The sequence below is a fragment of the Lagenorhynchus albirostris genome, chromosome 3 (assembly GCF_949774975.1).
Source record: "Lagenorhynchus albirostris chromosome 3, mLagAlb1.1, whole genome shotgun sequence".
NCBI lineage: Eukaryota > Metazoa > Chordata > Mammalia > Artiodactyla > Delphinidae > Lagenorhynchus > Lagenorhynchus albirostris.
Genome location: NC_083097.1, coordinates 166,696,171 through 166,835,416, shown reverse-complemented (window position 1 = coordinate 166,835,416; position 139,246 = coordinate 166,696,171). Strand labels below are relative to the sequence as shown.

General features: G+C 54.6%; 5 protein-coding genes and 1 long non-coding RNA gene across 31 annotated transcripts in view; 3 read left to right on the top strand and 3 right to left on the bottom strand.

Moving 5' to 3' along the window:
- Positions 1-23,576: 23,576 nt before the first annotated feature.
- On the bottom strand, positions 23,577-29,959 carry NDUFA11 (NADH:ubiquinone oxidoreductase subunit A11). Its single transcript, XM_060146723.1, has 4 exons — positions 29,558-29,959; positions 25,436-25,528; positions 25,201-25,323; positions 23,577-23,759 (listed from the first exon to the last, which is right to left on the bottom strand). Exons 1-4 carry the CDS (start codon positions 29,652-29,654, stop codon positions 23,647-23,649), a joined length of 426 nt encoding a protein of 141 aa, XP_060002706.1. The 5' UTR covers positions 29,655-29,959; the 3' UTR covers positions 23,577-23,646.
- Positions 29,960-30,728: 769 nt separating this feature from the next.
- On the top strand, positions 30,729-33,980 carry VMAC (vimentin type intermediate filament associated coiled-coil protein). 3 transcript variants are annotated; one of them, XM_060146722.1, is made up of 2 exons: positions 30,729-30,949; positions 32,119-33,980. In XM_060146722.1, the coding sequence occupies exons 1-2, from the start codon at positions 30,759-30,761 to the stop codon at positions 32,435-32,437; spliced, it is 510 nt and encodes a 169-aa protein (XP_060002705.1). In that variant the 5' UTR covers positions 30,729-30,758; the 3' UTR covers positions 32,438-33,980. The 3 variants fall into 3 exon arrangements, 1 of the variants encoding a protein (XP_060002705.1); XR_009539936.1 differs by having other exon boundaries at positions 30,806-31,067; positions 32,119-32,255; XR_009539937.1 differs by having other exon boundaries at positions 30,806-31,129; positions 32,119-32,208.
- Positions 33,981-34,216: 236 nt separating this feature from the next.
- Positions 34,217-91,221, bottom strand: RANBP3 (RAN binding protein 3). Of its 12 annotated transcripts, none has more exons than XM_060145444.1 (18): positions 91,006-91,220; positions 72,543-72,598; positions 66,988-67,176; positions 58,714-58,750; positions 58,541-58,627; positions 56,453-56,524; positions 51,069-51,134; positions 50,103-50,195; positions 49,147-49,265; positions 47,537-47,650; positions 45,540-45,643; positions 44,273-44,351; positions 43,063-43,165; positions 42,487-42,611; positions 40,974-41,094; positions 39,081-39,223; positions 38,500-38,683; positions 34,217-34,894 (listed from the first exon to the last, which is right to left on the bottom strand). In XM_060145444.1, exons 1-18 carry the CDS (start codon positions 91,025-91,027, stop codon positions 34,809-34,811), a joined length of 1,800 nt encoding a protein of 599 aa, XP_060001427.1. In that variant the 5' UTR covers positions 91,028-91,220; the 3' UTR covers positions 34,217-34,808. The 12 variants fall into 12 exon arrangements, with proteins under 12 accessions (XP_060001427.1, XP_060001428.1, XP_060001431.1 ...); XM_060145445.1 differs by having other exon boundaries at positions 42,487-42,596; positions 91,006-91,219; XM_060145446.1 differs by lacking the exon at positions 34,217-34,894 and adding an exon at positions 37,044-38,414 and having other exon boundaries at positions 91,006-91,217.
- Positions 35,483-37,115, top strand: CAPS (calcyphosine). Of its 4 annotated transcripts, none has more exons than XR_009539803.1 (5): positions 35,483-35,555; positions 35,613-35,736; positions 35,804-35,981; positions 36,123-36,533; positions 36,843-37,115. XR_009539803.1 is itself a non-coding variant. In XM_060145457.1 (5 exons), the coding sequence occupies exons 1-4, from the start codon at positions 35,654-35,656 to the stop codon at positions 36,497-36,499; spliced, it is 570 nt and encodes a 189-aa protein (XP_060001440.1). In that variant the 5' UTR covers positions 35,489-35,653; the 3' UTR covers positions 36,500-36,533; positions 36,843-37,115. The 4 variants fall into 4 exon arrangements, 1 of the variants encoding a protein (XP_060001440.1); XM_060145457.1 differs by having other exon boundaries at positions 35,489-35,736; positions 36,123-36,329; positions 36,398-36,533; XR_009539804.1 differs by having other exon boundaries at positions 35,511-35,555; positions 35,630-35,736.
- On the top strand, positions 91,134-92,888 carry LOC132517715 (uncharacterized). Its single transcript, XR_009539805.1, has 2 exons — positions 91,134-91,454; positions 91,731-92,888. It is a non-coding gene; the product is annotated as an uncharacterized LOC132517715 (long non-coding RNA).
- An 8,209-nt stretch (positions 92,889-101,097) lies between these two features.
- The window catches only part of RFX2 (regulatory factor X2), a 94,203-nt gene continuing 56,054 nt past the window's right edge, over positions 101,098-139,246 (bottom strand). Inside the window, exons 6-18 of one of the 10 annotated variants that reach the window (XM_060145430.1) lie at positions 125,835-125,909; positions 119,116-119,297; positions 116,827-116,946; positions 114,438-114,553; positions 113,449-113,567; positions 113,022-113,134; positions 112,545-112,699; positions 111,265-111,362; positions 110,195-110,344; positions 109,311-109,519; positions 104,672-104,969; positions 103,630-103,672; positions 101,098-103,135 (exon numbers count right to left, since the gene is read on the bottom strand). In XM_060145430.1, coding sequence (XP_060001413.1) covers positions 103,020-103,135; positions 103,630-103,672; positions 104,672-104,969; positions 109,311-109,519; positions 110,195-110,344; positions 111,265-111,362; positions 112,545-112,699; positions 113,022-113,134; positions 113,449-113,567; positions 114,438-114,553; positions 116,827-116,946; positions 119,116-119,297; positions 125,835-125,909 — 1,794 coding nt within the window. In that variant the 3' untranslated portion in view covers positions 101,098-103,019. Of the gene's footprint in view, positions 103,136-103,174; positions 103,673-104,671; positions 104,970-106,778; positions 108,588-109,310; positions 109,520-110,194; positions 110,345-111,264; positions 111,363-112,544; positions 112,700-113,021; positions 113,135-113,448; positions 113,568-114,437; positions 114,554-116,826; positions 116,947-119,115; positions 119,298-125,834; positions 125,910-139,246 lie in introns of those variants that run through there. The other 9 variants (XM_060145432.1, XM_060145435.1, XM_060145434.1 and 6 more) reach the window with 9 other exon arrangements.

Genomic DNA, 139,246 nt, shown 5'->3' with positions numbered 1-139,246 from the left:
AGATCAAGGATCTACGACGAAAACTGAGTGTCCGAATTAGGTGTGCTGGGGGTGTGAAATACACCCTGGTTTCTAAGACTTAGGACGAGAACGAGACAGTAAAATTATCTCAATACTTCCTCTGTTCATTACACATTTAAACAATACTACTTTGGATCTGTTAGGTTAAAGAAAGCATATTATTAAAATTAATTTCACCTGCGTCTTTTACATTTTTAAAGTCGTGGCTACTAGAAAAATATTAATTACACGTGTGGCTTGTGTTCTGTTTCTACTGGACAGCATGTGCTGCTCTAGAATTTCTAAAAAAGGGAAATGAGGGATAATGACTCATTATTTGAAATGCACTCACCCTCTGGCCAGAGGGATTGATGCAAATGCCCACAGACATGCCAACAAAACAAGGGCGTTTTGGATAAGCTACCTGTCCATTGATGTGGGACTGGTCGAATTACGATCCCTTCTGACAACGGAATACTATGCAGTTGTGAAAAATGAATAAAAGCCTGGTTTTGGTATTAGGGTATCTTTGTCTGAAAAAACTTAAAATAGAACTACCATATGATCCAGCAATCCCACTCCTGGGCATATATCAGGAGAAAACCATAATCTAAAAAGATACAAGCACCCCAGTGTTCATTGCAGTACTATTGACAATAGCCAAGACATGGAAGCAACCTAAATATCCATTCACAGAGGAATGGATGAAGAAGATGTGGTACATATATACAATGGAATATTACTCAGCCATGAAAAAGAATGAAATAATGCCATTTGCAGCAACATGGATGGACCTAGAAACTATCATACTAAGTGAAGTAAGTCAGAAAGAGAAAGACAAATATCATGTGATATCACTCATATGTGGAATCTAATTAAAAATGATACAGATGAACATATTTACAAACTAGAAATAGACTTACAGATACTGAAAACAAACTTCTGGTTACCAAAGGGGAAACGTGGTGGGGAGGGATAAATCAGGAGCTTGGGATGAACACACACACACACACACACACACACACACTACTATATATGAGATAGATAACCAACAAGGACCTACTGTATAGCACTGGGAACTCTACTCAATATTCTGTGATAACCTATATGAGAGAACAATCTGAAAAAGAATGAATATATGTATATGTATAACGGAATCACTTTGCCGTACACCTGAAACTAACACAACTTTGCAAATCAACTATACTCCAATAAAATTAACATAAAATTTAAAAAAAATGAATAAAGCCACTGTATTGGCACAGCTCTGCAGGGTGGATCCAGGTTTTCTGGAAGCTGAACTTCCATATTTTGGGAGCCTCTCTAAGAAACGGCAAAGAAAATTGAGTCCAGACTTAGATACAGAAAGTAATCTTTATTTAGGGGTCCCTGAAGCTTAAGCTTCATCCACTTCATGGTAAATCTATGTCTGCCTGATAAAAAACAGGTTCCAGAATTAAGTAGCTGGGTCTAAATCTGCACCATCCAATATGGGGGCCACTAGCCCCATGTGGCTAACGCAACAGAGGAACAGAAATTGTGAATGTCAGTAAATTTCAAATGTAAATTTAAAAACTGAACAACGTAAAACAAGTTTGTTTTTTTTTAATTAAACACTACCCCTTTCACTCCAGCCGTTGAAAATTTAGCATCCAAATAGAAACGTCCTTAAAGAGTAAAATACACGCCAGATTGCCAAGATTTCATATGAAAGAAAGAATGTAAAATATCCTATGTAAAGTATCTCATTAGTAATTTTCTATGTCGATTACATATTGAGATAATGCTTTGGATGTATGGGGTGAAATAAGATATAGCATTAAAATTAATTTTACTGGTACCTTTCTATTCTTTTTAATGTGTCTGGTAAAAAGTTGAAAATTACATATGTGGCAGAAATCAGTTTGGCGGTTCCTCAGAAGGCTGAACACATAATTCCATATCACCCAGCAATTCCACTCCTAGATATCTACCCAAAAGGAACTGAAAAGCAGGGACTCTAAGAGATATTTGTATGTCCATGCTCATAGAAACGTGATTCACAATAGCCAAAAGTTGGAAACAACCCAGATGTCCATCGAAGGATGAGCGTATAAACAAATGTGGTCCATCCATACAATGGAACATTATTCAGCCTTAAGAAGGAGAGAGATTCTGACACACGCTATACCGTGGATGGACCTCGAGGACATGAGGCTCAGTGAAATAAGCCAGATGCAAAAGGACACATATTATATGATCCTGCTTCTATGAAATACCTAGAATAGGTAAATTCATAGAGACAGACAGTAGATTAGCGGTTACCACGGGCTGGGAGGGTTGGAAGGAGAATGAGTTTTTGCTTACTGGGGTATAAAGTTTCTATTTGGGGTGACGAAAAATTTTTGGAAACATTGGCAGTGGTTGCACACCATTGGGAATATACTTAATGCTACTGAACTGCACCCTTAAAAATGGTTAAAATGTCAAATTTTGTGTCTCATATATTCTGCCACAGTTTAAAAAATAATGTGGGACTTCCCTGGCAGTCCAGTGGTTAAGACTCCGCGCCCCTGGCACAGGTTCAATCCCTGGTTGGGGAACTAAGCTCCTGCATGCTGCACGGCGTGGCCAAAAAATAAAATTAAAAAATAAAAAATAGGGCTTCCCTGGTGGCACAGTGGTTAAGCATCCACCTGCCAATGCAGGGGACATGGGTTCGAGCCCTGGTCTGGGAAGATCCCACATGCCGCAGAGCAACTAAGCCCGTGCACCACAACTACTGAGCCTGCGCTCTAGAGCCCGCAAGCCACAACTACTGAACCCGTGCGCCACAACTACTGAAGCCCCCGCGCCTAGAGCCCATGCTCCGAAACAAAAGAAGCCACCGCAACGAGAAGCCCGCGCACCTCAACGAGGAGTAGCCCCCGCTCGCCGCAACTAGAGAAAGCCTGTGTGCAGCAACGAAGACCCAACAGAGCCAAAAATAAATAAATAAAATAAATAAATTTTTAAATAAAGAAATAAAAATAAAAAGACCCTGATGGCTGGCGGGCTCCTTCTACTGGGCAGAGCTGGCGTAACCCTCCGAATGCAGAAGGGAGAAGCTGGCAGGTGGCCTTGTGTGATGAAAAGGGAGCGCGATTTGGAATTACACGTTCATGCCAAAGTTTCTGGAAAGAGACCCAAAAGACAGGCCTTTGGGGAGACAGCGCCAAGCAGGAGTGGGATGGAGGCTGAACTCTGACCACAAGCTACTTTGCGCCACCAGGGATTTTGGCCGTGCACAAAAGGTTAATATGCGGAAATGTACTTAAGATGGATATAGTTTGTTTGTCCTGGGTTTATGGTGGCTCCTCCTAGGAGGCATGGAGGCCCTTGGCAGGGACCTTGAGAAGCGAGGATCCAGGAACGGGGCTGCGGGAGGCCGGGGGCTGAGATCCCACCCAAGTGGAACCGGAGACATTTTTTTCCTAGAAAGGAACTGAAAAATGCCATGATGCTGGGACACCGCAAAGATCAGAAAAACAAAACAAAACAAAATCCCCCCCCTGTTCCCCTGCATCTCAGGTCCTCCTCCCACGGGACAGGGTGGGAAGGAGGAAGGGCTCTGTGTTGCTGATGGGGGCCAGGAAGCAGTGGGGGTTCTAATCCAGAGTTTTGCCAGGGAGAGAGAGACAGACAGAAACAGACCGGGAGAGAAATGCTGCTCCTCCTGGTTTGGCGAATCAATCAGAACTTCCCACACCTGCTAGACCTCTGGCGCACCTGGTACCCAGAAAGACCCCAGGGAGAGCAGGCTGCAGGCCCTTCCCAGGGGGCAACGATGCCTCCTGGGAGAGGGGACATTTTCCCCAGGAGGCCTTACCTGGATGGACACTGTGCAGGATGGCAAGCAGCTGACTAGGAAGTTTAGGGCCGAGTCACAGCTTGTCACCCAGGGTGTGGATGAGGCAACACTAGGGAGGAGAAGGAAATGGACTTATTTATAGACGCAGCACAGCACAGCCCAACACCACCACAACTGCCATCAGATGACACAGGGTGTCCTGTCCCATGAGCTGGGTCATCATCTAAAAGCAAAGGTGCGACTCTGCTAATCTCCACCATAAGACCTGATGAGGGAGGGGGTGGAGGAAGTTGGGGACTAGAGTCACCGCCCTGGCCTCCCCTGTGGCCTCGAAGCACGCATGGCTTTGGGCGTAGAGTTGACCCATCCATAAAGGGAAAAGGGCTGACCCAAACCACTGGTTCTCAACGTGGTTTCCGTGGGGGCACCAGGGGTTCCATGGAGGATGGGGAGGGGCAGAATTTCAAGCTTCTCACTTTCCCTTCCAGCAGATACCACCCCCTCTTCCGTCTCAGTCAGCAAACATTTCTTGTGTACCTGCTACATGTTGGGCCCCAGGGATATTGCACAAAGCAGGTGGGTGAGACAGATAACCCATGAGGAAACTTGTAAACAAACATCAATTATAAATTGCAAAAAAGGAGGCTGTGGCCTGGTCTGGACTTCCCGGATGTGTGAGCTGAGAGCTAAAGCCCCGTAAGAATTCTCTAAGTAAAAAGGAGGACGCAAGAGCTTTCCAGGCAGGGGCTTCCCTGGTGGCGCAGTGGTTGAGAGTCTGCCTGCCAACACAGGGGACACGGGTTCAAGCCCTGGTCCAGGAAGATCCCACATGCCACAGAGCAACTAAGCCCGTGCACCACAACTGCTGAGCCCGTGCTCTAGAGCCCGCGACCCACAACTACTGAAGCCTGCGTGCCTAGAGCCAGAGCTCTGCAACGGGAGGAGCCACCGCTATGAGAAGCCCCGCACCGCAACGAGGAGTGGCCCCCTCTCGCCGCAACTAGAAAAAGCTCGCGTGCAGCAATGGAGACCCAACGCAGCCAAAAATAAAATAAATAAAATAAATAAATTAAAAAACAAAAAAGACAAAGATGTCTGCTTTTTTTTTTTTTTAAAAAAAAAGCTTTCCAGGCAGAAGGGACAGCCTGTGCAAAGCCCCTGAGGCAGCAAGGAATGGCAGCATTGGAGGAAATCCAGGAAGGCTGAGTATTCAGGAGTAGGAGATGAGGTCACCACGCCACGTTGAGCTGCGTCCGGCTGTGGTCAATGATGGATATTTAACACAACGGCGACAGGGAGCCATGGGAAGCTTCCAGCAGAGCAGTCACCACCACATAGACTCCTGTTTTGAGATGCTCTTTCAGCCTGCCACGGGGGGACAGGGAAGACAGTAGGGCAGAGGCAGGGAGGCTGGGGAGGAGGAGGCTGTTTCGGGCTGGCCAAAGCCCGAGCTCCAGCTCCCAGGTACCATGATTCCCCTGTTCCCAGATGAGAAATCACTTCTGTGAGGCTGCTTCACGCTGCCTGGACATCTACCATCTGAGTGTCCAGTTAGTTCCAGGCTGGCAGAGGTTCCAGGAGGCTGGGGTCCCCCAGGGCAGGGCATTTGTTTGTTTGTTTGTTTGTTTGTTTTGCGGTACGCAGGACTCTCACTGTTGCGGCCTCTCCCGTTGTGGAGCACAGGCTCCGGACGTGCAGCCTCAGCGGCCATGGCTCATGGGCCCAGCCGCTCCGCGGCATGTGGCATCCTCCCGGACCGGGGCACGAACCCATGTCCCCTGCATCGGCAGGCGGACTCTCAACCACTGTGCCACCAGGGAAGCCCTGTTTGTTTGTTTTTAAATGCACTGATTCTTTTTTAAACATAAATTTATTTATTTTTGGCTGCATTGGGTCTTCATTGCTGCACGTGGGTTTTCTCTAGTTGCGGCGAGCGGGGGCTACTCTTCATTGCAGTGTGTGGGCTTCTCACTGAGGTGGCTTCTCTTGTGGAGCGCAGGCTCTAGGCACGTGGGCTCAGTAGTTGTGGTTCACGGGCTCTAGAGCGCAGGCTCAGTAGTTGTGGCATGTGGGCTTAGTTGCTCTGTGGCATGTGGGATCTTCCCGGACCAGGGCTCGAACCCATGTCCCCTGCATTGGCAGGAGGATTCCCAACCACTGTGCCACCAGGGAAGCCCAGGCCATTTGTAATAGGGAAGAACAAGTCTTTTTTTTTTTTGGCCGCACCACCAGCATGTGGGATCTTGGTTCCCTGACAGGGATCAAACCCATGCCCCTGCAATGGAAGCACCTAGTCCTAACCACTGGACCACCAGGAAGTCCCGGGAAGAACAAATCTGACTCTATATTAAGGCATAACCCTCCCAGACTTCAGACAATACTACAAAGCTACAGTAATCAGAACAGCATGGTACTGGCACACAGACAGACATATGGATCAATGGAACAGAATAGAGAGCCCAGAAATAAAACCACTCACCTACAGTCAATTAATCTTTGACAAAGGAGGCAAGAATATACAATGGGGAAAATTCTCTTCAGCAAGCGGTGTTGGGAAAGCTGGACAGCCACATGTAAATTAATGAAGTTGGAACACACCCTTACACCATACACAAAAATAAACTCAAAATGGCTTAAAGACTTAAACATAAGACATGACACCATAAAATTCCTAGAAGAGAGCATAGGCAAAAAATTCCCTGACAAATTGTTCCACTGTTTCCTTAGGTCAGTCTACCAAGGCAAAAGAAATAAAAACAAAAATAAACAAATGGGACCTAATCACACTTACAACCTTTTGCACAGCAAAGGAAACCATAAACAAAAAGAAAAGACAACCTACAGACTGGGAGAAAATATCTGCAAATGATGCGACCAACAAGGGCTTAATCTCCAAAATACACAAACAGCTCATACAACTCAACAACAACAACAAAATAGCCGAATCAGAAAATGGGCAGAAGACCTAAATAAACATTACTCCAGAGAAGAAATACAGATGGCCAATAGGCACATGAAAAGATGCTCAACATCACTGATTACTAGAGAAATGCAAATCAAAACTACAATGAGGTACCACCTCACACCGGTCAGAATGGCCACCATTAAAATGTCTACAAATGGGGCTTCCCTGGTGGCGCAGTGGTTGGGAGTCCGCCTGCCGATGCAGGGGACACGGGTTTGTGCCCCGGTCTGGGAAGATCCCGCATGCCGCGGAGCGGCTGGGCCCGTGAGCCATGGCCGCTGAGCCTGCGCGACACGAGCCTGTGCTCCGCAACGGGAGAGGCCACAACAGTGAGAGGCCCACGTACCTCAGGAAAAAAAAAAAAAAGTGTCTACAAATAACAAATCCTGGAGAGGGTGTGGAGAAAAGGGAAACCTCCTACACTGTTCGTGGGAATGTAAGTTGGTGCAGCCACTGTGGAAAAACAGTGTGGAGGTTCCTCAAAAAACTAAAAATAGAATTACCATATGACCCAGCAATCCCACTCCTGGGCATATATCTGGACAACTCCATTTTGAAAAGATACATGCACCTCTATGTTCATAGCAGCACTATTCACAATAGCCAAGACATGGAAACCACCTAAATGTCCATCAGCAGATGAATGGATAAAGAAGAAGTGGTAGCTGCATAGCACAGGGAGATCAGCTCGGTGCTTTGTGACCACCTAGAGGTGTGGGATAGGGCGGGTGGAAGGGAGATGCAAGAGGGAAGGGATATGGGGATATATGTATACATATAGCTGATTCACTTTGTTGTACAGCAGAAACTAACACAACAAAAGCAATTATACTCCCATAAAGCAATTATACTCCCATAAAGATGTTAAAAAAATAACTAATTAAAAAAGGTGGTACCTATATACAATGGAATACTACTCAGCCATAAAAAAGAATGAAACAGCCATTTGCAGCAACATGGATGCAACTAAAGATTATCATACTAAGTGAAGTAAGTCTGAAAGAGAAATACAAATACCATATGATTTCACTTGCATATGGAGTCTAAAATATGACACAAATGAACCTATCTATGAAACAGAAACAGGCTCATGGGCATAGAGAACAAACCTGTGGTTGCCAAGGGGAGTGGGTTGGGAGAGGGATGGACTGGGGGGTTAGGGTTAGCAGATGGAAGCTTTTATATATAGACTGGGTAAACACCAAAGTCCTACCGTCTAGCATAGGGAACTATATTCAATACCCTATGATAAGCCATAATGGAAAAGAATATTAAAAAAAAAGAATGTACATATATATTTGTATCGTTGATTCACTTTGCTGTACAGCACAAATTAACACAACTCTGTAAGTCAACTATACTTCAATTAAAAAAAGTATTGATTAAAAAAAAATCTGACTCGGGATTTCCCTGGCGGTCCAGTGGTTAAGACTCTGCACTTCCAACGCAGGGGGTGCGGGTTCGATCCCTGGTTGGGGAACTAAGATCCCACATGCCACAGGGCGCAGCCAAAACAACAACAACAACAACCACCTTTGATTTGTACAACAAGATATGTGCCTTTTATAATATCTAAGTTATAGCAATAAAGCATTAAAAAGAAAAATCTGACTCCATTTTAGTTTTGACCTTTTTTTTTTTTTGCGGTACGCGGGCCTCTCACTGTTGTGGCCTCTCCCGCTGCGGAGCACAAGCACCGGACGTGCAGGCTCAGCGGCCACAGCTCATGGGCCCAGCCGCTCCACGGTATGTGGGATCTTCCCAGACCAGGGCACGAACCCGTGTCCCCTGCATCGGCAGGCGGACTCTCAACCACTGCGCCACCAGGGAAGCCCTTTGGTTCTGACCTTTTACTTTAACTCTGTGCTCCTGTTGTCTGTGCTTAGACATGCTGACTGCACCTTTTGTAAAAGCATGTTGCCTATAGCTTGAAATATACAGAATAGCCTGACCATGACCTGACCTGACAGAGAATAACATTTGTTTTCTTGGAGCTTTACAGGAACACCGTGACCCAACCTTGACCTGACCTACATGGCCAGATGCAGAACAAAGGATCTGACACCACGTCCCTCCCTCACCTGGCCTTTAGAAGTGCTTTGCTGAAACCCTTCGAGGAGTTTGGACTTTTTAAGGCACGAGCCACCCATCTCCTTGCATGGCCCTGCGATAAACATTTCTCTGCTCCAAACTCCAACGATGTTTCGGTACTGTTTGACCTCACTGTGCGTTGGGCACGTGGACTTACATTGGGTGGGTAACACATTTACAGAGGAGCCTTACCCAAAGTTGCTCATGGCTCGCTCCTGACAGGCAGAATTATCTGGTGACTTATTAAAATATAACTCATGAAGGTCACTGTGTCCTCAGCCCAAGGCCAAACCTTGATAGGCAAACCTTCAGCCTTCACACAGTCGCCCTGCCTATATGGAAACTGAGGTCCAGAGATGGTCACTCAGAATCTCAAGGGCACAGTGGGGTCTCCAGCTACACAAGCTGCTCTGCCAGGAACACTCTTTGCTCGCCCCCACCCCCCCTTGGCCACCTGGTTAATCCCTAGTCATCCTGCAGAGCTCCTCCAGGGAGCCTCCCCAGATTCCTCCCGTCCCCTGAGCTGAATCAGATCACTCCTCTGGCCCCCCACAGCTGCCTGGTGTCCCCCATCATAGCTTTGGCCACCCTGTGTCATTTCCTCTGCTGGGCTGACAGCCCCATGAGGACAGAAAAGCCGGGAGAGCACGAGAGTGGGGAAGAGAGAGTAAGAACTTGGGCTGGGGCTTCCCTGGTGGCACAGTGGTTCAGAATCCGCCTGTCAATGCAGGGGATACGGGTTCGAGCCCTGGTCCGGGAAGATCCCACATGCCGCGGAGCAACTAAGCCCATGCACCACAACTACTGAGCCTGTGCCCTAGAGCCCGCGAGCCACAACTGCTGAGCCCACGTGCCGCAACTACTGAAGCCCGCGTACCTGGAGCCCCTGCTCCACAACAAGAGAAGCCACCGCAATGAGAAGCCCGTGCACCGCAAAGAAGAGTAGCCCCCGTTCGCCACAACTAGAGAGAGCCCGCGCGCAGCAGCGAAGACTCAACGCAGCCAAAAATATAATTAATTAATTAATTAATTAATTTTAATATGTTAATTATACTAATAATTAATATATTAATTATTATTAATTATAATATTAATTTTATTATTATTAGTTAATACAATTAATCATTATATTAATTATAATAATATAATTAATATATTAATTATATAATTATATATATATAATGGTGGTGGACTCTCCACCACTGCGCCACCAGGGAAGCCCCCTGCCTACAATGGTAATTTCAGACTTTGTTGACATTGTTGCCTGCCTCACAGAGCTGGGAAGTGGAGCACAGGGTGGGAATGGAGGGGGTTGGGATTTGAACCAAGGCCTCCTGGCCTCGGGATGTGTAGCTGGACCAAACACCAGGCCCTGGGGTCCAGCCTTTGGGGGCCAGAGGAACCCCCTGCCTAAAGCCAGAGAGAGCCGAGAGACTTCCTGACTCTCTCTGGGGGAGGCTCGCCTGGCCAATGCCAGGTGGAGCCTCCCTGGAAAGGGGCTGGTGCCAGGGCCAAGAGTGGGGGACCCTAGGGACCCCCCCACCTCAGGCTTGACCTGAGGACCAGCATGGGGGTTGAGGTGGGGCCGTCTGCGCCCCCAGCCCTGGTCTCTGCCCGCGTCGGACCCCTAGCGCGTTGCTCAGCCTGGGCTGGTGGGTGAGGGAGCTGCCAGCCCGCTGGAAAATGTACTCCCTGGGGCCTCAGGCTGTGAGCCAAGGGGCAACTGGCGGCTCGAGAGGAGGCCCCCAACACCGCCCCAGCCTGGGATGGGTGAGAAACGAACCACACGTGCGATGTGGGACCGGGATGGCGCTTGGGTACGAGGAGGGGCGCCCTGGTGTCTCCTGATGTCATCCCCGGTGGCCGGGGCCCAAGGAGGCTTCCCATTCCCCTCTGAGCCCCATAAAAACTTCCAGAAAGAGGGAGACAGAGAGGTAGTCAGCTGGCAGGCATCATCTCAGTTGGAGGTGGCGACCACACTGTACCCACTGGCCCTGCCCCAGCCTGCAAGGAAACCCTGGCCTGGCCCCCTGAGGGCCCCGTCTGCCTCCCAAGATCCTGGCTTGTAGCCAGCCCGCTGGGAGGACCCCAGGTGCGAGGTGTGTGTGGCAGGGGAGCCGTGGGCCTGGCGAGGCTGGCTCAGGCCCAGGCTCACTGGTGGGCTTGGCACTGCAGCCGCCCACCTCAACCACCAGTGCCCCCAGCCCCCATCCTGGCGCTGGGGCCTGGCTCCAGTCAAAGGCATCACAGGGGTCCCCGGGTGACCGCTGAGGCTCAGAGAGTGCCTGGACTTCACCTCTGTGCCCAACTCAGCCTCCCTTGGCAGAGCAGCAATCTCCCCCAGCCCCAGAAGGTTCTGGGGTGTCCAGGAAGGCCTCATTTAACATCAGAATCCACCTGCAGCCCCTAAGTGGCGGAGCTGGGCTGCCATCTGGCCTCAGACCTCTTGACTCCAGGAGCTTTGGAGTCTCTCTGGCCGGCAGCTGTGTGACCTTGGGTGAGTGGCGTAGCCTCTCTGGGCCTCAGTCGTGTCATCTGCAAAACGGAGCCCATGCCGGTATCCTCTTCAGGTGATTATCCTCCCACACCTTCTCTGCAAGGCGGGATTGTGGGCAGGGGCTGGAAACCCACAGTCCCGGGCCTCAGCTTCCCCTCTGATGGTATTTTAAAGGATATGGCTTCTCCCTGCCCGGCGTCATGGTGCATGGGGCTGCTGTGTGCAGAGGGGAGCGTGGGAACTCAAGGTGACAGAAACCTGGCATCCCTGTGCTGCCCGCCCCCAGCCTCTCTTCACCTGGGCCCCCTGGCACGTTGGGGTCTGCCTTCCCCAGCACCCCAGCCCGGCCGGGTTCGTGGGGCTTCAATTTCAGCCTGTGGTGGGTTGAGGAGGTGCGGGCCGGACACGCTTCATTTTCCAATTTCTGGAAATGAAAGCTGTAGGGCCACCTATTGTCGAGCGAGCGGAAAAAAAAAGCCTGTTGCAAAACCGTGTGAGAAAAAAACAATAGCGCCTAGGTGCACTGCTGCTGCCGAGACAGAGAATTCCAGGGGCTACGCGGGCCGGGGAACAAAGGGCCTTTTCTCTCTCCCTGGAAAGTCTGGTGGAGTGTGTGTGGCAGTTTTGGGGTCAGAAAAGCCAATGAAGGTATTTTGCAAGACAGAAAACGGTTCGGAGAAGATCTGTCGGGACAAGGAGACAGAAGAGCATACATTTTGTTGGTTTGTTGTCAGAGGATGTTTTCCAATTTTCTAAGACACCTGTCCCTCCACTGGCAAAACACTGAGCCAGGAATGCTGGCAACCTGGGCACCGGGCCCGGCCCTGCAGGAAGCATATGGAGATGCCATGTGGGGAAGGTGTACCCAGAGTTCCGTCACCCCCCTGCCCCCATCACTACTGGTGGTCTCCAGAGAGCAGCAATTTCCCCCAGTGCAGGCTCTCCAAATGTCCCGGAAGTCCTCATTTACAGTTGGAATCCCACCTGCAGCCACTTGGGTCTCAAAAGACCAGCTGCAGCCCCTGGCCCAGCCCCTCGGCCTGCAGGGTGACAGTTCCGGGGATTGACCTCAGAACGAGGGGAGAGCCAGACAGGAGAATGTCAGGCCACATCGGGCTCATCCTCTGCTCCGGACCTTCTCACGGCCCCCACCGATTCCCGAGGCAGAGCCCACAGGTTCTGCTGCATCTCCCCCAACTCGTGTCCTCACTGTTCATGCCCCAGGACCTTTGCACGTGCTCTTCCCGCTGCCTGGAACTCCCTCCACCCTGACAGCCACCTGGTTCCCTCAAATAACTCCCTCTCAAATCACTTTATTGCTAACTGCCCTCTGCCAGCACTCCCCGTCCCCTTTCCCGCTTTATTTTTCTCCACAACAATGACTTATTAAGTCAAATACTTATAAGTATTTGACTTATTTCTGTGATTTACTGTCTCTTGCCTCTCTCCCCAACCAGGATGTCAGCTCCATGAGGGATCCTGGTCTGCTTTGTTCCCTGCTGAGCCCCAAGCACCCTGAACAGTGCCTGACATACAGGACAGCCTTAATAAACACGCCTCGAATGAACAAATGAATGAACAGTATTAAGCACGGTGGAAAAACTCTCCTGTTTCCTGGCTTGTCATTGTCGTACCCAAGACTGGGAGTCCTGTGGAGGCAAGGCCTGGGTCTCCAGCAGGACTTGGCACTCGGTAAATAGGTGCTGAACGAATGACGGCGCTGGGAGTCCCCACAGCCAGAAGCTTGGACTCTTACTCGGAGAACTGTAAACAAAGACTCCGGGGGACGCCGGACTGTAGAGCAGGAGTGACTCTTGTCCACCCTTCTCCCTGCGCCCACCCACAACTGCCCCTGGCCACGGGCTGTCTCCAAGGGGCCTACAGGTGAGGTGGTCCTGACCCTGGGCAACACGCGGCGGGCGACATGGGGCTCGGAGGGAGCCGTAGGGCAGGCACGGGCAGGCAGCGGGCGGGAGAGGAATGCTCTGGCCGACAGGAATGAATAAATAGGCTCCTTGGATGTCAGAGGTTGGGGGGTGGGGGAGGCCTTGAACCTCATGCTTGGCTGAGGATGTTTGGACAAGGCAGGCGGCCAGGTGGTGTCATCAAGGCTAAAATTAGCCTCCGATTCCCGCTTAACCCCTCCCTCCTGGGCCGGGAGGCCGGGACAGGCCATCACTTCAGTGAGCACTAGCTTTGTGCCAGGCCAAGCTCCTCCGTTCCATGAATGCATTGAATCCTCTCAATGACCCCGACAGTTGGTACTATTATTAGCAGTATTGTTATTAATCCCCATTTTACAGGTGAGGAAACTGAGGCACCGAGAGAACGCTTGGCGTTCTCACAACTCGCATGGGGCAGGGCTGGGATTCGAACCTGGGCTCCGGGGACGGGGCTCTCACCATCGGAGCCTTGCTGAAGGCTGGGGGACACAACAGAGACCCCACGCAGTGGGCACTTGGGGGTGGTGGGCACACGCCCCCCCCCTTTTCCTCTCCCCCAGGGACCTCTTCAGAGCCACAATTTCAGCATCCAAATTCAAATATGTCCACTGCAGTTGGCAGCTAGATGCGGCCTCAACTTCCCCCATCCACACCTGGGCCCTGATCCCAGGCCCCCCGGAGCCCCAGGTCCAGCACCTCAGAGGGGACACACCTGACAGGGAGGCCCCCAGGGTCCCGTGGGGCCGGGGTCCCTCTGATCGGTCAGTGTGGATCAGCATCCGGGTGTTTGCCCATAACACAGGAAGGCCAGCCGAGGCCTGCTGTTCACCCAGGCAGGATCAGGAAAGGGCTGCCACAGAGAATCCAGCTGAATCTGAACTTCAGGTAGAAAATTAATCATGTTTTAGTGTAAATATATCCCACGTATTGCGTGGTTCATTGCTTATTGCGAGTTCAAACTTCACCGGCCGTCTGTATTTTTATTTGCTTAATCTGACAACTTTAGCTCGCCAATACGTGCAGGCAGGCTAAGAGGAGGTTAGATAAGCCACAGGAGGCGCTGGGTGGTGAAGGGGACTCCTGCCCAGCTCCTCAGGGCTGGAGTAGAGGGAGGACTGCTTGGGGGAGGAGGTGTGGGAGGAGCTTCGGGGCCTGTCTTCCCCACCCCCACCCCTCCAGGTCCTGCCTGCTCCGCCCATTATTCATTTTTAGTGATGGTCACTGGGGCAGAGTGTGGGCAGGGAACACCTGGGCCTGAGGCTCCTGCAGCTGGCGGCCTCACTAATGGGGACTAGAGGGTGAGTGAGGGTGGGGGGGGGCGGTCCCTGCCCACCAGGGGTCCAGCCTGGGGCAGGAAGTGTCCAATTAGGGGCAGGGGCAGGAAGCAGAGCCCCACTGCACCCTGCCATTTCCTTTTGCATTGAGATGGGAGACCAGGGACTGCATCTCTGGATGCTTTTACCTGATTCCACCACCACCCGGGCCAGGTCCTCCTGGGACCCCCGAGTTCCAGATGCTCAGGGGTGGGGCGGAGGGGGTGCTGCTCTGGCCCTCCTGGCTTCCTCCCACCCTCTGGTTCTCCACGTGCCTGCCTGGCCCAGTGAGGTACCCATGGGGATTACTGAATCCTCACAGCCAAGCTACGCTGCGGAGTGGCAACCGAGGCCGGGAGAAGGGGCTGATTGGCCACCAGTGGCAGAGCTGGGACTGGAACCTAGGACCTTCTCCCACCAGAGTCGGTGCTCTTGGCCACGTCCCTTTCTCTCTTACTTCTGAGCCATCTTCCATGCTGTTCCTCTGGCCTGGGTCACTCTTTTGCCCTTCTCCTGGAAAGCTCCTATACATGCTTCAGCACCCCTTTCTCCCTGGACACCCAGGCCAGGTCAGGTGCCTCCTCTGGGTGCCCCCTGCCCTGTGCCTGTGCAACCACATTACAGCCCTGGTCAGCACAAGCTATAACTGCCTGCTCACGAGTCCATATCCACCACTGGACTGTGAGCCTTGGGAGGGTAGACTGGGTCTGTCTTGGTCATCGCTACGTCCCTAGTGCCCAGCACAGGGCCTGGGACACTGCAGGTAGAAGTGCTCTGGAGTTAGTCACAGGGCCTTGGCTCTACCCCCATTTGCTGTGTGACCCTGGGCAAACAGCTATCCTTCTCTGAGCCTTGGTTTCCCCATCTGCAAAATGAGGCACTAGCACCTCCTTCCTAGCCTGAATCGTACAAGAGATGTTGGAACCATGCTTGGCTCCCAACAGGAGGCTCAACAAAGGTTTATCTAAACATTTAGGCAAATTAAAACCACAACGAGGGGGCTTCCCTCATGGCGCAGTGCTGAAGAATCCGCCTGCCCATGCAGGGGACACGGGTTCAAGCCCTGGTCCGGGAAGATCCCATGTGCTGCAGAGCAACTAAGCCTGTGCGCCACAACTACTGAGCCTGCACTCTAGAACCCGCAAGCCACAACTACTGAGCCCACACGCCACAACTACTGAAGCTCATCTGCCTAGAGCCCGTGCTCCGCAACAAGAGAAGCCACTGCAATGAAAAGCCCGTGCACCACAATGAAGAGGAGCCCCCACTCTCCGCAACTAGAGAAACCCCGCGTGCAGCAACGAAGGCCCAACGCAGCCAAAAATAAATAAATGAAATAAATAAATTTAAAAAAAACAAACCACAATGAGGTACAACTACACACCCACTGAAATGCCCCAAATCTGGAACACTGACAACATCAAATGCTGGCAAGGATGTGGAGCAACAAAACTCAGGTTCATTGCTGCTGGGGTGCAAAATGGTCCTGCCACTCTGGAAGGCAGTTTGGCGGCTTCTTGCAAAATGAAACGTACTCTGACCATAGGACCCAGCACTCACCCTCCTTGGAATTCACCCAAAGGAGTGGAAAACTGACGTCCACACAGAAACCCGCACGTGAATATGTATGGCGGGTTTATTCATAATTGCCAAAACTTGGAAGCAACTCAGATGTCCTTCAGCAGGTACACGGATAAACAAAGTGTGGCACATCCAGACAACGGGAATGTTATTCAGTGCTAAAAAGAAATGAGCTATCAGGCCATGACAAGTCGTGGAGGAAGCTTAAATGCGTGTTATTAAGTGAAAGAAGCTGATCTGAAAAGGCTACAGACTTTGATTCCAACTACAGGACATTCTGGAAAAGGCGAAACTACAGAGACAGGAAAGGGATCAGTGGCGGCCAGGGGTGGCCGAAGGAGGGCTGAGGAGCCGGAGCACAGAGGATTTTTCGGGCAGTGAAACTACCGTGCATGATGATACAATGGTGGATACCTGTCATCACACATCTGTCCAAACCCATAGAATGTACACCACCAAGTGTGAACCCATATCCCAATGTTTATAGCAGCACTGTTTACAGTAGCCAAGACACGGGAGCAACCTAAGTGTCCATCGACAGATAAACGGATAAAGCAGATACGGTATATACATATATACAGTGGAATACTGCTCAGCCATAAAAAAGAGAACGAAATGATGCCATCTGCAGCAACATGGATGCACCTAGAGATGATCATACTCAGTGAAGCATGTCAGACAAAGACCAATACTATATGATATCATTTATATGTGGAATCTAAAAAAATGATGCAAATGAACTTATTGACAAAAGAGAAATGGATTCACAGACATGGAAAACAAACTTATGGTTACCAAAGGGAAAAGGGGAAGAGAGAGAAATTAGGAGTTTGGGATTAACAGATACACACTACTAAATATAAAACAGATAAACAACAAGGTCCTCCTGTATAGCACAGGGAACGATACTCAGTATCTTGTAATAACCTATAAGGAAAAAGAATATGAAAACGAATATATACGTATACCTCAATCACTTTGCTGTACACTGAGACTAACGCAACGTTGTAAATCAACTATACTTCAACAGAAAAAAATCGTATCTTTAGATAACCAAAGAAAAAGAGTGAACCCTGCTGCCAACTATGGACTTCAGCTTATAACAACGTACCAGTATTAGTTCATCAAATGTGACAAATGGAGCACGCTACTATGAGACGGTAATAATAGGGGAGACGGTGCGTGCCCGCTGGGGGAGCAAGGTGCTATATGAGAACTCTGCGCTTTCTGCTCAATTTTCCTATAAGCCTAAAACTGCTCTAAAAATATCAAGTTTATTACTGAAAAAAACTTTCAGGGACTTCCCTGGTGGTCCTGGTTAAGACCCCGTGCTTCCACTGACGAGGTCATGGGTTCGATCCCTGGTTGGGGAAGTTCTGCATGCCACAGGGTACGGCCAAAAAAAAAAAAAATTTTTTTCAGGAAGGGTGTGAGTATATTGACCCACACGCACAGCGACATTCATTACAGGTTCTGCATCACATCGCTGTTTATACCAGGGAATGTGCTTTAATGCAGATAACAAACAATTCAGCCACAGGAGGGAATATTACACAGCCGTGAAAAGGCCAGAGACACTTCTTAATGGAAAGAAATCTGGGACCTGTTGTTGGGAGGAAATCGGATGGGCTGCAAAACAGCAGGGACTGACAGTGTGATGGTTTCTGTGAGGGGAAAGGAAAAATACACAGATGCACTTGTTTGGGTGAGAAACGCTGTGGGAAGGAGAAACAAGAAACTGGCCGGCAGGCTCTGGGGAGGCTGGGTGGCTGGTGTCTTTCCTGAACACCCTTTGGTATATTTTATACTGTGTGGCCTGAGTCTGTTTTACCGATTGAAAAAAAAAAAAAAAAACTTGCAAAATACATTTTAAAAAGACTTCTATGGGGACTTCCCTGGTGGTCCAGTGGTTAAGACTCCACACTTCCATTGCAGGGGGCATGGGTTTGATCCCCGGTCAGGGAACTAAGATCCCACATGCTGAGAGGCATGGCCAAAAAGTTAAAAAAAAAAAAAGGCTGCTGTGAAAAAAAAAAAAAGGCAAAATAAAAGCATTTGGATGGACTTTAAAAGAAGGTGGGTTCGTGGGGGGAATTTTAGGCCAGGCCATGGGTTTGCCTGCAGCCACTCCGTTTGAGCTGAAAGCCTCCCTCGGCTCCCGGAGCCTGGCCACCCCCGGCTCACACCTTTGTTGCTCTGCATCCGGAGTGTTCGGAGCCCGCGGGGCCCCCAGAGGTGAGATGTTGGCTGGTCTGGGGTCAGGCCTGACTGAGCCCCTCACACCTGGGCCGACCACCCAGCATTCCGGGAAGGCCCTGGGAGGCGTGGCTGGCTCCAAGGAGGGACCTGTGAGTGCCAATGCGGGGCTGGGGGCCCAGCCAGACCTCTCTGGATGCCAAATCCAAGGAGGGCCAGAGTGGAGGGATGGAGGGTGGGTGACTGGAGGGGAGCTACTGGAGGCCCCCGGGCAGCCCGGTGGCTGCTGTGTGCCTCAGTTTCCCCACAGGCAGTCACTCTTTGGCCCAGGATGCTGGAGGTGGCCTGTATCCCGGGCACTGGGGGTTCCCCTGGGTTCTGAGCCCTGGATGTCGAGCCAGACAGGATGAGAGGGGGCAAAGCTCTGCCGCCCACTTCCAGAGCCCTGACGTGAGGACTAACCCGGCTTCGGGCTTCGAGGGTGGGGTGGTGAGGGTGGGCCGGGGCCTCACACCCCCACCAGAACCCACCCAGGAAGCCTCGGCTCTCCCTTTCCCGAGACTCCACCCTCCAGTCTCCTTCCTGCTCGTTCTACCCTCCCCTCGGTGTGGGCGCGGCAGTGGGTGCCCCGAGGCACCCAGGGCCCCTGCTCCCTCCTGGAGCAGCCCCTTCCGGGTGCTCAGATGGGCCAGGACCCGAAGCGCCTGCTATGGTGGACGCAGGATGGATTCCAAAGTGTCTGCCCTGCCTTGCTGTGTCCACCTGGGAACATGCCAGGCTTTGGCCCTTCCTCCCTCTGGCTGGGTTTCGCGTCACCTTGGTTTTCTCTCTGAAGCACGGTTTTGTCTAAATCACTCTTTTTCATTTACATGTTTGCTCATTTTACTGTTTTACTTTTTTTTTTTTTTTTACTGTTTTACTATTTCTTCCTTCAGACCAAAGGCTGAGTTCCAGGAAGGCGGGGGCCTCATTGGTCTTGCTGGCTGATGGGATCCCAGGCCCAAGTCTCTGCCTGACACAAGTAGGTGCTCGGTAAACACTTGTAAGTCTTGGCTTCGAGACCCTCACAACACAGACGGTTCCTACCTGTCCCCGCCTCCCCCCACCCCCCAGCAGCCATCATCTATGGGGGTAAAGTGAGTGGGACCCCGCCCAGAGCAGGGCTGGGCCATGTATTTACAGAGCTCTGCTGTGTTCCCAGGCTGGGTGCTGACCCAAGGGTATAACAACCAGGATATGTCCCATGCTCCACTAAACAGTACACAGGAGGATGATGGGGGATTTGGAAGCTGGTAAGTGTGATGGACAAAAAGAGAAGAGGGTAAACGGCGTGTGGGGTGCTGCGGGCTGGCTGGGGCACCATTTCAGTGGTGTGTCAGGGAGGTTTCAATGAGGAGGTGACATTTGAACTGAGAACTGAAGGAGGTGAGTTGGCGAGTTGTAGGGGACATCTGCAGGGAGAGATGTCCAGGCAGAGGTCACAGCCTGTGCAAAGGCCCCGGGGCAAGACCATGCCTGGCGTGTTGGAGGAACAGCCAGGAGGCCCGTGTGTCTGGAGCAGAGTGAGCGAGGGGAAGAGAGGGAGGAGGGGAAGGCAGGGAGGGGACGGGGCAGGTCGTGCAGGGCCTTGTGGGCCGCGGGGAGGACCTGGGCTTTTATCCCCAGGGAGGTGGGAGCCCTGGAGGGCTGTGGGCAGAGGGGGGACGTGACCTGACTCTGGTGTTGCCACTGGTTGTTGTGGGGAGGACAGACTGGGGGTGAGGGTGGAGCCGGAGACCAGGATGGGGGTGAGTACCCAGGTCCAGGCAGGGCCGGACCTGGGTGCGAGCTGCGGAGGGAGTGAGATGTGGGCAGACCCAGGATGGATTCTGAAGGCAGAAGGGTGTGAAAAGGGGTGAGAGGGCAGAGGACCAGCCTCCAGGTCCAGCAGGGGCAAACGGCAGGCCTGTGGGGCCTCCTCGAAAGCGTCGTGTGTCCTGCAGTCCACGTCCAACATAACTTTTTACAGGAATTTGTGAGGGTGTAACTTTGCTTTTAAGATCACTTGGCCGCAAAAACACCTCCCTTGTCCCACGGCGACCACATGGGAAGTCTTTCAGAGACAGTCTACAATGCTCTTTGCCAACAATAGCTATAATAATAAAAGAACTAACACTGGGGACTTCCCTGGCGGTCCAGTGGTTAAGACTCTGCACTTCCAGTGCAGGGAGCGCAGGTTTGATCCCTAGTCAGGGAACTAAGATCCCGCATGCCATGCCGTGCGGCCAAAAGAGTAAATAAAATAAAATAAAGAACTAACACCGAGTGCCTGCTGTGAGCCAGGCCCTGTGACATCACCTCTTGGGGCCTCAGTTTCCTCATCTGTAAAACAGGACTAATGTCAAGAGCTCACTCCCGGGGCTGTTGTCAGGATGCAACAAGCCCACAAAATGACAGCAACATCACCATCGACAAATGGGCCCTGCTGGCAGGTGGGAAGGGCTCGAAGGGTTTTCTCCTTTTCTCTTACTTGGATGGCTCACATTTTCTCGGCTTGCTAAGAGCTCAGAGACCCGGCCCGGCCTGGAGGGCTGGGTCAGTCCTTGCAGCTTTGTCCCCACTGGCAAGTGTCCCCAGGGCTAGGGTCCTCGGGGAGGGAGTGCCCCACCACTGACCCCAGGCCTGTATGGCTCACCTGCTGTGCCCTCTCCCAGGCCTTTGATCTTGCTCTGTCCTCTGCCTGGGACACCCTTCCCCTCTGTGCACATCTGCAAAGACCTCTTCATGCCCAGGTCCTCCCTTCTCTGCCTCATCCAGAAAGCCCTCCTGTCGCCCCCTCCCCTCGCTAGTCCAGACTGTCTGGGGCTGGGGGTGGCCTCGTCGAGGCGGGGGATGAGTGTCTCTGGAAAGGTCCTCCACTGCCCTACGTTGGGGCTGCTGTGGCAGGATGTGGGGTTCCAGGTCGAGGAGCAGGGGAACTGGATCCACTGGACAGGGGCCGTTCCCCCAGGGCCTGTGTGTGGGGATGATGCGGGCCCCTCACAGCTTAGTACTGTGAACGGCTGAGGGGTCTGGGGCTGCCTGGAGCCCGGTGAGCAGCTGCTCCCTCCTGCCCCATTCTGGGGGGGCCCGCGTCGTTGCTGGGGGCACCGTTCCAACGCTGGCTGCCAGCCCCCAAAGGGCTGGGTGGGCGGCAGCACAGCCCTGGCCTGAGCTAGAGGGGAAACCGAGGCCCAGAAGTGGGCTGGGGCTGGCTGGCCGTGAATGAGCTCTTCCTCCGCTCCGTGGGCCCTTGGACCCGGCACAGGGTTTGGGCTTCAAGAGAGCGGGGGCTGAGGAAGGGTGTAGGCGGGAGGGGGGCCCTGGGCAGATCTGGTTCTGGAAGCTACTGCTGTGCAGGGGCTGGGAAGTGACCAGCTGCGGGGCCTTGTACAGGTCCTCCTGGCTCCAGCCCTTGGCGGCCCCGATGACGATCACAGGCCCTATTTACGGTGACGACGGGGCCACGCTACCAACCCGCCACCAACTCGAACCTGTCGCCCCTGCTGCCCAGGCTGCTGCGGGGCGGGACAGGCGGGAAGCCGTGGAAGGAGGGAGAGGCAGGCAGCAGGGATGGAACCTGACTTCTCCGCGGTCGGGGCAGGGTGCCGGGGACCTGGGGGGGGACCCGAGCACGGTGGGCTCTGCCCCCTGCCAGCCACCGCAGGGACAGACCAGGCTGGTGCAGGAGCAGGGGACCCTGGCCGCCGCCTAGAGGGCAGGGAAAGGGCGCTTCCATGGGGTGTAGCTATTTTCCCTCTTCAGGGAACATCTCTGAGGGAGGGACCCGGTCATCCCCACTTCCCAGGCGGGGAAACTGAAGACAGAGCCAGGAAAGAACCAAGTGTTGGGTTTCGATCGCAGGTCTCGGAGCCCAGAGCCCTCTTGGGCCCTCCCCTCCCAGTCCATGGGCCGGTGGGGCATCTCCACCCTCTCTCAAAGCCCCCCAAGTCCAGGCTCGGGTAGCTAGGCCCGGACGTGACCCCGAGCCGGTGGCCGGTCCCAGGCCGCACGTGGACGCTGGCGCCCACTCCCTGGAGGGCGTGCTGGACGAGGGGCCGTGTCAGCGTGGAGAGGCTCAGTGTGGCAGGTGGGGAGGCTGAGGGGCCTGGGCTGGGAGGGACCTGCATGGCTGTTCGGCGGCTGGGGGCATAAGGAAATGGTGGTGAGGCCAGCCCAGCCAATGGCCGTGGGGCTGGGGCCCTGTGCTCTGCTTAACACCCGGTTGAGTTATTAGCTGGGGTGGACAGAGGAGGAAAGCAAGGCTCCAAGCTTGGCTTTCAACCGTGTCCAGGCCCCCAAGAGAGGAGGAAGGGGAAGGAGGGACGGGCCACACACCAGGGAGGGGGTGCGTGAGGGCTGCGACCAGCCTGGCCCGCTCCTGCCGCCCCCGGGCCACCTGCAGCGCCCAGACCCCTGCCAGGACCTGATCCCACCCTCATCCGACCCTGCTCCCTAGGGTGGGGCCCCGAGAGCCCTAATTTATGGCCCGTCGAGGTATGCTGGAACATGCCGGGCCTTCCTTTCTGGCTTCCAGGAAGGACTGAGCCGGCTGTGCAGAGAGCCCAGGGCCAGGCCGTGCCAGCATCTGGAGCCGCCTAAATCGCCAGGCCCGACAGGCAGCAGCGGCCGAGGACCTCGGGTCCCTCTTCTCGTTGCCGTGGGTACCTGCCCTGAGGGCTCCCGGTGGCCTGTCACCCACCTGTCGGACGGGGACGAGGCTCCGGGGCCAGGCTGTCCAGGGCTCTCCGCTCCAACACCCAGGAATTTGGAAACGGGCCGTGCATGGGGCCTGGGCGTGTTTTCCACATGCTGTTGGCTTTGGGGGGAGGCCCAGAGAGGGGCCTGCAGGGGGGGCCGCAGGAAGGGCTGTGGGCAGCAGGGCCCAGTCCCGCCCCGCACGGGCTCCAGCCCGCCAAGAGAACAGGCCGAGGCCCGCAGACCCCTGCCCGACGCCTGCTCCCTCCTCCGGGGCCCAGCTGGCGCCGTCGGGCCGTCAGGCACAGACCCAGATGCCTTATCTCCTGCCGCTTCCTCACTCCTCCAGCATCCGCCCTGAGGCCCTCACCAGCGCTGGCCTGTCACCCAGCACTCCTCGGACAGGGCTGCACCCCAGAGAACAACGGAGCAGGGGAAACTCACACAGACATACACAGAATTTATTATTTTTAGACGAATTTCAACCTGCCTGAAGTTCCAGGAGGCGGCAGGGCTCACACCTTGGGCTCTGCAAACACCTTCCAGCCCTCCAGCTGGCCCATCTTGACCAGGGCGGCCGTCATGCCCATGTACGCACAGGCGGCAGCTCCAATCCCGTAGCTGTGGGCTGTGAGAGCGGGGAGGCTGGCGTCAGGCACGCACGCGGGCAGCTCACTCATGCCCACCCGGGGCGCCGGCAGTGACCGCGAGAGGACAGCCCCCACTCCAAGCTCGGGTGGCCGGGATGAGCCCCCAGGCCCCGTGCCTTTGAAGACACGTGGCGTGGAAACTGAGGCAGGGAGGAGGGAGGAGGGAGGCAGCAGTCCAGGCTGCTGGGTCCGGGGGCGGGAGGGGACGGATGGCGTGTTGGTCGGTCTCAGCTAGTGTCCTGGCTGAGCCTGCCCTGCGGTCCGGGAAGCGGAGAACACAAGACGCCTGTGGCCTGAGAACGGCCGCAGGAAGGGGGTCTGCCTGCTGGGTGCGGGGCTCACACCCCCATCGCAGGCTCAGGGGCGCTGGTCAAACCCAGACCCCAGCCAAGGTCTCGAAGCGAAGGCCAGGAGGGCGCGGGCCTTCTTCCTCAGCATCCTCCCTCTCTGCCCTGCTGGAACCGTCCACGGAGCACTCCCGGCCGGCTGGGCCCTAGGCCCAGCGGTTTATCTGAGTGTGGCTCTGCCCGCCGCGCACCCCTGCCCCGCCCAGGCGAGAAGAGCCGTCTGCTTCCTAGTCCAGGCGGCTCCACTGTGCAAGCCTGGCCTGGGGCCCGGCCCGCCTCCCACTAGGGAGGCATCCACTCCTGCTTCCCGGGTGCCCTCGGGCCACCTCATCCCCACTCGGAGACTCAGTTCCTGCATCTGTAAAGTGGGGATGGTGAGAGCGGCTCCCCTGCAGGGCCCTGGGTGCTGGGAGAGGGGCTGCAGCTCCAAGGCCAGCCCCACATGCTCCGTGCGTGCTCAGGGGCCGGCGGGGGAGACAGGCGGCGACCTCGTGTTCTCTGACAAGACGCAGCAGACAGAGGAGAGAGACGCGGCAGACAGGAGAGAGATACGAAGCGAGGGCGGGCGGGGGCCAGGATCACACACCCTGGATCGTATGTGGGGGGCTGGAACAGCGAGAGGGACCGCCGTGCTGACATCTGGGGGAAGGGTGTTCAGGCAGAGGGCACAGCCCATGCCGAGGCCCTGGGGCAGGACCGTGCCTGGTGTGCAGGGGGCACAGCAAGGAGGCCACGGGGCTGGAGCAGAGCGAGCGAGGCGGCGAGGGCAGGGAGGGGACGGGAACAGTCCACGCGCGGGGCCTCGGGGGGCCATGCCAAGTGTCACAGGCAGCCACAGGAGGGCGAGAGGGTGTGGCGAGGTGGGCGCGGGTAGCTGCCTGAGCAGCAACAGCTGAAACCACTGCTACGCTAGCTGGTGGCCAAGGTTCAAAAGTGCTGGGAGCTCTCAGGGCAACGGCCGGCTCTGCAGGTGGACGCGCGTTCTTCCTGCCCGCCGCCCCCACCAGGCCCAGGCCCAGGAGACAAGAGAGGGAGGAGGGGTGGCAGAGGTCAGGGGCACGGGCTCACTCACTGCGTGCTCCCAGGGCCAAGCCTCCGGCGCAGCCTCCGAGGAAGTAGTTGAGAGGGTCGTCAGGCTTCTCGCGGACCTGGGCGCTGATGCAGGAGGTGAGGCCGAATATGGCACCGATGGCAGCTGTAGGCGCGGAGGGGAGGGACGGGCCCTGAGTCTCAGTCAGGGGCCCAGACCAGCGCCGGGAGGGCCCGCGAAGGAGAAGCCCACGCGCCGGGCGGTCTCGCTCGCTCACCTGCGGTAAACGTGTACCGTCCTGTCCTCGCCACTCCCTCCAGGAAGGAGGCCGGGGTCTGGAGCGCCACGCTGTAGGCGGAGGCGATGAGGCCTGTGGGAAGAAAGGGCGGGGAGGTGAGTCAGACCCGGGCCCTGGCTGGGGGCTGGCCCCTCCCCATCCCACAGTGACCGCTCCCTTCATCCTCACAGCAGCCACCAAGGTGGCTCCTGGCGCCACTGCTTGGCCCGGGAGGGGCTGTTTCAGTCCCACAGTCGATGAGCTGGGGCCCAAACCCGGCTCCAAGGCCTGGGCTCTCGCCCGCCCCCTCCAGCCCCCAGGCCTCCCCCTACCAAGGCCTACAGAGTGCCACCTGCGTCCCCCTGCCCTTGCTGGCCCCCCGCAGGGCACCAGCCCAGCACACGGCCCCCGCAAGGATGGGCTTGGGCCTTGGCGGCTGCGCTGGCGCTCTGGCCCCGCTCCCCACTCCCACGACAGGCTGCATCCCCCCGCAGGGCCCAGGGTTCCTTAGCAGAGGCTCGGAGGCTCGCTCCGGGGCCACCAAGGCCTCTTCCTCGCCACCGCGGGCCCGTCCCTCGGCCCTGGCTGGCTCAGCCTCGCCACTCTCATCAGCTCTTACATCTCTGCCGCCGCCCCGGCTGCCCTGCCCCTGACGTTGGCTTTTACGTGTGAGGGGCCCTGGTGGGGGCCAGGCCTGGAGCCAAGTGCCAGGTGGGCGGCCAGGCCTGAGGTCCTAGCCTGGGGCATCCTGAGGGAACGCTGACCTGGGCCGTGTGTGGGTCTGGGGTAAGACTGGGGCAGCCTCGGGCAGCCTCCCCAGCCAGACCCTCTTCAGTGGACATTAGACCAAAGGCAAGCTGGCTGGCTCCAACACGGGGCTCCCCACCCTCCAGCTGACCCTGCTCGGGGCAGACAATGCACCCCTCCTCTCCCGACAGACCACCAGGGTGAGCAGGCTGCCAGCACAGAACTCCTGGGGCCAGCCCACCCCAGACAAAACACAACTGCCACCTGCCAGGCGGCAAGGGCACCCACCACCCCATTCACCCTCCTCGGGGCCCAATGGGCTCAGTCCCCTCTGATCCGTCGCTTCGTGGGCAGGGCGGGGGGTGTCCTCAGACAGGCAGAGCGACTTGCCTGATGCCACCCAGCAGAGCTGCCTGGAAGCCAGAAGGGTCTAAGCCAAAGGCCAAGCGCCACCTTCACCGATGCCCCAGGGATGTGGGCCCCGCCAGGTCCCCAAGCCTGCAGCTTCTGGAGACCTCACAGCTTGCGTGCAGCCCTCACGTGACCTTCCTGGCTGAGCAGTGTTCCCCCCCAGCCCTGGCTGGGGTTCAGCTCACAAGAGCTGTGGGGAACTTTTCACACTGCACAGCAGGGGTAACCTTGAGAGCAACCCCGAGGCCAAGAGGGCCACCCCACTTCCCAGACAGGGAAACTGAGCCCCAGGGACGACAGGAAAAGAGCACACACACAGAAGGCTCCCTCACGCAAGGCGCCCACCTGAGGACTCCCCAGATCAAATCCCTCCTAATCTCATGATGAACCCTAGGGTCCCTGCTCCCCTCAGAGCGGCTGAAGGCTGGGAAGGGGGGAGGGGACCAGAGTCTGGGGTTCCCCCAAGCCTGCACGGCCCGCCCTGGCCCAACAAACCCCCTTCTTCAGTCATTCTCTCACACGTCCCCACCCCCAAACCCCACCTTGTAAAGAGGCTGAATCAGAGGGGGCTCCCCATCCTGCCTGGGACCTGGGGAGGCACGATCTCCAGAGCTGGGCCAGGAAGCAGGAGTTATGACCCTCTGCAGAAGAACCACTGACAAGATTCAGTGACGGTCCCCAAACCCAGTCAGGCAGTGAGTCCTGGCGGGGGAACCTGATTGACCCCACCCCCATTTGCCTGCGGTCCTGCCTGAGGGACACCCAGTTCACAGGCCACGTGGGACACAGAGTGCCCCACAATCCCAAGACCCCTCAGAAGTCCTTTACCTGGGAGCGGATGACCTGGAAGGTGCCGGACTATCCCAGGGTCAAGGACTGGCCCCCTCCCCCCAGCAATCCTTCAGTAGGTGATGAGCCAGCCCGCGTCCCCGGGAGCCCACCTAACTCCTCAGACGCTGCAGCCGCCCTCCCCAGCACTCGAGAGTCTCGACTGACTCGGCCCTTCCACAGGCTCCCGTCACCCCCTCAAAAGGCCCCTCCCCAGGCCCTCCGCCTGCTCCTAGCCTCCTGAAGTGACCGTCTTGACACGGTGCACATTCATTCATTCACAATCTGTAACTGTGGGCCCACATACATTCATTCACTCGTTTATTGTGTACCTTCCCTCACTCATTAATTCATTCACAAGTCACTCATTCATTCATCCTAGTTACTGTGGGCCTTCCTTCTCTCATTCATTCACAGTCATTCATTCACTCACGAAGTCACTCATTCGTTCACTCCTAGTTACTGCCCTGTCTTCCTTCCTTCCTTCCCTCACTCATTTGTTCCTCCAGTTATTGCGTTCCCACGGGGTGCTGGGCTGGGCTAGAGCCCGGCTCCCTGCCCTACAGGGGCTCGCCATCCCAGGGAAGCCAAGTGTGAAACGAGTTCCCTGGGTGGAGGGCTGAGGGGCGGCAGGGATGGAAGGAGCGGGGAGGTGAGGGAGGATCCAGGAGCACGTTTAATCAGGTCCTGAGTGTTGAGTGGAGTTGGTCAGTGAGAAAATGCGGGCGGGCAAAGTGAGTGACACACGCACACAGCAACGCCCTCGAAGACCCCCGGGTCCCCTGTAGGGCTCCTGGAAGCCAGCGACCACCCCCAAAACTGAGTCTCTCCACGACCACCCGACATAGCGCCTCTGTCAAAGGTTTCCACCCGCACCCCCTCAAACACCCTCCAACAAGCCCCCTCCAGGCTCTGTTCAAGCAGATGCCACAAAACCCATCCCCTGGGGCTCCCCCTTCAGCCTTCCTGAAGACCCTTCAGGAGGACCCTGGAGCCGCATTCCTTGCCCCAGTCACCCCCAGGAGCAGACCGGGATTTGCAGCCCGGCTCCCAAAGACACCGGGGCAGTTCATCCACCTCTCTAACCTTCAGTTTCCGCCTCTGAGAAATGAAAATGATAACGGTGCTTCTTATTAAATATGCAGAAAATGGTAGCGTTGACTAGGTCCTAATGCAGAGCCTCCCAGTGCAGACTTAAATTCTGCCAGGCCCTGTTGCAGGAGCTGGAGATACAGAGGTGGCCCCCAAACCCATCATACCTATGTCTCAGACTGAGATTGGGAAAGAGACTAGAAGAAGCTAGACTCCAGGGTCTCCCCTGCAGAGGATTGCCAGGGCTGTGCATCCCCTCAGATTCCCCCAAGGCTACCCTTATGGTAGCTGCTGACTCACTTCATTTATCATCTCCGCAGCGCCCCTAAGACCCCTCTGATGGCCCCCAATAAAAGTTTCAGATGTCTCTGACCACCCAGTTCTCCTGGATCCTACAAAGACCTCATCCCACTCCAGAACCTTCTCAAACTTCTGCCTTCACACACCTCAATAATAACCCACGATCCTCCCAAACTATCCCAAAGACACCAGTTGGAAAGTCTCAGAACCCTCCAGCTTCTCTGACACCGATAATGGCCCCGTCCCACTCCACCACTTCCCACTCCATCACTTTCCCAGAGCCTGGTGAGCGTTTCAATAATAACCTCAAAATGCCAGCACCCAGGGATTTTGACGACCCCAGTGACCAGCTTGTCACATGTACCACGACCTTCCAGGGCCCTCCAACCCTGCCACACCCATCCCCCCACAACGTCTATCTCACACCAGCGGTCCCCATGGCCGGCTCAGACACCCCGACGATGGTCACGTACCACTCCGCGAGATTCCCAGTCCCCATAGGACCCCCTCGGACTGCTCCCAGTGACCCTATGACCTCTCTGCGCCCTGTGAGTTAGTCCGACACCCCCACAAAGTCTACCTTGTACGAGAGCCCCCGAGCGTCCCAAGGCCGCCCCAGACACCCCGACGATGACCACTGCCACCCCGCGAGATCCGCTGCCCCTCCAGGACGCCCTCGGACAGCCCCCAGTGACCCCACGGCCTCCCTGCGCCCTCCGCCCTGGGGACCCGACCAGCGCTCACCAGTGGCACCACCGATACTGGTGGTGGCGTAGGCCTTGTGGTGGCACTCGGTACCTTCGGGGATGTCCCAGTACTGATGAAGAAGCGTCTTAGCCATGACGGAACACCCCGGGCCCCGCACCGCAAGACCCCACGGCTCCCAGCGCCCAAGGGCGGACGCCGCTGACTCTCGCGAGACTTGCTGGGCGGCGCGCTCAGCCTCTCTTGCGGGCGAGACGGCAACAAGCGAGCAACTTTATTGAGCGCCGCGGAGGTGGACACGGGTCGAGCTCAAGCGCTTGGAATCGGGACTGGCGTAGAGGAAGAGCGCGTGCAGCCCTGGCCGACTTCTGGAGGGGGAAACTGAGGCCGACCAGGATCAGTGAAGGCAGATGTCGCTAGTTCAGCTCAGAAGGTCGTGGGTCAGGAGTGGTTTGACTCCCGGAGGTGGGGCCTAACTAGGGGCGGGACTATCAAAGGTACTAGGCCTATCCACAGGCACAGACGAGACCGCGGGGCCGTACTCCACTTGATAGGAGAGAGACGTCATTATGGGGCGGGACGTGGCGGGATGTGGCCACTCCCAGCGCCCGAATCTGTGGGGAGGCTTGGTTACGCCCAGTGGCCAGTCTTAACCCAGAGTCTGAACAGCGTGCGACTATTTGGGGGCGTGGTCAGGCTCAGGGGCTTAACGAGAAAGTGTCCAATCCCAGTGCTCGGATTCTTAGCACGATGTGGTCTGTGCCTAGTTTGTGGCTAGTCCAACCCCTGGGCGGGATGAAGAATGCTCTAGGCTTGGGGCGTGGCCAGAGCCCAAACATAACCTGAAGGCTTGTGGGCCTGACCAACCCGGCGTTAGCTTCTAAGTGGGGGGGGGGGGGGGGGTTGGTCCTGTCTCGAGGGAATGACCAATCCTGCTGCCAGAGCCCGAACTGGGATGCCACCAGAGGACAAGGCCAACCTGGGGGCGTGGTTTGTTAAGACCTTGGCCAATCTTGGAGTTAGGCCCGGCTCAGGGGTGGAGTTTCGAGTTGCCGGAACCAGCAAGGGTGTTCGAGTTTGAGGAGGGCGAGACCCAGCCCTGGAGGCGGAGCCTAGCAGTGATCGCGGCCAATCACGCCGAATCCCTGAACGGACCGCTGGGGGCGTGGCCCCGTGGGCGCGGCCAGGACCGGTTCCGGGCCGCCCGTGGGCGTGGCCGGGCCTGGATCGCGGCGGGGCCATGTCAGCGCCGCCGCCCTTGCAGATCCGCGAGGCGAACGCACACCTGGCTGCGGTACACCGGCGCGCGGCGGAGCTGGAGGCGCGGCTGGACGCGGCCGAGCGCACGGTGCGCACCCAGGCCGAGCGCCTGGCCCGCCACGACCAGCAGCTGCGCGCCGCCCTAGACGAGCTGGGCCGCGCCAAGGACCGGTGAGGCTCGGGGCCGGCCACATGGACTTCTCGGAGGAGGTGGGCGGAGGCAGAGCCGAGACTGGAAAGGAGGACCGGCAGGGGAAATCGTGTGCATTCACGTGGAGCCGGACTACTGGTGGGATTGGAAAAACAAACACCAAAATACTTGACTTAGTTTTCACTATGTAAAGTTGAGAGGTGTCATACAAGTGTGGGTATCTAACTTAAACAGGGTCCATTTTACCACTAGGCAAAATCGGCTGGTCCTGAGTGGTGCAGGGACCACCAGCCGCCTGATGTAGGTACTGGAGCCATGGCAGGTTCTTGAGGAGGGGAGGATGGGATGATATCAGCAGTTTTGAAGAGTCCCTCTAGCTGAGGGTTGAAAGGGATGAGACAAGTGCCCAGGGAGGAAGGTGGTGCTGAGGACCGGGTGGGAAAAAATTCAGAGCTGGTTGGATTCATTACTTCATCTTTACTGAGCATCTACTATGGGCCAGGCACTGTGCTGGGTATTAGGGCACATCAGTAAGACCTATGCAGCCCTGCCCTCAAGCAGACACATTGTTAGGCAGTTCCAATATGGGGTGATTGGGTGTGTGTGATGGAGGGCCACACGGCTCTGAGGGGGCCCAGAGGGAAGGCTTCCTGGAGGGGGAGCCATCTAAGCTGAACAACAAATAGGAAAAGAGGTAGGGGACAAGGGAACTGCAGGAAGAGCTACAGGGATGGATGAGAGAGTGTGTTAGTCTGCTGAGGTTGCCGTTAAAGAATACCACAGACTGGGTGGCTTAAACAACAGCAAATCATTTCTCACAGTTCTGCAGGCTGGGAAATCCAAGATCAAGGTACTGACAGATGCAGTTCCTTGTGAGGGTCCTCTTCCTGGCTTGCAGATGGTCATCTTCTCACTGTGTCCTCACGTGGCACAGAGAGAGGGCAAGCTCTCTGGTGTGTCTCTTACAAGGAAACCCTCATGACCTCATCTAAACTTACCTCTCAAGGCCCCATCTCCAAGTACTATCACATTGTGGCATAGGGATTCAATATATGAATTCGGGGGAGGGACACAGACATTCAGTCCATAATAGGGGGACTTTATCCTGACAGGGATGGAGGTCGGGAGCAGGGGAAGAGAACCTCTGGCTCCCCCGTGCCATAACTGCCCCGTGTTGCCTTCCTGCCAGTGAGATTGCCGCTCTCCAGGAGCAGCTGTTGACCTCCGAGGCTACTGTCCAGAGTCTGCAGGCTGCCGTGTGCCGGAGGGACAAGCTCATCAGGCAGCTGCAGCCCCGGGCTGAACTGCTGCAGGACATCTGCCGCCGCCGGCCACCCCTGGCTGGGCTGATGGCCACCCTGGCTGAGGCTGAGCGCCTGGGGCCCTTGCCGGCCAGTGTCCCCAGTCACCCACTCCCTGGTGGGCCCAGCTCACACCTTGCCAACAGTACTGGGGAGGAAGAGGACAGGGACCACCTCCAGCCTGCTGTGTTTGGGACCACTGTGTGAGTGCCAGAGTAGATTCCAGAATGGAGAAAGAGGACCCCTACGGGGACTTTTTCCACTGCTGTGGGTGTGCTTGGGGGTCACCAGTGCCCCAGAGAGGACCCCGTGGCAGAGCCATAATCCTGTCCAAACGTCAGAACCTGCTAAAGAGTCATAGGTTTCAAATGGGCGGCCTACAGGAACAAATGCAGATGTTGAACCCGGAGAGAAGTGTTTGTTTTTTTAAAAACAAAACTTTGAATCCATCAATCACCCTTGTTGGAGAACTGGCAGTGCTGACACAAAAATCTGGATTTCTAGCTTCGGACTGGGCCGTGCCTGCCTGGATCTGAGTCCAGGGCACCCTCTTCAGTGAGTGTGCGTTTCAGGCCCCACATGTCTCTTAGGGCCAGATGTCTGGCCCCTGAAGCATCTGAGTCTGAGACCTCTCTTTTTCCGGTGGAGGCGGATGATTTGAGTTTCTCTCCCTTTTCCCCTTGCCCTGATTTTTGTTCGTCCCGAAGCATTCCCCATCCTAAAGCTTTTTCTTATTCTCATCTCAGTCCAGAATTGTGAGCCTCAACCCTCAGGCCATTTTGCATTGGTTATATGAAGACAAAGTTTTAATCCTAGATTTTTTCCCCCCAAACTCTATCCTTCCCTCAACGCAGGGAAGAGTGTGTGCGTGTGTGATGTGCTGAGATGTCTGCAGCCAGGCTTTGCTGCCCAGGCAAACTCGGGCACCCCATAAGCTTTTCTTGATAGCGTCCTGCCTCAGGGTCTTGACACTGGCTGTTCCCTCCGTCTAGAATGCACTTCCCCCAGCTGTCACATGACTAGCTCCTTGTCACTCAGGTCTTTGCTCAAACGTCACCTCCTCCCAGAGGCCTTCCCTGACCACCTTATTGGAAGTCATTCTTCTCCACTCCACCCCCACTGCCTCATTTGATTTTCTTTATGTAACTTCTTACCATCAGAGTGGAAGCTCCATGGGGGCAGGGTTTTTGTTCTCTGTCACCAGTGGCAGGCACACTCTGGGACCCCGGTAGGAACAGGATGGGTCTATGGGCCCTGAAGAGAGCCAGGGACCCCAGCACATCCCATGAGGCGCCCCGGCCAGTGTAGCTTTTGTAGCAGCAGCTGGCTCCTTTTTATATTCCTTAGAGAATCTATTTTTTCACTCCTTATTTCTATGCTGCCCTTCTTGGCCCAAGATATTCGGGGTGCTTTTTTTTTTAAAAATCAAAACAGGGAACCCTGTGCCCTTCTCTGCCCAGCCCAAGTGCCTGGCCTGGTACTATGGTAGCTTTTTACCGCCTCCTGACTCAGGGAATGGTCATACCAGGAACCATGGCGGGGCACAGCCCCTTTCAGCCCGGAAGGCTCAGCGTCCACCCTCAGCCCTCAGGATGGGGCCGCCTGGCGTCTCACAGTGACCCCTCCGTGTGGCAACAATGGCCCGGTTTTCTCCTTTGGACGAACAGGGGTTGGAGGGTGCTGTTTGTACGAGGCGAAGGCAGGCTGGCGCCTGTCAGAGCTCAAGAATAAACCAAATGATTTCATGGCATTGGTCCTTCCTCCTTTCTTCCTGGTGGGGGAGCTGGAGGGGGGCTGCTGTGCTGCTCCTGGTCCAGGGTGGGGCCCCGCTGGGTGCGGAGACACAAGTTACAGCCCCGGGAGCTTGTGCCAGGCACTCCACACACACGGTTGTGTCTCATCTCCTCAGACAACTATGCACACAGGCATCACCCCATTCTACAGCTGTGCAAAGCAAGGCTCAAGAGAGGTAAAGTGAAAAGGGCCTCTGGGTCGGAAGGGCCCTGGCCACTTCCAATTTTTTATTGTTGAAATTCTGATTCTCTTAAAAATGTGGAGATGCCCAAACAGCGCTACAATAGTTGTGGTTACATTCTACATTTTTCTATATATATAAAAAAAAAATCCAACATTTGTAACCCTCATAAAAATACACAATGGAGTATTTCTTTGCCTATGTAAAGAATTTTGGACTGCAGCAAGCCACAAGAATTTCTGCAGCAGAGTGCCACTGCAGTTTCTCATAAAACTGATGGTGTTGCAATCAGCTGTAGCTTGAATCGCAGCGCCGGGTGGCTTGTGATCCACGGCTTGGCTTCTGACTGTGGCAGCAACTTTCGACAATACCACTGTGCTGTGTGCAACTGCAAGCTTTGAAAAGCTTCTGATGATCTCTGGGTCTCTGCGGGTGGTGGCGTCCCCAAACGGGGGCCCACGTTTTTAGTCCTGGGAAATCCATTATCATTTTCAATCCTGACTGTTGGTGTAACGCTCTCGGTTGGCAAGATGTCCAAAGTCTCGACAGAAGGCATTCAGTGAATGGCAGCCTTGGTTCCTCTTGGATTACGGATGTCAGGGGTCAGGGTCGCTTCTCCGGCCGGTACTGGAGCCCCTGGCTCAGCGGCTTGTCATGAATGAGCCAGCCCACCAAGTGATGTTTGAGACCTGGAAACCAACCACCAGGTGACCCATATTGACTGGCCCTAAGTAACTACCAGGAATTGCTTTGTTCAAGTCAACGTTGATGTCTGTAGGACCCAGCTGTGAGCACCACCTGCTGGACAGGGGCCTGGGTCACCTCGAGTCCTTTAAAATTGGATCCCTCAGCAGCTTTGGCTGCGGCCGTGTGAAAAGGGGCTGGTGGCTGGTGAAGCCCAGAGAAGGGAGGGGACCTGCTCCAGCTCACACAGGAATTGGGCCTTGCCTCCCTCCATCCAGGACACTGGTCCCCACAGGGCTGTGGCCCACCCTTCCTCCTTGTGGTTAGGAAGTGACCCCCTCCCCCCCACCACCACCTGGGCCTGGCTTTATCCCAGGACCTGGGCACTGCAGGGAGTAAGCGAGCAGGACAGCAGGTGGACAGCGGCGGCAGCAACAGCACTGCCCTGTGCCTCTCGGCCCACCATATGCCCCCACAGGGCCATGCTGAGGGCCATGAGGCTCTGGTGCCTAGAGAGTTACAGCTGGGGCCCCTCCCAGTCTCCAGGGTACCGTCCCTTAGCAACAGCCCGGCCCGGCAGGACACACTGCCAACGCTGGGCAGAGCAGGCAGAAGGCAGAAGGCAGGCGGAGCAGCTACCCGGACTCCAGGACAGACGAAGGCCAGGTGAGTGAGCGGGGGCACCCGGCCTGCAGCCTGGTTGCCGAGCGGGAGCCCCTCCAGATCTCTCTCCCATCCAGCAGCCCAGGGAGCCCTGACCCATCATGGATGCTGTGGACACCACCATGGAGAAGCTCCGGGCCCAGTGCCTGTCCCGAGGGGCCTCGGGCATCCAGGGTCTGGCCAGGTGAGCTGTCCCCTCACACCTCCCCAACCCCCCGGATCACTTTCCAACCACGCTCCCTGCCCCCCAGGTTTTTCCGCCGCATGGACCGGGACAGGAGCCGGTCCCTGGACGCAGGGGAGCTCCAGCGGGGCCTGGCCGAGCTGGGGCTGGTGCTGGACACAGCCGAGGCGCAGGGCGTGTGCAGGCGCTGGGACCGTGATGGCAGTGGGACGCTGGACCTGGAGGAGTTCCTGCGGGCACTGCGGGTGAGGCCGGGCGCTCGACCGCGCGTGAGTCCCTCCACCCTGTCGTCCGGGGGTGCCAAGTCCTTGTGGGCTTATCCACATCGGTGTGGGGACTCGGGGGACCTCCCGAGCTCCACCCCCCCAGTCACCACCTCCCCCCAGCCCCCCATGTCCCAGGTCCGGGAGGCAGTCATCACAGCCGCGTTCGCCAAGCTGGACCGCAGCGGGGACGGCGTGGTGACTGTGGATGACCTCCGGGGGGTGTACAGCGGCCGCGCCCACCCCAGGGTGCGGAGCGGGGAGTGGACGGAGGAGGAGGTGCTCCGCCGCTTCCTGGACAACTTTGACTCCTCCGAGAAGGACGGGCAGGTGGGTGCGCGGATACCACCCCCTCTGCCCACGCCTGCGGTCCCCCCTGACAGCCCATCTGCCCCCAGGTCACGCTGGCCGAGTTCCAGGACTACTACAGTGGCGTGAGCGCCTCTGTGGACACGGATGAGGAGTTTGTGGCCATGATGACCAGCGCCTGGCGGCTGTGAGCGGTGCACACCCACTCGGCTGGCACCATGCAGTGTAGGGCCCCACCCGGCACCCCTGGGTCAGGGCCCCTCTCACCTGGGCTTTGAGCTGAGCAGCCCCGGGGTGGGGGATGGAGGGGATTGTGGGAAGATTGAGGCCGCAGAACCGGCTGGACCAGGTCTCCAGGGACACGGCTTGGCCACCAGGTGTCAGTGGGACAAAGGTTCCAACGATGGGTCACTGGTTCAGGAGCCCAGGGAGTGAGACCCTCCATGCCCACGCCATGCCGACCCCAGGTCTCCTCCTGGGTCTGCTCAAGTGAACCCTGTCAGCACCCTCACCCCTCCCTCGTGACTCCCCCAGGAAGCCAGGCAGCGCCCGGGTGGGGAAGCAAACTGCTCTTCTGTGACGCAAGGCTCTGCACGGAGCGGCCAGTCTTGGAAGGCAGCCGAGCTTGGTCACCTGCCCAGGTGTGGAGTGCGGGGCAAGCCAGGCTGCTGAGGAACCGTTCCTGGCCAGGTTGCCTGGCTTCCTGAGGCCCCTGGGGCATGCGGGAGGCCAGAGTTTTAGTTAAAAGTTTTAATGTAGTTCCCAAATACATTTCATATGACAATCTTACATAAATGTTCCAAAACACATGGGCGTTATCTGGTTTTACTTGTCACTAGTTGGCTAAGGCTTAAAGCAGAGAAGTGTGACCGGATCTGCTGGGAGGGCCTTTGGTGTCGTCCCGTGGCTCAGGCGCGGACGCGGATGCGGGCTGCACGGGCCACCCTGAGGTGTGGGCGGCACAGCTCAGACGGGCCTCCCCCTCACCCTGTGAGGGCCCTGTGCACAGAGGCCTCCTCTGCGGGCCCCGCCAGGCGGGCGGCACCCAGCTGGCTCTTGGCCACGCTATGGGGTGGGGCGGGCAGAGGGCGCCGCTCCTGTGTGTGCTGCGAGCATGCGTTCTGCCCGTTGTCTGGAACCGGTCCGCTCGCTGCCCCCTCCTTGAAGGCCCTGCCAGGGTCCCCCTCTGCCTCTCACAGAGGCCCCCAGCCCTCGACGGTCTTGGGGGCAGAGATGTCCAGGGCTGGGCAAGGAAGGAATGGCCAACAGCAGGAAGCAGGTTTTGCACCTGGGTGCCTGATGACGGGTGACCCATGTTATGGGGACAGACAGGAGGATGGGGGGGAGCCCTCCCACGCCCTCCCACGCCAAGTGACCCTTTTCTAGATAGGCTCTCCAGGCCCAGGGCCCAACCCCTCCGCACCCCACGACTTCGCCTGGAGGAACCCCAGGTGGGGAGCACCCCCAGCATGGGGGCCGGGGCCACAGGGGGAACGAGGACGCAGCCCACGACGGAGCCGTGCCTGCTCAACACACAGAAGAGAAGCGCCTCGATCTAGGAAACCAAATACAAAGCCTTGGGGGGGGAAAGAAAAGGTCTAAAAATAAACCCCCCAAATCAGAACGTGGGAGCTGGGAGGTAAAGACAGTAGTAACAGAAGGTCCAGCAGGCCCAGCGTGACACTGTGTGGACAGACCCGGTGCCCGGGCAGGTGGAGGCGGGGAGAGCCGGCGACACGACGAGGGTGGGGTGAAGAAACGAGGGGTCCCAGTCCCAGTGAGAAGCCGTGACAAGTCTTAATGTGCCATTTCAATTCAAGGTGGGGAGGGAAGAAATGTTCTTTTTCGTTTTGCTCATCAATATGATGAGGTTCGTGTCCCAAACCACATTCAGGCAGTTCCCGAGTCTGCTTCTGAACGGGACGTGCGGATCCAGACTGTGGCCACCCAGCGGGGAGTGTGGTTCCCGAGCCCCGCGCCTCGACGCTGCCGGAGGGAGGGGCGGGCGGGCGGGCAGACAGACGGACAAAGCAGCAGGCTCGTGGGCAGCCGGCTCCCGGCGCTATGTGCTCCCGGCCGTCTGCCCGTCCCCTTCGTCGCCAGCGCCTGTGGGGAGCGGTGGCCTGGCCGTCAGGTGTCTGCCCTGGACACAGCCCCACCCCTTGGGTCAGCCCCGGGACCCCTGGCTCACCGCCTCCGGTGGCCCCCGACGGGGCCAGGACGTCGTCGTCGTCGCTGTCGTCCTCGTTGGACGGGGCCGCCCCAGGCTCGGGGGCCGGCGTCCTGGCCTCCTGCTCCTGCTCCACGTGGCTGCGCAGGGCCAGGATGCGGTGGTGCAGGGCCGCATACAGCTGGCCCGTGTCCTTGGAGCTGGCCTGGCGGAGGCAGAGGGGAGGGCCAGGTTACAAGGCCTCACGGGGAGACCCCTCCTCAGGTGACGTGGCCGCAGCCCCTGCCGTAATGGGATGTCCCAGCTCCCGGGCTGGACTGGGGAGGAGCCTGACCTCTCTCCTCGACAAACCCGGGGACAGCAGACCGAAGCTCCCCCAGGTCCAGGGCCTGTCCTCCCGAGGGGTCCACAGAGCCTGGGCCGGGCCAGCCTTCGGTGAGCCATCCCGACCCTGGAGGCCTCCTACTCTCCCCAGCCAGGCCCTCAGTGCAGGGCTCTGAGTGCTAGGCATGGGGCTGCCCTGCCCTCGTCCGGGGGCTGTTTGGACAGCTTTGTTCCCCGAGAGGCCGGGGGCAGCCCAGCCCGTCCCTGGGGCTGCTCACCGAGATCAGGAAGACCTTCACGCCCTGGTCCTCCGTGTCCATGGCTGTGATGCGGATGCTCTTCTCACTGGCCTTGTCCATCTGCATCTGGGCCCACAGCTTGGTGTTGAGGATCAGCCGCAGGCTGCCCTGGGTCCGCATCACTGCAACCAACGAGGCCATCAGCTCTGCCCCCCACCCCTTGACGAAGCCGCTACGAGAACAGACACAATCTGCAGGAAAGCCAACACCCCCAGGGTGAAATCCCACAATCCCCCCAAGGTCCACGAAAGCCTCCTGTCTGCTGAGCGGCAGCCCTGGCAACCCCCCACCCCTGGCGGCACATCCAGTGGGTGGAGCTGGTGCCAGGACGGCGGCTCCCCTGGGGAAGGGGCTGGTCAGGCGGCAGCAGGAGGCGGAGGTGGGTCTGCACACTGGGGACACGCCACACGAAGTCTACGCCCCCTGACTCTCGCCACCCACAGGCCAAGGCGCAGCTCCTGCCCCATGAAAAGGAGCTAACTGCTTAGAGGAAGCGTCAGGGCTGACCGCTGCTCAGAGCTTTCATCAGGAGGGAGACAAAGGTAGACTGAGGGCAGCACACAGTGGAGAAGAACAGGGGACAGGCCTCTCCTCTCTGGAAATGTGTGTGAGACCACGAGTTCCACCCACAGCGGGCCCAAGGCCAATGTCGTCCTGCTCAATTTGTCCGAGCCTACCCACCCTGCCCGAGCCCCAACCCCATGGACACAGGTGAGCCCTGGCCTTCCTGCCAGCCCGGCCCTCCCCACTGGAAAACCCGGAGCAGATTACAAGCGGTCACCCCAATCTGGGTGACCCTCACCCCCTCCAGCCCTCTGGGCCCGGCCTCACAGCCCAACCCACCCCCCGAGGTGGACTTGGAGGGAAGGAAGGTCAATGCCAAGGATCAAAGGCTGCGTGGGGTGAAAGGAGACGATGGCCGGGAAGGATCTCAACAAGGGAGGGGACAGTGCAATTACAACGAGGCTGGTCACAGGCTGATGACCCAGGGGCAGAGCCACGAGCCGCGGGGGCTCAAAATCCTGCGCCCTCTCTGTCCAGATACACTTGCACGTTTCCATTAGGGAAAATGAAAAAGAACAGTGCCTGAACAGAAGCCCAAGTGCATAAAAACAGTGCCGAAAAGACGCAGCATGAGCTACGCCTGGGCCAGGAATGGACGTTTCTGTAAAGACCGCAGGACAATTTTAACCGGGGAGGATTAAAACAACAAAACAAAACAAACAAAAAAATGAACACACACGTTTCACATATATACAAACATGCCCGCACACACATCCGTTCTGTAACAAGCGTACTTCCGGGAATAAGATTCACGTGTAGATGGCCCCAGTAGCATTACTTACAAGTCAAAAACAATTAGAAACAACCTACATGTCCGTCAGCAGGGAAATGGCTGAATACACTCACGGCCGATGGAATGTTAATTCATACAGAAGCTTTTCAAAAACAGTCATATTTTAGGGAAAATTTAACAACACAGGAACACGCCCACAAAACGGCAAGTGAAAAGAGCAAGAGACAAAGTCACCCCACTTCCTTAACAAAGATCCACAGAACAGGAATGGACCGCCAAGACAGTCTTGGCAGACAGAGATCTCCCTCTTTTTGTAAAGAGATTTTCGTTGATGTTTGATTTCTTTGTTTACTCACCACGAAACAACCGACACTTTATAAGAAAATACGTTTGAAAATGGCTAAATCCTTTCATCCACTTTCACGATCAGGAAGAGGAACATCACAGAAGGGCTGGCGGCTGGAGCCTCTGGGCCAGGCCGGGTCCCGCAGGCTGAGGGCCGGCTGTGGGTGCAGACAGGGAGCCCCGCCCCGCCGCGCCCCAGGCTCCTCCACAGAAACCTGGCCGAAGCTCACCTAGTCGGGACTGCAACGTCCCATCGTCAGTCGATGCCATGTCGTTGAGTCTGAGCAGTCCCCGGCCTCTCTCCACCCACGACTGCGAGGTCTTGTCAAAGACAAACAGCTTACACTGGATCTGGAACACAAGGTGGCCCTCTGGGTGAGCAGGGACCCTGGCCGGCAGACAGACCCCGGGAGCCTGCAGGGAACCCGCGATGAACCAGCAGGGTCAACGAACTATGGTCTGGGGGACACGTCTGGCCCTTGGCCACTTTTCTGTCCTGCCCTCGAACTAGAATGGACTTTACATCTTTAGAGGAGTATTAAAAAAAAATAATCATTAAGGAAATGCACATCAAAACCACAATGAGATACCACTTCACACCCACTAGGATGGTAATAACCAAAAGGACAGATGACAACAGGTATTGGAGGATGTGGAGAAATCAGAACCCTCACACCTTGCTAATGGGGATGGAAAATGGGGCAGCCACAGTGGAAAACTGTTCTCCAACACATTAAACGTGGAGTTATCATATGGCCCAGAAATTCCACTCCTAGGTATCTACCCACGAGAAGTGAAGCACGTGTTCACATAGAAACTATTACGTGAATGTTCACAGAGCATCATTCTTAATACCTCAGAAGTGGAAACAAACCAAGCGCCCACCAGCAAGTGACTGGATAAACAAATGTGGGCTACCAATACAGTGGACTGTTATTCAGCCTTGAAGAGGAGTGAAGCGCCAACACACGGTCCACCAGGGATGAACCTCGAAAATGTGGACACCAAAGGCCACATGTTGTACGATCCCATTCACGTGAAATGTCCACAACGGGCAAATCCACGGAAACAGAAAGTGGGGTTGCCTGGGGCTGCAGGAAGGGGGATGGGCAGTGACTGCTCATGGGCACAAGGCTTCTTTTTGGGGGGGCAAAAATGTTCTAAATTAGTGAATACAGTAAAAACCACTGAACTGTACGCTTTAAAAGGGTGAATTTCATAGTATGTGCACTGTACCTCAATAAAGTTGTTATACAAAAGAAAATGCAAGAGAGACCACACGTGGCCCTTTACAGAAAAAGTCTGCAGATCTTTTAAGTCAGTATCTCTCAAGATAGATAGATAAGAAAAACTGTGAGTGGGGGAAAAAAGTACCACTAAAAACCCCACATTAAAAACTCCCCAAAGCCACATATACGTGGTTTATAGACACACACGCAGGTATGTGTGAAAGGACGAAGGGTAGATGGAGCCCCACCACACTGGACGTGCTGCCCCAGGAGGGGAGGGAGATGGGACGGGGCACGGGTGCCATGAAGTCTGGTCTAAGAAAAGAACACAGCACCACCGGGACAAAATAATCACAGCTGTTGACTCTGGGTGGCAAGAGGTGTTTGTTACACGTCTTTGTAGTTCCCTGAATTATCGAGACTGTCTCAGAACAGACCGTTTTGCTCTAAAACAGAGCAGTACAAGAAGTCCGCTAGCCGCACCGACGGGTCCCAGAGGCCGGGCGCGCCTCACCTGCAGCACGTTGCTTTCGGCCTCCTCCCCGGTGATCACCTCCACCTTTTCCAGCAAGCACTTCCGCGCTGTCGCCTTGGTGTAGGCGGCCGCCGACTCGGCCAGCGACTCTGCAATGTTATTAGCTAAACGACATTGACTATTGATTTGGTCAGGGGGAGGGTGTACCTCACAGGACACCCAAAAGGGTGGCTCTGGCCTCAAGGGGGCCAGCGCCTCGGGCCCACGGCGGACCCTGGCAACGCACCACGTAACTCTGCCTCGGAGTCTGCTGGGCGGCCACCGGGAGCGGCCAGTGCAGCTGCGGCCTCCCACTCTCCCACGCAGGCGCGGAGGGCAGACAGCGAGAGACCTCCGAGGGCGCTGAGGAGCGTCTGCCGCCTCCGGGCGAGGAGGAGGGCGACAACCACCTCAACCCCATCCTGGTCACCAGGCAGGGCCCCGGGCCTCGCCCCCCTCCTGCTCACTGGACAGCCAGCACGCACGGCTGTGGGCTGTGCCTGAGGGTGGTTCACAGTGTCCCCGCCCCTCCCTGCCTCCCGGACGCCCCCGGGAGAGGGCAGGACCGAGGCCTACCTTTCTCGGGGGTGGCCTCCTGGGACGAGGACTCGGACCCGGACTCGGCCACTGTGTTTTCTCTGTTGGCATCCGGGCTGACCTCGTTTAACTTGGGCGGGCTCTGCGGGGAGCGAAGGCGCACAGGAGGAGGGGGCGTGGGGGGTGGTCCCGGGGGCCGACCGCTGCAGGACAGGGAACCCCTCTGCCGGGAGGCAGCTCCTGGCGCCCCCCGCCCAGCAGAGGACCCCCTCTGCAGACGCTGGCCTCCCTCCCGCACTCTGGGGACCCGCCCAGCCCCAGCCCATGCGCACTCAGCGCCTGCTGAGCAGCATCAGAGACAGGCGGTCCTCAGTCCTCACAGGCCCGCCCGGACGCGCACGCGAGCCGCCTTTGGAGCCTCTGTGGCGTCACCTGGAGGTGTGTGCCACCAGCCGACCTTGGGCCACCTGGTCCCCCTGGCCCGTGAAAGAGTTCTTTGCCTACTTCATCGTAATCGAAAAAGGACAGTACTGACGCTCAAGAAAAGAAGCAGGCGGCTCCTTAGTGAAACAAACACTGAGACCAAGACGGCAGGAATCAGGTGGGCCCCAAACAGCGCCTGAGCTGCCCTCACAGTGGACACAGCGGGGCTGTGTGTAATGATTGGGAAAGAAAAGGAAGAAAGAGAAGGAAGCGGGTAACGACCCTAGAAGCCCATCCCGGGCTGGCTGGGCTCTCTGGGACCAGGATGTGGCCCGCGGTCAGCCACGTGCCTCAGCCGTGGTGTGTCAGGAGTGCAGGGGACACTGGAGACCCTGCAGGGTTGCCCCCTCGCCCCCCACTCTGTGCTGCAGCCTCACGGTGGCGATGGGGCTGCCCTCCCTTGGCTTCAGAGGTGGCACAGGGTGGTCCCGGCCCACATGGCTAAGGAGTCTGGCCTGACGGCTGTCACCGCACCTGCCCTTAGCTGGGAGGAAGCGCGGCCCGTGACTCAAGGGAAGCCCCTCTCAGGACGAGGAAGGACAGGATGCGCGACACTGGCTCCTACAGAGCCTCCCTAGGCCACCAGCGCCGCCCCCCGTTTAAGCTGAGTCTGAGCTGGGTCTTCTTTCTCTTACTTGGAAAGGAAAACATTCTAATTTCACAGGACTCAAGGCAGCAGCCACACCCGACGTGTCCCGGTGACCTGCGGGAGGCTCCGAGAGCCTTCCAGGCCCTGGGCAGGACAGTCCCCAGGGGGGTCACTCACCAACACGCGCTCACTCATGTTCTGGCCAAATATGAATTTGCTGCTGGCGGCGTCGGCACTGTTGGCTGAGCTCTCTAAACTGAAGAGGAGACACGCTGTGAGCGCAGGGTGGCACAGGGCCAGGCGGTGTGCACGCCCACATGCGCGGCACACACACACACACACACGGTCGGAGCGGAAAGCACGGTCGAGGCCCCGCTCCGCCTCGGGCTGGGCTGGCGTGCCAGGGACAGGTACCCGCAGGCCTCCATGCCAGCCCTCTCCAGGCGGCAAACACAGACCCTTGGCTCGCACCGCCTGGCACCAACTGCACACGGGCGCCGTGTGACACACCAGATGCCCGTCTTCCCCAACCCCCAGGAGGTGGGCAGCACCACACAGAGGCTGAGCGCAGGGGCGTTCCGTCCACTCCCAGCAGACAAACCCGGCTGTCTCTTGCCAGTGGGCTGCCCCCGGGAGGCACTGCAGCTCTCTGGGTCCCTCCCCAGGCCTGCACCAAGGAGGTGATGCCTCCTATGGGGTGGCCGGCAGGTGACACAGGATGACCTTTGGGGAGCGCTCAGCAAACGGCAGCTGCCCTGGCGGTCACGCTTCATCCGTTTTAAGACATCACAGGCTGCACGTGCCTCCCAATTTGGGAAACACTCAGGTGCAAAAAATGCGTCTTAAAATATCTGATGCACTCTGCTAACCGGGGGCCAGGCAGCCAAGCAGCGAGGTCACTGTTCCCATCGGGCCTCTCCGAGGTGGGAGCCCGCACGGCGCCTGCTCTCCTGGCCCATCTCCCAGGCAGGGACGAGCCTTCCTTCTCAAACACCCCGGCAGCCAGGCTGTTGGCAAGTGCCACCACCAGTAGCGCCAACGGCGAGTCCAGATCCAGGGCAGGGAGCACCTGGTGACAGGAGACAGCCGAGCTGTCACTGGCCCACCGGGTTCTGTTCTGGGCACGAGGCCCGGGTGACAGAGGTCACTCCCGGGGCTGGGGTGAACAAGCCCACGGGACTGGGGTCCTGCCTCAGATGTCTGCTGAAGCCCGCCATCCCAGCCCCTCCACATCTGTGTCCAGAGCGGAAAAGAGGGAGGGGCTGCACGGTGACTGGGATTCTGGCTGCACGTGCCCTTGCCCTCCCGAGGAAGGACTGGGCTGGCTCCTGGTGCAGGAGGGTCCAGGCTTCTCTGGGCCCTGAGGCAGGTACCACGGGTGACCACGGGCCCGAGGCGGAGGCTCTCCCCGGACAAGGCTGGGCACCAGGCCCGAGGCGCAGACCTGGAGCTGATGTACTGAAGGAAGTAGTTGGTGGCGGCTGGCGCTTCTGAACTGGGGTGTCCGGCGTTCTCCATGTCCACTACTTCAGCGTTCTCATTTATTAACTGGGAAACAGAGAGGAAACACTGCTCAGAGAACGGCACGTCCTGGACCTCTGCAGCTCAGCCTGCCTCCACAGGCCCTACGCTGACATGCGGCATGGCTCCGTCTACATGTGTGTACCCTGGGGTGTGGTAAGAGTTAAGATACAAAAACAGTCCATAAGGCACTAGGGAGCCTTTTCTACCTTGTTTTAAAAAAGCACACTCAGGCTGGCATCTTGTTGGCATTTTTATCAATACTTCTGCACCGAGGAATCACAGGTCGCTTACAAATCTTACATTTTAAGGGGTTCATTATAAACAAAACAGAAGCATCATTTCTCAAGGCTGCTTCTACGCCAACTGCCATGCTAGCCTGGTTAAATACATTCTCCGATGAAACTCTCCCGGGAACGCTGAGAGGTGGGTGTTAGCGACCTTGCTCTGAGTGAGGAAGCAGAGGCTCAGAGCGGTTAAGAAACCACGGCTTTGAGTCGCCCCCCCCATTGAGAAGCTGGGATGCAACCATGAGACGCCCGGATCCCCACGAGACATCGTCCCCACCCCAATCTCAAGGCAGCGAGGAACAGACTCGACCTGATGGCTCAGGCCAGGCCCCCGGTCCCCAGCATGGGTGGATTTCCAGGTCCTCCCTGCTGTTGCTTTCTGCTCCCGGGAGGGGGCAGCTGCCAAGGGACTCAATATTTTGCCTAAAGCTGTGCAACATCAACACCTATTTTGTGTCTCTTGGGGTATGTGTGCTTCTACTGGACCGTGGGCACCAGAGGAGGAAGATGACGGCGTGGCCTGACATCTCCTCCACCCCCGAGAGACTCTTGTTTTCTCGTTTCAGGGCTTCTCACCTTTTGCGTTACTGACCCCGGGCGCGGGTGGTTCCCTGAGCGGGGACGGGGGCTTCCTGGGCACTGTGGGGTGTTGGTCAGCATCTCTGGCCTCCACCTACTTAGTATCAGTGGCACCTACCCCCCAGCTGTGGCAATGACAAATGTCCCCAGACACAGCCACTGACACTGCCCCTCAAGCCTCCAGGAGCTTCTTGCCAGATGAGCTGCTGGAAATGGCACAGAGGGACCTTCAGTCCCTGGGGCTGGGACAGGTCTTCCGAGAGGGCCAGCGCGTGGGGTCCAGAACCCAGATCCCCTGCCACTGCCACATGCTCCCCACCCCCGACTCAAAGTCCCCGGACTAGACCAACACACCTGGGGGGCAGCCAGGAGGTGACAGATCCTGTTGCCTCCTGTGGGAGAGAAAACAGTATCTTTCCACCTGCCCTCCTTGAAAAAAACAAGGCGATGGCTCTCAATTGGGGGTGACATGGTCCCACGGGGAACATTCAGAACCGCTGGGGATGCTTTTGGTGGTCATCACTGGGGGCGGGGAGGGGGTGCTGCTGGCATCTAGAGGGCGGGGGCCGGGGATGCTGCTCAACACCCTACAGTGCGCAGGACGGCCTTCCACAACTAAGAAGGATCCGGGCTGAACGACGCTAGTGCTGAAAGAAACCCTGAAGTAAGCACAGAAAAATCTCTTTGGTGACCTGGAAAGCACCGGATCCTAATGTCTGCTTGTTCCTTGGCTATAAACACGTCAGCTGTCAGGGCTAAGGTGCCTCTCTCAGCCTGGCTCCTGGAAGAACGAGGGGGCCTGCCGCCAGGAGCCACCGCTCAGCCCCACACTGGCAGGGGTGGGGCAGGGTTGGGGGGCAGCCGGCCGGGGTGCTGCCAGGAGTCAGCAGCACAGCACGGAAGGGACGCAACAAGCAGCTGCTGGGCGCTGAGGCCCAGGACCACCCCAGACACGGCCCCCACTCCCCATCCCCGGGCAAATGAACCTGGGGGAGGCGTAAAAAGATCCCTTCACTGGGTCAACAGCTCATCCGGCCTTCTGACCACATACCTTAACTCTGTCCCTCAGGTTCTGCCCGAACACAAACGCCTGCTGTGCAAGCTCCTTCTTCTCGCAGCTCTCCTCAGAAGCACTGCTGGACTCATTTTTCTGCGAGTCTTTCTCCTGGTTAAAACAAGCAAACAGAACAACTGAAAAGAAGCCACACATCAGCCCTGAGAAGCGAGATGAGCCATCTCACACCATTGCATTTGCCTGGCGTGAATCCTGTGGAGCGGGCCCTGGGGTGGGGGACCAGGGAGATGCCCTAGGGCTGGGGGGGACCAGACCTCTCCAGGGAGGGGGAGGGGCGAGGTCTTGGCAGTGCCCTCGTCACCGGGAACACTGGGTGGAGACGGTGGGGTGGGGGGTCACGTCCAGGTCTCCCTCCAGCTCAGAGCCCTAGCCACCAGTTTCTGAGAAGCAGTATGCTGTGGGAATGATTCCTTTTTCCAATTCCACTAACTGTGGTTTCAGGGTGGGGGGCTCAGGGACATCTGAAGATTGAATTGGAGATGTTCATTTTCACCATTTGAGCCTGAACATCCGGCGGCGGTATGGCAGCGGGTGGGGGAGGCAGAGGGTGGAGAACCTCAGGCAGCGACCTGTCTGCTGAAACAGGCAGAGTGGAGATAAACACACGGGTGCAAGCTGTCTCCGTACGTGGAGCCCTGGATGTGTTGCTGCAACTCGGATTTCAAGTCCGTCTCTGCCAACCGCAAATGCAGGCTCTCTTCATTAAATGCCCCTTATTTTCAGCTGCTATGCAACGCTACTGGAAAACATATGCATCTGGCCTATATAATCCCAGAACCCTGGAGGACTTTTTTTTTAAAAAACAAACAATTTCTGGGCTTCCCTGGTGGCGCAGTGGTTGAGAATCCGCCTGCCAATGCAGGGGACATGGGTTCGAGCCCTGATCCGGGAAGATTCCCACATGCCGCGGAGCAACTAAGCCCATGTGCCACAACTACTGAGCCTGCGCTCTAGAGCCCACGAGCCACAACTACTGAGCCCACGTGCCACAGCTATTGAAGTCTGCACGCCTAGAGCCCATGCTCTGTAACGAGAAGCCACCGCAATGAGAGGCCCACGCAACGAAGAGTAGCCCCCGCTTGCTGCAACTAAAAAGAAAGCCTGCACACAGCAACAAAGACCCAATGCAACCAAAAATACATAAATATATAAAAATAAAAATAAATAAATAAAGGATTTCTGAGCGAACTCCCAAGCACACTTCTGCCACTAGAAGCAGCACATGTGTATGAACCCCTGAGGAACTGCTCGGCTGTGGAAGAGGGACGGGAGACATCTCTCCAAGTACAGCGGTACAAGGCCCCAACAGACTACGTGCGTGGAAACGAAACAGGCCTTGGGCTATCCGGCCCTAAGTGCCAGAGCCCTGCTCGTGGCCCCTTTCACTCAAAACCAACTGTGGAGTTCTTGGTGGTCTGGTGACCTGGCCAGTCAGTTGTGGTTACACATGGAGACCTCTGAGCAAATCAGGATGCTTTAGCATGGGCCAGCTTGGATACAGCCCAGAGTGGTCAACAGCCCATGCGCCCGGTGAGGCCCTGAGAAGCTTCACGTGCAGTGCACTCCCTGCCCCATTGCCGACGGACCTCAAGTGCTGGTGCCTCGTCAGAGGGACTCCTCCGGGCGGGGTTGTCAGGCGAAGCCGATGTCGCTGCCCCCGGGCAGTCTGCCGGGACACTGACCCCGTTGGTGCCGCTGCTCGGGACTGTGGGGAGAAAAGGACAGCAGACATCTCAGAGGTCAGCCCGGACCACCTTCAGCACCGCTGCCTTCTACCATTTGGGCTGAGAGTGTAATGTCTCCTTCTCAAAGGAAAGGATCTGGAATCAATACAAATTCTTAGGTTAGAAAAACCCAAACCCAAAACTAACACCTCACAAAAGAAAGAATCCTTTATTACTTATTCCACAAAGAACCATGTGAATTTTCAGTTTATTTAGAAATACTACTACTTAGGCGAAAAAAAAAAAGAAAATATATTTGGGGAATAATTATGAGTTTTATAAAACTAGTTTTACTAATAGAGTCTTTTTTCTATGCACTTTCTCCTTTAAACAGTTGAGATTATGTGACATGTACAACTTTAAATCTGGCTTTGTTTAGTATTAGACCAAAACAATTTTCCATGCAATTAAAACCCTTCAGAAATATTAACTATTTTTACTCCCGATGAAAAGCTCTTGAATTGTAGGGAAAGATTAAGAGGAAGAGAAGAAAAGTCTATCAGTATTAAGAAAATTAAGGATGAACTGAAAACCCCATCCTTGGTGGATATAATAGAAATATGGTTCAGGTCTCTTAGACATACAGGGCTGAGTTTTGCCTGCAAACACACGCATCTGGGCCGCTCAGGGCTGGGGGGCCAGCCTTCAGGAGGCCAGTGGAACTGCCTGTCTTCCAGGCTCATTGGGGATTTGAGGGCTTGTTTCTCCAGCACTCTATTTCCCAGTGCGTTCAGCAGACGGGGCCAAAGCCACCTGTGTCGTGACGCGGCTGTGCCCTGACGTGTGAGCCTGGGAGGGGCCACGGCCGAGTCACTCACCGGTCTGTGAGAGCACCTTTGGCTGCGGGGCTTGTAGCACTGCTGGGCGAAGCACGCTCCGCTGCTGCTCCTTGGGCTTCTGGCTCGGCAGACCTGGGGACAGAGGTCGGCTTGCCCGGGCCCTCCGACCGCAAGGGCAGAAATGCAACCCACCCCCACGCCAGCTCTCAGGCACTTTACAGAAAAATTCACCCCAACAACGCATCTGATGTCCCTCTTGGGCTAGACTTTACAGGGAAGCATACTGAAAAAATTAAAAACCCAAGGTATTTTCTCTACAGTTAGACATACAAATTCTGGCTATTTTTATTTTTATATGTGATTAAATGAAACCCCCATGAAACTGATCATGTCTGCAAATTAATCCAGTGAGTACAGGAATGCTACAGGGGGGACCAAGAGACAGCTGTTCTCAAGCGTGGGGCTCGAGGGTCAAGGGCAGACGGTGAGGGGAAAGCAGCGAAGCCACAGTTCACCTCTCAAAGTTTAGGACTCTGCTACAGGTCACGTAAAGGTACCCCTTGCACCTGCTTCTCAAAATGCCACGTTGAGAAAATCCCTCTGCCAAACATACAGGGCAAGGACCACGAGAACGCTCCAGGCCCTGCAAGGGCTTCCCGTTGGATGTGACGTGTCTCGATGGCGCGAGTGCCGGGCCCCCGCTCACTAGCAGCTGCTCTGCTACTCAGGGTTAACGCTGTGGGCAGATCGCTCAGCAGAGACAGTCTCACAACTGAGCTACTGCCGGGCATGGAGCCTGAACGCCACCCATCAAGCCGGGCCCGCTCCCTCGCCGCCACCTCCTCGGGACAGCGGGCTCACAGGCAGGAGAACCTCCCTGGTCCGACGGGCTCTTTCCAGCGGTGTTCCAGTGCTCACGTGTCAGAAAAGTGAGCCCGGACCGCCCTGGCACGCAGAGGCCGCAAGGCAGCCACTCTGTGCTCCTCCTTCAAGGCGGACACCCACCTGCACTGGGTGCCTGGCCGTGGATCAGGGTCGGCGGCTTCAACCGGAATCCACTGCTCTTTTCCTCTACAAGCATAAGAGAAAAAAAAAAAAGCGGGCCTGCCTGGGGTGGGGCAGCAAAGCTAGGAGGGACCAGGGGCAGAAGAGGACTGTGGTCTGGGCTTCGGTGGCCATGGGCCTGGGGAACTAGGGAAAATGTTTCCAAGTTAAAACAGAAGAGCAGAGGCCCATCCAATCCCGTCTGTAAGGGAGGAGGCTGAGGGCTGCAGGCAGTGCTGGCCCTGGGGTGAACTGCTGGCAACAGAAAACTGGAGGGCATGTGTGGGGCTGGTCAAGCTGCAGTCCACCCACCCAGCTACCTGCCGGGGCTGAGAGCTCGGAGGCTGGGCTGTGCTCGCGGGCCCCAAGGAATATCAGGGAGCCACAGAGTTCTGGTCCCTGGGACCCAGCTCCCTTTCCAGGAGGACACGTCTGTAATCAGGAGAAGCTTCTCTACTACCAGCAGACCTCTGAGAAATAAGATGCATTTTCTGTGGTGAAAGATCAAAGGTGGCAGACGGCAGGCTCTCTCCAGATGTGCCCGGAGTGCTTGCGGCTAATGAGGGCGCTGGGAGGCCCAGGAGGAGGAGGCGGGGCCTCCCTCAGGACGAAGTCTGGGATGGACAACTATGCAGAGCTGACAGACACAGGGGCTCAAAGCCTGGTTTCAGCTCAGCCACCAGTACACACAGATCCCTTAATCCCTGCACCTTGGTGACTCTGCCCATCTCAGGGGGCGGGGGAGACAGTCTAATGCATTCCCTGACCAGAAGGATCAGGATAAAAAGCCTTGTGACTCCAATAGGACACGTCTGTCCCCAGAAGAGCCCAGGGACAGCAGCATTTTGGGTCCCAGAGGCAGCCTCACTTTTGTGCTAAGGTCCAGCCCACGGGGGGAAAAAACCCTTTTCGGGTCATAGGGAACAAGATCAAGACAGAGAAATCCCTTGCCTGTTTTTATACACCAGCAGCGAGCAATCCAAAAGTGAAGAAAACAATTCCATTTACAATAGCACCACAGAGAATATAATACTTGGGAATAAACTGAACCAACGAGAACGACACAACATTGTTGGAAGAAAGTAAAGACTTAAATAAATGGAAAGATACCCCAAAAGGCCACACAGTGTATGACTCCATTTACAATGAAATGTCCAGAGCTGGCAAATCCACGGAGACAGAAAGTCGATTTGTGGTTGCCAGGGGCTGGGAAAGACAAAGTGGGGAGTGACTGCTCAAGGGTATAGGGTCTCTTTTTGGAGTGACAAAAATGTTCTAAAGTTAATTATGGTGATGGGTGCACAACTCTGTAGATACACTAGAAACCCTTCAACTGTACACAAAAACACCACCACAAACACACCTGGTCAGCCCACACTTTCAGGTATGAAACAAAATCAAATCAGAATTCCCAAACAGGGGGCTTCCCTGGTGGCACAGTGGTTGAGAATCCGCCTGCCAATACAGGGGACACGGGTTTGAGCCCTGGTCCGGGAAGATCCCACATGCCACGGAGCAACTAAGCCCGTGCATCACAACTACTGAGCCTGCGCTCTAGAGCCCGCGAGCCACAACTACTGAAGCCCGTGCATCTAGAGCCCGTGCCCCGCAACGAGACGCCACCGCAATGAGAAGCCCGTGCACCGCAACGAAGAGTAGCCCCCGCTCACTGCAACTAGAGGAAGCCCGCACGCAGCAACGAAGAACCAACTCAGCCAAAAAAAAAACCAAAAAAAACCCCAAAAGAATTCCTAAACAGGAAGGCCCTCTTCCTGCGGGCTATGTGTTGGTGAGCCAAACTGCTCTCCTTGGGCAAAAACAGGTTACAATAAGTAACTCTCACTGCTAGCTTGCATGAAGGAGCTGATCCCTACGCGCTCCGCGGAGTCTGCGCTGGTGGAGCTGGTGTCTCTCCCGTAGAGGGGTCGTTAACACCACACTCAGGAGAGCCAGACAGCACAGGATGCAGGGGAGGACATGTTGCCAGATGTTCCTTTTGGGAAGGGAAATACTGAATTACATTTTCAAAGCTCAGGATTATTCAGAAGATGATTGGCAATTTAGAAACATTAAAAAAAAACTGCGATAAAATTCGTAATTCAGGTGATTTTAAAAAGCCCTTAGAGCTGGCTTTGCAGTGTTCACACTGGGGCTAGAGACTGCTCTCACCACCCTGCTCTGACCGTTGGACCCCTGGGGCTGACCAGGCTAACCAGCAGGGGCGACAGGCTGGAAAGTCACTGCCACTGACCCCGAGCACTGGGCCCAGTGCCTGGCCCACCCCAAGGATGCACAGGACATCCATGCTGAATGCTGCGGTGAATGGAGACACAGACGGGCGTGTGTGCCACACTCGCAATGGCAACCGGGGACTCGGGACAGCGGGGCCCAGAGCAGCAGGGAGGGTGCTTACAGGGTGGCGCACCCTGGAGGTCCTGCCACAAGCCCTGTCTGCACTGAAACAAACGTGGTCTCTTCTCATGGCCTCCAGAAGCTCACTTGTCCTGCAACGCAGTCAGGGTGCAGTGAAGAGGCACTGCCTGATGGCCAGAGCCCATCACGGGGGTGCAAGGTCACGCCAAGGTCACAGGGGTGCACAGGCCGCTGTACCCGTGTCTTCTCAAGGGCACATGCACGGCCCCCCGTGAGCTTGCTGTGGGGCAGCCTCCGTCCTCTGAATCATGCCTGAAGCAAGCAGGCTTTTTTGTGCCCCACCTCAGAGAGACCCAGGTGATGAGGGAACTCTGGATTTAACCAGGAAGGCAGATCAGAATTTAACCTGGTGTGTACCACAGGCTAAAAAGAATCTGAGAGAAGGCAGCTTGGCAGGGGCTTGAGCGATGAGTAAGTGTGTTGAGGACAAAGGGAGCCAGGTTTCTTGCTGTCAGAAAAGAGGCAGAAATACGAAGGGGGGGAAGGGGGGGAGGTGGGGCTACAATGAACCCTGTTGGTGCTGGAAGCACCCACCCGAACCGGGGGTGACCTATACAAGCAGACAGAATAGCAGAGGCACAGAAACACGTGCAGATGTGAGTGTGTGTAGGCGAAGAGGTCTACGTATGTCTGTGCTCCTGGCTGTGTGTGTTCTCAGCTCTGGGCACAGAGAGGGCTTGGGAGCGGCGACAGCCCAACGGCGACCAGCACGCAGAGCACTCAGATCTTGGTCTCTAGAGACCACTCTCCACTAAGCAGAACCAGGATCCCCTTGAGGAAAGGGAGGGAAGAAGATGAGCCTGGAACCCCTTATGACAGAAAGAAAAGGACATGCTCGAAAGAATGATGCGGACATGGCCAAGGGGCACAGGCTTGACGCAGCTCCCGGCAGCCAACTGTGGGATGATTAAAATAAACTCATGGTGAAGATAAAATCTGAATGTTAAGGTAAACACTAATAACAACAGATTATAACCCACTGACTAAAACAGGAATGCAAACATCCATGTGGCTCTAGTAAACACATGAGCAAGCAGTGGCAGAGAAGAGCTCTGCTGTCCAGCAGAGTGCCGACCCACAGGAGGCAGAAAATCCCCGGCCGGCCATCACCAGAGGAGTAGCCGCTCCCAGCAAGAAAACATCTCTGGAGGCTAACACTGCAGCAAAAAGTAAGAAGAGGAATGAGATTTTCCAGAGTCTCAAAGTATCTCTCCAGAAAATATTAATCAAAGGGTGAAAAATGACTTTTCAGTGGAGAACCTGGGCGGGCTCCGCCCTATTCAAGTAACAGGACAGTAAACGCCATGAGTCACCTGCTACAGTGCACAGGAAGCACACAGCTTCACCTCTGTGGTGTTCTAGCCCCCAAGGGTAAGTTGGTCCAGTCACCGGGAAACAGCGGGAAAGCCAGGTTGAAGGCCTTCTCCAATGTAACCGGCCTGCACTCTGAAAGGTTATAAAAGCCGAGGCAAGCTCGAGGGACTGTTGCAGCTACGTGATGTGTGAGCCAGGATCTGATGCCTTTGCCATGAAGGACATCACTGGGACGCCCCGGGAAAATTGAATGGGGTCTCTAGGTAGAGGGATAGAGAAGTGCTTTACCATTCTTAAGTGTTACAATTTTTCCCGCAAAAATTAAAGCTAAAAAAAATAAAAGGCAGGCAGGCAAGGAGCTAAGAATAAGTTCACTCTGCAGAGCGGCTGAGCCAGTCTATCACCGCTGCACGTGGCAGCAGGTCCAGGGGCCGGCCGGGCTGTGGCAGGCCTCGGAGGCAGGTCCGAGTTGCCCGCCTTGCTCAGGGCTGCCCTGCTCTCAGTGCTGCAGGATAAAGGTTTCGGGGAAGAAGCGGGAGTGGGGCTGTCGCACAGACACCTCGGGGGTGAGCATTAGATTCCTAACAGAGCTCGAGGGCTGGCTTCAGTGGCTGATCACCCACCACGGCTGACACGGCCCCCGGGGTTCAGAACGTGACTCGCTAGGCCAGTGCCCAGGTCTTCCCAAGGACCCCTACAAACCAAGCTCCTCTTCAGGCCCCGTGAGGGGGGTCAGCTCAAAACAGTTTGCCTTTAGAGTCAAAATGAATTCAACTGTTTGAAACAATGTCATCAAATCAACCCTCAACGTTCTAACAACTTGCCTCTTCCCTCGACAGTGCCCTCGTGCCAGAGTATGACTGGTCTCGCGGCGCTTCTGAAGTCGGCAATGAATTTATATACGGCAGGTTGGGTTACAGAATTAAGATGGTTACACTCGCTCATTAAATCTTTTATGAGGAATTTCAGCCACGTGGGAGAAACTTTCAGGAAACCCTGGAGTTGGTTCTCTAGTGAGAGACCAAAAAAGGAAAGCCCCACATTCTTCAGAAAGGATCAAGCTATTTTCCTTAAAATTCTAAGGCTCTGATTAAATATATTTATCTAAACAGATCTAAGTAATGTTAATTCATGTGAGAATTTAATACGCAGAGAAGGGGTCTGGAAAATTACATAAACTTCAGAGTGGTTACCATTGGGATGGCAGAGTGCGTGGGAAATGGAGAGGTGGATTCTTTTACTCTATGTATTTCTGAGTTTTTAATGATACAAACGTATTATTTGTGTAAACTTTTGAAAAATGAGTAGTATACTTCATTAGTTTTTTTTTTGTTTTTGCTTGTCTCTCTCTCTTTTTTTTTTTAAAAAGGACTTGCAACTCCTTGTAACCAGGCCCTGCTTGTAGAAACAGAAATTAAGGGCTGATGAAGCCTGCCTCACACCAGATTCCAAATCTGTACAGTGAAGAGTTGGGGAACATTTAGGAACTGAAAAAGAAGGTTGCCTTCAAACCACCCATTCCCAATTAAGACCTTGCTTTTCATCCCAGGAAACCCCCAGTGACCAGCCGAGAAAGGTAAAGGGACGCGAGGGCTCACCTGGTTCTGAGTCAGAATTGCCTGCAGATGGCTCGCAGAAGGTGGATGGCATAAAAACATTGTTTTTTGATACTGTCAACAAGGAGGTGCAGGCAGGGGAGGGAACAAGAGGAAAAACAGTGTGAGTAGGCAGGGTAGACGTGCACAGGATCACTTCTCCCACCTGAGGGGTCATCTCCAGGCCCCACCGTTGGGGAAAGGGGGGTCAGCATTGTGAACCTGGCCTTTGGCAACTCCCAGTGAAAGTGAAACCCTGGGACTCTTTCTAAAGCACAAGAAAGGTGGGTGTCCAGTGGAACAGCCTGAATCTGTTTGATATCTAGCAGTTGACTCTGGCCTGCTGTGGCCACCTGCCTCGTCCTTGTGCCCCTGTGGGAGCAGCCAGGAGGGAAGCGGATGCACCCGATGTTCCGAGTCTCCCCTGGGGCCAAGCCTCAGGCCCTGCTCCTTGTCACCAGTCGGGGCTCGGCTGGCTGCAGACCCCCTCCCCTCACCTGTTTAGGATCTTACAAAATCAACTGCTTCCCGGGTTGTGGGCCAGGCAACAATGCAGTGGGGCTGAAGATCTAACTGTGTGGACAGAAGACAGCTAGCTAAGTGGAAACAGTGCAGTGCAAAGGCCTCCAAACGTGGGACTGCTTGTGGCTCCACTCCCCTGATGGCTGAGCGCTGAGCATCCCCTAGGTGGTGACGCGCGAGAGGAGAGGGCTAACGCCTGCTGGTCCTCTACCCCTTCAGCCTACGGTCACAGCACAAACCACCTCCTCTCTTCTCCGCTGCACCTTCTCGATGCGCAAAGTGCGGTTCAGCAGTGGACGGTGAGCGGGAAGGAGTACGATCAAGGCCAGGAAGTGGACGCTCCCTCCTCCTGTGGTAAGGCTCACGTGACAAGCGTGCAGAGATCCTTAGAAAAAGGACGTAACCGCAGCCTGCACTGTGGACCGCCCGAACGGCTCCTCAATGCCTGGCTAGCAAACGACAGTGCCTCTATTCAGGGGGGTCTCCCGCAGTTGTGAAAAAGGATGAGGCAATGTCCAAAACAAGTGTTCAGGGAACAGGCATGAAATTAAGTGTTACAGGGATGAGCGTAAGAGGACACTCACTTTCTACACTGTACATTCCTGTGACGTTTGCATTATTCTTGGAAGCAGAAACAAAGCTTCCAGGAGTGTCTTTTTTTCCCTTAAAGTGATATCCTTAGGGCTCACACTTGTAAATGTTTTACATGAATTCCCAAGAATGAACTTCAAGCTGGGGAACTGGAGAGTGTCTGTAAGCCAGCACCGCAGACAGCACGGGGCGATGCCAGAGTGGACGGAGCCAGGACCGGGGGCGGGAGTGGGGAACCCTGCCGCAGCTTTTACCCTCCAAGGTGCAGGGGTGTCCCCAGGCTTGCAGAGCCCCCTGCTAAGTAGTCCCAGCATCTCCCTCTACCCCAGGAACCCGCCTCTTGCCTGAACCAGCCTGTGTCCACCAGCTGGTCTGCTGGCCTGTGTGTGTGTGTGCAGACCTGGCACCAGGCTGGAGCTTCCAAGCCCTTGGGCCCAGCCACAACCACAGGGACAGGGTCCCAGCCTGGCCAACCCTTCCAGGCTCCCCCAAGCCCCCTCGTCGGGGAGCTCACGGTATTCCACCACCAAAGTGCCTGCTGGGGCCACTGGACTCCCTCCTATGTACTGTCTGTGTGTGTGCCTGGGATTCTCAACTGGCCCACCGGGCTCTAGGCACATGGCTGAAGGGCCAGGAGGACACCCCATTTCCCCCACCTTCAGTCAACACATAGCCAGCGGCCTTGCAAGGTGGACGTGCGCTTAATGGTCAGAGCCCCGACCAGGGCCCTGACGGTCCCTTTCAGAGGGACGATTTCTTCGCAAGCCTTGCTTATTAATAGTCTACTAGGTCTCACCCCTCCAGACGGGGGCACCTGTGCTACCCTCGGGCACGCTCCAGCCTCACTCCTGACGGAGACTGAGTTAATTCTAACAGGATGTGCACAGGGGACAGACAGGGGTGTGAGGCGCTGGAGGGGAACAGCAGGCTTGGAAACACAGGTGCTTTCACCGTCTATCGAAGGGCTGCAACTGTTACCTGACTGTGAAGGCGGGAATTGCGTTAAAGAGGATGTTCTTTCTCGCTTGACGGGAGGGCAGTAATTTCCATCTTCTCGGTCAGAATCTATAGAAAATGAGGAGGAGGAGAAAAATCAGGCTGCTTCCGCTTTTACAACCAAAACTGGTGAAACATTTGAGAGATTTCCTCACCTTCTCCACCTTCGGGGCTGGAGCCTCCGGCTGACCTCTGAAACAAGAACACATGTAAGGGCGGTCAGAGAGGGCCGCGTGGCCCAGGGCCCGGCAGCTCCTGACTTCTGCCACAAATGGATCCCGAAATGTAGCGTTGAGGGCACGTGGCCTGGGCTCAGTCACCCGGGTCACAGACAGGCTTTCAACCTAATGCTCAAAAATCCCCCATGAACCGTCACGCCTCTGCCTCACCAGGCCTCGTGCCAAGGAATCCTCTTAACGGCTGGGAACGTGTTCCCAGCACAGGATCAGTTTCTGTGTTTCTCCACCGGGTACAGCTAACTGGCGTTCCCCCACCCCAGCCCCCCAATTCAAACACTGAAACTGGATCTGGCCAAGTTCACTTTGCCAAGAGCTGGCAAAGTTCACTCTGCACCCTGAAGGGCTGCAGGACCGCTGACACTGGCTGCGTGACACTGGGTCATGGTGGTTCCCATTCCTGGCCCTGGCACATCCCATGGTATGGAACTGTTTCAAGGTGGGCTGTTATTTCCAGAGCAGCCGAGAGCTTTGAAGCCTTGGGCCGAAGTGTTCGGAAGAGAATCCCCAGGTACAACAGCTCAGACCGTAGAACCCACCGAACAATCATCAGCTGAGAGTGAAAGGTGGCTGAAGCATCTCCTCCTTGACAACCTTTAATTCTAGAATGCGAACGAGCAATTAAGAAGCTTATAATGAGCCCCCGCCCCATGTGGGATAATACACAGTCCCTGCTGTACATCCCCTCTCAGGGACATGAGATTCTTCAGAACTAAGCAGCCAAGAGCAAACTCTGAAGGGTGAACATCACCACCCCCGCCCCCGGGTCACCGGTTTAAGAGCAAGCAGGGGAGCCAATTTGTTTATTTTCAGAAAAGCCCCTCAGGAGTTAAGTTTAGCCAAAGGAGGACCACCTGCCTCGAGGAGCTGTTAGGGATTAAATGAGATGATGCATGGGAAAGTGCTTGGCAAGCTGCAAAGCCGCGTGTAAAAGCAGTAACTGCTGCAAATAAGAAAACTGCAGACGAGGAGCCGGGGGACCTCCCAGAGCTGGGGTGGCACTTTCCCTGTAAAGGGCCAGAAAGTATTTTCAGCTTCACAGGCCCCATTCGGGCCACAAGTTGTATATTCTTTATTTTGTTTTTACAATCCTTTAAAACACCATCTTAGCTTGCAAGCTGGACAAAAACAGACGGGGGGCAGAGTTTGCAGACCCATCCTAAAGGACAGTGAGAGCCTGGATGGTAAGAAAAGGACCCCAACCTGGCCTTCCCCCCCAACCCCCCCATCAGAGACCATCCACCAAAATGCCTGGGAAACGCGAAACCCTCGTAACACAACAGGGGCTCAATATGTGAACATATCATGGGGCCCAAAATGAAATAAAATACCCAAGGGTCCAGCAGGCTGGCTCTACATGAGTGCAAAACAGTGGCCAGGGCTCGAGCTCAGAGCATGAAGGCACTAAATCCTGCTCTCGAAGGCTTGCCAAGCCTAGTCAGCTTCTCCTAGCTCTGCATGTCCCAAACCTGAAACGCGGGGCAAATTATTTCACCGGCCCAAGCTTCCACTTCTTCGCTTGGAAAATGGCGGGGCCAGCGCTTCCTCCGTAGGGAGGGAGGTGCAGGGGGTCAGTGGGCTAAGCAGGCAGTGCCACATGGCTCGCAAATGGACAGGCCACGCTCTCCCAGCCAGCTCACCCCCTCGGGATGTCATACTTCGGGGCAGTGCTGGGGGAGGTGGGAGAGCCAGGTGAGGGACCAGGGGACCCTTGGAGGAGCAGAGAAGAGGGTCTTAGCATGGGGGACCCAGAGAGGCGCTCTTGCAGTGCTGTCATTCTACGGGGCCCAGGCTGGCATCTGACAGAACGGAGCCATGTCACCAGAACATCGGGTGCTCCTCTCAGATGCTCCCCTGCCCTGGGTGACACCATGAAGGTGCAGGCTCCAGGCCCCTCCCTCCTACTACTCCTCCACAGCAGGCCCGGCCATCCCCAGCCCAGCCCTCGCCCTCAAGTCCCATCCTCGACTCCCCCCACCCCCCACCTTTTCACTCAACAAGCATCTCAACTCTCCCAAACCTGCCCATGGCAGCCTCTGGGGCCTGTGGGATCCGCTGCTTCCTGAATGACTTCTGGCACCTGGAAAATGGCCAGCCCCCTGCCTCTGTAGACACTGCTCCCTCACCCACGGACACCGTCCCTTCCCTTGCCCCCCAGACGAAAACCCCTCAGGCCGTGGCCTCACCGCTCCCTGCACTTCTCCACGGCTCTCACTCCAGCTGTGGGTCGGTGTCAGGGTCCCCCTCTAGCCTCTAAGTTCCAGGAGGGTGTGGCCCCAGCACACAGTGGGGCTTCACTGGCCTGTGTTCAGTGGAAGCAGCCGGATTCCAGGCACTCCATGGGCCATGGGGAAGCTGCCAAGGCATGTGTCCCCCAAGTTACACACAGAGCAACGGACCCAAAAGCTGTGAGGCCAGAGCGTCGTCCTGTTTCCCAGCTGCTGGGGAGGCCAGTTCTCTGTCACCTCAATCTCAAGAGGACCCCCGCCTTTCCTCTTGGCTAGCTAGGTTAATTTCCACATGTGTGAATTTCCGAGCATTCCTTCTGCTATGGATTTCTAATTTTATCCCATTGTGGTCGGAGAAGACTCTGTGTGATTTCAATCCTTTTAAATCTACTGAGACTTGTTTTGTGGCCTAGTGAGTGGTCCATCCTGCAGCTTCCTGCATGCCCCTGAGAGGACCGTGTACCCTGCAGCTGCTGAAGTCCTCTCTGTCCTCGTCCTGCTTCTGTCTGGACGTTCTAGCACCTGAACATGAATGAGGAGCACTGAGGTCTCCAACAATGTACTGGATTGTCTATTCTCCCTTCATTCTGTCAGTTTTTGCTTTGTGTATTTTGGGGCACTTTTAACAACACTTAACTTCCTCGCCTCTGCCAGTGACACCCCAAACCTCTCAGGGATCTGGGTCTCCTTGAAAATTTGATGGGTGCTAGGAGCCTTTCTCCAGAAAAGTACCCAGACCTCAGGGGCTGCAGCCCCGCCTCTTGGGGCCCAGGACTGCTGAGGCTGGGCGGCCTCCTGCAGCACTGGGCCCCCTTCGTCCATCACACCCTAGCCTTGCTGTCTCCTTCCTGTCTCCTGAACATGTCAACCCTGTTCCTGCCTCAGTGTTCCTTCTTCATGTGCTACTTGCACAGCTGTCCCTGACCACCTCCAGGGTGAACCCCTGCTCACGGGCTACATCATCACCCAGCAAGCAGGAGCAGCTCTTCTCCACCCTACCCTCCAGCTTCTCTCGGGCCTCTGCCCTGTTTTGTGCATCACAGTGGGATGTGATCTAATGTGTCCATCTGTTGTTTGTCTCCTGCTACCATGAGGCCCTACCCTGTCTGTTCTGCTCACAGCTCATACACCCCACACCCAGGACACTGCACAAAAGACGCTCAGCAAGTACTGCACAAATGGAGCCTGTCCTCCGCCACAGCCCCTTTGGTGACCTGGAAAAGAAAGGGCACCTGGCCAGACAAGATCACATACTCCTAGACCCCTGACCCCAGGAGACCCTCAAATCCATGCTCCGAGTCTATTCTAAGACCCACCCCACAGGCATGTGGCAGGCCTCTTTGTCCTGGAAAAGCTGGGAGGCTAAGGCCTGCAAAGGACAGCACAGGAAGATTCTCCAACTGGGAGGACCTTCCAGAAGCTGCTGGAACTTCCTGGTGGGTCTGAAACAGCCGACTCAGAAGCAGTGAGGAAAGTGACGCCAACAACTCTCCTCAATAGGAACTAGGGCAAGGAAGCAGGAAGACAGACTGCAAAGCGAAGTCATTTCTGCTTGCCTTTGGAGCCTACTTGACAGCTAAAAACCCTCCACCACTGCCCGTGCGAGAAGCAGCCTGCCCCCTGCTCCTGCCAGGGAAGGCCTGCGCTTGCTGTCTGGGCCTGGCTGCCTCATGCTGTCTTCCCCCAAAGCAGGAAAAGGCCTGGTGTGCACTGCTCCCCTTCAACCCACACAAGGCCAATGCCAGCTCCACAGACACTGTCCTCAGACACAGCAGCCTGGGGGGGCAGGACGTCTTCCATGTCAAAGTGGTCTGGGGGCCACCCCTCGCCCCAACCAAGGGAACAGCTCTTCAGGGGTCAGTCTAGAACAATGCCTGGGACACACATGGAGTCAGGCCTTGCAATCCCAACTCCTTGGAGCCCAGAAGGCTGCAGCCAAAGCTCAGGAGCCACTGCTCCAGGGACTCCTGTGAGGAGGATTTTAAGAGCAGGCTCTCAGGATCTGCGCCTCTGGGGAGGAGCAGGGACAGAGCAGGGTGTGGAAGCCCCATTTCCTCCTCTGCTTCCTCCCACAGCAGAAGCCACCACTCAAGGATTGGGGCTTCAGGATGACACCCCGGGGACGCTGGGACCAGCACCCTTTAGGGATGCCACGACGAAAATATGCCCAACGAACACTTACATGAGGAGGCCAAAGAGAAAGAAGACCAAAGAGAACACTTCAACTTATTTTTCTGGCGCTGGTGAACGAATGAAGTGGACGGCGGCAAGGCCGCGGCCTAGCAAGCAAGCCCGCCCTGACTGCGCGCTGCAAGGTGGCCTGAGTCCCTCCAGCGGGCGGGACAGGCAGCACAGTCCTCTCCCCTCAGAAGACACTGGAACCTCAGGGGAAGCAGCTCATTCTGTGAGGTGCGTATAAGTCCCTGTTGCCAAGTACAAAATAGGAGGGAACGCCTAACTCAGGATGGGACCACAGGTGTGAGAAGCTTCTGATCTTGGTGTAAAGGATGAGACAACGAAAATTACAATCGTTAACTGAATCACTTTGCTGTACACCTGAAACCAACACAACATAAATCAACTATATTTCAATAAAAATTTTAAAAATCAATAAATACAATTATGACTGTAAAAAAAAATAAAATTACGATCATTCACTTTGCTAAGGCTTGCACCCTCCCCCCTCCCAAACATGGCTCTCATGAGGCTGCCTGGCGTGGCCTCGAGAGGACAAGGCTGCCAGGCCAGTCCAGGAGGAGGGGACGGAGCTGAGACACAGACACAGACAAATGGGCAGTGAGCAGGAATGAACGGTGCTGCCTTCCTGACCTCCCGGAAAAGACCAGAAAGCAACACCATGTCAGGGAAATTCCTTCCAGAAAATGCCAGACACCGTTTGGCCTGCCTGGGACTCAGTGATTCCCCATTTGGACGGCCCAGTTAGAAAGCCCACTGCTGGACTTCCCTGGTAGCGCAGTGGTTAAGAACCTGCCTGCCATTGCAGGGGACACGGGTTTGAGCCCTGGTCCAGGAAGACCCCACATGCCGTGGAGCAACTAAGATTGTGCGCCACAACTACTGAAGCCCACGCACCTAGAGCCCGTGCTCCTCAACAAGAGAAGCCACTGCAATGAGGAGCCCTCACACCGCAACAAAGAGCAGTCCCCGCTCGCTGCAACTAGAGAAAGCCCGTGCACGGCAACGATGACCCAACGCAGCCAAAAATAAAAAATATAAATAAATAAATAAATTTTAGAAAGCCCACTGCTGGGGCTGCAGGAAAATGGACGCCTGGGATTAAAAGTCACTTAAGGGGTGTCCTTCATGTGGACCACAGGCAGATTCACTGCTGTTTATTCTGTAACTGAGGGAACCAGCTCAGAGATTCTTACCAAAAAGGCAGACATCGAAAAAAGAAAAAGAGAGGTGGCCTCCCAAGATGTGAATGCTGGGCAGGGCCAGGGCGGAACGAGGGTCAAACCCTGTGCAGATGCCAGAGGATGAGGGGCTGGCTCCAGACTCTTTCTAAGCTTCCTGGTGGGTCTCATAAACATATTTCAGGCTCGGCAGTGCCTTGATGCAGAGCTTCAGTCTGGTAGACTCCAGCCAGCCTCCAAGTGAGCATTGGGAACGCTCACTCTCTCCGGATCAAACGGACAACTTAATCTGGATGTGGTTTGGTCTCCTTCAAGCTGCCTTGTGAGAGCCAGGACGTCTGATATATTGAGACTTTTTCCTGGTACTGAGTCTTCAATGGCCAGAGTTCTGATGAGACTGAAAGACGATAAGGGCCCTTTATAGGCAACAATTCAGCGAGCCACTATTTATTATAAAGAATTTGCAGCTTTACACTCGCTCAAGGGATCGTGGAATAAAGAAGAGACTAAACGTGAGGGATGGGACCTGTCGGGTAACACGTGGGTGTTTCCTGAACTCCAGTGTGGCACAGAGCAAGCTCCAAATCTGCTCTGATGCAAAAGCAACTAGTCCGAGTTAGCCATTGACATCTCAGCCTGGGAAGAAGCTGGGCTCAGGTTCCATCTGCCTTGATCTATGCCCTAACTGACCTAAAAAACAAAGGTTACTTTGCCTTGATGCCTAATCAGCAGAGAAAGCCCTGGTTGACTCAGAGCTGTCACAAGTGATGTGATGGTCACGCTGCTGGGACTTCTGACAGAACCGGGATCCCCACAGTTACGCGCGTGTATGTCACGGGCATGGCCTTGGCTACGACGCTGGTACATTCAGAAACTGCTTCCCCCAGCCCCGACTCTCTCCCACGTGACGTAACAACCATCCCCAGGCTCCCTGCCATTGCGCTTGACCCTGCATTTGCCAGTTGGGGCACTGCTTGAATGTCTCGGAATTAGAGTCTCTGACCCACAGTCCAAAAGAAATGAGGAGCCGAGCTCCACCGGCCAGGCTTCAGAAATCACTGCCTGGACCGGCCACAGCCTGAAGGCAAGGCCCCCAGGGTGCTTCCTGCACAGGCCCCGTCTCACCAAGTGGTCATCAGAAGTAAGGGGCCCGAAAGAGCCTTGCTTCTAGAAGGGCAGTTGCCGTGACACAGCCTCTACTGTTTGCCACCCTAGACTGAAAACCCTCAACCTCTTCAGCGGGAGATGCTCCGTAAACCGTGCCTTTCAACCCAGGCAGCAGCAGAAGGGCCCAGTCTCCTGGGCAGATCCGCACAAAGATCATCTGTTCTCAGGGAACTGAAAACATGTACCTGCAAAGGCCGAAGGCATGAAACTCATAACGGCCAATTTGGGAGAAGGTTCCAGCAGCTGCTCTGCCTTCAAGCCCAAAAGTTGAAAAGCCTCTGAATTCTTGCTGTCAGCCCTCGTGTGAGGACTATGCTCCCAGAACTCTCTGGTGTAAGCACCTCGGGCCGGAACCTCTCGTGGGCTTCCTTACCCCAAGCCCATTTCTATGCCACGCAGGACTCCCCCATACCCCGCCCCACACGGATCCCTCCAGAATGTTAAAGTTTGGCTCCAACCTCACCTTGGCTGAGTATCACTTATTCCTGCGCATCCCAGGGTTTGGTGGCTCTAAGAGAATTTTAGCGGCTTCCTTAAGGACACAGGAGACTGGTGATGGGACACAGGGAACCGCTAAAGGTCTGGGGTAAGGCCTGGGACTGTGACACCCCGCAAGGCTGCCCAGGGTTCAGTGTGGCAGAGCGGGATCCTCTGTTTTCTTGACAGTCATTTTCCCCTGCTATGAGAATGGGGGACTCTGTCACTAGGTACCGAGACGACGAGGTTTTCGATCCTGAATGTAGGCTAATGTTTACCTTTCCCAATTTATCAAACTCCAAAAACTCAAGACATTTCTTGTTCTGGAGAGCTCACAATCTTCTCCACCTATAATCTTCAAAAGCCTTCTGAATACAAAGATAAAGGGCTCAAGGGATTCCCTCTGGATTCAAAGGAAGAGTCTCTTCTTCTTCCTGCTTTGATTGAAGACAAGCAGTTCACAGCCCAACCACAGTCCAAACACAACCAGTCTTGCAAAGCAATCTGCGGTAGACACCTTTTCCTATAGGTCAAGGAAGCCGGAGCCTTTTGTGTTTCTAAGATAACTGAACTTGAATGCCCAAATTCAGGGAGAGGAGAAGGAAAAATGGAAGGAGGGAGAAGGGGCCGAATTTGCTGTGGAAGGTTCTACCCCACTACTCAATTCCTCTTTTGCCCCCTCGCCTCCTTCAGGAACCAGGACTAGCTTCTGGCTATGGGTAAATGTTCCCCCAACTAGAAAAGTCTCAATGTAAAAGGGGACTTCCTCTTTCCTGACTTTTTGGCAGCAGGAATTAAAGGGAGCTGAAGAGGGCCTTTGTTATCTTTTCAGTTATCATCAGCTGCTGACAACCTGGGGTGTGGATCTGAGGGGCCCGGAGGGAAAGGGGCCAGTCTGGGTTGGGAGCCCCGGGCCATGGGATGCCGGGTGGAGGTGGACTTACCCCTGCCAGTTCTCGTGGAAAAGGAGGAAGCTGGGCTTCAGGAGCGCTGGCTGAAGCGCTAGCGGGGGCAGGAAGCTCTAGGGCATGCTCACCAGCTGACTCGGGGTGACCCGTGCCATGGTGGGGGGCCTCAGCCTCCCCCCGAGGCTCCTCTCCCGAATCCGACAAGTCTTTTTGCTCTGCAGAGGACTGGGAGCAAAAAAGACAATTTTCCTTCAATGTAAATAAAGCCAGCAACGCGGGGCAGGGGAGGGGGGCAGGGGAAGGTCTGGAGATGCTCGGCCTTCAGCAGCTCCTGCCCGGGAGGTCAGGCCAAGAGAGCCGGCACATGCTACCGCGTTCTGCTCTGCAGAGCCAGCCCTCCACACTGACAGAAGGGCAGTGAGCGCGGACCTGCTGCTGTCGGACCTGGCAGGGAGCTCTGAGGTGTGCAAGAAGTTGGACCCTCCTTCTGAAAACTGCAAGGTGGCCCCTGTGGCACAGAGATCCTCTGCCGATGGCAGCGACTGAGGAAACATCCCTGTGACCAAGACGGGGGCGGTGCCTCTAGCAGAGGGGAACAGGGGCAATTGTGTCAAACTGTCCCCAGGGCTTAATTACCCATCCACTCAAACATACTCGTGAGGGGAGGTGGGCGCCAGCACCCTGTCTGGCCACTGGGAGAGCCAGGGCGGCAGGGCCAGGGCTTCTGCACCGGCTGCGGCCCCACCAGCACCTTCCCATCTCTGCCGCTTAAACCCGAGAGGAAGGGAACGCTTTCTTGCTCGGCGAGCGCAGGTGTGGGGTGACCCCGCGAGTTGGCAGACACACAGAGAGCTGGTTTTGTATCAGTGACAGGTGGGTGGGGCTCCGGCTGAAGGAGGGAGCCCCTCGGCCTACAGTTCTCCCAGACTCCCACCGCACATTCCGAGCCAGGGCTTATCTAGAAAACAGCCAGGGTAAGGGGAAGCCGGTCCCCAAAGTCTTCGTCCTCAAAAGCACAGACCCCCCCGGCATCCTTTGAGGTGGTTCTTGGGATTCTAAAGGGGCTTCCATGGGCTGAGGGCTCTGTGGCCAAGATTCTTCTTGAGAGGTGCGTTACAGAGCCGGTGTCCTGTTATAAATACATGGGCTCCGGTCCCCAAGCCTCCTGCCTGGCATCGTCCACCACACGTTTCTCTCGCTTTGTGAACTAAATGACCACGGGGCCACCCTGCCTCCCTGCAGACACGGCTGTGTTCTTCCTGCCTGTGAAGTGACTGAAACCTTTTTAGATAGGACTTGGGACTATTTTTAAATGTGTGAGCCTGCTAGATGAAAGGAACTACATAGAGGATTTTAAGAGAACTTTCAAACATTCTTATGAAAAAGCAAAAGCAACACAACTCATCCATACATCTAAAAAAGCCACCCAAATCGACTCTTCCTATGCAGGGGAGAGCCAAAGACATAAAAGGCCCTCCTTCCCAGGCCATTCCTCAAACCTGTCCAAGGCACCGAGGTTGGTCCACGCACCAGTCTGCTGCTACTTTATGGCTAGAGATTTAACACCATTTTAAAGAGAAAATGAAACCCAGAGCTCTAGGGGAAATTGCCTATCTCTGTTCAGAACCACTTGGATTTTTTTTTAAAATCCCTGCTTTACGAATATAAATGTAGAAATGCCCTCATGGCATGGCAGACTAGAGATGAAGCCTAAGTCGGAGGACCAAAAAGAAATACAAATGCCATTCCAGCATTTTCTCCTTGGGTCTGAGTAAGCTCTAAGGAACCAAGATAGAGCCTGTAGTTTTTCAACATGTTTGTTAAAATCGGACATCGAGATTTTGGCAGGCTTTGACATCATCCTAAAATATACGTGGCTGACAAAAAACCACGCATACAGGGTACGCTTGTTACACACACAGTAAGCTCCCAGTGTTGTCGGTGACACCCTGCTTCCTGCCCAACTGCTGCTGTAACTGCTTTCTGCCTTTTTGCTAAATGGACATTATCCTGCCAGTGCAACCCCAAAATCTTCTGCCTTCAGATTAGCAAATATTTGGAAAATAAAGTAAATGAAAGAAACGTTCAGTCGTCACAAACAGTGAAATAAACTACGGAAGGAGATTCAAATTCTCTTCACGTTAAAGAGAAAAAAACTGTCTGTCTCCACTCAAGCCCGTTAAGAAAAGGTTTCATTTTTGCCCCTAAAACACAAATGCGTGGGAATGCAAGCATTTTGTGAAGAGCGCCATCTTGAGGAAGCTCAAGAACAGGAAAGCAGTAGAGACAGTTCCTGTGCTGTCAGTCTGGCTCCAGGTTTGCATTTCGGGCGTCAGGACTGGAGTTCCGCTGCTGCCCGATGCTCTAACACGGAACAGTGGGAGGATCTGACGACTTGTCCTGAGACCAAGGGATGCCACCGGCAGGCCACCACCACCAAGCTGTGGTTTGCTGCAAATGCAACTCCAACTGTCTATGGGACTGACGGAAAATCTTGTGTGTCTTTGTCACCAAACCAACACCAAAACGCCTGGGCTGGCAGCCTGATTTTTTTCTTTTTGATTTCAAAGCCTTTGAAGGGGGCTGTGGGCTCTTGGAGTGCATCCCACTGGGGCACTGGTGGTTTAGAGATCATTCACTGAAAGAAGGTAATGCTCCCACAGTTGACAACGGGACTTCTTGATCTTTGTGGATCAAAAAGTGGCTCAAAAAACAGCTGTATGGGAGACCTAGGTGACAATTAGGAAAATTTCAATGTGGACTATCTATTAGAGGGTATTTCTGAATTAATTATCATTTTCTCAGGCGTGCCCATGGCACTGGGGCCATGGAGAAGAATTCCTAGGAGACACTTGTGCTGAAGTATTTAGGGGAAAACTGTCAGGTGGGTGCAACTTATAGTCGAGCGTTTCTGGCATTTATGATAAAAATGTTAACGGTGAAGCCAGGTGAAGGATACCCAAGGGTCCACAGTACCATTCTTTTAACTTTACTGAGGATTTGAAAAAATTTTCAAAAACATAAAGTTGAAAAGGGAAAATAAAAGCTCCCTCAGAAAAAAACAACGGCAACCTGAACAGATCTTCCCAACTCTTGCTACTGTGGCGTGAGGAGGGAGGGCTGAAATCGCGGCAAGGGGGGGAAGCTGGGAGGGTCTCAAGGTGTCATTTTGTGAGAAGTGTCGTGGCCACTCCTTGCAGACCTACCTTCCCGTCGCTTCCCCTGGGCCGGGGAGCCACGCGGCCATGGAGCCGGCTGTCCAAGCCTCTCCGCTTCCTTCCCGCCCGACGCCCGAGCTGTCATAGCAGCAGAGAAAGGAGGAGGGCTCTGTGTCCACTGGGCAGCCGCCCACCCGGCAGCTCAGAGGGCGGCCCCGACGGACATGCAGGCTCCTCCGGCCTCTGCCGTTAGACGCAGAGGTTTTCCGTGCCCTTCCGATGATCTTGTCACACAAGTGTGACAGCAGGCGAACTCTGAAGAGCTGGAGGTCAGTTATTTCTAGAAGCCCATTTAGAGCTGGCACTGAGTCAATATTTTGATGCGCACGTTTTCACGGTGACGAGCACCTCCCTGGAGACTCTTCGGGTTCAACCTCACCCCGTTTATGTAATTGGCATCAACCTTCTGAAGGTGACACGTGTAAGTCAGCCTTTGAATTACGAAGCAACAGAACCACCTCAACCGTGAAAACAGTACTGAAATAAGAGTTAGTCATTTTAAAAGCATTTTAAATTCAGTCAAATAAACATTACGTTTTAGCGTTTCACCCTGCTGGCTGTCAGAAAGTCTTCAGGTTTTAAGAATTATTCATTCCAATTACTTGTTTCAAATCTGGGTTGGCAAACTTTTTCTGTAAAGGGCCAGATACTAAATATGTTCGACTTTGCAGGCTAACTGGTCTCAGTCCAAACCCCTTCACTCTGCTGTGGACAGCACAGGTGTGGCCTCAGCTCTCCGCACGGGCCAGGCGGGGCCGAACGCCAATAAAGCTTTATTGACAAAAACAGCAGTGGGAGCAGCCCTCTTAGTTGGCTGACCCGTTTCAAACTAAAAGTGGTTCAAAAGAAAATCATAACAAAACTCAAAATTCTAGAAAATCCCGATTTTACGGAAAACCTAAGAGAAGTGACTTTTACATCTGAAGCAGAAACCAAACACACCCACCTCTAAAAGCCAGAAGCACATCAAGCCCCTTCACAGTGACTGAACTTCCAAAGGACAAATGATAAAAACACATGTATGCACTGGTCAGGGCCCAAGGGAGAGGGGACGGCAGAGGTTGATGTATCTTGAAAATACCACTCGGAAAACTGAAACCAAAAGGGAAGAACATTTCCTTGTTTTGTTTCCTAAAAAGATTCTTCGGCATAAGAATTAACAACGGGAAAGATTAATTTGAGAACAAGCCTAGCAGATGAGCCCCGGCTCACACAGAAGACACCCTGCGCGGGGGTGCGGGTAGGGGTCTCAGGGCAGCCGCTTCTCCTTCCTGCACCCTCCACGCACTTGCGCCCTCCCCGGCACAGCCCTTGAACGCTGGGGCTGCTCTCTTTTCAGGCCAAGGGGCAGGGTTTACAAGCAGCAGCTGGGCCGCCAGGAGTCCCAAATCGCCAGGCCAGCAGCCCCCAAACTCAAAGCTGGCCACCCTGTGGGGGGACTGGATATCCACCCGAGCACCTGGTCTGTGCGTCACAGCCCTGAGCCGAGAAGCCCCTGAAATGCTGTCCTCATCAACAAGACGCACACGGGTTTCAGAACACCTGCATCAACGCAGCGCATTGGTCACCCTGAAATCTTGCCGTGGTTATGACATCACACCTGCTGTCATGTCCCAGGCATGAGGGCAGGGACCATCCATTTTTTTGACAAATAGGGGGAGTCCTCATACAAGCTTGGGAGGCATCACCACAGAACACCAACCATCTCTGGACACAACCCGGACCTTCCAGGCTGATCCGTTCAGGGAGGGAGACAACCCCAATGACTTCAAGATAAGCAACCACACGCGACTTTGTGGGAAGGCACCGCCGCATGCACCCACCAGTCCTCTGACGGGCTGCTAGCTCATCACGATGAATTAGGCGAGGTACATCAGGGAAAACAAGACATTTAAAGCCCAAGACGGGGGAAGCAACCTAACAAAGATGGGTGGTGAATATATAATGCAAGCTGACTACTAATTGTTCAAAATGCATTTATGGCAAGTTGGTTGGGGCCAAAAAAATCCCGCGAAAATCTTTAAAGGTCCTACTTGCCCCTTAACCAGCACTGCTCCCTCTCCTCTCCTCCCTCCCCCTGTCCCCGGCCCCCTTTCTCTCCCTCCTACCAGATTTCCTAATGCACAGCAGTACTTCTAAAGCAAATCGTTAGGAATGAGAAGGAAGCTGATTCTTCCACTGCTTTTTTAAAGCAGGGTCTCTGAGCCCTGTCCATACACACCCCCTCTTAACCTCGTGCCATGTTAACCTAAAGCCACCGGGCTTTTTCTCCATGGCAGAAGGTTCCTCGGCCATGCGACCTGGGGAGAGAGAGCTTGGGGAGAAAACAAGGCAGAGTTAACCACGTGAAGGGAGAACATACCGGCCCCTTACCTTTTGTCCTTTATCCTTCTGAAACACAAAGACGGGCGGAGCAATGGCAGGCTTTTCTGCAAAAAGAAAAATTGGTGTTTTTCCCCCCAACACTATATTCGTACAGTAAACAAAGCTACATTCGTTTGTAATAAGTAAAAACAAAAAACAAACCTGGTATAAAACTAGTAACTCAAAAGATCATCAAATAGCTTAGAAAACAGTTTCTTCACATGGATGAGGGGAAGTGTTCAGTGTGAAAAAACTCTACACAGTGGTAGGATACGTGCACTTTTCTGTGTGCATGTACACACCAATAAAAAGGTTCCAAGACTCACTCAGAACAGGCCATGTCACTGATGGAGGGAGTGCGGTGTGGAGGGTGGCAGGCTGCAGGGTGCCCGGGTGGCTGCTACTCAGCGCCACCAACCGTGGTGCTGCAGGAACGAGGCGCAGAGATGGCAGGTCCCCAATTTCAAAGGCTGGAGACTAGTTTAGTTTTTTCATTTTTTTTTTTTTTTTTTTGGTCGCGCCATGTGGCTTGCAGGATCTTAGCTCCCCGACCAGAGATTGAACCCGGACCCCAGCAATGAAATTGTCGATTTTTGACCACTGGCCCGCCAGGGAAATCCCTAGGTTTTTAATTTTTCCACATCTGCAGGCCAGCTGAGGCCAGGGATGACCCATTTGCAACCTCTGCCCACGGGACGCATGCTCTTTGGAGAGCTTACTCCGCTCAAGTCAGCCCTGCATTCCACCTGGGTCTCTAAGTGAGCGCCCGTTAAAAAAAAAAAAAGTGTGGAGTTGTGAGAAGTCTGAAAGGCCATCTTGCACAGCTGCTGCTGAAGGAAGAAACCCTTTGGGATGTTGTCACTGGACCAGGGAGATGCCGCCGGTCGTTCTCAGGCAGCTGAGTCCATGGCTCTTGGCCACTTGCTCGAGCGGGCGGCCGCTCAGGAAGGCCCTGCCGCTGGCCAGCGGGTTCTGGACGAGGACTGCCTTAACCCGTGGGGGGGCCCAGAGGCGCCTGCCTCACTGCGTGGGGCCGGGGCGCGTGGCTCTGGGTGCGCTCATGAGTCCTGCAGGCGTGCCCAGGGCCTCTCTCAGCACTCGAGGCCTGGAGAGTGGCGTGGATGGGAAGCCGGGGGATCATGAATTTGGGGAGCACTCGCACGACCCTTCCCCATCCCTCAGTTGTGAGGAGCCGAGGTGAACCAGGAACCCGCACTCACACAGCTTTAACCCGGCAGGACCACTACGCGGGAGGGGACACAGTTTGCGGGCCATGAGAGCGCTCGTGGGGGACGCGGTCGGAGGGTCTGGTCTGGAGCATCAGGGAAACGCTCCCGAGAAAAGGCAGCTGTGCTGAAGCCTCAAGGAGAAGAGTGAAGGGAGAGGGGCAGGTGTGAAGGTGACAGGGAGCCCAAGGGGCGGATGGTGGCGACGCGAAGGATTTGGGACGGTTGTAAAAGGAGTGGAGGAAACACAGAACAGAGTTTGGGGAAGGGGGTGAAGGCGATCACCCACAGTAAAGAAGACAGGGGGCGGGAGGGACAAGGTCTGGGAGGCAAAAGGACAAGTCCCGAGATGGGCAAATGGACACTGTCCCACTCCCCACCCCCAAAATTCCCACCCTACAGAGGAGTAGGACAGACACCAATCTTCACTTTGGGGCCACAGCCCACCAACGGTGACCATTCCCTCCGCTGTGCTCACTGAAGCCTTGTGGCACTTGGGTCCGATTCACCACGACAGTCCTCCCCAGGCACAGCCCACGCAACCACTGGGGTGAATGACATCTAGGAGACCAAACTGCCACAAGGGAGGAGGGTGGAGGCGTGGAAGGGTCTTCCACGCTTCCCAAGACAGCTGTCTCCCCAGCACAGATGCACAGTTGCTCCACAAACCCGGGGGATCGAATGAAAGCATGAATGTGCTTACTGCTGGGCAGTAAATGACAGCAAAGGAAAGCTGGAGGGACTCTGGGGACAGCTGCAGCTTCTCCACACCATGTCTACCACGGGCGAGCCCAGACACCTTCTGGCGCTGCCCTTTACCCCATAAGCCTAGCACCCGGGGCTGTGGGTCCAGACTCCAGCCTCACTTCTGCAACCGACTGCCCGCCAGCTGCAAGGCTTGGGGGTGTGCAGGAAGGAGCTGGGATTTTGGTCAGCCTAGGGCCCCCGCCCCCCCCCCCCCGCCTTCCTCACCTCCGTGGTTTAGATGGAGCCCAACCTGGCTCCAGGCTCAAGGAGGAGAATACTGCATGCCCTGGCCCCAGGGGACACGGCGGCACATGAATAAGGCCAGGCCGCTGCCAGCGAATGAGACTCGGGTCCAGGACTTCCGTTGGAGCTACTGGGGAAGGGGCGCTCTTTCTCTGCTGGGGCTGCCAGCAGCTGGGTGTCACCACAAGGGGCCCTGGAGCAGAGCCAATCCAGCAGGAAGCAGAGCTGGGGATGGAGGAGGAAACTGAACCCTGGAGACACGGCTGGAGGCCCGGGGTCAGCAGGCCCGAAGCTAACCCCACCCCACTCTGACTCTTCAGTGAGGCCAGCAAAAGCTGATTTTTGGTTAAGCTGGCCTGAGCTTGACTTCTGTCTGTCCCTTGTCTCTAAGAGCCTCCGGCCTCTCCGGCAGAAGACGCCTAGCCGCTGTAGACCTAATTAAACACACACCATACCCTGTAGAAGAAACCTGGGACTGGCCTCACAGTGAAGCCAAGATGCTCTCTTTCTCTTCCTAGCAGGCATCACCACCTGATGTACCGTGTGTGTGGGTTTATTATGGTCTGTCTCCCCTAGTAAGGGATCAACTCCATGAGATCGGAGCCTCTGCCTCGCTCCCCGTGTGTCCCACGGTCTGAGAACAGTAATCGGCACCCTGCAGGGATTCAACAAATATTTGATGGAGGGATGAGTAAGGCAAGGGGGCACTGAGAAAATGACTGCCAGGCTGTAAGGAAGGACTGGAACGGAGAGGAAGCATCTGAGTGGTAGAGGAAGAGCTTCCTGGTGCTGGAACTGTGATGGCTGATGTGCAGGCACCCAGGAGGGGCTGCCTGTGGGCCCCCGGGGCAGGACGGGAACAGAATTAGTTTCAGCAGGAGGCTGCCTCTGGTGCAAAGGTCCTGCCCAGCACCTCCTGGACCACACGGCAGTGTCCGGGCGCAAGCTGGGAGCGGTCCCATCTGCTGGAGGAACCCTCCTGCACGGCAACGGGGCATGTCGCACGGCTGCGGGCAGAGGCCAGCGAGAGGGGGGCATGGGGCTCTGAGCTTGGAAAGCAGACCTACCCTGATCACCTCCACTGCTGTAGTTCAGACCTCCCTTCTTTCTCCGCCTCTACCCTCACCCCCTGAAGTGAGGCCTCCACAGAGCAGCCAGAACCACTGGTGTGAAACTCACACTTTCAACTCAGCAACATCCTCCCAGACTAGGGTCGAAGGCCATTCAAAAAGGGCACCCCGCACCGACCATGACTGTGGCACTGAAGAGCCCCCAGCATGTCCCACGCTTCTGGACTTCTGCCTGGCTTAGTCCCTCTGCCTCCAAGACATTCTCATCTTCTCTTCCGTGGCAGACACACATTCAGGTAGAGACACCACCTCCTCTAGGATACTCCCAGTTTGAACTGGGCTCCTGAAGCCTGCTCTGGCTTATATCCTGCATGGGTTACACCAAGGGTACCTGTCAGGGATGCTGAGAGATCACAGACACAGCATCTGAAACAGCTCTGCACGCAGCCTGTCACCTGGTGTGTGCAGTGTAAGAACCGTCCAGTAAATGTTTGAACTAAACCCCTTCTGTACTTCTTCACATGGGTAGCACCAGCTGCTATGAGATCACATAAATATTTATGAAGCCCTTGTTCTGTGCAAGGCATCACGGGAAAAATGCGGAAAATGCGGAACGGGAAGCCGGGGGCAGAAAACTTCAGGGTAAAACGTCTGATGAAAAGGGAAGGGGTGTGTCTGTTTACTTGGCCGTGTGTGCGTGTGTGTGTGTGTGTGTGTGTGTGTGCGTGCGTGTGTGTGTGCGTGTGTGTGTGCGTGTGCGCGTGTGCGCGCGCGCACATGCCCTGGCAGTATCCTCTCCTGGACCTTAAGCTCCATGAGAGTGGGGCCTCTGTTGTGTTCGCCTCTGTATCTTCAGAGCCAAACGCAGTCTCACACATAACACGTGCTCAACAAGCAGTTAGAGAGCAAGCGGAACGCCGTGGGCCACACGGGCTGGGGCCAGGGAGGCCTGGGCCCTGGCAGCCCACCTTGCGGGCCACAGGGACCCCTGCGGAGGGCAGGTTTGGGGGACAGAACTTTGGTCAGTTCTCTACCAAAGACACAAAGCATCAGAGCCACGCGTGTTTCATTTCTGCTCATCCGCTTTTACGGCCCAAAGTCCGTAAACTGCAAGCTAGTCCCGACTCCACGGCAGCAACACACGCGTGCCCCCTTCCAGGCAGACTGTCTTTAACTGTCCCACATCACCACTGCTTCTGGTTGTCACCGAAAAAGCAGCGTCATCCAGCCAACTGAAACCCAAGTTTGGGGAACGAACAGGGGACAGAAGCAACGAGGCTCCTTGGAACTGCCTGAAGCCCCAGTCCAGCTTTTCTTTCACAAGTGAAGGGAAAACCACCACCAGAGATTTGTAGAGAGACCTAGGCCACCGCAAAGACCTAAAATATTAAAATGTTAACCAAATACACGTTAGTTGATCCAGATTCTGTCCACCAGGTGTTTTTTTCTTAGTTTTTTGGTTCTGTGAAGTGCTCCCTGGGACTTCCCTGGTGATCCAGTGGTTAAGAATCTGCCTTCCAGTGCAGGGGACGCGGGTTCGATCCCTGGTCGGGGAACTAAGATCCCACAAGCCGTGGAGCAACTAAGCCCGTGCGCCAAGTAGGGAGAAGCCCGCGCACCACAGCAAACAGTCCGCATGCCACAGCTAAGACCTGACGCAGCCAAATAAATAAATTCTCCTTGATCAAATTAGTCTGTAAAAAAACAGCCCACCTGGAGCGTTGAATAGACTCATCAACATAAGAAGGGTTAAGAAAACCAACAGTAAAGAAAGCCGTTTCACCAAATGTTCCCCAAAGTTATCTGACCAGGCAACCCCTTTCCAGGAACACCGTGACGAGGCCTGAGAACTGTGGGTGACTGCGGCCAACATTGCTGTGTGAAGTGGGGTGGGATTCGGAACCCTCAAGTCACCTCAAAGAACAGCCCTGCTCTGGGTGGCGCAGGCACTACCGTCTGGGACACGCTTGGTGAGTCGGCCTCACCTCAGCTTCCCAAGGTGCCGATGCCAAGTCCAAGGTGGCTGCTCTTGGTCTGAACCCCTCCCCCATCCTCCTCCACACACCCCTCCTCAGCTCCTGTGCCCCAGATGGCTCCCTGCCTGAGCCCAACCATGATCCCAGCTCCCAGCAAGGGAAAACCCCTGCTTCCCCGATCCCCCAGGTGGCAGTGGGTGGTGGCGAGGAGGCCGGGGACAGACCTGGACAGGCTGAAAGGAGTAGCCTCTGGTGACACCCCTTGGTGACATCCCGGCCCACAGCATGGGCTCTCCCTCCTGTCCCCTGCCATCCTCCACCCAACTGTCTGCTTTGGATGTAAACCTTGGGGCAGCTCAGCTGTGATCCCCAAGGACCAGGACTGGGTTCCGGACCTGGCCTTCACAGTCCTGGTGATAAGCACAGACAGGTAAGCCCAGGTGTGGGAAGTCGCAGATCTCTGCTCCTGTGACACCCCTCTGCCAGATGTCTGGGACCTCTCCCTGCTCCCAGGGGCACTGGTGACGCGGCTGTGACTGTCAGGGTGCTCTGCCCACCCAGCTGAGCTGGGAACCACTCCTCCAGCTGCACCTCGCGCTACGTCCATAGAGGCAATCATGACAGTCACTTGTCAACTACAACTTCCAGCGACTCCACACATTTGAGTGCCCACTGTGCACCAGGTACCATGCTGGCTTCTACGGTGTGGTGGTGACATGGAGAGACATGTCCCCTGCCTGCCAGGAGCTGACATCAGACTTAGTTGAACGTTACAACACAGGGGAAGCACAGAAGGCACTCAGACCGCGGAGCTGGGGCACCCAACCCGGTGAGGCTGCAGAGAAGGAGCAGATCAGGGAGGGCTTCTTGAAGGAAATGCCACTTAAGCGGAAGGTGCAGCATTTAGCCAGGTGACCAGGAGCGGGGAGGAATGAGGCAGCACTGGAGGAACTGGAAGGTCAGGGTGGCACCACTGGACTCCCTTAAAGACAGATGGGAAACAACCCAGCCCAGGGCGAGAGGAGCGGAGTGCAATCCCTCACACCTGCATGGCCCAGCGTAGAAGCTCCTGGCAGGTAAGCACCAATCACACTCAGGCAGTTCCTATCTTGAGCAAAGGAACCAAAGATGGCTCCAAAGAAGTCGGGGGTCCCTAAGGTGCAGGCTGCCTCTTGACCCAAAGGGCCGTAGACCATTCTCCCTGCAGGGAGCGGAGGTCTCTGGGTAACAAAGGGGTCGCCAAGGAGGCAGGCCCTTCTACTAAAGCAGAAACGACTGACCAGGGGCCCTGGGACAAGGGAAAGTCCTCGGATGGCTTGGGTGGGTGCATGCGTGGGAAGTTCTAAAAGCCCCACCCTGAAGGCATCGCTGTAATCTGTGTACAGTGTCTTTGTCAGGGAGAGGGCCTGTAAACTGCCTCCTCAGATAGTGGGTAAGGAGGGTCCAAAGGAGGAGCGTTTTAAGAAGCCCCACACTTGTCAGAATTAAAACAGTGGGCTTCCTGATACCACCACTACAAGCAGGCCAGGGTACAGCACTCAGGGTTTCATCTGTGTCTTTTCTGCCCAGAGATTGACTGGTGGCAAAACCCTTAAAACAAAATGCCTCCTGTGTCTATTTCAGACCAGCAAGGAAGGGGACGCAGTGGGTACTGCCCTGCAGCCAGTCTAAGGAGGAGGAACTCCTAGGGAGAGGGTGGGTGACGGCAGCTGCCCGGATGTGAGGAAAGGAGGCCAAGTCCCTACTGCAAGCAAGGGAAGGGGAGCAAGGAGCTGGCCTGGACCCCAGAGGTGACCCCGGGGTAGAAGGGTGTGTGTCCCCACCCTCCAGGGTGACAGAGGTCTTGGGATCCCATCTTTAGACTTCTCCAGCCTCTGCCACGTAGTCACAGCGAGGACATTACCAGATGGGGTTTCCCAGAACCCTGGGATGGTCTCTCACACAGGCCAGCAGTCATTGATCAGAAAATACTTACGGGCCAGGCACCTAGGTGCTCAGCACTTCATCCGCATCACTGTCCTGAAACTTCACAACCACCTTAGGAGGTAGGTCCTTAGTTTACAGAACAGGAACGGAGACTCAGAGAGGGCGAGCGACTTGTCCAAGGTGGGGCTGGGTCTCCAACCCACGCGGGCCTGACTCTGGTCCCCGACCCCCACTACTACCCACGCACCGCAAGGGCAAAAGGGAGAAGTCACCGTCCCATTTTGCTTCCTCCCATCTTTCCCTCTCAGGTGGGCCTTGAAGCTAAGAAACTGGGACTCTTCTTTTGAGAAGTAACATCAGGAATAAAGCAGCTGTCAGTAAACATTCTAGACAAACATCTCTGGAAGAGTACAAACGAAACTAAAGGGTGAGCGATGGACTGTGGGGTGGGCCCGAGGCTTCCAGCAAGTCTTGCGACCATCTGCTTCAGAGGAGCGTGCAGTTACACCAAGGGCAGACCCTCAGGCTCCTCGAGGAGAGAATGGAGACCCACGCTTAACGGTGAGGCCCGCTACGCCTCTGCAGCTGTCAAACGTGTAACCGTGGGAGACTGTACGTAACACATTCACAACCGAAGGTGAAAACACACACATTCTCTGTGTGTTTTCAGCCCCGCATGCAGGCCTTCCTTCTTCACCCTATGCACGGAGGCAAGCACACAGAAGCCGCGGGCAGGCCTGCCCCTCGACTAGCTCTGGCACGCCCCCGTGGCTGCCTCCAGCCTCCGTCTCTGAGGATGTCTTCTAAACTAAACAGAAGAAAATATGTAGACCCAGGAAAACACACAGAGAAGGGAATCTGGACTATCTTGGCCTGTTCTGTTTATTCCCCTCCTAAATGATGGATCGAACACCTGCCAGGAAATAACCCCCATCTGGAAAGCCACATAGAATTCTTGTCCAAAGTGTCAGCAAGGTAGTTGTGCAAAATGAGCTTTAATCCTGCGCCGATGTGTCTTAATCTTATCTGTGCAAAAGATATGGAAAGCATCTTGCCAACACAAACAACAGTCTGTTAATACGTGCCAACTGCTTTAATCCTGTGACACTTACTATCTCAAGCCTTCGAGTCCTTTCTTTTTCTCAGGAATTATTATAAACAGTCCTGTGCAGCAACATAAAGGTGAATTTGTCACCGATGTGTCAACTCTGTTCGCCAACTAATTCTTTGGTGAAGAGTAGAACTGATCTCAATCATGCTGTTGCTAGGCAATACCTCTCTGATTTCAGTGTACCGCAGGCTCAGCTAGTGGGCAGTGGGTCCCTTCATTCTTTTTTTGGTACTTGAATATATTTTTCCTCAGGCAGCTCTCAACTGGTCTCATGGAAATCATAGGGGGGCCCAGTTTTGGGAGATGACAGTATATCTTTCATCTTATACCCTTCTTTCTGGGATGCTCTTCATCACAAAATTACCATCACCTACTGAAACCCGAGCCACTCTTCAGGGCTCTAACATGACCCTACATTTCTGACAACAGCGGGGGTAATAAGCCACTTGGATTTGCTGAATGGCCCTAACTAGACCCGGAGGCAGGCGCTTTACATACTCCATCTCATTCAATGTCATCACAGCCCTATGGCATAGAAATTATTTATCGTCTCTGATTTGCAAATCACGAAACAAGACTGAGAGGCCTCGGAGAGACACGTGCCCTGCCCAAGTCACGATGCTGGTAAACAGCAGAGGTGGGATCAGAACCCTAAGCCTGACTTCCAAGCTGGGTGCCTCACATCCCCCTCGACCCCTCTCAGGCCAAGCCACATCCGCCTTCTTTACTTCTAGAAGCACCAGCCCTGCAGCCCTCTCCGATCCCTCCACCCCTGCCCCACCCACTCAGACTACAAGCTGCTGGGGCAGACCCTGCACTTTGGATACCTCTGTGCCTTAAATCGAGGAAAAACCCCATAAACCTATTAATACATCAAACAAAGTCAGCAACCTCACCTAAAACTACTGAGAAATCGGGGAGCCAGCTTTGACAGCACTTTTCTATTCTGCCACTAGATGGCGCGACACAAGCACAGCTGAGGTGAAGTATCGATGCAAGCGGCCAGCCGAAGATTCAGGGGAAAGTTCCAGTGAAGACAGCGGAAATCCCCTCACAGGAAGGAGAGCTAAGGACTCCAGAAAATCTGCTGAGGCTGCAGGCCAACTGATGAAGTTTGGGAACGCGGGCGCTGGTTTCTGGGTGTGTTCAGATGGGCCTCAACCACCTGCGGCTGGGACCCTGGGCAAGTTCACACGCTTTCCCCACATACTGCCTGCGTCTGTCAACAGGGATGGTACCTACACCCCAGTCGGTTCGGAAGGACTGAAGGAAATGATGCATATCAAGTGCTGGGGAAGTGGCTGGCATGCAGTCCGAATTCCACGCTGGCGTTACTACTGTTACTAGAATTCCACAGAGACTGCAGATACACTGACGCCGTCTCAAAGCAGGGGTCTTGGACTCCAGGACTGTCTCCAGTCGCCAGGCCCTCAACGATGATAAACACCTCCCGGTCTGGCCCCTTCCAAGAGCTGCCTGGACACGGGGACACCTCGCCACAAACAGTCTCTCATAATCCCTTGAGCCCTTCTGAGGCTGAGGGGATCACTGAGGTGAGAGCCGACGGCAGGCCCACTAGCCAAGCCCTGCTCACAGCAACACGACTTCCTGAGAACCCACGATGAGCCAGGTGCAAGGCACCAGGCACTGGAGACAGGAGGAAAGGTGAACGAGGCCGCAGCCATCTAGTGGGAAGAGGAGAGAAAAACAAGCAGCCGGAGGCGTGCGGGGACAATGAGGAAACCCTGGAGGCAGGCGCTAGACGGCCGCTGGAGCAGGGCGGTGGGCAGAAGGGGGCCGCAGCGGGGGGGGGGGGGGGGGGGAAGGCCTCTCCCAGGCGCCATCTGAACCTTGGGTGTGAAGGAGCGACCAGGTGAAGGTGGAGTATGCCGGGCAGAGGGAGCCCTAAGAACGAACATCCTAAGGACAGGAAGAACCCGGAGGCCCATGTGACCCCAGAGTTCCCTTAGGTGAGGGCAGGAGGTGAATTTGGGGAGGGGGAGCATGGTGAGGAGTCCAAGCAGGGGTGTGATATGATCCGGTTCATTTTTCTGAAAGACCACCCTGGCAGTGGTCCTCATGAATCCCTTCCATTTCTGCGTGTTATGAAGTTTTGTAATGTGACGTCAGGGAAGATCACCCTGGGAGTGGTGAGGAGAACAGATCTCAGGGAGGCAGGAGGAGTTGCCAGGGGGCCAGCGAGGAGCCCTCAGGTGCTGTCCAGGTGAGAAGCGGCAGTGACAGGGAGGCTCGGGCAAGTCTTGTGGCCTTGCAGACTGGGCGAGGCGGCTGGAGCCTGACTATTCTGGAGACAGAGCGTGCTGGCGCCTGAGCTGTGGAAGCACGTCTCGCTCACTCAGTGGCCGACGTGGTCAGCAAACACAACCCCCATTTTTCTGACAAGACTCCACAAGCAGGCGGCCCCCTCCAAGTGGCACTGATGATGAGTAACCCAGGCCCTGGACTCTCAGATCCCCGGCGGCCACATCAATGCTGCAAAACATCCTTTCTCCTCTGAGCAAACGGTAGCCTGTTTTCTCACTCTTGCCACCTGAGAAGCCAAACTCTCCAAACTGTTTTCCCCACTCCCGCTCTGCTGTTACAGATGCAACACAGGCGTTAATTCTGGGCTGATGAATTCTCGAAATTCTGTGTGGCAAGCCTGGGGGAGTTTAATTTAGCAAAGGCATTTAAAATGTACTGCAAAAGCAAAGCTTACCTCCTAGACACGTGCATGGAGAAACCACTGTCTTCTCTGTCAGGTTTCAGGAGAACGAGCGCCCAGTGAGTCAAAATGATCCATTGGAAAGGATGAGCTGGGCTCCTAGACTCAGTGGCTGGAGGTGGGCACACCGGGACAGGCCGACTCCTCTTACAGACACAGCCTTGGGCTTCAGCCCCCGTGAAAGGGAATGGCCCAGATGCAGAGCATCTCGGAAGGTCCCCCCCTGGAACTTGGAACAGTGCTGAAGGTCATGGAAAACACTGTTCCCCCTTAACAGGGACATGAAGTCCATGATGCCTACAACTGCCAAAAGGCCATAATGGGAAAAAAAGGTTGGGAGGGTGAGCCCTAAGCTCTAGTTGGCAAACAGTTTATTCTTGGACACTTTTATTTTGCCCCCAACTCCACCCCCTGGACACTGGGCAATGTCTGAAAACATTCCTGGGTATCACGATGGGGAGGAGTTCCTAACAGCATCTAGTGGATGGAGGTCAGGGATGCTGATCAGCCTCCTACTGTGCACAGGATGCTCCCCCAACCACAAATGATCCAACCCCAAATATCAACTGTGCTGAGGATGAGAAAAAGACTGAGTCAGATCCCTAACTCACATTATACACCAAAGTAAATTCTCAGTGGGTCAGACGGCACAAACCAGGGTGATGCCCCAGCATCTGTGAATTACCTCCTCTCTCCCTCCCGGCTCCGTTTGTGTATTTAAATGTGTGCAGCATCCTAGGACTTTAGTAGATCAGATGACTATGTTGCACAGTCTCTTGGCAGGGGGAGGGTCAACAGAATCCCCTAACACAGGGGTACTCAAACAGGTGCGATTTTGCCCCCGAGGGGACATCTGACAACGTCTAGAGACATTTGGGTAGAGGTCAGGGGCACTGCCAAACATCCCACGATACACAGGACAGATCCCACTGGAATGTCTCAATGAAACTTGGTTATAACCCGAAAGGAGCTTTCTCTCTACCTAGGCATCCAATCAGAAGACTAACAGCCAGTAGTAACTGACATAGATCCGCACCTACCAGTGGGCCAATCCCATGCCATATGTTCCTTTCACACAACAATCCTCAGACTTGATTAGCATCGTTCCCAATCTACAGATGCAGGAATTGAGGTCAAACAATTTGCCCAAGCTCCTGGGCAAGTAAGTGGCAGAGACAAGACACAAACCAAGGGCACTTCCGACTGTGCCACAAGCTATCAACCGGAGCCTGCCAGTCAGTTCCGGTCTAAAATTCCTTTGAGGCTTGAGACAGGGGAGAAACCCACATGGATCTCCTTACAGGCCCCACTCAGGCCAAGCATCTGTCTAAGAGGTGCTACGACAGGGCTGAAACCCAAATGGCAGCCAAGGTCAGGTAGGCACTGGAAAAGGGGGAAGCGGGCCAGGCCCCAAGCAAGTCGGTGGAGACCGCGGTGCCTAGGAAGGCACAGTCTATCTCAAGGTGGCAGCTGCTCCTTAGTCCTGGCAAATCATTACTGTGCAGGAACGCAGGCTGAGGCTGGCTGCTGTTTTTCAAGAGAAATCGGAAACCTGGATTATTCTTTCCCCTGAAATCTCGGAATTCTTAAGTATTGCCTCCTAATTAAAAGCAAACAAAGACAAACCTAAATGAGCCAAATTATATATGTCTGCTTGCCCCCAAAGCAAGGTTACAACTTCTGCCTGTGGTTTTTGACTCTGGCTCCATGTCGTAAAACATCTGTGGGGTCCTAGACACTGCGGACCTCCTGCAACAATCTCCAATGGTGCAGCCAAAGCATCCGTTTTAATTCTCCTCCACAACCTCCTTAAATAAGCGTGAAGCACGGTCAGGGTGAATATTCACAGCAAGTGCTACGCAATAGCACCAAGTGCCAAGACAACCAAGGATGAAGTGGAGTACAGGGACTTTACTCTGAGACTCTGTGCTGTATAGTTTTCTACCAAGCAGTGCACAGCCACACCGAACACGGCTCGTGGAACCACAGGAAGGTTACTGCACGAGGTGGTAAAAACAAACCCCTTCAAACAAAACAGAGAACCCCTGCTGCTTGCTGCCAGCACTACCACCAGATCCTGAATAGACAACGAAGCAAACCCATCTGCCTCCTGATGGTTTCAAAGTACCATGGAGAGCTACCAAGGCTCGGCCAGGTCAATACCAGCTGCCTTTCCCAGGTAGTTTCCATTACATGAGAAAGGCCCTTTTCAAGTCCCCCAGATGCATCCCATTGCTCCCCAAATGGCCCCCATTTCCCACTCTACCCCAGCCTATTCTCTGGGCCTGAACTCACTTACTAGGCAGGAATTCGACTGGTACCTAAAATGCCCCCTTGGCTGGCCCCAAACACGGTCCCCGCTCCCAAGGCCATTCTAAGCTTCCTGGCTCTGACCCTAGGAACTTCCTGTCGCCTCCTCTCTCTCCAGCTCCTTCAGCGTACAAGCACACAGCAGATCCCGACCGGCCCTCATACCCCATGATGCCCGCAGGCAACGGGACTGCTGGGGTGAGTCCATTTTCCAGTTAACTGGGAGGCAGGCTGCAGACGTGGTGGAGAAGTTTTAAACTTGCAGAACTGCAAGCTTTTCTGTCTACACACAGGATCCCTGTCAAAACTTAAATTTTCTTCCAAGTACATAAAGACTTTAGCATGGCACCCTCAGCTACCGCCAGGCCCCATCTGCCCCAGGTGTGAGAGGCATGCAAGAGTTGACCTCAGGACAAACCCCAGGGTTAATGTTTATCATAACTTCATGAAAACTTTGAAAAATTGCTTCTCACTTCTCCTAAGAATTAAGTTTAGGGCAGGGGAAGGGGGTGGTGAGAATCAAGTGAACTGAGGATTCCAACTGTTTTGAGTTCTAGCTCATCAATAAAAACTCAGCTGCATCCCATCCTCTCTGGGGTTAGGTTTTAAATCAAAAAGTAAGGTGAGAACTGATGAAAGCCAAACCACCCTTGAAAATCTCTGGACTAATACTTGGTCTGGCCAGATTAGGGGTTCTCAATGGGGGGCAACTGTGTGGGGGAGGCTCCCCCCACCAGGGGACACTGAGCAATGTCTGGACACTTCCGGTTGACATGACTGGGGGAGGGTGCTATTGGCATCTAGTGGGTCGAGACCAGGGAAGCTGATCAACATCCTACAATGCCCAGCACAGCCCCACAACAGAGAATTATCTGGCCCCAAATGCTTAGAGTGGCGAGGCTGAGAGCCCCTGCCTAGATGATCACACAATCAAAGTCAAGACAGAACCTAAGAGGACGGACAGCCCAGCTCTGGCTGCCTCTCATCCTGGGCTCACCCCAGGGGGTGGATTCAGTGGGGGTGGATTCACCTGCACTGTTCAGACTCACTTCTTGCCCTCTCTTGCTTCGCTTTGAGCACTTCAGCTAAATGTGTCTGTAACGTAAGTCCACCATAGTAAAAATAGCTACTATTTACTGTTTATTACCAGGCTGAGATAGGTGCTAAAGAATTTGTATGCGTCAATTCAGCCAAGGGTCACAGCAACCATGGGATAGATAAGATCACTGTTATCCTCATTTTGTTGGTGAGAAAACTGAGGCTCAAAGGAGTTAAGAATTTGGCCAAAGTCACTCAGAGAGTACAAGGCAGAGTTAAAACACAAACCCGGCTCTAATGCAAAGCCTGTGCCCAACCATCACTTTATATGGAGGGTCTCAACTGAGGGTGATTCTCCCCACCTCCTGCCCTGGGACACTACACAATGTCTGAAGACATTTTTGGTTGTCACGACCCCTGGGGTAGGGGTGCAGGGGAGGGTGTGTGCTACTGGGATCTTACGTGTAGTCAGGGATGCTGCTATGATGCTCAACATCCTACAGAGCAGAGGACAGGCCCTCAACAGAGAATCACCAGGTCCAAAATGTTGATAGGGCCAAAGTCGAGAACCCTGCTTTATACGGTCTCTTGGGTTTCCACCCTGCGTGTCCGCAGGCTGGCAAGGCGTCACGTGCACGTGGTATCTTTTTTTTTTTCCGGTACATGGGCCTCTCACTGTTGTGGCCTCTCCCGTTGCGGAGCACAGGCTCCGGACGCGCAGGCTCAGCGGCCATGGCTCACGGGCCTAGCCGCTCCGCGGCATGTGGGATCTTCCCGGACCGGGGCACGAACCCACATATCCCCTGCATCGGCAGGCGGACTCTCAACCACTGCGCCACCAGGGAAGCCCTGCACATGGTGTCTTTTAAGGCTGGGATCTAGAATCCAAGATCTCCTATAGCTCAAATACACTTTGCTCACCCTCTTCTCAGTCTCTTTACCTTTACCAGGGACCAAACGCTGCCTTCAAAACCCGATGCCGGTCTACAAGGCAGAATAACTCCAGAGACAGAATGATTAACGACTTTGGGATGTATCAGTAGCGAAATGCCAAGCAGAAGAGAATATCCCAGGACACAAGTGTACAACACTCACACACTCCTAGGAGAGAAACATTCCAGTTGGACCTTAATAGTCATGGACTACAGGACTACCAACAAAGGGCCGTGGGAGTTGCTGTCACAGCTGAGATCACCATGGTAAGGAGGGCCAACAAGATGCCGTACTGGATACACAACTGGAAGTGTTTCTTTCCACACAAGCACAGCACTCCTAACCTGTACTACTCAAGCCAGGGCTTCTCAACCCTAGCTGCACGTTGGGATCGCCCGTGCTGTTTTCTGTCTCTATAGATGCCCAGGTGTGAGGACGGATATGATTAGGATCCCAGTTTGGAAAGGCAGAAGCTGAGAGGGCGTCTGAGATTAAACAACAAGTAGGAAAGCACACATATGGCGCAGTCCCTAAAGCTTCAAAATGCATAGGCAAGGAAGTCCCAGTTCACATAGTGGATAAGAAATTAAAGATCCTAGCAGGCTGCACAAGCCCAAACCAGAAATGGAGTGGAGAAACACATGACACCCAATTAAAGGGCGGCAGAGATATGAGAGGCATAAAAGACCACTAAGATTTGATTTTTTTTGGAGACAGCTAGGCCAGAACTAGTGTCAGAGGCAAAGTACTAGGTGGGTGTGGCATTTACTAGGCAAAAACTTTAAGTACTACAAAACAGTCCGTCTTCTCCATCTTACACTTAACCTGTTCAACTATGCAATTTACAATCGACAGCTCATGTGTCAGCGCATATGCTAGAAATGGTGTCCCTGGAAAACAGGAATCCATAATTTTCCCTTTGTGCTCAAAGGTACACCTCACCACGAAGGTCCTGACTGATGAATTCACTCATTCCTTCAACAAACATTTCTTGGACACCTACTCTGCGCCAGGCACTATCCTAATTGGGGTGGGGGATCCATCAGTGGCAGACAAAAATCCTCACCCTCATGGAGCCTACGTTCTAGAAGCAAACAAGTAGACCTAGCACACCGGTTGGTGATAAGTGCCGTGGGGCAACATGAAGCGGGGCAGAGGGGATAGGGAACGCGGATATGATTTGAAATAGGTGGCCAGAGAAGTTCTCAACGATAAGGGAACATGTGAGTAAAAACCTACAGGAGGGGCAGAAGCGAGCGTGGGGACATGTGCAGGAAGGCTGACTCAGGCAGAGGAACCAGCGGGTCCAAAGGCATACAGGAGAGAGGATGTGGACCATGCAAGGGATGCGGAGACAGCCAGAGTGGATAAAGCAGGGCCCGTCGGGGACAGAGTGGCAGGAGAGGAGGACAGGGAGGTCTCAGGGGCTATCTGCCTTTGGGGTTGGCAAACTGTCAGCTGGCTGAAGGTGGAAGGGAGGCCCAGGCAGCGGCAGCGCTGGTGGTGAGAGGTGGTCACCCCCGGAAAGATTTTTAAGGTAGAACTGACAAGATGTGCTGTGGCATGGGAGAGAAAGAGGAGTCAAGGGCGACGTCAAGGTGTTTGGCCTGAGCCATTCAAAGGATGGACTTGCCATTTACTACAAGTGGAGAAGGACGGTGGGCTGGGCGGGTTTGGGGGAGAAAGACAGGGGTTTTGTGTGATGTGGCTATTGGACATCCAAGTGGAGATGTCGAACGCGACGTCGCATAGGAGTCTTGAATTCAAGAAAATGAATGAGCCCAGTACACAAATACACAGAGTGCGTCATACTGACTCCCATTTATCCAGTCCCCGGTTCTGCCTGCAAATGCATCTTGTGAATGGAATGCCTCAACCCTCCACTGGCTCCTTTGTCTTATCAAAGACTTGCGGCCTACGTGGCGGGAGGGGGTGGTGATCAAGACCACCTTGATCCACATCCCTGCTCCTCACTAGTTGTGTGACCTGCCTTGGACAAGTAACTTAACCACTCTAACTCAGCTTCCTCATGGAGAACAAGAGCCGACGGTACCTTCCTCCGGGAGTTTTTGTGAGGAGCGAGGGTTACTCCAGATCACACGCGCCCAAGACTTTGAACAGTACCTGGTAGCACTCCAAATGCTCCACCAGGGTGAGCACTTATTATTGTCATTCGTGCACTCGTGCAGCTCAGTACAAACCTCAGGCCAGCAGGGAGCAGGGTATGGGGGGAAATCAGGGCCAGGCAGGTAGATCGCCTGCCTGTAGTTGTGCACCTAGACACGGAGGGAGCTAAAAATAGGCCTCAGAAGGTCTTGAAGCTATTAGCGATCTCAACGCCACGGCTGATTTCATCAGACAGCGGCTGATGCGGCGCTTTCCCTGGGCCATTCGGAACTGTAACCTTGTCAAAATCGCTCAGCCAGGATGTAAGCGCTCCGCACAGGAGGGGATCGCACAGTCTCTGTCTCTCCCTCTGGAAGTGCAACCAACAAAAAGGGCCGAAAAGCCGCCAGGGCTTTCAGTGGCTCACACCCTGCGGCTGGACCTAAATGAGCGGAGACGCGGCGCGACTCTCGGGTCGCCAGGAAGGATCCGAGGGAACTGGCGGGAACTGGGGGGCTGAATTGGGGGTGGGGGTGAAAACAAACAAGACGTTCTCCATCCTCGGCGTGGGGCAGGCCCGCGGAGGATGAGAAGCCCACAGACCGGGGGGTGGGCCGGCTCGGCAGCCAGGCAGGGGAAGGGGGAAAGCCGGGGTCCCCGAGAACGAGGGGGCGGGGAGGGAGCGTGGCGCGCTGGGCCCGCGACCAGGCCCGGAGATCCATTTACATCCGAGGCCGAGGCGTTGAGGCCGCGCTCCCGCCCCCTTCGGCCTCCGGCCTGGCCTGCGAGGCGAAAGGGCCTCAGGGCCGCGGCCCCCGCCGTCTCCAGAGCCGTCTGGCCAGACGGTGGCAGGGCCGGGGCTGCCGGGAGTGAGGGGCCCGGCCGGTGAGCCCGGCCTGAGGGGACGCAATGGGGGACGGCTGAGGGACCCACTGGGCCGCTCTCCCGGAGCAGACAGGCCCCCCGCACCCCGGGGTGCTCAGCCCTCGGGCCTGTGGCCCCCGGGCCTCCCGCCGCCCGTTCCCTAGCCGCCGGCTGGCCCCCAACGGCGCCTCCCCTACCTTCGTTCGCCAGGTCCGCCATTTTACTTCCTTAAGCCCTCCCACAAGGCCCCGCGCCGGCCCGGGCTCGTCTGCCTTCTGCCAGAAACTCCCGCGCGTGCGCACTTGCCAAGTCGACTCCGAGCAAAGCGGGCAGTTAGCGGCTGCGCGCGGAGCCCAGCGCGGTGAAGCTCTCGGGATCCGGGTCCGAGCCGGGCCAAGCTCGGAGCACGCGCCTGCGCATTAACCACCCCCGCCTCCTTTTCCCGCCGACCGAGGGGGCGTGGGCAGGGCAGGGCGCACGCGTAGTGGGCCTCGCGCGCGCCGCGAGTAATGTGGGAATCTGCGTTCCCTGCGGCTGCGCGCCCGGAGTGGGTCTTCATGCTGCTGCTTTCCGCTTGTTTTTCGGCCTCGCACCCTCGGTGGGAGCTTGAACCGTGGAGGGCGCCGCGACCGACGCCTTCTCCTAGGTAGATCCCTGGGTCGGGGCGGGGGGCGGGGCTTTCCACGTGCGCAGTCCCGAGGCCCGGAGGGAGGCCTGTAAGGGGTCGTGGGGCGCCTTGTGTCACCCCAGGCCTCAGTTTCCCCTTCTAAGGGACCAGTACTTTAGGCAAACTTTCTGAGGCCACGTGGAGAGGTGGGGGATGGTTGGGGGGAGTAGAGGTCAGAGGTTGAGGATCACTGGCCAAAGGGAAGGTTCATGGCGGGGCGGGGCACAGGTGTTGATCCGGGACTTGACCTCACAGAGCCATCAGAATGGGAGCTCCAGGACGACTGGCCCCTGAGGTCCCGTACTGAACAGCGCCTGGCACCGAGCCTCACCGAGTGTCTTCACCGATCACGTGGGCTGATGACCGCTCCCTCCCCCCACCCCCCAGGACTGAGGGGAGAATATTGGACGCCCTGGGCTCATTCGCGACTCACCTGCTACGCAACATCCCGCGGGCTCTGCCTCATCTCCTAAATAGAGCCCAGATCCGCCCGTTCTCCCCAGCAGGGCTCTCTCTCCCTACTCCAGGCCAGACCATTCTCATCTCTCTCCTGGAAAACCCAATAGCATCTTTCTCTCAATGCTCTTTCCTTTCATTCTTATGAAATAAGCAGCACACAGAGGAATCTTTCAAAAATGTGAATTAGATCAAGGGCACATCTTTTCTCAGTGCTTCCAAAGGGCTTTCTACTGAACTTGGAATAAATTCGAAACTTCTTGTTCAGGCTTACAAAGCCCCCGTTTTTTGCTGCCATGTTTCCCCTTGCTCGTTGCAGTTCAGCCATATGGGTCTTTCTGTGTCCTTGGAGCTCACCAAACCCCTTCCAGCCTCAGGATCTTTGCACTAGCTGATCCCTCTGCTTGGGACTTTGTGTCCCTTTTTTTCCTGTTTGAGTCCCAGCTTCACTCCTGCTCCAGTATGATCTGGAGGAGGAGGTCCTATAGCCTGTGGGCCACATTTTTAATTATTGGGAGAAAACCAAAAGAAGAAGAATTGCTCATGACATGTGAAAATTGTATGGAATTTAAATTTCAGTGTCCATAAATGTAGATGTATTTGAAAACAGCCATATTTAGTCATTGACATAATGTCTACAGCTGCTTTGACCTGCAGAAGCAGAGCTGAGCCCTTTTAACGGACTGTCGGGCCAACAAACTTAAAATATTTACTCTTTGCGGCTTTATAGAAGTTTGCCAACCTCTACTCTAGGACACGTGTATTTACATGGTTGTTCTATACATTTCTGTACAACCAATGGGGTGTGGTGAATGTTTAACAACAGCTGCTTCTCTGGGGGGAGAACGTGTGTTTCTGTCTGTGTTTATATGTGTGCCTGTGTGTGTATAGTTTATTGTAAATTTTACTGCTTTCCCATCACTTTAAGTCTTGAAGACAATAAAACAATCAATTGGACCCTGGCTGGTAGTGCTGGCTTTCTTGGTATAAGTATACTTCAGCTATGGCTGATTTCAAGCTACCAATGTGAATGTCACTAACCAGAGTTGAGCAGAGGTGTGCAGTAGCACACTAGATTTTTTTCTTCTTCTTCTAGAGCCTGCTGCTTTCTTGCTGCAGCCCCCAAAACAGCATCAGCATCACCTGGAAATCTGTTGAAAATACAGACTCCCAGGCCCCAACCCAGACCTGAATCAGAATCTGCATTTTAGCAAGATACCCAATAGACACCTGATTTCGCTATCCTGGATTTTGCCTCCGGGCTGAAGGCACAGGCCACAGAGCTTGGTTAGAAATTCTTTTTTTTTTTTTTAAACTTGTGGCTCGCGGGCTCTGGAGCACAGGCTCAGTAGTTGTTGACGCTCGGGCTTAGTCGCTCTGTGGCATGTGGGCTCTTCCCCAACCAGGGCTCGAACCTGTGTCCCCTGCATTGTCAGGGGGATTCCCAACCACTGCGCCACCAGGGAAGTCCTAGAAATTCTTAAGGAATAGCTAGAATGTCACTGTTGGTCACCTGCAGCGTGTAGACTTAGGTTTGCTCATTTCTAGCTTATTGGTATCACTCTATTCAGTACATTTCGTTATCTATAACTTCTCTTGAGTAAGTGTTATTAGTTTAAGTTTACATTAAATAGGTACTGTAGATCACCATTTCAAGTATAAAACCACTAAGCCACGAATAGGAGATAACTGTTTATCACGAATAGGAGATAAACATGAAAACAAAACAATGTTTTTAAATTCTGGGTAGATAACTATTGCCTGCCAAGGTGCTGTGCCCCAAGCCTGCTTTTTTTTGTTTTTTTCATGTAAATAGAGATTAGCAAAGTATTGGAGGCATATTAAAGGCACATTATCACTCAACTGAAAACACGATGAGGAGTGAGAGAATTGAAAATGGGGTAACTCTAATCCACGAGATTCCTTGTCATTTAATGCCCTGTCTGCATGTCTCCGAAAGTCATTTCATATACCACATCCATCCCACACTTTGGGAAACTCCCAGCAACATGTCACCGCTTGCTAAATATAATCCAGTTGTGGTTTTCTAAGGGACGTGGAGAGATGCTAAACCCATCAGCCTGACGAGGCGACTCAATTTCCCTTGGTTTCACAATTGAGGCGACTCAATTTCCCTTGGTTTCACAATTCTTCTCCCAGTGCCGAGGCTGCCAACATCGTGGCCCTTAGTTCCTTTGCTTTCTTTACCTGGTCTCCTCTTACACATTAATTTAGTCAACGTTTTTGTTTTTGTTTTTGTTTGGCTGCGCTGGGTCTTCGTTGCTGTGTGCGGGCTTCTCATTGTGGGGGCTTCTCTTGTTGCAGCGCATGGGCTCAGTAGTTGCGGCACGCGGGCCCTAGAGTGCGCGGGCTTCAGTAGTTGCGGTGTGCGGGCTTAGTGGAATCTTCCCAGACCAGGGATTGAACCCGTGTCCCCCGCATTGGCAGGCGGATTCTTGACCACTGTGCCACCAGGGAAGTCCTCAACATTTACTTATTAAACAAATATTTGTTGATTACCTACTGTGGTGGTTTTAAAACGGCCCCAAATTCTTTGACCCTCTTCCCATCAAGAGGTGAGGTCTCAAATGCCACCTGATATCACTTATATGTGGCATCTAAAACATGACACAAATGAACTTATCTACGAAGCAGAAACAGACAGACATAAGAGAACAGACTTCTGGTTGCCAAAGGGGAGGGGAGGCGGGGGAGGGATGGATTGGGAGTTTGGGATTAGCAGATGCAAACTATTAAGTATAGGATGGATAAACAACAAGGTCCTACTGGGAACTATATTTAGTATCCTGTGATAAACCACAATGGAAAAGAATATGAAAATGAATGTATGTATATATATATGTATATAACTGAATCACTTTGCTGTACAGCAGAAATTAACAACATTGTTTATCAACTATACTTCAATTAAAAGAAAAGAGGTGAGGGCTCTGTTTCCCTTGAATGGGAGTGGCTGGTTACTGGTCCATCAGTAGAGTCTGTGTAAATGATAGCATGTGACTTACGAGGCTGGGTCATGACAGGGACAGAGGATACAACTTCTGCCTGCTTTGCTGGAACAGTTGCCCTAAAAGCCTTCAGCCGTCATGGAAGCTGTCCACCCGCCCTGAGGCTGCCATTCTATAAGGAAGCTGAAACAGACACTGAAAGGCAAAGCCCTGAGAGAGACCTGCCCAGCCTGGCCCTTCCTGTTTCTCACCCCCCATGAAAGATAAATGATAGTTGCTGTTATGAGCCAAGCCACTAAGTTTAGGAATATTTGTTACACAGCAGTATATATCCACCACACCTACTGTGCCTGACACACTGTTCTACATGACATTCTAGTAGAAGACCTGCAGGAGAAGCACTCTAGACAGAACAGTGAGTGCAAAAGTCCTGAGGCAGGAACCAGCTTGCTGAGCTGGAGAACAGCGAGGAGCTCAGTGTGGCCAGGGCAGAGTGAGCGAGGGGCCATGCAGGGCCTTGTAGGCCATAGAGTTCTCGGAGGAGTTTGAGGTTTTTCCCAAGACAAGGGTCGGAAGTGGGAAATGGAGGGATCCAGATGGTTTCCCTTGACCATCTGACCTCTCTGCTGCCTGCTTCCTTCTCGGCTCATCAGGAGAGAAGTCTGAGGAACCCCCAACCCACCGAGCCCAGGCTGAGCTCTGAGAACTGGGAACTTCCTTCTCTACAGCCAAGTCCAGGAATAAAGGGCTTTCACAGCTGTAATTCTGTTCTCATCTTCCCATCGTGGGCAGGGACCTGGCCCCGTGAAGTATCTGCTCTGTGCCCAGCCCCACGCAGAGGGTGAGGACCCAGATATTAATCAGCTACAGTTCCTGGCCTCCTCTGCTCGGCAGCGCCCCCCAACACCACCTCCGCGCCTCCCCCCCCCACCCCGCCCCGCAGTCCACAGGGTCAAGTTCTTGACAGCAAGGTGTCCATTGCAGCTGACGCTGAGGCCAAGAGGGGAACCCTTGACTCGAGCTGGGTGCACTAGCTTCTCTCACTCCCATATTCTGCAGCAGCTAAATGTGGTATGGAGCTAGGAGGAAATGCTGATTGTACTCTTTGTAATTAAAAAGATTTAACCTTCAATTTAAAATAAATTCAGACTTACCCTAACCCTAAAAAAAAAAGAAAAAGAAAAAAAATTCAAATTTACAAAGAAGTTGCAAAAACAGCACCAAGAAATTCCATACAGCCTTCACCCAGCTTCTCCAAATGTTAACATCTTACGTAAACAGCACGATGACCAAAACCAGGAAATTCACACTGATGCAGTACAATTCACTAGCATAAAAACCTATTCAGGTCTCACCTGCTGACTGCCAGTGTTTTGTTCCTGTTCCAGGATCCAGTCCAGGATTCCTTGTTGCATTTAGATGTCATTACTCCTCAGTTTCCTTTAGTCTGGATTAATTCCTCTGTCTTATTTTTCCTTCCCCATGACACTGGTGAGGTGTGCTGCCCAGCTATTTTGAAGAATACCCTTTCATTTTGGGTCTGTTGACCGTTTCCTCCTGATTAAATTCAGGTGTTGAATTTTTGGTGTAAATAACATGGACGAACCTATCAGGAGGCACCTGATGTCAATTTGTACCATTTACAACTCAGATCACCGGTGTCGGCCAGCTTACCACTGATACTTTTCCCTTTGTAGTTATTGACTATCTTGTGGGGAGACAAATAAATAGGGAATAGTTGAGGAAGAGGAGGAGAGGCAGATGGAGAAAAGAGGCAGCTAGCTCTTGCACTCCATTGCTTGTGGTCTTTCCATGCATGATTGCAATTTTAGTAAACAAAACAGCCTCCATTCTAGGCAAAATCCCGAGCTGGCTGGTTTCCCCGGGGTGAAAAGGAAGAGGCTGTGTCACACAGTGACCACAGGGGGGCAGCAGAGGACTGGGAATGAAATGAAAACTGGGCTCTAGGATGAAAAGCAGTTTAGTTCCTTCTAAGTAAATAAACTTGCAGAAACGCAAAGGCTCTGCCCCAGCTGAGGCCTGTCATCTTCTGGGAAACAGGTCAGGTAGTTGCTGGCTGCTCTGATTACACTCCCAGCATTAGGCATGTCTAAAACAGGGGCTTTTTATCCTGGGAGGGCTTTGGCGGGGGGGGGGGGTGCTGAGAATCCCTTCTGCAACTGCCTGCAAGACTCATGGGTACTCGGTTTGGAGACTGCTTGCAAACTCCCCAAAACACCTCTGTCAAATGTAAGCAAGTGGAAAGTTTGCTGGCAAGTGATGAGCATGTTCCTAAGATCAGAGAGAGAAGAGAAGAAACTGGGCAGCTCCAGTGGGTCTTGGGAACCGGTGGGTCACCTCCTGAGAATGCTCAAACTTCAACTGCTTTCGGTCTTATATTCAGCTCACAATTCAGATTCTGAGGAGGAGGGGGTCAGATGCGTCCAGCATGGCAGGGTACGTTATTAATCCCTGCCCCCTCCTGCTTTCCCCGACTCTAGCCACTTTATGCTCTGGTCAGTTATTCATTGAGCGAGAGCCTTTAGGTGGAGGGGTCCAGTGGACAGCTGTACAGAAGAGAGTTGACAGAGGGGAGTTTGACGTCCATTTTGAGGTCATGGGCCGTCACTCCCGGGGTGCAACCCCCAGGCCTCGCCAAGATCTAGGAAGCCCTCCCTGTCTCCCTCCCAGCTCACCCCGGGCCACCTCACATGTCAAGCCCGTCCCCTCCGTCCCCTCGGCCAGGAGCAGCCTCCTTCAGTGTGTGCAAGCGCCCACTTACAGATGGTGTTTCAAACGGTGGGAAGAAGGGTCACTGCCCAGAAGGAATCGGAGCGTTATGTCCAAAGAAGGTAGAACAGGTAGATGCTCGGTAGCAAGACCCCACAGGCGTCCATCACAGAGGATCCTCAAAGGGATCCATGACCTCAGCATAGGTGAGGACTAGTCTCTAGGACTGTGGCTTTCAATACGTATGTATGTTCAGTACACTTTACATGCAGCCCAATCCCGTATGTGTATGTCCACACACATCGTATAACATATACTGAGATGTTACAAAGCCATAGTTATCTTTGCTAATTACACTGACACTCCTGATCTTTTCTATTTCTCTCCTGGTCCATTACAAAGAAAAACGGGTCAAATCCACCGACTTGATTTCATAGCCGCTTGGCCTGCTGCTCTAGCAGCCCTCTTGCCTCTGCTCCCCCGCCTTCATCTGCACTGCGACACTCTGACCCCCCACCCGGCCTGTACCATCTTCACAAGTACCTAGTGACCCCCTTGCTTCCATTTTCTTCGTGTGTGATCCACGCACCAGAATAAGTCTTTCTAAAGCCCAGCTTCGATTATATCAAAAAATGGTGGTGGTGGCCTCCTGAATGAATTTGATTTTATCTGTTCAAGATGTGGGAAATACAGTATTGAGCAAGCCAGATCAGAGCTACTCACCCTCAGAGCTCATGGGAAAGAGATTTGCCAACAATCATAATAAAGTAGTGCAGGAAATACGGGGTAGAAGGGATCCATCCTAATCTAGCTGGGGATCTTCCAGGAAGGCTTCCTGGAGGAGGTGTCAGTTAAGATGAATGCTAAAGAGGAAGGGGTGTGTGTGTGGAGTGGAGTTTAGGTGGGAAGAGCAATGAAGGTGAAAGAGCCTGAAATGAGACACTGGGGTGAGTTCCAGGAGCAGAAAGTCAGAGCAGGGACTTCCCTGGTGGTCCAGTGGTTAAGACTCCGCACTCTCAATGCAGGGGACCTGGGTTCGGTCCTGCACACTGCAACTAAAGATCCCGCATGCCGTAACTGAGCCCTGGTGCAGCCAAATAAATATTTTTTAAAAAGGATCATGCTATCTTAAAAAAAAAAAAATCAGAGCAGCAAGTGGGTCACGGGAGGAAAAGACAAGTGACATGGTTGCCAAGGTGTGAAAGATGCAGAGAACTGATAATAATGAGAATGCGATTACCCGGTGGTTCTCACCTGGGGGCAGGGGACACTTGGCAATCAGTATCTGGAGATATTTATGGTCTTCGCCACTGGGGTGGGGTGCTAGTGGGGGTGGGGTGCTAGTGGGCCAGGGGTGCTGCTCAACGCCCCCCCCCAGTGTCCAGAAAGGTCCCTCCTCTAACCCAGAGACTTAGCCAACCCCAAATGCCAAAGGTGCCAAGGTTGAGAAACAATTGTTGAATGCTTACTCCAGTACTTTCTATAAATCAACTTATTTAAATCTCACAACAACACTGTGAGGTAGGTGTTTTTATTACCCCTTTTTCCCAGATGGGGAAACTGATCTAAGTAATTTACATGAGGGCACAGCTATTGTCCAAGCCCGGCTGCCCTGCTGCATCTCCAGGCAGGGAGGTCTCAGGGAGTGGCCAGGAGGAAGGAACCAGTGGCCATGTTAGGGGCAGTCTGGAGGAGGTAGGAGGGACGGAGGGCATGCAGGTGACCCTGGGTTTCTGGCTCAGGCAGTGGGATGGGGATACAGGCAGGAGGTCTGGATCGTCAGATGCTGAGCTCCTGTCTTGCCCTTTGGAGGGCAAGGCACCCACGAACCTCTGAGCCACGGTGGGCAGGCAGCTGTGGAGCAAGTCAGCAGCACGTGGATGAGGTCATGGAGGGTGTGGAAGGAGCAGGACCCAGGTGCAGGGGGTGGGGGGGCAGCCAGAGAAGTGGGAAGAAAACTGGGGTGGGGGTGAGACTCCCAGCCAGGGAGAATCTCTCCCTTCTTACTTAGCATTCCTGCAGCTGATGTGTGTGTGTGTGTGTGTGTGTGTGTGCGCGCGCGCATGTGCGCGCCTCGCATCTCACTTCAGAGTTCTTGCTACCAGAGAGTTCTTGGAGGCTAGAACACCTATGGGTCCCCCTGCAACCCTCCCAAACTGTGGCTTATTGCACTCTGACTCAGGGCCATTAGGGTTATAATGATCACCAGGAACCCAGGTACCTTCTGTCTCATTGCTTTGCCATCCTTATTTTATGATGTTCACCTTGAGGTCCAAGATGGCTGCCGGGGCTCCAGCCATCCTGCTTGCATTCCAGCCAGCAGCCTCATTTTCCCCATGTGCACAATGGTGGGCGGGGTTAACACCTACCTTGGAAGACTGTCAAAAAGAAGAGAAGAATGGACCACAATGACAAGAAGCCACTGTGATTGGTCAGGACCTCCTGGAGGCTCTTGGTAGGACTGGGTCCCCCTTTTGCTGTGCCTGTGCCCCGGAGCCCTACCCAATGGGCTAGGGACCCACGGGCCTTCGGCAGCCTCCCCTCCTCGGCTCCTCTCCAGCTCCTGGGGCAGGAATCACGTGGGCATCTCCCGTGCTCAAGAGCCTCGCCAGCCACCCAGGCCCTAAGGTGCTCTCCCCTCCCAGGGACCCTGCCGCCTGGCCCCGGGCCGGGATCTCCAAGGGGGAAGATTCAGGGGCGGCTCCTGCTCCCCGCAAGAGCTGGTGCTGCTCAGGGGGCCTCGGGCTGAAATCGTGAACCACGGGAGGGTAGGGACGAGTCTGGGTTCCGCTGGGTTCTGAGAGCCTGGCAGAGGAGTCGGCCTGGAGTCAGGACCTGGCCACCCGGCTGACGGGAGGCTGCATGCTTGGGTCTGAGAGCTCCTCCCCAGGATTGGCCACAGTATTTGTGGGGCCCAGTGCAAAATTAAAGCAGGGGCCCTTTGGTGGAAAACTCTTTAAGAATTTCAGGATGGTGGCAGCAGAGCCTTAAGCCAAGCGCAGGCCCTGGAGTTCCCAGCCTGGGATAGCGATGGATGATTTTAGTGTCACCTGGGGTCCCCAGGGCCTCCACCCGGGACAGAGGGGCCCGGGCTGGGGCCAAGGCTGAGCATCTCCGGTGGCACACGGGGCACCAGCCTGGCCCCTGAGAAGCAGCTTTTATGGGCGACTAACGGGGAACTGCGTCCACGTTTCTGGAACATCCTCCCCCCTGTGGGCCCTTCCTGAGCGCATCGCTCTCCTCTGCAGGGTTTCTTCAAAGTCCTATAATGCCCTGTGTCACGGTCCCCCAGAGTGGGTGGTCACAACAGTATGGATGCCCGGCCCGCACCTTCAGCCCACGAGCCAGGCTCTCTGGGGATGGCGCCCAGGAACTGGCGATTTCGGAAGAAGCTCACGCCCTGATTCTTAGGGGGTTCTGAAGTTCGGGCCCCACCGCTTTACCAGATTAACCCCGTAACCAACCAGTGGGCCGTGTCAGCGGCCGGAGCGTGGATTTATTCTGCGTCTCTGAACCAGTTTAGTCTGTTTACAGTCTCGCCCATCCTGGGCTGAGAGTTGTTTTCTTGCCCTCTCTGGCCTTGCTAAATGCTCCTTCTGGAACATTCCCCAGAGAGCCGGAGGAAAGCACTGCTGCCCTCCCTTCCTGGGCTCGTGTGGCCCAGGTCTGGCCAGGCTGGCTGTGCCAGGGCCAGGGGAGTGTGGGAGGGAGGGCTTCGTCCTCCAAGGCCACTGGAGTGGGCGGCGGGGCAAAGGCTGGAGCGTGGATTGCGACCCACAACGGGCACGTTCAGTGTGTTTATTGCAATGGGAAACGAGAACGGGCTCGGAAGGCTGGTGTCTTTACCGTCATTCATATTCCTCCTCACGGAATCCGGCAAAGGACTAGACAGAGCGTAAGGCAGAAACGTGGAAGAAAAGGCAGGCGTCACAATCCGGGAGCCGTGAGCTTGAACGTCTCCCAGGAAAGGAGATGCAGCTTTAAAGACATTCCTTCTGTCTGAGTTCATCTGAGTCTGCAACTTTAAGACCACACGCAGGTTGTGATCATGACGGGCTTTTGGTTTCTTAAAATGAGATTTCTCGTCCTTCCCTGCTGCTCTCCCCGGGCACCTGCGGGCGCCAGGGATGCACAGCGCTCCTGCTTGTCGAGAAGTAGGGTTTTTAAAGGCCTCGTGAGTTTACATTAGTACCTTCTGCATGAATGAGAAAACAACATGGGGGAGTGAATATACTGCGATATACACATTCATAAGGAATGTTCTAATAACAATTAGAGCACAAAACTATTTGTATGAACATATTTCCAAAAGGAGAAATTATTGCATTTGAGAAGTCGATGCTTCTTAGACCAGAGGTTTGTCTTTCTTCTTTGCAGCTGCTTCGGGAGCGGAACTCTGGCGCAGGGCTTACTGGTGCAACACGTTACGAGGGACACAGAGCTGGAGAGTTTCGAGGTCAGGGCTGGGACAGCCCTTGGGATTCGTTTGTCCCCAGAGGAGAGTTTGGACCCTGGGCAGTTCAAGATGGGACCTGCCGGGGTCCCAGTGCTCTGGGATCGCTACTTCTAAGGCAGACGTTCTGGAAGGTTCTGTGGAGTGGGGCTCAGGCATGGCTGCTCGTGCACAGACTTGGCAGGATGGCTGCCCTCTGACGGCGCGGCGGAGACCCTGACCTCCCGGCCCCCTTGGAACAAACTCATTCCAGACCTCACAGTTGAACTTGACGTTGGCTGTGAACCTGGACAGATTCACAGTCCTTCTGGTTGCTCATCAAGCTTCTGGCTTTGATTTGGAAAGGCCCCGCCCCCACCACGAGCGGGCCCGCTTCCGTGACGTGTTCTTTGAGCCACGTGGGGCCGTGGGATGCGCGCCATCCGGGGACGCAACTGGCGGCTGCTTCTGATCCCTTCGGGGTCTAGAGACGGGGTGCCTGGCGGCCGGCAGGGCAGGAGGCCACGGGGCAAGGACCGAGATGGCCTCTCCCACCACAGGGCCTGAGGGGGGCTGCGGGGACACGGCCCGCTTGGCGCTGCCCGACGGTTGCGGGACATCCCTTCCTCCCCAGGACCCGCTGGAGTTTTTTCAAATCAGGGTGCAAATCCGAACGAGCTGGCAGGGGGAGATGCCCAAAGTGGAGGTAGCGACTCGCTCAGCACGGCCCCTTCCAGCTCTGGAGGGGGATGTTTGCAGTGGGGGAAGGAACATTCAGAAGAAGGAAAAGGGGTCTGGGCGCCCCATCTGAGCTTCGGTCGCGGTCACAACGGTTTTCCTCTTGAGGGAGAGCGTGTCCTTTAAGGGCGCCCTGGCCCAGGGGCCCCGGCACTCAGAGTAAAGGAGGCACTACCGCGGCGGAGCTCTGGGACCTGGAGCCGGGGCAGCGCGGCCCAGCTAGACGCCCTGCAGCGCGTGGTTGGGGTCGCTGCGCTCCCGCTTCACCAGGGGCTCGCCCCGGCCTCGGGCCTCCGAGCGGGCCTCACTGCCTCCACGGTCCTCGCTGAGGTCATCTGTGGAGGCGGGGTGGGGCGCGGGGCACATCTTCAGGGGGCGCAAAGGGGCCAGGGCAGGGCACTGCCTTAGCCTGGGCCTGGGTTGACCCAGTCAACCTGGAGGCCTTCCTCCCCACGACCAATGCCCACGTGCCTGGGCTGTGCTCCCGGCAGCATCGCCCTTGGCGGTTGGGCCCCCCCACCTCCACGGGGCAGGGTATGGGGCCCCGGGGGGGGGCGCTCTCTGGCCCACCTGCCCTGCTCCCCCTCTGGACGTGGCCGCAGGAGGCCCTCACCCCGCCAGCCCCAGCACCGGCACCAGTCCTGTCCGTGGCCCTGCGCTGAGGGGCCTGGTGTGCAGGGAACCAGGGAGAGGAGTAAACGTAATCCAGTAGGAGGGGCAGGGCCTCTGCTCTGAGCCCCCAGTGGGCTGCTGCCCAGTGTCCCCGCCCCAGGGGCCGCCCTGATCGCCACCAGGCCCAGGACAGGAGGGAAAGCCCAGACACACCCACCTTTGTCGAGCAGTGTCAGCGACAGGGAGGCAAGATCGTTGAACTGAAAGAGAGAAGCCCGGAGTGAGGGCCCTCTGCAGAGCAGGTGCCGGGGAAGGTTAGCAATGTCCTCGTCCACAGAGGAATCGGGCTTTCGCTTTGTAAGTGAGAGGGCTTCTGCCGTGAGAAGCAGCCCTGAGGCTGCTGGGTGTCTGGGTGTGGCCCCTCTAACACTTTCCAGGGCCCTGCCTGGGAGTCGCTGGAGGGCTGTGGCCTCTGAGTGGTCAGTGAAGGAAAAGCCGCTGTTTATCACGGGCTTACCACGTACTAAAAGCTCTACAAGTGTCGCCTCATTTCTTCCTTGAAACAACCCTGTCATGACCCAGCAATTCTGCTCCTCGGTCTATACCCCAAAGAATGGAAACAGGTGTTCAAACAAAATGTGTACATGAATGCTCACAGCAGCACGATTCACACCAGCCAAAAGGTGGACACAGCCCATCTATCAACAGGTGATGGATCAGCAAGGTGGTGCATATCCGTGCAGTCAAACAGTGTTTGGCCAGAAGAAGGACAGAAGCACCGACACTCGCTACCACGTGGACGGACCTCGAGAACACGATGCTCAGCGCAAGAAGCCAGACACAGAAGGACACACAGGGTGTGATTCCATGGATGGGAAACGTCCAGAACAGGCAGATCCACAGACACAGGGAGTGGGTTCACGGTTGCCAGGGGCTGGGGGGTTTACTGCCAAGGGGGTGGGGTTTTCTTTTGGGGTGATGGAATGTTCTGGAACAAGATAGGTGGTGGTTTCACAACGCTGTGAATGTACTAAATGCCACTGAATTGTTTCCTCTGAGATGGTTAAAAAGGTAAATTTTACTTTCTGTGTATTTTACTTCAATGAGGTGGAAATCCTGCCTGGGCCACGTGAGTAGGGGACAGAGGAGCCAGGGTCCGTCCTGCTGGGGCAGGTGAGTTTTTTCCCACCCGCCGCCCGCCCCCACGAGCGTGTTCTCTCGGGCCCCGAGGCCGGCCCTCTCATCCCGGGGGCGCTCACCTCTCCCATCACGGCAATGGGCGTCTCCCCAGTGGCCTCGGCGACGCGGTGCTCCACCAGGTAGAACATGTACTCGTCGTAGAGCAGCCGGATGAGGTGGAAGGAGCCAAAGCTGGCGGCGCTGCGCAGCGTGAGGTCGCGGATCACCATGGAGCTGAGGCGGCAGACACGGGCTGGCACCTCCGGGACGCCAGGCTCCCCTCCAGCCCCGAGCTGGCCTGCGAGGGGCCTGCCAGCCTCCCAGACCACCCCGCGGCCTTTCCCATCCTTCCCATCCTTAGCCAGCAGTTTTAGGCGCCTAAAAACGAGATTCAAGTTCAGGGCACCTTTGCCTCTTTCATCCAAAGCAGGGGTTGGCAAACCGCAGCCCAAGCCAGACCAGATCCAGCCTGCCAGCCAGGAATGGTTTTTACAGTTTTGAATGGTTGGCAAAAAAAGTCAAAAGAATTGTATTTCACGACACATGGAATGTACCTGAAATTCACACTGCAGCATCCATTAATAAAGTTTTATTGGCTGTGCCTGTCGTTGATGTGCTGTGTGCCTGGAAGACTTTATCCCTCAAAAAGATCTACTATCTGATTCTTTCCAGAGAAAGTGAGCGCCGATCTAAAGGAGTTATTAAACGTGGTCCCCGACCAAAATCCCTGGCCTATGCGTGCACTGCCACGTGGCCCCAAACACCTGGACACTCCAGCTCAGAACTCACCTACTCTCAGTGACGTCTAATCGCTGTGGTACCGAGAAAAGAAACAGGAAGGGACAAGACAGGAGAGGAACCCCGGGGCATCGCTCCGGGGCGGCCCTGCCACCCTGGAGTCCAAGCACCCAGGGCCCGGCGAGATCTGTCAGAGCACCCAAGCTGCAGACATCGAATCACTTCCTTCTGTGTAAACACCTCTCCCCCTGCTCCTGTCCGGGCAGCCTGTAACGACTTTGGCCTTCAAAGCGATGTTTGCTCAAAGAACGTTTTTATTTATTTATTTTTGGCTGCGTTGGGTCTTCGTTGCAGACGGTGCTCAGGCTTCTCACTGAGGTGGCGTCTCTTGCTGCGGAGCACGGGCTCAGTAGTTGTGGCTCGCAGGCTCTGGAGAGCGGGCTCAGTCGTTGTGGCGCACGGGCTTAGCTGCTCCGCAGCACGTGGGATCTTCCCGGAGCAGGGCTTGAACCCGTGTCCCCTGCATTGGCAGGTGGATTCTTAACCACTGTGCCACCAGGGAGGTCCCTCAAAGAATCTTTTGAAAATTTAACGAGCTTCAGTTTATCTTTTAACAGGCTGAAACTGCTGCCTGCTTGTGTGTTAGCAATGGGGCATGCGGGCAAGGCGGCAAAGACAGCCGACAACAAATCCGTTTACTTGATTCTTCTTGCATCCATCTTCTCCGGGCCAGTGTGCAGACACGCTCTGACGGCACTTTGGTTCAGCGGTGGAAAAGGAGAGCTGGCTCCAGCCGGCTGTGGCTTCGAGATGCCCTGGAAGGGCAGCCAAGGAGGGGACCCGGGTGGTGCCTGCCTGTGTCCAGATGAGCACTTTAGGAAGCAAAGGTCACCTGAAGAACGTTCACAAAGAATGAAGACGAAGGCCGCCTAAGTGGGCACAGGGAACAGGCTCGGGGTTCGGGATGTGTTTTCTGCTCAGAAGCTCCTTTGGCTCCGTATGGCTGACCCCCTAAAGGTAAGCGAGTGAACACAGACCAGGGGTCCCTGGGAAGGGGCCCCCCTCACCCCTCACCCCCTCCCACCCTCCCTTCCCCATGCCTGGAAGCGGTGCTTGGTTTTCATGCTGCTGCCGATAACACAGGCCTGGAACGAAGCTGCTTGCATTTCAAAGTGTTGGGATATGGTCTGTGCTGCTGCCGCTCTAACGGGAGACCCCAGGCCCGAATGCTTCGAGCCACCCTCCCACTCTGTGCCCACCCAGAGGCGTACCCGGCACCCTCCCCTGAAGGACCCCCTGGGTCGGGCGCTGGTACCCGGCACCCCCAAGCCTCCACCCAGAGGGTACCCGGCACCCTTCCCTGAAGGACCCCCTGGGTCGGGCGCTGGTACCCGGCACCCCCCAGCCTCAGTGTCCGGGCGCTGGTACCCGGCACCCCCCCAGCCTCAGTGTCTGGTTTGAAGCTTTGGATCGACAGGCTTTTCTGAACCGTCTCCACGGTCACCTTGGTATGTTTTGGGTTCTCCAAACAGGCTCGCAACTTTCTGCGGTGGGAACATCAGTGGCCGTCAGCTTACGAGCCCCTGCCCACCGCTGTCCATTTGCTGGTGGACGCTACAGAGACAAGTCCCTTAAACTCAACAAGCTGGAGTCAGGTGGGGCCTCCGTCATTACAGAGAAAAGCAGCCCCCTCTCACGGAGACCGCAACCACTTGCGGTCTCAGCTGGGTTCGCATCTCTGCGGTGTAAGTCACGGGGTCACCCTGCCAGTCCTGATTCCTCAGGTCACGACTTCCGGCCACGGGGGTGGGGGGCTGAGTCTCCACCGGCTTTCTCTGCAGCCACCGACTCCGACTCCATTCCTCCTCCATCACCCCAGTGTTGCTTTATCGCACTTTTGGGCTAACTCCTGTTCCCTCGGTGGTGATGGGGTTTAAGTCCACAGCTGAGCAACGTGGTCAGTCAGGCTTACAATCCCTTTCTTGTTCATTCATCACCCAACATTCGGACGCTGAGAAGCAGCGGTGAACAAGGGTGACGTCCCAGCTCTCGAGGAGACACGGGTGGTTGTCGAGAAGACAGGCGACGGACAAGCAAACAGAGAACGGGGTGACGGGCAATGGAAGAAAATCCAGGCGCAGGGGACAGAGGACGAGAAGGGGGACGCTATTTCACTCGGGAGGTCTGCAGGCTTCTCTGAGGATGACCGGGCCACAGGGCTCCCTGGGGAACGATGCTCCAGGCAGGGGAGGGCAGTGCAGAGGCCCTGAGGCCAGCAGGCCAGGGCAGAGCACGAGGATGGTGATGGGAACAGGGAGTGACCAGGCCAGCAGCCGGCCGAGGGGTCGGGAAACGCTCCGATAAGAGCCAGACAGTCAATAGCCTTCTGCTCGTCACTGCTCAACGCTGCTGAGGATCTGTAAACGAGCGGGCCTGGCCTCACGCCGATAGCATTTATCTGCACAGCCAGGTGGACGGCAACCTGAGCCCTGGGCCGCAGCCGGCTGGCGGGCTGTGCTGCACGGCCTGCAGGCAGAGAACAGCTGATCGCCTCCGTTGAACAGAACGCTCCATTTCCACGTGTTTACCGCTGAGTGGGACCGGAACTCCGCCGAAGGGCTTCTCTGGGTGAGCGCAGCCCAGGTTTCCTGGCCAGGCAGGGATCCCCGCTCCCGCTCGCCCAGGTGAGAGGTGCAGCGTGGGGACAGCCTTCCCGCGCGATCCTGACTACACCGCTCCCCGGCCTCCTGGGCCCCGCGTGGCTGCACGCAAGTCTGATGCTGCTCTGGTTCCTGGCCTGCGGCGGGACCCGCTGTTTTCTCCCTGGAAGCCTTTACGATCCTTTCTTATCCTAGGTGTCTGAACGTCACAGTGAGGCTGGGAAGCTCATCCACTGGGCGGGGAACCCGGCAGCTCTCGGAAACTTGGGCCGTTAGTTATTATTTTCTTTCCCTCCGTTTTCTCTCTCTTAAAAAAAAAAAATTCCTATCAGCTGGCTAGTAAACAGCCGGGATTGATCCTTTCATGTCTTTCTCCTTCTCTCTTCGTTTTCTTTCATGGGTTCTCTTTCTCACATTCTTTTTTCTTTCTCCATATGTTTTTCTCTCTCACGTTTACTTTCTGTGACGGTTAGTTTTCTGTGTCAGTGATGGGCAGTGATTCAGTCAAACATCAGTCTAGGCGTCGCCATGGTTCCCGTCCACCATCCCTCGAGTTGAGGTGGAGAAGCTCAGCCTCCACACTGGGGGTGGGCCTCACCTAGTCAGCAGAGGGGCCTTGGGAGCAAAACCGAGGTTTCCCTGAGGAGGAAGGGGTCCCCACCTGCGGACGGCGGCATCTGCTCCCCCCACTTGAGCGTCCAGCCCGTCAGTCCCTGCTACAGACTTTGGACGTGCTGGCCCCGCGATCATGCCTGCCCGTCCCCTGAAATAAATCTCCTTACATTCACACACACACACACACACACACACCCCTAACTCACTATAATACAGTTACATACATCGTTTTAAAACACGTCCACCTAACCCTCGCCCAGGACCACCCTGTGGGGAGCCGACGCCCGTCCCTGCCCCCTGCTTGTACTTGGCAGTGAGGGGCTAAAGGCTCACGTCGCGTCCTGTTTTCACCCTGCTGCTGTCCTAGCTGGCCCCTCGCACCACGATTCCCCACCTGGTTCTCATCTCCCACCTGCTGCTACCTGCGCTCCTGTTCTCTCTGGATTCTTCCTTTACCTCACTCCGTGGGGATGCTCTAGGGGCAGAAACAAAGGCTCGTGCTTGAGCTGCCGTGTCTCTCCAGCAGGTGGGCCCGAGATGACGGTTTCTGTCTGCAGGAGCCTTTGTAACCCAGTTTTAGGCCCCAGGGGGCTCTGGGCCTGCCCCGGGAGCCCCCAGGAGTGAGGCCCACAGGCTGGTCTGCGTCTCTGGGCCTTGGCCTCCCTCCCAGGCCTGGAGCTCTCTGGGAGATCAAGGGCCCACCTACCTGTAGAAGGACCATTTCAGCAGGAACTGCCGCGCAGCCTTCGGGAAGCGGGGGCTGCCCGCGTGCTGCTTCAGGACCTGGGTGACTACGTTGTCCAGCCAGCTGGCCCACTGGTCCAGGGAGCTCTGCTGCTGCAGGGTCAGCTTGAAGTCCTGCTCCAGACGCTGCACCACGCCCTCCTCGCACTGGCACACCCACGAGGCCTGCTCCTGTAGGGCGCGGGCAGGCGAGGGCCGGGTCAGGACGGAGCGACAGCGACATCTCCCGGGCGCGGCCCTGGGCCGGACACACACAAGCACAGACACCTGCTGCTCTCGACCTTTTCCAACTGCGAACTCGGCACCCGCTTCATGGGGCAGAGACGGATGGCCATCCAGAGGGAACCTGCCCGGCTTCCAAGGGCCTAAATCCAGGCTCCCTGCATCCTAGGCCCAGGCTGTACCACGTCTTCGCGTTGCGTTATTTCTAAGCGGCCAGTCCTCTGTGTGCGTGTTTCTGTTTATTCGGTGGATAAACTCAGGGCCTACACTAGACGTAAACACAGCAGCGGGACTCCCCTGACGGCGGCTGCGCTCTCCTAAGCCCAGAGGAGAGAGCCGTGAACGTGGCAGTGGGAAGGCAAATTTTTAATGAAAATGGGCCAAGGCGTCGTCCCAGAGCCTGGAGGCCAGGGGGACGATCACGCAGCGGAGCCCGGGGGTCCCTGAGGACTGTGGGTGCCTCAACCCCGACCCTTTTCATGCAACAGGAGCGTGGGCCGGGCCCGGCTGCGGGGCCGGCTTTGCGGTGGGCTGAGTCTGGTGGTCTGCGCATTTTTCTAGCGGGTGGAAGCCGGCTCCGCGTGCCCCGGTCCCAGGCCGCGGGGAGGCGCGCGGGAGAGTCACCTGCACGTTGGCGAAGTCCACGCGGTTGAGGTCGCTCAGCATCTGGCTGATCTGCGCCGTGTTCTGCAGCACTGCCCGGGCCGCCTGCGCCAGGTGGTTGAGCGACGTGTAGCGCCGCAGGGTCTGTGCGAAGGCGCCGACCACGCCGACCTGGGGCCCGGGAAGGTGTGAGGCTAAGCCCGTCTGCCTCTCTTCTCAGGGGCGTGGCGGCGGAGGGACCAGGGGAGAGCTGTTCTGGCAGGGGAGAGGGACCCGCCCTCCGGACAGTCTCAGAGACCCCGAAGTTGAGAATCAGTGAGGGACACGGGCGTCACCAACGCGTGGAGTGGCATCTACGGCGGACGCCACGGCACAGCACAGCGTGGCCAGGCCCTGGCTGCTAGGATCCCTCTGGCTCTCTGGGAGGGACGGTAAAAATACCGATTCCCAGGCACCACTGGATCGGACGTTGCGAGGTGTGGCCTGGAAATCTGCGCTTTTGAACAGCGACCCAGCCGGTTCCTAAGCGTCCCGACGTTTTACACTCACTGGTCTAACCAGTCAATTCCAGCTTGTGGGGAGCAGGCAGGCGGGATGCCCAGATCTGGCCCCGCCTGTCTGAGGCCGTGAGAATGCTCTCGGGAAGGGAATGGGATCGCCTCTTTTCCACAGGTAGGCCTGATGGCCATGTTTTACATTCTGATCTGTGGCCGAGACGCTAGCAGTAAGGGTGACCACAAAGAGGTTAAATCCCCCTCCTATGACGAGCAGAGCAACACTCGATCTGCTCTGAATCCACCCAAAAGTATCACAGCAAAGACATCTTCTGTCGGGCGCTCCCAGCCAGCACCTGCCCTCCACCAGCAGCAGCCCTGGGCCTTCCTGGAAGGACCACTGACCCTCAGGACACACAGCAGCAGCCCCCTTTCTCTGGGGCCCAGCGGTCCTCCAGTTCCCTGGGGGCAGAGGGACAGGAGCCCCCTCCCTTCACAGCACAGCGGGGCCCGAGGGGGCCCCAGGCTGGAGCCTCTGCCCTCCCCCCCCACCCCGCAGCGTGGTCTGGAGGCCCAGACCCCAACCCCGACTGTTACCTTGGTCTGGATGACCTGCTGTGGGAAGTCGCTCATGGCGTTCGTCAACCAGCCTTCCAAGCTCTTGGCAAAATTGCGGATGGCCTGTGTCAGGGTACCTGGGGGACACGAGTATTAACGGTGAGAAAGGCAGTCTTGCCCGTCAGAATCAGCTCACGTGTAAGAGGTGCACACATGCCGTGGAAATGACCACCCACCGAGAACAAGCAACACAGAGGAGAAGAGATGGTGAGAATTTAGGGCACTTAGTGACGGAGGTGCTGAGTAGGAACTGGGGCCAGCGCCGTTGGTCTCTGCTCGTCTACCTGTCTATGCTGGCAGTTCTCACCTGGGGTGATCCTGACCCCAGGGGACACTGGGCCATGTTTGGGGACATCATGGTTGTCACACTGGGGCGGCTCCTGGCATAGAGGGGATGGGGCCACAGTGCCCAGGATCGCCCCCCGGAGACGGACCCACCCCGATGTCACTGGGCTGAGTGGAGGGGGGAGACCCTGACACACACACGTGCATGGAAACATATTCTACCAACTTCCAAATTTATTTTGAGATGGCTTGCAATAAGAAATACATTTTTTTGAAAAAAGAAAACCACCCCTAGTGTTATAAAAGGAAATATACCCAATCTCAAACCTTAATACACAGACTCTAAAAGCACACTACACTGAACAGTCTCCAGGCTGGCAAGGCCAAAGGAGAACTGCAACGGTTTTGCCGTTTCCCATTTTCTGGCAAAAAAACGCAGCAGACCAGGTCATCAAAAAGATGGAGGTTCCCCAGCGCTAACAGGCACGGATGTTAACAGGCAGCCGTTCCGGAAGAGCGAGGCTCAGCGCCCAGCCTCCTCGCCCTCACGAGGTCGGGACTCGCGTCCTGGGGGCCCAAGGGACAGCCCCTAGGTAGGGGGCCCCCTGGTGGCGGGTGTTGTCACCACCTCCGGAGGCCACAAGGGCGGGTGGGGGCAGAGGCCCTGGGAGGGTCCCCACGGCCCGCATCAGCCCCAGACGGGTGTAGCCATCAAGGGCCACCATCTCCTTTTCTCTCCCTTCCTCAGTCAAGGCCGCTGGAATCTGGAGAAGGTCTGAAGAATCCACCCCTTCATGCTGCAGACTCACAGTGCTGGGAGGAAGCCGAGCTCAGCGTCAGATCAGCTGGGGAAGCGGGTTAGAACCCGACTCAGCCCCCGCCCCCCGAGGCTGTCCCGCGACCTCGGCTGGCCTCCACTCTGGGAGTCTCCTCTGGGGAGGTCGCGGGCAGGGGTGTGGGGAGGGGGCGCTTACTGGGCACGGGCCGCAGCACGTCTGGGATGAGGATCTCCACCAGCGCCTGGTACAGGATGTGGTCGCAGGTCCTCATCCACCTGAGCACGGGGTCGCACTTGCACAAAGATACCAGCTTGTCCTTGGGGAGGACGGCGCCCTCCGGCTCCTCGTCGCTGCGGGGGACGGGGTCACGGGGGACACAGGTGAGCCGTCAGCCCGGGGCCTGCTCTCGCGGGATAAGCCGAGTGAGGCTGCAGGACCACCTGGGGCAGGCAAGCTCCCTGCCCCGGGGTCACCCCTGAGATCCTCGCCGAACAAAGGGAAATGCCATACGAGTCGCACACCAAGTCAGAGGAAAGACCACACGTGCGTGAGGGGGTCTGAGCGCTGATTCTTGAAAAGCTGGTGCATTTGTGGGTGTCAGCAGGAGACGGTCTGCAGGGCAAACCCAGGCCCCGTGAAACTGAGGCCTGTCTGGGGGCTGACGGGCAGTACCTGGTAGGTAGAGAGGCAGGGCCGTCGCTGGAGGAGGCTTTAGAATTCCAGAAGGAAAGCCACAGCTTCTCAACGTAGTGGAACTGGAGGTTCATCACGACATCTAACGTGGCCTAGGAATAAACACGGCTGGATAAACACTCCGCTGCACTCACACCACGTGGCTGCCATCAGACTGTGCCAAGCAAGCGGCCGGGATACGGGCTGCAGCGGGGCCTTTCCAAACCCAGACAGACCACGAGAGGGGATGGGAGTGAACGAAGGAAGATTCCATCTACCCCCGGCCAGAGGGAGGGGGGGCCAGTCCTGTCTGCTCCTTGTCACCGGCGGGGACACCCAGTGATGCTCTGGCGCTGGCCTCGCGCAGCCGACCGAGGCGCCCACCGGAGCCCCCAGGGCCCGGGCTCGGGGTTCGGGGGGCAGTCACCTCGCAGTGCCGCCGGTAGGCCAGCTGAAGGGCCTTGATGTCGTGCAGCGTGATATTCTCCTGCAGCAGGACACTGCCCAGGTCGGGCGCCGGGAACTCCGGAAAGACGTGGGACACATCTGTGGCGGGGTGGGGGGGAACGAGGGGGCAGGTCAGCAGGGCTGGGGACACCGGCCGTACGTGTTGGTGACCCCATGCCAGCCCTGGCTCCTCTCACACCACACAACCCCTAAGCTTTGGTTTTCTCAGGTGCAGGGAGGGGACAACATCGTCAGCTCCCGGTGGCGCACAAAGCACAGGGCCTGGGCCTGGCACACATCGTGCACTCCATCCCCCCAGCACTGGGGGCGCCCAGGTGGGTGACAGCGTCTCCAGAAGACCCAACAGGGGAGGGTTCAGTCGGGGCTCAAAGATACACTGAAGTACACGGAGGCCACCCACGTCTTTAGCGTATCCCGTCACTCCGGGGCGGGGACGGTGCCAGTTGGGGAGGGGCTCTCCCAGGGAGGGGCCCGGCTCAGCTGAAAGTACAGCCAGTCCTCGTTCCGACGGGCATTTCATTTTACTTATTTTCTTTCAGTTTAGTACATTTTATATTTTAATTTTTGGGCCGAGCCACGCGGCTTGTGGGACCTTAGTTCCCCGATCAGGGATCAAACCTGTGCCTCCTTGCTGTGCAAGTGTGGAGTCCTAACCACTGGACCACCAGGGAATTCCCCTTATTTACTTATTTTTGTGATGGTCACTTTAATCCATTATTTTTGGATTAATATCCATTAATTTGGGAGGAACATGCTGATTATTCTAAAGTCTCAGGGATTCCACAAAGAGGGTTTATCTAGAACTTTCTACGTAATTGAAAAGGTGATATACAAGAAGACTGTCTGAAGCATCCCTGTAGATGCTGCTGGTGCCGAAACCCAGCCCCAGCGGTGCCGAGTGGTCCCAGAGCCTTGCCAGCAGGCCCTGCGCCGGGGTGGGGGGCTCACCGATGTACTGCTGGTGGTGCTGGCTTTGGGCAGCCATGGCCTGCTCAGGTGTGCTGTGCAGGCTGCCGTGCGAGCCGCTCTCCCCAAGGCTGTCCGTCTTCTGGGCTGGCCGGTACCTGGGCAGGGAACACGTGTGCCACCATGAGGCCTTAACAGCACTGCCCAGAAGGGGCCCAAGGAGTGGAGGATGGAGCAGGATTTGGTTTGGGGTGTGTGTGTAATTTTCTAAAACTTGTGGTCAAACAGAAAACACAAAATTTACCATTAAAATGGTACTTCTAAGTGCACAGCTCAGTGGCATTAAATACATTCACACTGTCGGCCAACCATCCCCACGATCATCTCCAGAACTTTCTCATCTTCCCAAACTGAAACTCTGTCCCCATGAAACACGGACCCCCCCTTCTCCTCCCCCAGCCCCTGGCCCCCACCATCTACTTCCTGTCTCTATGGATGTGACTCCTCTAGGGACCTCACGTAAGTGGGATCAGACAGTATTTGTCCTTTTGTGTCTGGCTTATTTCACTGAGCATCACGTCCTCTGGGTTCATCCATGTTGTAGTGTGTGTCTGAATCTCCTTCCTCTTGAAGGCTCAATACCACTCCACTGTATGGATGGACCACATTTGTTTATCCACTCATCTGCTGATGGACACCCGGGTTGCCATTACATGTATATATTCTAACACTTCTCTCTTAGAAGACAAGTGAACTTCTTTACATAGAGTCCCAAACGTCTTACTATTATGTGATCTCAAAGCACATCCTGAGACTTTTATTTTGCCCTGAGCTAGAAAGCAGTGGACAGCCTGTCCAGGCAGCAAACTGAGAAACGTAACAAGAGAAGGGCTTCCTGGGATGACTTGCTTGAGCCCTGAGGGATGCGCATGCCAGGTGGGATGGGTGCGAGGGACCCAGCCTGAGCTGGGGGTGCCTTTACTTGTGGGATGTAGGGCCAGGCTCCCTGGGAGGAGGGAGGACGCCGCTCAGAGGTATGTGGACCACCTGACTTTGTGGGGGTGGGTGGCTCTAAGTGTCAATGGCACAAGCCTGCGGCCCGAACCCCACAACGGAAGCTACAGAGTCCTTGTCTGTGGACGATCAGGTACAGGATGGACTCCTGGTCCCGGAGAATGTTCCAGGCTCTCTCCTGCGACCTCCAATTCCCGTGATCGGCCATGTGGTTGGGAGTCACTGGGACCCCTTAGAGCAGCTAAAATGGGGTGTCAGCCACGCAGCTCAGCTGAGGCACGAAGGTGCCACGTGGAAGACAGTGGGGTGCATCCCTGCCCTGGAGGAGAATGGACCCCGGAGAGGGGCCGGGGACAGAGGCGGGCAGAGGGGTGAGTGGAAGGGGCCAGGGAGCTGGTATTCGAGTGGGGCCCTGAACGGGGCGTCTCCAACTAGGGCTGCAGAGCACCATTTCTGCCCCCCGTTTTGAAAATAAAGTTTGACGGCCACAGGGCCACACCCGTTGCCTTAACCTGGTCTGTGAAGGCTTTCACGCTACACGGGCAGAGCTGAAGGGTCTCCACAGATAGTGTCTGCCTGCGAAGCTGAAGATATGTGCTCTCTGGCCCTTTACAGAAAAAGTGTGCTGAGCCCTGCCTTAAAAGATGAGTAGGTCTGTGAGGCAGAGAACATTCCAGAAAATGACCAGGCCCTTCCAGCCATCAGATCCAAAGGTCAGGAGGAAGCAGCAACTTAAGTGTATAAGCTTCTTTCTCCTGGCTTCTGGGGTTATGTTCAGTGTTCTCTCTCTTTCTTTGAAGACAGAGAGGAAAAATCAAAGATCTGTGATTCTAACTCTATGGCATTCAGGAAAAGGCAAAAACTACGGAGCCAGTAAAAAAACATCGGCGCTCGCCGGAGGTTGGCGGGGAGGAGGGACCAACAGGAGGAACAGGGAGCGTTTTTAGGGCAGTGAAACTACTCTGTACCATCCTCTAATAGTGGATACAGGTCATCGCACCTTTGTCCAGAGCTACAGAGTGTACGACACAGAGAGTGAACCCTAATGTCGGCTATGGACTTCGGGTGACAAGAACGGGTCTATGTGGGTTCATCAACTGTAACAGAGGCACAACACTGGAGGCCGGGGTGTGGGGGGGCACGTGGGAAATCTCTGCACCTTCCACTCACTTCTGTTGTGACCCTGAAACTGCCCGTGTCCTGCTGGCCTCACTCCACGCCAGGTGCAAGTGAAAGGCAGGGCTCTCCTAGGACGCCGAGATGGGGGCGAATGTGAACTGGTTTTCTCCACTCCATCCATGTTTCATCCATTTCCAGGTTGTGGTCAATGGTCGAGAAACCCCTCTCCCTCCGTTCCTGCTAGTGAAACCTCTCAGTGGGCTGGCTGATCCTTGGGCCGGCCGGGCAGCTCACCCACCTGGGCTTCTGATGCACAGGCTGCTGCCGCATGGCCATGTACTGCGTGTCCTCCTGCAGCCGGTTCAGGGGCGAGTCTGGCTTCAGACGGATCCCGTAGTAATGATACTTGGAGTTGCCCCTAGGAACCAAACATCTGGGGTCAGCTCTCTTTGCAGATGTCCTAAACCGCAAGACAGGGCTCTTTCCCCGCCCTTCTCCCTGGGCTCTCGGGGCCAGTGTTCCCTGGACCGTGTGGGAAACGTTCATGGGCTGTCCCGTGGTCAGAGAGGTTCAGGAAATTCTGTAACGACTTCCCCCTCTGGGAGACTCCCCTCTTGTTTTTTAGTGTGATAAAGGCTCTGAGAAGTCCTGCAGTAAAAAAGCCAGTTCAACTTTGTTTAACCCAGCATGGTCTAATAATAGCAATAATCATACTTGTTATTATAATAAACAATAATAATACTTATCATTATAATAAATAATACTTATAATAAATAATCATACTTATTATTATAATAAATAATAATAATAATTACTATTATTAACTCTCCCCCCTTCCAATCATCTAATAACACGTTTTACAAATGGTACAGTTTGGGAAACACTACCTTATTTTATTATGGGAGAAATGATGCTCAAAGGGTTTTAAATAATTTCTTTAAGGAAACAGGTCAGAAGGGGCTCCTCTGGAGGGAAGGACAGACACGCGGCCTTGCAAACACCCCCAGCTCACGGGCTGCCATTTTCCCTGAGCTGGCAACATGGACAAGCCGGGAAGCCTGGGTCCTTCCCAGGTGAGGTGCGAGCTGAACTGGTGCTCGGAGGGAGAAAGCGGGGAGGATGGGCCTCAATTCTGAGGCCAGCATCTGGGACCCTATGAAGGTGGAGGCCCCAGGAGCCATCTGGAAAGGCCCCAGGGCAGCGGTGGCCGTGTCCCCAGAGGTCATGGACTCCTCCTCCCTGCCCCCCTCTGGCTGCCCATGTTTTGTTAACGATGTCCTCCGTCAGGGATCCCAAGGTGGCAGAGAACTCTCCTGGTCCCGTCCTTTAAGACACCCAGCATGCCCGCTTCTGGGAGGGGGTGAGTGAACGCCGAGACCCACGTGTGTGCGCCTTCATCCAGGGCACGTGGCGAACCCGGCCGGCCACAGGTCAAAGCCATGCAAGATGATCTCACGTGTGGGCCAAGCCCCCCGCTTTGAACAGAGCGAGGCCGTCTTTTCCTAGTGGGAGGAGCCAAACGCTACTGCCGGGGTCGGGGGTGGAGGGAGAAAGATCCCCGCCCGTGAGGGTCCCCGGCCGCTGTCTGCCAAGAGCAGCCCAGAGTGGATCGGTCCAGGCACAGAAAAAGCATCAAGACAATGGTAAATCCAACTCGACTAGACAATCCAGAGGCTGCTATTTAAAAAGCCTGCATGGCCAGGACACGGAAGCAACCTAAGTGTCCATCGACAGATGAATGGATAAAGAAGATTGGCACATATATACAATGGAACATCACTCAGCCATAAAAAGAAATGAAACTGAACGATTTGTAGTGAGGTGGATGGACCTAGAGGCTGTCATACAGAGTGAAGTAAGTCAGAAAGAGAAAAACAAATACCGTATGTAACACATATATATGGAATCTAAAAACAAAGGTCATGAAGAACCTAGGGGCAGGACAGGAATAAAGACGCAGACGTAGAGAATGGACTTGAGGACACGGGGAGGGGGAAGGATAAGCTGGGACGAAGTGAGAGAGTGGCATGGACATATACACACTACCAAATGTAAAATAGATAGCTAGTGGGAAGCAGCCGCATAGCATAGGGAGATCAGCTCGGTGCTTTGTGACCATCTAGAGGGGTGGGATAGGGAGGGTGGGAGGGAGGGAGATGCAAGAGGGAGGAGATATGGGGATATATGTATAGCTGATTCACTTTGTTATAAAGCAGAAACTAACACACCACTGTAAAGCAATTATACTCCAATAAAGATGTTAAACAATAAATAAATAAATAAAATAAAAAGCCTGCTATGGAAAATGTCAAACGAAGGGAGAGAGCCTAGGTGAAGCGAAGGGAGAGAGCGGAGGTGAAGCCCGTGTCCCATCACCAGGAGAGAAGCGATCACGGCCCACGGGTGGCCAGGCTGGGCCCAGGCTGCCACCAATTCAGGGCAACTCCAGGTGCACCCGGAGCCGCGGACGTCAGGACGTGCCAGGAGGGGGGGAGCCTCACGTTCTCCCGAAGCTCGATGTCTGTATAAGGGAAGAGGAGGGTGGGGGGGCGGGTGCAAGGGCTGCCAGACACCCTCACCGACCCACCTGGTACCCAGCCGCCGCGTCCTCAAGCCCATGAACACGGAGCGGATCAGCTTCCCAAAGGAGGCCGCGTTCACGGGGTCCAGCTTGTGTTCCTGGCAGTGGCGAAGGTAGTGGTTGTAGAGCGAACTTCTGGGGAGACTCACGCCTTCTGCGGTTTCGTAATTATCCAAGAGCCACTGGAGCTGGATGGACAAGATAGGCCGGATGCTGACGTGGACGCACCGACAGCATCACACGCCTTCTGTCCTCCGACACGACGGGGAAACTCACCTCTACTGTCACAGATTCAGGTTCAATTTGGGGCACGTTCATTACTTAATAGCTTCTTTTCACTTGTTTGTTTATTCCTTCGATTTCTAGCCAAGCTTTCAGGTTCCTTGACTTAATTTACAAAAACCTGCCCGTGATGGAGACTGAAACCCCCAGAGGCCTCGCACACCAAATGCTTCCTAAACCTACGGGGATGGAGCTGATCTGAGCACACGGGAAAGGAAGACGAAGAAAAACCCCACGACCCATCCGCATGGCGCCCCGCGTTAAGGTAATACCACCGCAGTCCCTGTACTCAGGACCGAGAAGAAAACAAACGGGAAACTGAATAAAAGACCGAAAGGCTCGTGTGCCAGGTTTTGTGCTCAGGCCAACGGCAGGGAAGAGATCCAAGGCCGAAGTCGAGGCCCCCAGAGGTCAGCACTGACTCAGAACCGTCCACACAGAGAGCTCAGTTCCCACACCAAGGGAGGCTGAACCCCCCCGCCCACTTTGCACCCACTGCAGAGCGCCCCAAAGGCTGCGGTTTGATCCTGGCTTCGAGACGGTTCCCCAACGGAGGGAGGTCTGGATTTGGAAGAGTGAGCCCGGGAACGACGCCAGAGGCAGGATCCCGCATCAGGATGGGGATGGGGCTCCCTGCTGCCGGGGCCCCTGTCCTCTGTGCTCCCACACCCTCTGTCCTTCTCCCTGGGAGATCGCCGCCCTACCCCCCTACCCCCAGCCCCCTCTGGTGCTCGGCCCTGCAATCCAGGTCGTGGCCCTGCCCAGACTTATAAGCCCGCAGGCTGTGAAGTCTGCTCGCGTCGCCCTTTTAGACACGTTTCGGAATGGTTTTAACATGCAAAGAGGTAGAGAGAACAGACTCCTGAACTCCTGCTTCAACAATCACCACCTCAGGGCCCATTTTACTTCCTCTAAGCCCCACACACTGCCTCTGCAGTATCTCAGTTTAAACTCATTTTTAGTGGAGTATAGTTGCTTTACAATGTTTTTGTTTGTTTGTTCGTTTGGGGCCACGCCTCGCAGCATAAAGAACTTCCCCGACCAGGGATCAAACCCGTGTCTACTGCAGCGGCAGCGCGGAGCCTTAACCACTGGACCGCCAGGGAGGCCCCCTCCTGCCATTTTAAAGTGAACCTGACGTGCCTTCGTTTCCTCCCTGGGGACTCCCGGCTCTAACGTGGACCCGAGTGAGAGGCGGGTGGTGGGGTCAGCTGGTGGCAGGGATGCTAGAATAGGGAGAGTTTCAGAGGCAGAGGGTGGGCCTGGGCTGGATGTGCAGGATGAAGGTGGGGAAAAGGTCAAAGGTCCAGGTGAAGGGGCCCTGGGGGACTGACAGAGCAGAGGGTCCTATAACACAGCGCTCCCCAACCTTTTTGGCACCAGGGGCCGATTCTGGAAGACAATTCTTCCATAGATTGTGGGGGGGAGGGGGGAGGGTTCAGGCGGGATGGTGGGGAGCGCTGGGCAGCAGCAGGTGTAGCTTCACTCGCTCCCCTGCCGCTCACTTCCTGCCGTGCGCCCCGTTCTTAACAGGCCGTGGACCAGTGACCCCTGCTCTAACGGAGAGACAGCCCTCTGGCCTCCAGAAGGGCTGGGTAATGGGTTCTGCTTTGGGGAGGTGGGGGAGGAGTGCTGGGCTGGCATCCAGGGTGGAGGTCGGGACCAGATGTATCAATGCGACACCAAGGAGCCCAGAGCCCGGTCTGTGCGGGTGGGGCCGAGGAGGGGTGTGTGAGGCGTAGCGTCGAGGCCTGGGGTCAGGTGCTGCCCCGGGGAGAGCTGCAGCGGGCCCTCCCCGGGCGCCCTGCAGATGAGGTATCTGCCAACCACCTCCTCACTGAGGGACCAGCCCAGCTGCCGATCCGAGCAGCAGGTTGGAACCAGGGGTCGCCGGCCCTCCCGTCACCACGAAGCCTGCCTCCTGCAGCCCTGGGTGCACGGGAACAGCTGTCCACTCATCTGTCCATGTGCTGTGGGATGTCATGTGCTGGCTGCGCCCGTGACCCCGCAGGGGGATCCCACCCCCACCAGTGGGTGAAGGGGGGGGCAGTTACCACGGGGATGCGGGGAGGAGGAGGCAGCAGCCAGAGGCTGAGGGAAACAGGAAAGGGTTCTTCAGTTCCCCCTTTGGGAAAGAACATCACGGTTTCTACTTTCCATCAAGTCACCTAGATATATAATTTTCAAACTTTCCTTAAATGTGCTTTTTCTACACAAAGGTGGCAGAGCACCCCCCCTTCTCTCTCCAAGGCTTTGCTCCGGCCCACGGCTCCCACCCTTAGGGGCCGTCTCCTTGGCGCCCCTTGTTCTGACCCCTCCTGTCCCACCAGCTACAAGCCTTCCCACAGCAGCCTCACCAGCCACAGGGGGGAACTGGGTTCTGTCTGTCGCCCCGCTGTCTAGCTGCAATTGGCTCAGGATCCAGGATCCAGGTGAGGAAGGGCTGGTATTTGCTGGCCCCTGAGCCCCAAGGTTTTCCAGAGCACTGCTCGCCGACACAAGCATTCATTTTCCATCGCTTGTCTCCCTGCTGAAACGGGAGCTGAAACGGGAGCTCCAGGAAGTAGAGACAGAACCGGGTCTGCCCACGTTTGCACCCCGTGAAGATGCCTCAAGAAATGCTGATGGAGAGGAGGAGGGGTCCCGCAGAGCGGAGGGGCCCCCAGCATGAGGAGAGCCGACAGCCTCTGGATGTGCAAGCAGGAGGCTCTTCCTGTCTCTGCCGCCCTGGCTGGGGAGCATAGGCTGCTTCTAGGGGAGTCCTCTGTGGGAGGGAGAAGCCGGGACCAGGGGCCCAAATGTCTCAGGGTCTGAGCGCCCGGGGGGGGGGGTCCTCAGGAGGATCCTCAGGCCGCGAGGTGGAGGCCTGGGAGGGGCCCCGGACCAGGTCCTGAGAGATGGAGGCTGAGACCCCGCCCGGCACCTGACATGACTGGCCCAACGTGAGAAGGAGGGTTTGGGAAATAAGATGATGGCTTCTGCTCCTGACCACCTGGGCCAAATCCCAAGAATTACACGGAAAGCACACTTCCTTGCGGGTGACTACGTGGACACCGACACCAAGGATGTGTGGTTAACTCCCCCCTGAGTAGAGGTAAGCACAGAGCGAACAGATGCCACCAGCAGCCTCCGAAGCAATAATGGGTTCACTTCCACCCTCTCCGGCGACGAGAGGTGACCCGGAAGGGAGGCTGACGGGCGCTGGAGGGCGGTCTACGGGCTCCGTGAAGGCAGAGCCTCCCCTGTAGGCTGAGCGAGCGCCGGCGGGGTCTGCGCTCACGCACTCCTGACGCCGCTACCTGGTGTCATCCCGACCGGCTGAGCATCGCACGTCAGTGACACTAGGTGAACGGCAGGCCCATCTCCCCACCACACAGCCCCGCCTCGCCCGCGGCAGACTGACCGGGTGTGACGGTAGGGAGGCTGTGGCCATGGTGGGTGGGGGGGGAAAAGTGGTCTGATTCCGGATGGTTCTGAAGGCCAAGGGGCATCAGATGCGGGCTGTGGGCGGAGGAGGGGGCACAAGGATGAGCCTCCAGCAGGACGGCGCTGCCCTGGATGAGCCAGGAAGGTGGCGGGAGGTGCAGGGTCTGCTGTGGGGTGGGGGCGGGGGGCGGTCAGGGCTTGGCCCGCTGCGCCTCCAGGCCGGCAGGCGCCCTTGGAGGCTCAAGGGTGGAGCTGACGGGAGAGGCCCAGCCTCGACGCCCACTGGGAAAGAGCCTTTCCCTCCAGGAGACCAGGCGGGGTCGTTGAGGTGGTGAGGGGGCCGGGGAAACTCCAAACAACAGCAGTCCAAGCGCGACCACTGCCGGAGGCCTTCGCTGCCATAATCTGGAGCAACTCCTAGGCAGAGCACCCAGCCCATGAAGCTGCCACAGCCCGTCGCCAGCCCGGACTGCAGGGCACGGCTCTGTCACTACACCACCACCTGAAGGCTAAATCATCTCTGACAATTTATGTTTCTTGATTTAAAAAAAAAAAAAGGTCATACAATCTGAATACGATCCACCTAAAAGCAGGTCCTTCTCCCAGGGGCTGGAAATAGTAGTTTATGTGCAGTAAGCAGCGGCCACCTCTGCAGGGACCCATGATGGGGGTCCCTGAGTCAGCAGGGGCTGGGGGCCTCTCCCGATAGACCCGGGACAGCAGACGGGCAGGCCTGGCTGGCGTGGCTGCACCCACACGCCACAGTGACACCCTGGTGAGGGACGGCACCTCCATTCCCAGCTCAACTTTCTCTGCCTCCTTCCTCCAAAACAGTCATCCCTCGTTTCCTGCCACCAAATCATGCGTTCCCCTGTTTTAAAGATGGCTCGGGGCCCACCTCTTCCCTCAGGGGCTCCCACACCAAGGCTGGAAGGTCCCTTCAACCCTCAGACACCCTGGTCCGAGTCCCGAGGGCAGCCTGGGGAGCTGGGGTGACCCTGATGTCGGGTTGGGTCTGGAAGGCACAGCCCAGCCTTCCTGGGCTCTGGGCATCTCGCCACCCGGCACCAGGCTCTCCTGCCCGGGCGCGGGGACTGCAGCCGGTGGTGCCCAGGGACAACTGTCTCAGGTGAGCGCGGCCAACTAGGACCACGAAGGGCTCTGCAGGACACAAGGCCGTCTGTCGCCAGGACACACCCTAGCTCTCTCCCCGCCCTCCCTGCCCAGACAAGCTCCTGGCCGGCTGACCGCAGCACGTGGGGCCGACTCTTTACCGAGATCTTCTTTCTATCCCCTTTGAGTCGCCAAGCCTCAGATCCTACTTCTTACGGCTCCCAATGGGAGAAAACGACTTAACAAATCGCCAGAAGGAAAACGGACACAGGGAGGATCTTCCTGCTCAGAAACTAAACTCAGGAACGGAAGCTGGTTTTGGAGGAGCAGCCAAGGCAAGCCCGCCTCCCGGAGGAAAAGCGTTAGAAAGCCAGAGGCATCCCTGCAGCCAGAGACTGAGGCTCATGCGTTTCACACAGACATTTTAAACTTCCCGCGGATACGCCGCCGGCCTGGGGTCCGCACCCATCCTGCCTTCCTCATGGCTCTCTGGGGCTGCCCTAGCGCCTGGCCTCGCAGGCTGTGCCGTGGCCACGTCTGCTCGAGATCTGAAGAACTCTGGTCCCCGAGCAGAGAATGCTGTCTTGCAGACTTCCTACACGCTCCGCTCTAAGGCTGCAGCTTCCCTTCTCCAGACCTTCCCACCAGGTGACATCATCCGGCAGTGATGGACAACAGGGTGGCCATGACCCACCTAGCCTGGGGCCTGATGGACTTTTGTTTTTCCTTCGAGACAGCCGGGATGAGGCTGCTCTTCCTCCAGTGACCAGCGCTCTGAGGCTCCGCCAATGGGCTGGAGGTGCTGGCCACGCCTGTGCCCCCCGACAAACCCAGAACCTCCTGGAGCTTTCCCTAGTGGGCTTCCTGGCCCCGCAGCCCGAATCACTCACTTTGAATGTTGGCCAGTATGAAAGTCTTGCTGGGGTCACAGCTGGGATCGGGTCCAACTAAAGGGGACTTCTTTTCTTTGATGTTTTAATTCTCAAAAGGATGCCAATCCCAACCCAAGTGCTTGAGAAAAGCTGCCAGAAGTGCGCTCAGAACTCCTGCGGCCTGTCCCACCTCCAAACTGCCGAACAAAGTTCCAGTCAAGTGAAAGCCGCATTGAGGGCGTTTGGAGAAGTAAGGGGAAAAGGGAGGAGTGGGGGGGGGGGCGCGACAGGAGCTTTCCCTCCTCAACGGTCCCCAGAAGCCGAGTCCCTGCACTGTCATCTCTGCCAGCCCCGTCCTGCCACTCAAAGCCACCCAGAGGCAAAGACCTTTGCGCCCTCCTGGCCTTGGGGCCTATGATCACGTGGTGTCCCCAGCAGAGAAAGGTCTTATGCAGCTAAAATCAATAGGAATTAGTTGCTTTGCCCTTTTGTCAAATTACCAATCTTTTTTTATTTTCCAAAAGCTGATCACAGGAGAATTAGCTAAGAACGCTTATGGCACCCCCAATCCGGCGTCATCTTTTGGTTGTGGCCTGTCTGAGTACGAATTTATTTACAACGCTTACCCTCTGCCAGGCATGGTGGGGAGGACGTTACATACACTAAGCAGTTTAATCCCTGTTCCCCCCAAGGAGGGAGGCGCTGTCACCCCACTTTCACAAAGGAAGAGCCTGCCTTAATTTCCCTTCGCTGTGGAAGGACGTTTTTGCCGAGTGTAGAAGTCTAGATGGGTTCCCCCCTCTGCACCTTTTCGGCACTTTAAAGGTGTCAACTCACTGCTTTTTTTTTTTCGGCCGTACCGCGCGGCTTGCGGGATCTCCGTTCCCTGAACCAGGGACTGAACCAGGGTCATGGCAGTGAAAGCCTGGAATCCTAACCGTTGGGCCACCGGGGAACTCCCTGTTTGTTTTTAAAATGCCTATGAAGGTGACAAGCAGAGCAGGGCAGACCAGCAGGTTGACACACACTTACATGACTGTTGAGTAAACCGCTTTTGTGTGATGTGATCCCTTCGCTTTTTTGGAGGTTTTCAATCGCCATTTCAAGCTAAAGAAAATGTGCGCAGAAACAAAACAAAACAAAATGGAAAAAAAAAACAAAAACGAAATCAGATGGTTAGCATTAGCCAAGATTGGTTTGTATTAATATCCAAATAAAGATCCGAGCGCCTACAAGATAGAGAGCAGGCTGGACGCAGGCGGGGCGTGGGGGGTGGGCGGGGGCAATGGGTTAGGTCGGGGGCTGAAGCCTCAGCAGGAGCGTTGCTTCATCACGTGCAGAGGAGCCCAGGAGCCCGTCAGACACCAGCAGCAGATGGGGTCCTACTGTCTACACTGGCAGCTGAGTTTTAACACGTCTGCATGTGCACATGCACAACGGGAATGCTTAGTCACTGCCTAAGTTCAAGTGTAAGCAAAGCCAGCACGATAACCGCCTGCTGCTCCCCAAACCCATCGTCTGCACTGGGAGAATCAGAGGACCACAGACCCGGGGACAGGTGGTGGCACTGGCTTCCCGGCCAGCCTGCCCTGTCGCAAAGCCCAGGGTCTCCCAGCTGGAGGGCTTTGGGAAAATACCAGGAGGCCACGACCCCAGCCCTGCCACTGGGAGGCGCAGGACCCTGGGGCCCCGGAGATGAGACAGCTCACAGAGGGGTCCTCCTGGGGGAGGGCCTCTGAGATGGGTCCTCAGACCTCACGGAAGCGAGGGCTGAGGGGCCATGGCAGGTCTATGCAAAGGAAGAGACACCCGGCCGAGTGTGGCAACCACCACATCTGAGCCCGACTTGTACATGAAAAATGCAAACATAAGCTCTGCTGGAGGCAGTGACCCTTAAACATCCAGGGGAGGCAAAGACCACAGAGACGATTCTGTAAAAAGCAGGCCCAACACTTTCAGAAAGTGCAGCTGGACCACTTCCCCAGAGCTGAGTTCAGGAACGAGGGGTTTCTGCTTCGCCCCCCACCTCTTCTGACCACTGTTGAGAACACCTACTCTCGCCACTGCTATTCAACACTGTACTGGAAATTCTAGCCAGGGTCATTAGGCCACAGAAGAAAATAAAAGGCATCCACAGAGGAAAGGAAGAAGCAAAACTACCTCTATTTGCAGATAGCATGATCTTAAATATGGAAAGGATCTCCCCAAAAACTATCAGCACCAGGGTTGCAAGATACAAGATCAATATACAAAAGTCAATTATATTTCTAAATAATGAACGATATGAAAATGAAATGGAGAAAACAATCCCATTTGCAATAATATCAGAGAGAATAAAATACCTAGGAATAAATTTAACCAAGGAGGTGAAATACTTGTACACTGAAAAAACTATGAAACACTGTTGAGAGAAATTAAAGACGACCCAAACAAACAGAAAGACGTCCTACGTTCATGGATTGGAAGACTTACTATTAAGATGGTAATACTGTCCTAATTGATCCGTAGACTCAATGCAGTCTCTATCAAAATTCTCTACAAAGCTTCCAGCTGCCTTTTCAAATGGACAAGTTGATCTTAAAATTCATATGGCATTGCAAGGGACCCCAAATAACCAAAACAATCTCGAAAAGGAAGTACCAGGTCGAAGACTCACAAGTTCCCATTTCAAAACTGATTATAAAGTTACAGGAACCACAACAGTGCAGTACTGGGATAGGACAGACATACAGATCAATGGGATAGAATTGAGAGTCCAGAAATAAACCCATACATCTAGGGTCAACTGATTTTCAATAAGGGTGTTTAGACCAGTTAATGGAGAAAGAATACACTCTTCAACAAACGGTGCTGGGATGAATAGATAGTCACGTGCAAAAGAATGAAGCAGGACCCTTACCTCACAGCATATACAAAAATCCACTCCAAAGGGATCAAAGAACTACATGCAAGAGCTAAAACTATAAAACTCTTAGAGGAAAACATGAGGTAATCACATAAAATAAGGTTATCTCCATGACCTTGGATTTGGGAATAGAATCTTAGATATGACACCAAAAGCACAAACAAAAAATAAAAGATAAAAACTTTTAAAAAAGATATATTGGACTTCATCAAAATTAAAAACTTCTGTATGTCAAAGGACACTATAAAGAGAGTGAAGAGACAACCCACGGAATGGGAGAACATATTTGCAAATCATGTATCTAATAAGGGTCTTATATCCAGAATATTATAAAGAACTATGGAGACTCAACAACAAAATGATAAAATGACACAATTAAAAAATGAGCAATGAACACCACATTGTTAATCAGCTATGCTCCAATATAAAATAAAAAGTTTTAAAAAATGGGCAAAGGCCTGGAATAGGCATGTCTCCAATAAGCACATAAAAAGATGCTCAACATCATTAGTCATTAGGGAGACACAAACTAAAGCCACAGTGAGGTACCACTTCACACCCACTAGGTTGGCTATTAAGAGAAAAAAGAAAAGTAACAAGCGTCAGTGAGGATGTGGAGAAACTCGAACCCTCCTCAGTTGCTGGTGGGACTGAAAAATGGTTCAGCTACCGTGGCAAACAGCTGTTAAAATATAAACTCAGTTAAACCACATGACCCAGCAATTTCACTCTACCCAAGATAGTTGAAAACAGGTGTTCAAACAAAAACTTGCTCGTAGCAGCCTGATTCATAACGGCAAAAAAAGCAGAAAAATACAAATGTCAGTCACTGATGAATGGATAAACAAGATATGGTCCATACGTACAATTGAATATTATTCATCTCTAAAAAGGAATGAAGTTTTGACATATGTTACAATGTGGATGAACCTTGAAAACATGATGCTCAGTGAGAGAAGCCAATCACAAAAGGCCACGTGTTGAGTGATTCCATTTGTATGAAACGTCCAAAAACAGGCAAATCCAGAGACAGAGAGCAGATTAGTTGCCCCGGGGCTGAAGGAGGAGGGAATGGGAGGTGACTACTAACTGGTACAGGGTTCCTTTGGGGGTGATGAGAATGTTCTGGAACTCGACAGGGTAATGGTTACAGAACATTGTGAATGTACCAAATGCCACTGAATTACATGATTAAAATGGTGCATTTTATGTTATGTGAATTTTACCTCAATAAAAACTATACAACTAATTAAAAAGAACTTTAGTCTTTCTTGCAATTTGAATGGATCTTTCACCCACATGCACGGTTTTGTAACAACATGCACTGGTCACTTGGAAAATATTGGTTCACTGAGTTTGCAGATCTTCCAAATGTTGATACATTTCATCACACGGTATTGAAAAAAGTCACACTGGTTAATATCACTACCAACAACTTCGGCAAGATACCAGTTTCCCAAAATTCTGTTTTTTTGGTTTGAGAACATATTGACAATAAAACCTGTCGTGTTTTCCTCGATATGTCAAGCTCACAACCGTTCAGTTTTGAGAAAATGTGTACCAAATCTTCGAGTCTGAATAATCATAATTTGTCTGTCATCCTTTTCAGGAAAAATAGCGTTTCATGAAAAAAGTAGCTCGTTCTGCTCACAAGCCATTTGCCCGTGAGCTTTTCCTCAAGACTGTCATCGTATTTGGGGAAGAAGCAGAAGCACTTTTCGTCACACAGAATATTAAGTGTTCTCGAGGATTGAGATTTAATAAAATTAATAATTTTTACTGCTTCGTCAGGGAATTCTTGAGTGAAACTAGCATTTGGTATTTCTTTTCTTTTCTTTTCTTTTTTTTTTTTTTTTTACTGTGCGTGCATGACGGTGAGGATTACAGTGACTTCTAGAGACTCTGATGTGTCCGCTCTGATTTGTGCACGGCTGTGTCAGCCGTGCTGGTTTTGCATCGTCGGGGCAAATGTCAACACGGGGAAAACAGCAACTAACGGGTTAGTATTATTGTGAAAACAGTTTTGATCTCGTGGAGCTCCTGAGAGGATCCTGGGGACACCCAGAAGTTTGCCAGACGTGTGTAAGACTGCTGAAAATCGTGCAGTTCCGAGTATTGCGGGAAAGAATACAAATGAACTTTTGGTTTGTAAGACCATCCTCAAAACCCCATAGCTATTAAATAGGGTCAGAACAAGCCCACTGATACCTTAAATTAACTTAATACACAGTGGAACCTCCCAAGGTGTTCACTGCGTTTTAAAATTAAGACGTCAGGTAAACCTCAGAAGGTGATGAAGTTCAGGACAACGTCACCAGTCCCCTTAGTTCAGATGGAGGGGTTGGTGCCCGGGAGTTAGGACCGGAGGCGCAGCGCAGTGCACCCAGAAGAGGGCGCTGTGGCGCCGCCTCCCAGCTCCAAGCTGAGGCCGTCCAGCATCTTTCAAAAAGGAGCATCTCACGCTTGAAGTCTGGGGGCTGGAGTGGGAGGCTTCCTTATGGACCTGACCGAGGGATTCTTACTGCACAAGTACAAGAGGCTTGATAAGTCCTCTCAGTGGCTGGAAAAGTCAGTGTTTAATCTTTAGATATACTTAAATGGAAATTAAATTTATACTTGACTGGAGTTTAATTTTTTGTTACTTAAAACATTTTATCAAAGTGGTACCTGCACAGGCCCACATGTCAAACTGTAAGGAAGAGCCGAGGATGGATGCAGAGGTGCCCCCTCGCTACCCCAGGGCCAGGCTGCTTTCCCTAAAATCGTTTCTGTTTTCTGAGCTTCTCAAAGATTTCTTTCCATCTTGGTATTATGCATACACTTGTCTACGTATTTCTTGACGTGTCAGGAGCTTCGTCTTTATTTCTGATTGGGTGCAGTGCAGCCCATATTCCTTTTTATTGGCCGTTTAATTTCACTGGTTTCTGCTGCGTGAATTACTAGCGGAATGCCTGGGGAAAAGGGCACACACATATGCTTTAGGCATTCGGGAGAAAGGAGGGGAGAAAATGCCTAACGACTTGTGATCAAAGATACAGCGTTTCAAGAACTCAACGTGGTAGCAGAGCGCAGATAAGTTTTATTAACTCCCAAGTATATTAAAATTAGTCGGTTACTTAAACATTTTTAAAGGAATTTAAAAAACCCCTTTCCTTTCATATATAATCCTAGCAAAATTTTACCTGACATAAGGACTAGATTTGTGTCTTCTAAGTGAGGGTGGAGGTTACTTGAATTCATTAGCGTCCACTGTAATGGCCATTCCATTTATAACACAATAACCTCATTAAAATGACCTGCCAGGACTTCCCTGGTGGCACAGTGGTTAAGAATCCTCCTGCCAATGCAGGGGACACGGGTTCGAGCCCTGGTAGGGGAAGACCCCACATGCCACGGAGCAACTAAGCCCGTGGGCCACAACTACTGAGCCCGCGTGCAAGAAGAAGCCCGCGCACCACAACGAAGAGTAGCCCGGCTTGCCACAACTAGAGAAAGCCCGCGTGCAGCGACGAAGACCCAACGCAGCCAAAAAAAAAAAAAAAAAAAGACCTGCCAGGCCAAGGTCACCCCTGCAAAGGGCCAGCAATGACCAGTATCAAAGCAACACCTGTGGGCTTCCCTGGTGGCACAGTGGTTGAGAGTCCGCCTGCCAATGCAGGGGACACGGGTTCGTGCCCCGGTCTGGGAGGATCCCACATGCCGCGGAGCGGCTGGGCCCATGGGCCATGGCCTCTGAGCCTGCGCGTCCGGAGCCTGTGCTCTGCAACGGGAGAGGCCACAACAGTGAGAGGCCCGCGTACCGCAAAAAAAAAAAAAAAAAAAAGCAACACCTGTATCTCCAGGCTGGGTCTGCCATAATTCGATATCAGGACCACGCCTCCTGGGCCAGAATTGGGAAGGGGGAGACGATGCTCCTGGAAAACCAGGGAGAAGTGGGGGTGAGGACAGAAAACTGCTGCAGTAAACGTCCTGTCCTAAAATACAGCTTATTATGTGACCATAGAAGGAGGAAATAAACGTTTAAATGTTTTATGAACGCTTTTGGAGCTTTAAAGAAAATGGAGAGTATTTAAAAGAACCAAAGTGTCATGGCTGGAGTTCTGAGGGCAGGGATAGAAATCACGGAATTCTGCCTGGAGAAAGGAAAGCTGCAGTTAAGGGCCAGGTGGGAGGATGGAGAGAAGGGCAGGGCTCACCACTGGGGAGACGGGGAGGCTGGCTGGGGGAAAGGGGCATTTTCAATTTGTCCAGTTTTATTTTGCTAATTAAACATTAAAAAATTATGTAGTAATTTTATATGCACTTGCCATACAAAAACCCGATTAGGCCAGTGACATACCAGTCTCCTTCCAGGGCCAGGACTGGGGTGGCGCCCATGAGGTGCCCAGGGCACCAAACCGAAGTAAGAGCTCATTGTCAAGGTCGTGCCGTGGCAGGGTCAGCCCCCGGAGGGGAGCAACTCCCTAAATTTGGTGCCCTGGGCACCTCGCGTGCCCCGCCCCATCCCAGCCACAGCTTCTCCCAGGCCTCCACCAACTCCCACTCAGGAGAGGAAGCCCCTCCCTTCCCTAACAGCCCAGTGTGCGTCCATGAGGGGGCGTGGCTGTGTGCCAATAAAACTTTATTTACAAAACCAGGGGGCCCGGCAGGATTTGGCTGGAGGGCGGCACTCTGCCGCCTCTGCCCCCAGAGATTTACTAAGCAATTGTAAATCACTCACACAATTGCATTGTATGGATTACACTTTACTGCTAAACTGATTTTTTAAATTTTTAGGTAGAGAGGGGATCGTTGCACAGCACCATGGATGTCCTAAATGCTACCGAATTATGCACTTTAAAATGGTTAATTTTATGTTATATGAATTTTACCGCAATAAAAAATGTATAAGGTAATGCATGCATGTGGTTAAAATTCAAATAGAAGAAAAAGGTATAAAAAAAGCAAGTCTTCCTCTTTTCTTTCTACCTCACGGAGATAATCTTTTTTGGTAATCATTTTTACCAGCTAACATGTTTACTTCTTCTTGTAGTTCCTAGAACTTTAAAAAATATAGTTCTACTTCTTAATTTATCAATTGAAAAATTTTTAAGTTTGGAAATAACTCCAGATTGTATAAAAAGTTGCAAAAATAGCACAAAGCATTCCCTTCAGCCAGGCTCCCCAAATGTCAACATCTTCCGTGACCCGGAAATTAACCCCCACTCAACACTGTTAACCGATCGAATCACTTGATGAAAGTCCTGTTTGTGGACCAGGATCCAATCGGGGGTCACACACTCTGCTCATTTACATACGGAGCCACGAAAGAAAACAGTAGGAACACAAGGAACAGATGAAGGAAATTAGGAAGAGGCTCTTATTAGATGGATGACCCATGTAGCCCTTGACATGGTAAGTGGGTTTGTGTTACTCTAAACAGGATGATGACTTCTCTGGTAAGTTAATTGAGACTTTTCAGAATAAGAACCGGAGTGCTTTCCAGTACGCATTCTTTAATTTTGTCACTTAAAGCAGAGCAGAGATGAACTTTAGATAGATCTTTCAAAGGGGCACTGCTCCCACCTTTGCAGAGAAACTTGCAAAACCACATTCAAAAGCGATGATATTGGGACTTCCCTGGTGGCGCAGTGGTTAAGAATCCGCCTGCCAATGCAAGGGACGCGGGTTCGAGCCCTGGTCCGGGAAGATCCCACATGCCGCGCAGCAACTAAGCCCGTGTGCCACAACTACTGAGCCTGCACTCTAGAGCCTGTGAGCCACAACTACTGAACCCGCGAGCCACGACTACTGAAGCCCACGTGCCTAGAGCCCGTGCTCCGCAACAAGAGAAGCCACTGCAATGAGAAGCCTGTGCCCCGCGATGAAAAGCAGCCCCCGCTCACCGCAACTAAAGAAAGCCCGTGCACAGCAACGAGGACCCAATGTAGCCAAAAATAAATTTTTTTAAAAAAGGGATGATATCATTAGATGTTTGTCAAAACCCATAGAACGTACAACATAGGGTGAACCCTGATGGGTTTTTAGTTAATAATGATAATGGGTCAATATTGGCTTATTGGCTGTAACAGATGCTCTAACAAACTTAGATGTTAATAATAAGGAAAACTGCGTGGGGTACAGGGTGGGGCATTACGGGAATTCTCTGTACAGCTGCTCGATTTTTCTGTAAACCTGAAATTGCTCTAAGAGAAAGTCTATTAGAAGGATAAAAAGTGATGATGAATTATTTATTTATGGCCAACCCACGGGGCTTGCGGGATCTTAGTTCCCCAACCAGGGACTGAAACCATGCCTCCTGCAGCGGAAGCACGAGTCTTAACCACTGGACTGCCAGGGAAGTCCAATGATGAATATTTTAGAGAAAAAGCGGATGTACTATTGGCGAAACTACTTTATCAAATAATGTGCTTTTGCCGGCAAACGTTTTGCTCTTGTGGTTGGACAAAAACTCTGTGCAGGGGGCGAGGAAGCTTCTAGTGAATGCCCAGTAGGCGTGTGAGTTCATAGTCCAGTCAAGATATCCTGGGTCTTCCCTGAAAACACAGGCTCCAGAGAAGAGCTGCTTAGCGGTTGGCGATCCATCGTGAGCTGTGACGCTGCGTGGATGGTGCACCAGCCCCATGGGCCACCAGGAGGGGTCGCCGTGAGACTGGAGGTGCCCGAGTGGGAAGCCAGTCCACACACAGGGAGCCGTGGACGGTCCAGGGTCCCCGCTGGCCTTGACTCAGCACTCAGGACTGAAGCAGGTCCCTTACGGACACATCCACTCGAAGCGGCCGCAAGACCATCTTCCCAGCGAGCTGGATACAGGATAGAAGATTCGTCTCTTCTGTATCCACATGTGCTGGTGGTCAGAGCGAAGATGCTCGCTGGAGTTTCGAAAGCAGGAGCTGCGTTTCTGATGACTCAGCAAAGAAATGCCTATGATTTCAAGTGCCACATCTCAGGGATGTCTGCTGTAGCTTTAACACTGCAGAACTTGAATCTATCATTCCAGGGCCCCAAGTATTGTGACTTTTAAAAAATATATATATTCTTTTTCATATTCTTTTCCATTATGGTTTATTACAGGATATCGAATATAGTTCCCTGTGCTATACAGTAGGTCCTTGTTGTTTATCTATTTTATACATAGTAGTTTGTATCTGCTAATCCCAAACTCCTAATTTACCCCTCCCCTACCCCCTTTCCCCTCTGGTAACTGGAAATTTGTTTTCTATGTCTGTGAGTCTGTTTCTGTTTTGTAAATAAGTTCATTTGTATCATATTTTAGATTCCCCATATAAGCGATATCATATGATATTTGTCTTTCTCTATCTGGCTTACTTCACTTAGTATGATAATCTCTAGGTCTATCCATGTTGCTGCAAATGGCATTATTTCATTATTTTTTATGGTTGAGTAATATTCCATTGTATATACATGTACCACATCTTCTTTATCCATTCATCTGTTGCTGGACATTTAGGTTGCTTCCATGTCTTGGCTACTGTAAACAGTGCTGCAATGAACATAGGGGTGCACAAATCTTTTTGAATTAGAGCTTTGTCTGGATATATGCCCAGGAGTGAGATTGCTGGGTCGTATGGTAGTTCTATTTTTAGTTTTTTGAGGAACCTCCATACTGTTCTCCATGGCGGCTGTGCCAATTTACATTCCCACCAACAGTGTAGGAGGGTTCCCTTTTCTCCACACCCTCTCCAGAATTTATTATTTGTAGACTTTTTTTTAAAACAAATTTATTTCATTTTATTTATTCATTTTTGGCTGTGTTGGGTCTTCATTGCTGCATATGGGCTTTCTCTAGTTGCGGCGAACGGGGGCTACTCTTCATTGTGGTGCGCGGGCTTCTCATTGCGGTGGCTTCTTTTGCTGCAGAGCACGGGCTCTAGGCGCGCGGACTCAGTAGTTGTGGCGCATGGGCTTAGGCGCTCCACGGCATGTGGGAACTTCCCGGACCGGGGATCGAACCCGTGTCCCCTGCATTGGCAGGTGGATTCTTAATCACTGCGCCACCAGGGAAGTCCCTACTTGTAGACTTTTTAGTGATGGCCATTCTGACCCGTGTGAGGCGGTACCTCGTTGTAGTTTTCATTTGCATATTGCGACTTTTAATATTAAGATCTCAGTTTTTTCGAAGAAGACCCAAAGTGTTCCATGGGGCTGGGCTGCTGAGGCTCTGCTGCACACACCCAGACAGGAGGATTTTCCTCACTTGGGGGTGGAAGACATTGATGATGCTTTCTTAGGTGTGTTTGAAAATCACATCAGATGCCACAAAGCTTACAGAAGCTGAACGCAACCAGAGAAAGATGGAACCCATGTGCCGCCATCCTCCAAGGTGAAGCGCTGGCCCTTCCAGCTTCTGTGTAGCTCTTGCTTATGCACCAGTTGTCTGGCCTGCCTCAGCGGGGTCGCCAGGGCAGGCAGCCCCCAACCTCCGTGGGACTGGAGCACCCAGGGCCACCACTGCCTGTGTGCTGGCCCTCTCTGACTTCCTGGAAATGCAGAGTCCAACGGGTCTTCACCAGACCAGGTCCCAGAGCCCTGATGAGACATTGCAATGGTACATCCCCTCACGGACAGGGATGCTGTATTTTTATCATCTTCAAAATTGGATAGACGATTTGTCTTCATCAGCCTCCACTGCGTGGCCCAGGGGGGCCGCCTGCTTGGGCATGGTGGCAGGCGGGCTTTTCCTCATGCAGCCCCGGAGCCCCCAGAGTCTCCCCTTGTTACAACCCAAAGAGCATACCTCTCAGCTTAGCATCTCTGCTCCATGGGGTCAAAAAAAAAAGCACAACAGGAAAAGTTATCAAAAACTTACCATTTGGGCAATTCACTTCTAAGATTTCAATACTGATGAAATTTTAACCAGAAATGAGATTCAAACAAATGTGTCACTGAAAGTCTGAAGTCCCTCACTGGGGCTGTAGGTGCCGATTTGCTCTGGTCTTTGTGCTCTGTTTGCAGGATTAACTTGAAGTCCCTGGAAACACAACTCTGACATAAGAAAACTGATAGACGTGAAATGCCGGATCCAGGAGCCATCGTTATTTCTGTCGCAACCTCAGGGCCAGTCCTGTTCCTGGCTCTTGGTTGGATCTCTGCTGATCCTCGTGAGATGTCCCCACACCAAAAGCAAGTCAAAAAACCACAATAGCGCAGAGGGAGTCTGGAGACAGGTGCTCATCCAAGGTGATAACTCTTGGAGCTTTTGGGGCTGGGGGTGGGCAGGGTGCAAAACATAGCCTGTTCATGGATTGCCAACTGATTTAAAAACTCGATTCTTCTAGTGCAACCCAGACATCAGACTACAGTAACCAGGTGGCCCGGGGTCTGAGCTGCACATTTGTTTCCAGCGAGGCAGTGTGCACTGCAGAGAATATCATGACCTGTGATCTCAGTAGGTCTGTGACCTGCGACCCTAGCTTATTCACTATTATGAGTTGATGCAGTTTGCTGATATGGAGATGTCACATTCGTGAAACTTAATGTAGTCTGTGAGGAAGGCTTCTGATCAACAGCAGCTCTACACTCAGGTCTGCCAGCCAATCCTCTAAGGGTGTGCTGAGGACCCTGGAGGGCCCAAGTGAGGCAAGGGACAGGCTGGTGCCCCTGGGATGGAGTGGCAGGCACCACCCCACAGTCACCGCTCTAGACAGCTAATGACTTCTCTCCACGCCTGTCCTCAGAGCCAGGTCCTGGGGAGCACCCTGGACATAGAAAGGGAGAGAACAGCTAAGCTCAGAGGGCCTCTAATGTCAGGGTGACCCGGAAACACATCAGGACCAAGAGAACAGGGATGAGGCTCGAACATCATCTTCTATTTCAGATTAAGCCCACACAAAAATAGGAAGTTTTTTTTTTGTTTTTTGTTTTTTTTGCGGTACACGGGCCTCTCACTGCTGTGGCCTCTCCCATTGCGGAGCAGAGGCTCCGGACGCGCAGGCTCAGCGGCCATGGCTCACGGGCCCAGCCGCTCTGCGGCATGTGGGATCTTCCCGGACCGGGGCACGAACCCGTGTCCCCTGCATCGGCAGGTGGGCTCTCAACCACTGCACCACCAGGGAAGCCCAGGAAGTTATTTTTAAATTGACAATCAATCAATAAAATCCATCACATTCGTAGTCTAAAGAAGAAAAAACACGTGATCATATCAATAAGAAAAAAGCATTTGGCAAAACTCAACATCCAATTATGATAAAGACTCTCAGAAAACTAGGAATAGAAGGAAACTTCCTCAACCTGAAAAAAGGCATTTGTGAAAAACATACAGGTAACATTACACTTAGGGGTGAAAGACTGAAGCTTTTCCCCTAAGACTGAGAACAAGGCAAGGATGCCCACTCTCACCACTCTTACACAGCATCGTACTGGACGTTCTAGTCAGTGCAATAAGGCGAGAAAAAGAAATAAAAGTCACCCACACTGGAAAAGAACTAAAACTGTTCCTATTTGCAGACCACAAAAAACTCTTAGAACTAAAGATTGAGTTCAGCATGGTCACAGGAAGCAAGGTCAAGAACGAGAAATCAACCATACTTTTGTACACTAGCAATGAACAGTTGAAAACTGAAATTTCAAATCAGTACCATTTAAAATAGCTCCAGGGGACTTCCCTGGTGGTCCAGTGGTAAAGAATCCGCCTTCCAATGCAGGGGACGCGGGTTCGATCCCTTGTCAGGGAACTAAGATCCCACACGCCGCAGGGCAACTAAGCCCGTGCGCCACAACTACTGAGCTCGCGCGCCTCAACTAGAGTCTGCATGCCGCAAACTATAGAGCCCACGCGCCCTGGAGCCTGCGCGCCACAACTAGAGAGAGAACACCTGCACACCACAAGAAGCCCGCGCGCCGCAACACAGAGCCCCCATGCTGCAGCTACGACCCAACATAGCCAAAAAAAAAAAAGCTCCAAAACCAAAAAATACTTAGGCATAAATATAACAAAATAAGTGCAGGATCTGCATGCTAAAAATGACCAAATGCTGATGAAAGAAATCAAAGAAGAGCTAAGTAAATGGAGAAAACACACCACGTTCATGGATTGGAAGACCCAACATAGTAAAGTAAAGTAAAGCTTTAATGCTGTTTGATCAAAATCTCACTAGGAATTTTTTTTGGAAATAAAGATAAACTGATCTAAAATCTATATAGAAAATTCTAAATTTATATAAATAGCCAATATAATACTGAAGAATAAAGTGAGAGGAGCCAGTCTACCCATTTCTGGGGCTACTCTTCACTGTGGTGTGCGGGCTTCTTATTGCAGTGGCTTCTCGTTGCGGAGCACGGGCTCTAGGCGTGCGGGCTTCAGTAGCTGTGGCATACGGGCTCAGAAGTTGTGGCTCACGGGCTCTAGAGCACGGGCTCAGTAGTTGTGGCACACGGGGTTAGCTGCTCCACAGCATGTGGGATCTTCCCGGACCAGTGATCGAACCTGTGTGCCCTGCATTGGCAGGCACTCTTCATCACTGCACCACTGGGGAAGTCCCAGGCCAACTGATTTCTGACAAATGTGGAAAAGCAATCC

Excerpts from the sequence above, each read along its gene's own strand:
- CAPS (XM_060145457.1), top strand. The coding sequence starts at position 35,654 with ATGGATGCTGTGGACACCACCATGGAGAAGCTCCGGGCCCAGTGCCTG. Across the intron at positions 35,737-35,803 it reads GGCATCCAGGGTCTGGCCAG|GTTTTTCCGCCGCATGGACC; the intron begins GTGAGCTGTCCC and ends CCTGCCCCCCAG. Across the intron at positions 36,330-36,397 it reads CCTCCGAGAAGGACGGGCAG|GTCACGCTGGCCGAGTTCCA; the intron begins GTGGGTGCGCGG and ends ATCTGCCCCCAG.
- RANBP3 (XM_060145444.1), bottom strand. The coding sequence starts at position 91,027 with ATGGCGGACCTGGCGAACGAAG. Across the intron at positions 43,166-44,272 it reads ACATGAGTGAGCGCGTGTTG|AGCCCGCCCAAGTTAAACGA; the intron begins GTGAGTGACCCC and ends CGCTCCCCGCAG. Across the intron at positions 42,612-43,062 it reads GGAGGCCACCCCCGAGAAAG|CTAATAACATTGCAGAGTCG; the intron begins GTAGGCCTCGGT and ends AATGTCGTTTAG.
- NDUFA11 (XM_060146723.1), bottom strand. The coding sequence starts at position 29,654 with ATGGCTAAGACGCTTCTTCATCAGTACTGGGACATCCCCGAAGGTACC. Across the intron at positions 25,324-25,435 it reads ACGGTACACGTTTACCGCAG|CTGCCATCGGTGCCATATTC; the intron begins GTGAGCGAGCGA and ends CCGCGCCTACAG. Across the intron at positions 23,760-25,200 it reads CTTGGCCCTGGGAGCACGCA|CCCACAGCTACGGGATTGGA; the intron begins GTGAGTGAGCCC and ends CCGCTCTCACAG.
- VMAC (XM_060146722.1), top strand. The coding sequence starts at position 30,759 with ATGTCAGCGCCGCCGCCCTTGCAGATCCGCGAGGCGAACGCACACCTG. Across the intron at positions 30,950-32,118 it reads CTGGGCCGCGCCAAGGACCG|TGAGATTGCCGCTCTCCAGG; the intron begins GTGAGGCTCGGG and ends CCTTCCTGCCAG.